Raw genomic sequence first — 144,179 nt, 5'->3', positions numbered from 1 at the left:
GGTTATCAAAGAGAATTAAGAGAGAAAATTAATTGCAGTGCATGATAAGCAGTTGTTTTTAAATTTTGGTCTAAAATATTTCACAAGCAGAGCACAACTAATGCGGCAATGGACATTGTGAACATATCACTATGGCCCATATAAATACCAATATAAAATAATTTGGCTCTCCCCCTAAGTTTTGTCATAGGCCTTAGATGAAACCTATAAGGCAAGGCATGACAATACACAATGGCTATAGATATGACTGTAAGTGTATAGCCAATGAATCTTATCATGAAGAATGATGTGCTTAGCTTTAAAAGCACATGATAAGAGACTACTTCATAGGCAATGAGATGAACCACTCAAGCCCTATCCTACGAAGGAGGATTCTAGAGAGATTTCAGGCTCTAGAACAAGATACTTATCATTGGAAGAGATGATACCATATAAATGCATCCAAGATAAGTATAAAGCCTATGAGGATTTGATACTGATGCTCAAGCTAAGGGTACTTGTCATAAAAGAGAAACTATCTCAAGGTGAAAACATAAGACAAGACCCAACTGCAACACAAATGGAGCAATGGGGCTCCAAATGAATCTACGTATCAATTGCAATGTAATATACATTTCAAATAACATATGACAAGATCGAAGGACAAATATTTACATGTATTGCTTCCCCTTTATTAGAGACTCACACATAGTATGAATCCAAAGGGATGTCCAAACACATAGGCACCAAGAGATTTAGAGGTGAATGATTGACAAACAACCCTTGGGCTACTAATGCATGATTGCTAGGGGTAATCAAGTGATACCAAATGAGATGACAACCTAGCAGACCATGCTCCCCCTAACTATGTGCATATATGGAATATATATAACATTTTAAAGCACATATGGCATATCATGGTTAAGATGCTGGCAAGAAGCCAAAATAATTAGATGCATTGATTAAAGGTGAGGGTACAATCTCCTTCTTAACAAGTAAGAAGGCTAAAAGTACTAATTGAGTAGCTTTTAACTTTAAGATTCAACATCTTTACCATATAGCTAACATCATACAACGGGTGATAACTATAGATTATATAAATATGCTAATTTAGCTCAAATCTATAAGACTCAGACAAAGGAGGAAGTAGACTATAGAGAACTATGTCTGAGAGAGACATTTATGGCTCATGCAAGTGAGAGCATACCACTATGGGTAATCATGAGCAAGATATGACATTTTAAAGAATTCATGGATAGTTTACCATGTTTGGACACAAGGAACATGACACATAAGGTTCATGGTCCAAACTTCTATGTCTACATCCACAAACCACCTATATAAAGATAAGGCATTAAGCACAAAGTGCATAACCTCATAGAAAACGAAAATGTGAGGGAGATAAGTGTTCCCTTCACAATGTATTGCATGTCAACCATCATATTGAGTAAATGCCCAACAATGATACTAGATTCCTGTGATATTTTTAATTTTACTCAAATGAGTTTCATACATTGAATCTAGACTCATTTTCAACTTCCCTATATAATGTATTCTTATATGAATTTAGGGAATGATCCAAGGACTTAGAGAATATTTGACAAGTGGTAACACCTTGGACATATCTATTCCAAAATGAACTACCAAGACTAGATAATTTCATCTAAATTTCAAGGTTCATCCTAGTCATGAGAGGATATCCATTTTAAGCTTTTGGAACACATCTACTTTAACCCATCTATAATTTCTTATTCATTTAATGATAACCATTAAGCACACAAGAGTGGGTATGAAGGACACCTAGGTGCATAATAATAGATATATTTACTCACCTAGGGCACAAGAGATGTCTAAGAAAGGATTTGAAAGGATTTTCTTAGACATGGCTTTTAACTCCTTAATTTTGCTAGAAATGATATCCTAAACAAATTAAATTATCTAAGATCTAGCAAATGCCAAATTTGTCCAAGATAGAGTTCAAATATGAAAGAAATGTACTTGTTAATTTAAGTTGAACTCATGTGCTAATGGGAGGTTGATTTTCATGTAAGCACCAATATGGTTTTCACATTGAATTTTCTACTGTGGATTTCTTTTTTTGGATGAGTACTAAGTGCAAGAAGACTTAAAACACAATGTGTGCACTTATACTAAATATTTTAGAATAATATTCAATTCAGTGCATTATATCAAAGTCTAATTGTAAACAAGTTTTAAGCATATAGACTTCGAAATTTTCAAAAAAGATAAGTATATTTGTATCTATAATATATTTTCAAAAATATGTGATTTTTAAGCACTTAACAACTAGACATATAATTTTCAATAAGTACAACATGTCTACAGTGGAATTCAAATGATTTATTATTTTAGCACAATCTAACTAGATACAAGATTTTATATCCAAAATAGAGTACAAGATATCTAGAGATCAAATTTTGAAAAAATCTACACATTGAAGCACAAGTATAAACTAGAAGCCAACACGGGACATCCAGAGAACCTTTTCAAAAGATATAACAATTAAGTGCAAATAAGATACAAGGTGATAAACTTCAGATACATGTATCTTTTCAAAAAAATTCAAAAGATTTGACAATATGAGCACATCCCCTAAATCTACTAAGCATATAAAATGCCTCAAGTAGGGGGTTTTGGAACCCAAACCATCTTGGGCCCACCCAAGTTTGTTTCATATAATGAATTTTTTTTAATCTATACAAACTTGGAACCTTTTACAAATCTAAATTTACATCTAGATTTGTAATGTCCAAATATACCATAATAATTACAAGATACAAATGAATAGGTGGATGAACATAATGAACCACAAGAATGTTCATATGAATGTGATTGTGATTATCTTGGGCTAGTTCTTCATTTTTAATTTTCTTCTCATTAATTTCTTCTTTTAGAACATTTAGCTCATGAGATGAGTTTAACTTTAGCTCTTCTTCTTTTAATTTCAATTCCTCTATTTCTTTTTCTAATTTCTTATTATTTTCAATTAACTCATTTTCTTCTTTTAATAAATCTTGATAATCTTTTTCTGATTCTAACAATTCATTAGAAATAGAGGTAAGAGAGTGTTGAAGTTTTTCATATTTTGAAAGTTCAATATTTAAAGCCTCCTTCAGCTTTTCACATTTATCAACAAGTTCATTAATATTTGGAGTTTCACAAGATATACTATTATTTGCATTCTCTAAAGCAATGAGACATGTTGGATCAAAATTATTTTCAAGTCTAGTCCATATTTCATTAGCATTTTTACAAGTAGAAATACTATCAAATAAATATGCCGGTAAAGCACAACATATAGCACTCATAGCTTTAGAGTTTAAGAAAAATAAATTTTTGTCATATTCATTTACTCTCTTAGATTTACATAGGGTGTGATGGGGTGTGAAAACACGAGCCTCTCACAGGCCGCCACCTGTCCCAGAGTAGGTGAGCTGCAGCCTCTCACAGGCCGCCACCTGTCCCAGAGTAGGTGAGCTGCAGCCTCTCACAGGCCGCCACCTGTCCCAGAGTAGGTGAGCTGTAGCCTCTCACAGGCCGCCACCTGTCCCAGAGCTGCAGCCTCTCACAGGCCGCCACCTGTCTCAGAGTAGGTGAGCTGCAGCCTCTCACAGGCCGCCACCTGTCCTGGACACCTGTCCAGGACACCTCACCAGATTTTCCCTATAAATAGGGGATCAAAGCTCAGACCAATGGGTAATGAAAAATCCCTTCTCTCCCTAAAAACTCTTAGACATCTCCCCTTCACTCCTGCTCATACTGACTTGAGTGTCGAAGGGCCTGTCCGGAGTAAAACCCGGTCTGGTCTTCTGACCTCGCTTGCCTTGTGCAGGACTCAGCCCTCATAGCAGGACTCGTTCTCAACCACCTCACTCCTCGTTCACTCTGGTCCCACGGGACTCAGCTCCCCTAGTCATCCAGCTCAGCTCTTACATCACTGCTGTACCTGTTACCGATTTTAGGTCTAACAGATTGGCGCCATCCGTGGGACCTCAGAACTAAAAGCTGTCCTTACACATCCCACTCATAAAAATGGCAGGACGCAAGAGTACGCGGATGCCTACTGCGCGGGCGCGGACTACCCAAACCGCGCTACCTCGCAGGACCCGGAGCGAGCGAATTGCATCACTAGTAGTAGCAGCTTCTGCTACAGCAGAGCAGAGCCCGGCTCACTCAGAACATCTGAATCCCTTGCCCACCCCGGAGCAAGTACAAGCTCTATTTCAGCAGATGACAGCCCTCGTTGGGCAGTACCAGCAACTACTTCAAGTGCCCCCTCAACCTCCACCAGAGGCCCCGCGACTTGGCCAGGAAAGGCCAGGTGTCCGCAGGGGAGAGTCATCACACCATGATGAGGGCCGAACTCATCATTCCACCAGACAAGTCCCTCACCCCACGACGAGGCATGCCCAAACAGAGCCTCATCACCGTGAAAGGTCGCGGTCCCACTCCGCACAGAGGCGCCGAGCTCATGAAGATCGTGCGCCACCAGCGAAACGTCGACCTCGTCGTATGAGTCGGGAGAGCCAATCCGGCTCCGCGGCGAGCCAGTCTGTGGAAAGGATCAGGTCCTTGGACCACAGGACGGATCCACTACTACAGAGAATGGAGGAGATGGATCATCGGATAGAGGAACTGGCGAAGGACCAGAGCCGGCCCGTCTCCAGGGCGTTCTCAAGCAGGACGCCGTTCACTGATGATGTTCTGGGTGCCCCAGCACCCAGAGGGTTTAAAATGCCCGCCGTCCCTCAGTATGACGGCACTACAGACCCCGTGGACCACTTGGAGACGTTCAGAACAATTATGCTCCTCCACGGAGCTTCCGATGGCTTTCTTTGCAGAGCGTTTCCAACGACGCTAACTGGCGCGGCAAGAGACTGGTATTCCAAGATCAAACCAAACTCCATCAGCAATTTTGATGATTTTGGAGAGGATCTTGTCCGCCACTTCATGAGCAGCCGCAGGCCAAGGAAAACAACAGCTTCCCTGATGGCCTTGCGACAGGACGACAACGAGCCTCTGAAGGTGTTCGTCCGCCGATTCAACAGGGAGGCACTTCAAGTGCCAAATCTAGATCCCTCAGTAGCAATGAATGCGCTCCTCGCAGGCGCCAGGTCTAATGATTTCCGTCGAGCGGTGGCTCGACAAAATCCGCACTCACTAGCGGATCTTATGGCCGGGGCAGAAGAGTACATAACGGTGGAAGAAACACTGGCAGCTCTTAATTCAAATCGGAGGATAACCTCTGAAGAGAAGAATCTCCCTAAGCAGCGCAGGGAGGATAAACCTCCCAGGAGAGAGAAGTCTCCGCCTCCTCAGAGAAGAGAAGAAAACTTCACGCCTCTCAACACCTCCAGAAAGCACATACTGGCGGCGATCAGCGAAGAGGAGTTCGTGAAGTGGCCTGCTAGAATGATCTCCAAGGGAAACAGGAGAGATCCTTCAAAGTACTGTCGGTTCCACAAGGACCACGGCCACAACACAGATGATTGTTGGCAACTCAAGGAGGAAATTGAGCAACTCATCAGCCGGGGCTATTTGAAAAAGTATATCCGAACTGACAGCCGCAACCAAGAGCGCAGAGGAAAGAGCCCCCAGGGCCGCAGCCCTCAAAGATCACAGCAGCCCCCTGCTCGGGACAAAACCCCTCAGCTGGCCAATGCGCAGCCTGAGGCACCCTGATCTCAGCCAAGGGGGGTCATCGGTACAATTATGGATGGGCCTGCGGCTGGGGGCACCTCCTCTACCGCTCGCAAAACATATGCACGGTGAGTTAACGCCGTGCACACAACCAGCAAGAAGACGAAAACGGAGAATGAGATCTCCTTCTCAGATGCAGATCTGGATAATCTTATCCTGCCCCACGACGATGCACTGGTTTTAACCATGCTCGTTGCCAACTGGGAGGTGAAGAAAATCCTCGTAGACAATGGGAGTTCAGCGGACATTCTATACTACCACGCCTTTGAGAAAATGATGATAGGCGACGACCGTCTGAAGCCGGCGAACTCAGATTTATTTGGCTTCTCTGGAGAGGTCGTGAAAGTGGTGGGGCAGATCGAGCTCCCTGTTCTTGTCGGAGACCCACCTTGTCAAGCTTTCGCCATGGTCAACTTTCTGGTAGTAAGGGCCACTTCGGTCTATAATGCTATCTTGGGACGGCCTGGCCAGAACCTCATCCGTGCAGTAGCCTCGGCCTACCACCAAAAACTGAAGTTCATAACCCCCAATGGTGTGGGGGAAGTTCGAGGAGATCAGCCTCAATCCAGAGAGTGCTACGCAATGGCACTCAAAGGCAAAAATGCAGTGGAATCACTGCCAATTGAACTGCTCGATGTAAGGGACGAGCTCAGAGGGACTCAACCTGCTGAAGACCTCCTCTCCATCCCACTGTGCCCGGAGGACAGTGAGAAAGTCGCTCTGATCGGTTCCTCCCTCAGCAGCAGCATTCAACACCAGCTCACCAATTTTCTCCAGGACAATGCAGATGTCTTTGCATGGGTTCCTGCCGATATGCCCGGCATTGATCCAGAGATCAGCACACACAGGCTAGGTGTTGATTCAACCTGTAGACCGGTGAAGCAGAAGAGACGACATTTCGCTTTCGAAAGGCGGCAGGCAATAAAAGAAGAAGTGGAGAGGCTTCTGAAGGCTGACTTCATTCGCTAGATTCGATACTCGGACTGGTTGGCAAACGTAGTCCTAGTCAAGAAGACTAATGGAAAATGGAGGACCTACGTCGACTTCACCGATCTGAACAAGGCTTGTCCTAAGGACAGCTATCCACTCCCGAAGATCGACCAACTCATTGACGCCACAGCGGGTCATGAACTGTTGAGCTTCATGGACGCCTTCTCCGGATATAATCAGATCAGGATGTAAGAGTCGGATATACCAAAGACCTCCTTCGTCACAGATCAGGGGACTTACTGCTACCGAGTTATGCCCTTCGGCCTCAAAAACGCCGGAGCTACTTACCAAAGGCTTGTGAACAGACTTTTTCAGAACCATATCGGCCGTAACATGGAAGTCTATGTGGACGATATGCTGGTCAAAAGTCGGAGTGCGCAGGACCATGTGTCTGATCTCAGAGAAACATTCCAGGTCCTGAAGAAGCACAACATGAAACTTAACCCCACCAAGTGCACCTTTGGTGTCAGCTCGGGGAAGTTCTTAGGATTCATGGTGAGCCAGCGAGGGATAGAAGCAAACCCAGAAAAGATCAGAGCCGTGATGGAGCTTACTGCTCCAAAAACCATCAGGGAAGTCCAGCGGCTCACGGGAATGATAGCGGCGTTGGGTCGCTTTATCTCCAAATCAGCGGAGAGGTGCCTGCCCTTTTTCAGCGCGGTCAAGGGACTCAAGACTGCGCCCTGGACGGAAGAATGCCAGATCGCATTCGAAGAGCTGAAAAGGTATTTGTCCTCTCCGCCATTATTAACAAAGCCGGAGCCGGGCGAGGAGCTATTTTTGTATCTCTCCATCAGCTCCACGGCTCTAGCAGCTGTCCTCGTCCGTGAAGAGCACCGCCAGCAAAAACCTATTTACTATGTCAGCAAGGTTCTTCACGATGCAGAAACAAGGTACCAGCGGGTCGAGAAATTGGCTTACGCGCTGGTAATGGCCGCCAGGAAGTTAAACCCGTACTTCCAAGCTCACACTGTAAAGGTCTTGACTGATGAGCCACTTCGACAAGTTCTCCATCGACCAGATATCTCCGGGCGACTTGTGAAATGGGCCGTAGAGCTAAGCGAGTTCGATATTCAGTACGCACCCAGGCCAGCTATCAAGGCCCAAGTACTGGCAGATTTTGTAGCCGAGTGCACTATCCCCCAGCAGGTCGCCGACCCTGAAGCAGTGCAGCTCCCAGTTGTAGAGAAAGCAGTCCCTGAAGAGCGTATGACAGAGGAAATTCGGACGGAAATCAGGCCACCGTCAGCCGAACAGGACTCCATAACCAGCACACCGACTTGGGAAGTATATGTCGACGGATCTTCAAATAAAAACGGCTGTGGAGCCGGACTCATCCTCACTGGGCCTGATGAGTTCACTGCGGATTACACCCTGAGATTCGGATTCCGTGCATCAAACAATGAGGCAGAATATGAAGCCCTCCTTGCCGGAATGAGCCTAGCAATTCAGACCGGCGCCCAAAAATTAAAAGCATACTGCGACTCACAGCTGGTAGCAAACCAGATCCAAGGGGTCTACGAAGCCCGAGACGAGCGTATGATTAAATACCTCGCCAAGGTTCGCCAGTTTTCCAGCCGGTTCGCAAGTTTCGAGGTCATCAGAGTACCAAGAACAGAAAATGCCAAAGCTGACGTGCTGTCAAAACTGGCTGCCTTTGGATATACTACTCTCGGAAGCATACACATGGAGTTTCTACAAAGGTCCAGCATCGACAGTAAAGCCATGGAAGTCATGCAGGTGGAAGATGAGCCGTGCTGGATGGATGAGATCATGGGTTATCTGCGCGATGCTAGACTCCCGGAGGATAAGAAGGAAGCTCGTAAGGTGATACGGAGAGCTGCCCGATTCTCCCTCAGTGGTGACAATCTATACAAAAGGTCATATACTCTCCCATATCTGAAGTGTCTGAGGCCGAGCGACGCCGCGTATGCACTACAGGAGACTCATGAAGGAATTTGCGGAGAACATCTGGGGGGCAAAGCTCTGGCGATAAAGGTGCTGCTCAGAGGACTGTATTGGCCTACTATCAGGCAGGATGCCCTGGATCTGGTTAAAAGGTGTGAGAGGTGTCAGAAGTTCTCTCCTACCATCCACCAGCCCGCCGTAGCAATGGCGCTCCCCTTCGCAGTATGGGGGATGGACATCCTGGGCCCTTTCCCACCGGCTTCTGGAAAGCGCATGTTCGTGGTAGTGGCGATCGACTATTTCACTAAGTGGGTGGAGGCAGAACCTCTAGCCCAGATCACTGAGCAGAATGTGCAGAACTTCTTCTGGAAGGCAGTAGTCTGTAGATTTGGGATTCCCCGTGCCTTAATCACAGACACGGCAAACAGTTCGACTGCCGGAACTTTCGAAAGTTCTGCTCGGACCTAAAGATTGAACAGAGATTCACTTCGGTTGCTCACCCCCAGACCAATGGGCAAACGAAAGTAACTAATAGAATCCTGCTTCAGGGGATAAAGAAGAGGCTGGATGAAAAAGCTGGCCGATGGGCAGATGAGCTCTATCACGTTCTGTGGGCTTACCGCACTACTCCTCGCACGACGACTGGTGAATCGCCGTTCAACCTCTCCTTTGGTATTGAGGCTGTGATACCAGTCGATATAGGCGCTCCGTCTCCCAGAATCACCAGCTTCAACGAGCAGCTTAACGGCGACGGGCTCCGTGCCAATCTCGACTTACTAGAAGAAATCCGGGAAGAATCTCGAATCCGGGTCGCCGCTTATAAGCAGAGGGTATCAAATTATCACAACTCCAAGATTCCCCCCAGAGAATTCAGGACAGGAGATTTGGTCCTGAGAAAGGCAGCCGTCTCCCAACCGACGAAAGTCGGGAAACTCTCCCCGACTTGGGAAGGGCCATATCGAGTGAAAGAAGTTATCCGGCCAGGAAGCTACAAGCTAGAGACACTGGAGGAGCACTTATTACCTCACGCATGGAACTCCAAAAATCTCAGGAATTATTATCAATAGCCAAAACTATCCGGCGTAAAAAGGTGACTTTGTAAATTTGTAAATTTGTTGTTATAAATAAATAATCTTTTTTGCAGACTTTGTTTCACTCTTACTCTCTGGAAACCCGGTTCACAAAACTTGGGTACTCACTGGAAACCCAGTTCACAAAACTTAGGTACTCACTGGAAACCCAGTTCTTAAACTTGGGTACTCACTGGAAACCCAGTTCACAAAACTTGGGTACTCTCTGGAAATCCAGTTCACAAAACTTGGGTACTCACTGGAAATCCAGTTCTTAAACTTGGGTACTCACTGGAAACCCAGTTCACAAAACTTGGGTACTCTCTGGAAACCCAGTTCACAAAACTTGGGTACTCTCTGGAAACCCAGTTCACAAAACTTGGGTACTCACTGGAAACCCAGTTCACAAAACTTGGGTACTCTCTGGAAACCCAGTTCTTAAACTTGGGTGTTTGTATCTGGAAACCCAGTTCCTAAACTTGGGTACTTGCTGGAAGTCCAGCTCGTCACAATTCGGCTATCAACAGCCTCAGTCCCAGGTTATCAAAATTAAAAAGACAAGTCGAGCAAATCACTCAGTAGAGAAATATCAGAGACAAAGAAGGACAAATGTGATTTCATTGATCAGAATATGTGGGGCCTCGAGGGCCATTACAAAATTCATTTTAAAGAGGCCGCTAAGAGCTGTAGGGTCTCAAGGACCATTACAAAATGAGGTCAAAATGAAAACAGAAAAATACTAAGCGTCCGGAAGAGAGGTGATGTCAGCAGGAGCATCAGCAGGAGCATCAGTAGGAGCATCTAGCTCCTCATCAGTAATCTTTGGCCTGGCAGGGAGAGTCATATTCTACATCACTAAGTTTGGATTGCAGGCCTGGAGCTCCTGGAGGCAGTCGTAGTATCCAAGACTATAAGCCTCACTCGATAGGCTGAAGAGCTCGGCCTCTTTTTCTTCTACAGCCGCCTTCACTGCGACGTTCTGCCTCTCCTTGGCTCTTTCTCTCTGGGCGCTCATAGCCTCGGCAGCCTTATCCAGCTTCTTCTTCTCTGAGGCCAGATCCTCCATCAACAACTTCTTCTCCTCCTGTACTCGCCCGATGCTCGTTTGAAGCTCCTGGACCTCACGGGCCAGCTTCCCGTTCTCCTCTTCGGATTCGGTAATTGCTTCAGAGAATTTCTTGCTCTTCTCCTTGAGATCATTATAGTAGAGCAAGATCTGCAGACAGAAACAGGCATCAGTATGGTCAAAGGAAGAAATGGGCAGAAAGTTAGCAGACTGATCACCTCTTCCTTACCTGGTAAGCTGAGGATAACACAGCCTCCTCTCCTGTAGCTGGCGGCTCGCGAAGGACCTGTTGCTTGTCCTTCCGCAGCAGACACTTGCTCATAATCTCTGCTGCTACCCGGCTCTCGCCTAGGGCAGTATCATCCTTCAGAATAGCCCAATTGGGCCGAAAAACGTTCTCATTTAGTCCCGTAGGAGGACGGGCCCTAGAGCCGGTTCCAGTAGAAGCACCGCCGGACTTAGAAGAGCCACCACTCTGGGCAAAGGGGCCTATTAGCTTCACCATAGTCTTGGCCCTCTGAGATGGGGGTGGAGGAGTGCCTTGTGATGGGGCCGGACTCGCCAATACAGTCGCCTTTCTCTTCTGGCGCTCCTGTTGTGCCTGTGCAGCACCCTCCTGTGCCCGTGGCTGGGCTCCCTGTCTTATCTTCTCAACGGTCGATTGTTTCTTCATTTCTGCAAGACAAGCGAGCAGTCAGAAGCAAGCATATAAAAATAAACAAATTCTAAAGACAGGTCTAGCTACATACGATCTGGAGTCGCGGCACTCACGCCCAGTCCAACTAGCATCTCCTCTCCTGAGAACTCTGCACAGCGGATAAGGCCTGATTGCTCAATCTCCTTCCGCATCAAGGCGAAAGTCTCTCTGTCCTCACTCTCGAGGAGCGGCTTTCGACTTAATTTGGAAGTGTTCGGAGTGTCCCACACTAGAGGGACAGGCCAGGGCTCACTGGCCTCCTTATCCTCGACGTAGAAGAACCTATTCTTCCATGAATGTATTGACGAGAGGATGCCGGTAATGAGTTTTAGCTCAGGGCGCTGGCTGATGTAGATCCAGCCCCCTTCCTTATGCCTCTTCAGATGTGCACAAGCACGGAATAGCGACAAGCTCACGCTCCTCTCTAACCGGCCTTGGACGAGATACAAGAACCCAGTCAGTAGTCTCCATGAGTTCGGAGCTACTTGAGCTGGGGCCAGTCCGTAGTATCGAAGCACCGCTGCGAAAAATGGGTGCAAAGGAAATCGGAGTCCCGCCCTCATCGACTCCTCATAGATACAGAGATCTCGGCTCTCGTTACAGGCTCTGTCTCCCTCTATAGCTGCCTTCAGTTCAAATCTTGGAGGCACGCAGTACTTATCCCTAATGTCCCCTAGCATGGACCTGGTGAGGTAGTTCTCCTCGACTAGAGCTCGCAGGTTGTATTTTGGGTTGGCATCCATCCGCGCTCTAGCGATCACCTCCACCGCCCAGCCAGGAAGGAATGTTGTAGACGCCTCAGCAACGTCACTTTCAACACTCCCTTCTGCTCGGGGGAGACTACCAGTGGGGAGTGGAGTGGCGTTCAAGTCAAAAAACACCTCGTCCCTGTCCCCTCCGTCGTCGCTATCTACAAGATCTATCCTAGCGGACGTCCTAGCCATTACAGGCTCCTGCGGCGGCCTAAATTCTGAACTACTGCTAGTGGAGGACTCCGTACCGGACTCGGAACTCGAATTACTATCAGACATGCAGTAAAGAGAAGGGCTGAGGGGAATACCGGTGAGTGGAGCTCGTCAAGTCCTTGCACAACTCCCACTGCGAACTGCGAACTGAGAACTGAGAAGTCGAAGCTCCCAGAGCAAGAAATAGAAGAAAAGATCAAAAGTAAAAAGTAAAAAAAATGAAAGGGGGTAAACCTCCTTTTATAGCTTTTCAGAGGCGGTGGGGCAATAAATGCGACGCACGCATCTCGAGGACACTCGAATGGCGCCACGTGTCCCATATTTATGACGGACACATTCTCCCACTCAAAAATACGATCAAACACGCGCGTGTTCCTACGCGCATGAAAATTCACATCTCCACTCCGCACTCCGTGCTCTGTACTCCGTACTGGATCTTTAAAGCCGAACTGGATATAATGCGTTTCAACAAAACGACAAAAATCAGTCCGGTCCGAACCGGACTGGCCGCAAGACGACAAAAATCAGTCCGGCAAAAGCCGAACTGGATATAACGCGTTTCAACAAAACGACAAAAATCAGTCCGGTCCGAACCGGACTGGCCGCAAGACGACAAAAATCAGTCCGGCAAAAGCCGAACTGGATATAACGCGTTTCAACAAAACGACAAAAATCAGTCCGGTCCGAACCGGACTGGCCGCAAGACGACAAAAATCAGTCCGGCAAAAGCCGAACTGGATATAACGCGTTTCAACAACACGACAAAAATCAGTCCGGCAAAAGCCGAACTGGATATAACGCGTTTCAACAAAACGACAAAAATCAGTCCGGTCCGAACCGGACTGGCCGCAAGACGACAAAAATCAGTCCGGCAAAAGCCGAACTGGATATAACGCGTTTCAACAACACGACAAAAATCAGTCCGGTCCGAACCTGACTGGCCGCAAGACAACAAAAATCAGTCCGGCAAAAGCCGAACTGGATATAACGCGTTTCAACAAGACGACAAAAGCCAGTCCGGTTGAAGCCGTACTCCGAACTCCGGACTGAATATGACGCGTCCTATACCGCGCCAAAAGCCAGTCCGGTTGAAGCCGTACTCCGAGCTCCGGACTCCGAACTCCAAACTCCGGACTGAATATGACGCGTCCTATACCGCGCCAAAAGCCAGTCCGGTTGAAGCCGTACTCCGGACTCCGAGCTCCGGACTCCGAACTCCGAACTCAGGACTGAATATGACGCGTCCTATACCGCGCCAAAAGCCAGTCCGGTTGAAGCCGTACTCCGGACTCCGAGCTCCGGACTCCGAACTCCGAACTCCAGACTGAATATGACGCGTCCTATACTGCGCCAAAAGCTAGTCCGGTTGAAGCCGTACTCCGGACTCCGAACTCCGAACTCCGGGCTCCGAACTCCGGACTCCGGACTGGATCTCCAGAATGAATTCCCCGATTCACTTTCAAACAACGTCTGCCCATCCCGAATAACGAGTGATCACACTTTCCCAAGTCTCTCAATGACTTGGAAAACTGGGGGGCAACTGATGGGGTGTGAAAACACCAGCCTCTCACAGGCCACCACCTGTCCCAGAGTAGGTGAGCTGCAGCCTCTCACAGGCCGCCACCTGTCCCAGAGTAGGTGAGCTGCAGCCTCTCATAGGCCGCAACCTGTCCCAGAGTAGGTGAGCTGCAGCCTCTCACAGGCCGCCACCTGTCCCAGAGCTGCAGCCTCTCACAGGCCGCCACCTGTCTCAGAGTAGGTGAGCTGCAGCCTCTCACAGGCCGCCACCTGTCCTGGACACCTGTCCAGGACACCTCACCAGATTTTCCCTATAAATAGGGGATCAAAGCTCAGACCAATGGGTAATGAAAAATCCCTTCTCTCCCTAAAAACTCTTAGACATCTCCCCTTCACTCCTGCTCATACTGACTTGAGTGTCGAAGGGCCTGTCCGGAGTAAAACCCGGTCTGGTCTTCTGACCTCGCTTGCCTTGTGCAGGACTCAGCCCTCATAGCAGGACTCGTTCTCGACCACCTCACTCCTCGTTCACTCCGGTCCCTCAGGACTCAGCTCCCCTAGTCATCCAGCTCAGCTCTTACATCACTGCTGTACCTGTTACCGATTTTAGGTCTAACAGGGTGAATCAATTTTCAATAATTTTTAATAAGTCATTATCTAAACCCTTTAGATAAGACCTTATTTGGATCAACCAAGATCCAAAGTCGGTTCCATAAAATATTGGAAGTCTAGATGTCATTATGTTGCCAATATAGATCTTTTCTCTTGAAAAAATTTGAAAGCTCAAAAATCTATATAAGAGCTTTAGCTCTGATACTAAATGAAATGCAAGTGTGGCAACCCAAGAGGGGAGGGTCAATTGGTTAATTAAAAATTCTTGGCTTAATTAGGTGGATTATTAAAAATTAATTTATTAATTAAGAACTAATTAATCTAACTCTTGCTCAAATAAGCAAGATAATGAAAGCTAGGTTTTAGATATTGCTATCATGCATTTACTAACCCTTGTTCAATTAAAACATAAATACTTAAAAGGGTTAGAGGTTACCAACACCAAGTGAGAAGGAGGAGAGAAGAGAAGGCACACCACAATGAGGAGACACAAGATTTTTATACTGGTTCGGTCTATCAACAAGACCTACTCCACTCTTCCAAGTTTAGCTCCTTGGGTACTCCACTAGTGTTGAGATTTTAAGCCTGATCTCCAAGCTTTACAACTCCTTCTTCACCTCCAAGGGAACAAACCCTTTTCGCTTCGGATTCTCCTTTGTTATCGGGCCAAATCCAAGACCCTCTTACAATCAAGCTTCTCCTTCAAAGGCCGAAGCGAAAACTCCTCTGCATGACTCCAAGATTCACCTTTCTTATCGGGCCGAATCGGAGACCCTCTTACAAATGAAGAACAAATAAAAAGAAAAACTCTCAAGCCTCTTAATAGGCGGATTACAAATATAATAGCTCACATAAACTCTCCAAAAGATAGCAAAGATAAAGCCTATGTAGATCCTTTTGATAAATGAAAATACATAAATCAAAGCATAAAGAGGATTAAAACTAAAGAACCATAGATTTGCAAGTTTAGGCTCAAATGATTTGAAAATGATTTGCCAAAAGTTTGATTAGTTGGTCTAGGATAGGGTTTAAATAGCCCATGAGAAAATATGACCGTTTGGGGGCAAAATCGTAAAAAATGGAGTTGGAAAAGTCAAATTGTGCAAGCCCCAACGGCTACTTTTCGATACCAGCGAGGTCGACCGAGGTGTCGCGGTCGCCCTCCCTATCGGGCCTCTCTTTTTATTTTTAAATTTCAAACCGGGGCGGTTGACCGAGTCATGGCGGTCGCCCGACGAGAGCTACCTGGACTTTTTATTTTTGTCCAAGTCCCTATCCGCGAACGCCCGGCCTATGGCAGTCGACCGACCTGACCATGATGGGGTATTTTTGGATTTCCAGGAACACCTCTGCGGTCGCCCGGGATGCGCTGGTCGACCGGCCCGCTATGTTTTGACAAGTGTTGGATTTTCAGCCACCTTGCCGCGGTCGCCCGGGGAACCCTGGTCGACCGGCCCTGTTTGAAAATCCTTTTTAACTTATTAAAATCCAGGGTCTTGGGCCATGGTCTTTGGGTTTTTGTCCAAGGTTTTCAAATACATTTTGGGGAGTGTTGATGGTTTCTAAATATATCAAATTTATTTTAGGAAACCATTTTTAAAACCTTTTTGAAAGTGAAAATAGAAATAACAAGAGGACTCCAAATACAATCTAAAAAGATAAAACCTTGAGTATTCTTAGATTGCTTGGCTCCTCAGCACTTTCTTGGACTTATTCGACTTGCGAGTGAACTCCTTGAACTTTCTTTGGTTCGTGTGATTCCTCTAATCTTGAAAACATGTTGAGAGGTACATCAGGTGTCACGAATGCCTGTTCAACTCTAAGCTTCTCTAGGCACTTTGCTAGGCAACTTGTGGGATCTTTGACTTGAGCTCTTTGACTTAAACATCTTCCAGGGATGATGTTTTCCATGTGTGTTCACGCTCCTTGGTCCATTTTGCATGTTGATCCTCAAGCCACGTGTTTTGATGAGTTGTGTAATGGCGATATGACATGTCAAGTTCCTGTCTAAGACACAACACTCAAAGATAACACATTAGTCCATAAAGACTAATGAATTTGGGTTTGCTAGCATCAAAACAAGAAGATAAAGGTGGATGATTAAACCCATGGGAACCCTTGGGCGTACAAATACAAAAACAAACAAAAATCTTAAAAATCACAAACAACTTAAAAAACACTAAGAATGTATTTCGGAAAGTTATTTTCAAACTATGTTGGCTTGATCCCTTTCCATAGGTACATAGGCAGCTTGGGTCCATCCAAGTCCAGTCAAACCTTTTAAACAAAACTTTTAAATAAAATATTTTCAAACCTTTTAAATAAAACCTTTCAAACCTTTAAAGCAAAATCTTTCAAACTCTTTCAAGTAGAATCTTTTCGAAACCTTGTTTTCAAAGCTAATAAAATGGTTTTAAAAAACTTAAGGAAAAAATAGTTTTTAACCAATAACAAGGAAGAAAAAGTTGTTGTCGACGGCACTATGAAGTCAACACTCTTATGAGAGTTGATTTCATTGAACACAGGCTGTAGGTAAGGACGATTGCCCTATCGAGCCTATAAGCCCCTTTTCTTCTGCAAACCCCTTTATTGATTATTTGATTTTTTGACTTGTGTGTTGACATGTTTACCATTGTTTTGCTTTAATCATACGTTTACTTATGCTTTGTTATACCATTGTCTGTTTCTTTATTACTTTGATCACATGCTTAATTGCAGCATTATCTGTATATTTTTCTTGTTTTGATCACTTGCTTAACCATAGCATTATCTGTTTCTTTATTATTTTGATCACATGCATAGTGCTTAGCTGTAGCATTATCCACTTACTTTATATCTTGATTATATGCTTATTCATATGTTTAGCCGTAGCATTATCTGTTTATTTTATCTCTTGACTACATACTTATTCACATGCTTATCTTGAGCATTATTTGCTTATTTTATCTCTTGATTACCTGCTTATTAGTTCTTTATCATTATCTCATGATATCTGCCCATATATCAACTTATCTGCTTAGCTATAGCATGCTTGTGGATGTTTATTATTTTCTTAGATGAGATGTGCTAAGCTGTAGTGGAGACAGGTATCAGGGTCATATGATATTAGTGTTTGCACTAGTTTCTCCCTCCTCCCCATGAGTGATGTGTGGTTATTTGATTCATATTTGTACATATGGTCTGTATATAAACGATGGACTCTAGTGTTTCTTCCAATGTTAGGTGATATTGATATCAACCCTCCTTAGGTTATGGATGGTTTTTCTTTCTTTTGTGGATATGATTGCTCATCCTTGAGCTATGTATGCTGTAACTAGGTCGTCTTCTCGGGGATGCCGGTTCCCATTACATGTTTTCGTCCAAAATTCTTCAAAACTAATAAAAATGGCATTAGAGACCGAGTTTTCTCGAACGAGTGGGATGCCTAACATCTTCCCAACTCGTAACCAGGCACGAACCTATTCATTCCGGGACTTGCCTTATCATGCACAGAAATCATTATGGGTTCCAGGCCTTAATCCTGGATGGTGACTCTTGTTAGTTAGTTTCCCAGCGGATCCTTAGATCTGCGTGGGGACATTCTTTCAGGTACGACTTGGTTTCGAGTTTTATTCCAAATCAAGTGGTATCATACGCCATAAACTCATACTCTGAGGGCACTAATTGAGATCCACACGGAGCTGTCCATCTCATGTGGAGATCGAGGTTGAGGGATTTATCCCTGTACTCCCTCGAGGGTCCCACACATATGAAAAATGTTGGTTCCTAGACTGAGCAAGACCATAGGAGATTATAAATTTTTGAAGTATTAATTCCTGCAGAGTTGCAGATACCATCACTGTCGTCTTGTGTGCCGCTTGCGGTGGTGTTTGGGTTTAGAATTATAACTGTATATTTCAATATTGAGAAATGTTTTTTGTAACCATTGTTTTAATGGCAATCCTCTCCTTGTCTTTTGTGTTTTTTGAATAAGTTATTAAGGTAAGTATAATAGTAGAAACAAAAATGATTTTTTTGCCCATTTTCCATTGTTTCTATTCTACCCCCTCTTCTTTGTATTATGTTAAAAATGGCTTTTTCTACCTACAAAATTGTTGGTCATTTTCTTCCTTTTCATGTAAGGGCAAACATAAGGGGTGGAAATGTTGAGAAAAAAGTGGTGGAAATATAGTTCCATCTTCAAGAGAAGCTATCAACATCCATCCAGAACATTGTTTAGGTGAGTAATAGTGTTGTTGCCGCATCATTTAAAAGAAAATAAGGAGAAAAAGTTGGGTGCCATTATCAAAATAAGGCATGACCTTATCATTCCTTGGTTCTTTGAAAGAAATATATATTTTCAAGGGATTTGCTAGCGTCCATCGTAGAAAGCATTTAGCAGATGGGCTGTTGCATTTGAGAGCAGCCACACCGACTCACTTTTCAGCAGATTTTGTCTTCATTCATGATGTGGCTGCTCTCACATGCAACAGCCCATCCGCGAAATGCCTTCTACGATGGACGCTAGCAAACCCCTATTTTCAATATTCGAATATTTGCCTCCCGCTAGGTTACTTTTTTCCCCGATCAGAGGTTTTTAATTAGTAAGCCGAGATTAGGCGAGATCCCGATCAGATATATTAATATGCGAAAAGAATTACAGATATGGAGGGCCGCACAGGCTACATAAACAAACGAGAAGCAGGGAACAAATAAATACCAAAAAATAAAACATTACAACTTGATATAATGCTCCCCCACTCTATTCTTGTGAAGGATTTCCACTAGGTCCGGAATGGCCCCATCGAACTGGATATCATCACCTTTTAGAAGCATAGTTGCTTCGATAATAAGTCTGATGCTGCATTAGCTTCTCCCCAGCTATGAGATATCTTCCAACTTTCCATCCCGGAAAGACCTTCCTTAATTTGGTTCAAAATACCAAAACTTCTCCAGGGAGGTTTACATTTGTTGGTTATAGCATCCACTGCCATCTTTGAGTACGATTCTACCCAGATACACTTGCAAGGGATATTACATTCGCAATGGCTTGCAGCTCCAAATGGAAGATAGGCTTTTGGGAAACCTCTTTTGAGAACATTGCGATCACTTTACCTTCATTATTGCAAATTAGGCCTCCGATTCCGGTGCCTTCTGTGTCAAGAGATGCATCAGTATTTACCTTGTATTCCTCGGGCTTTGGTTTAATCCATGTACAGTATCTATGAAGTGAACTCTTAACCTGAAATTTGTATCCAAATATGGCGGCAGCCTTTGCATTGGTATCACAATCAATATCCATTTGATTAAGCCCATTTACTTTGACACTAATATTCCACAGAACATTCTTAAGGACGATTGATTTGTGAGTTTTTTTTTTCTTTCAAAAATCCTACAATTTATTTCCTTCCATAGATGATATAGAGCTACTCAGAAGCCGATATGGACAGCAAGGGTTCTTTGTCCCTCCCCCTTGAAATTCTCTCTAATGTCCATCTCTTCCTCATGAAGACTGTTTTTAGGTCTTCTTCTCATACTAGCTCTCCAAAGCACTGATCGCCAAATCCACGATGGCTAACCACACTTGAAAAATATGTGATCCACCGATTCCGGAGCTGCAAAAACACAGCACACATCTTCTATCTGTATTAAATTGTGCAATGAACTGGTTATCCAATGTACTCAGCTTGTTTAAGAAGGCTTTCAAGGTTCTGATGTCGTGACGAGGAGTGTGGCCTTTGTTCCATACTGTGTGAACTGTGACCCCATTCAGTTATAGAATGATGATTTCTTAATTGATTCCACGCACTTTTAGATGTAAATTCTCCACTAGTTATGGGCATCCATATGGGGTAATTCTCCCCCTTATCATTAAATACGCCATTGAGAAGAATTCTTCTATCCTCATGTAACGTAGGCTTATTTACGACTGGGTTCCAGTTACTCCCAGAGTAAATTTGGTCGAGGATTTTAGCCAGAGAAGAATCAGAGCATGATCTAGATATCAGAGAGCAAAGAGTCCCATTTCGATTCCACGGTTGGTTCTGTTGTAGTCAAAATTTGGTTATGGCTGAGCTAGAGGTGAAGAGTGGATGGACGATCTTGATTTGTCTTCGCTTCTTCTTCCTACACACACGAGAGAATGTTTAAAAGATCAATGTGGAGGGGATACTCCGTGAAGGCCCTTCGATACTTAAGTCAGTGACCACAACGGATAAGGAAAACCCAAATGCAATAGTAAGTTTTTTGGGAATCGTTTCCCCTACCTTTTGGGTTTTACCCCTATTTATAGTGGTTGGGTGTGCTAGGGCTAATTCGTAATTTCCCTTATGGTATGATTACCATACTGCCCTTGAGCGGGTGGCATTGAGCCCTAAATACCGCTTCTTATAGGGGTCTTTTGTTGAGTGCGGAAAATTACCTTTTTGCCCTTTTTGGTATCCGAGGGCTCTTTTACACGTGGAGCTCTCTGATTGGGTGCTTATTTTTCCCCATCAGTTGCCCCCACTCCTTCAGGTCGTTTTTTGAGGTCTGGGGGAGTGTGTAGTTTTTTTTTTTTTTAAAGGTCTTAGCCGACCTCTAGGTCTTTTATGACCTCCTTTGGCCGGGCTCTTTTAAGATGCCACAGCTTGAGGAGCTCATCTGATTTTTTGACAAGCTTGAGATCTTAGACGAGCTTGAGATCTTAGATGAGCTTGAGATCATAGACGATCTCAAGGTATTGGATGATCTCATTTGGCCGAGATATTTTGAGATGCCACAACTTGAGGAGCTCATCCGATTTTTTAGACGAGCTTGAGATCGTAGACGATCTCAATGTATTGGACGATCTCATTTGGCCGAGCTCCTTTGGCCGGACTCGTCTGTATGAGCTCCTCTGGCCGAGCTACAACTTGGGATTTTAAAGAATCCCAAAAATGTTGCAAAATATGGAGTCCGGCTAATTTTTCGGACGGGGTTCTTATTTTGACGCCCTTCAACAGCAGCTCCTCGACGAGCTCTTTTGGCCGGACTCGTCTGTACGAGCTCTTTTGGCCGAGCTACAACTTAGGATTTTAAAGAATCCCATAAACGTTGCAAAATATGGAGTCCGGCTGATTTTTCGGACGGGCTTCTTATTTTGACGCCCTTCAACCGCAGCTCCTCGACGAGCTCTTTTGGCCGGACTCGTATATACGAGCTCCTCTGGCCGAGCTATAACTTGGGATTTTAAAGAATCCCAAAAACGTTGAAAAATATGGAGTCTGGCTTATTTTCAGACGAGCTTCTTATTTTGACGCCCTTCAACCGCAGCTGTTCGACGAGCTCTTTTGGTCGGACTCGTCTGTACGAGCTCCTCTGGCCGAGCTACAGCTTAGGATTTTAAAGAATCCCAGAAACGTTGCAAAATATGGAGTCTGACTGATTTTTCAGACGGGCTTCTTATTTTGACGGCCTTCAACCACAACTCCTTGACGAGCTCTTTTGGCCGGACTCGTCTGTACGAGCTCCTCTGGCCGAGCTAAAACTTGGGATTTTAAAGGATCCCAAAAACGTTGCAAAATATGGAGTCCGGCTGATTTTTCGGACGAGCTTCTTATTTTGACGCCCTTCAACCGCAGCTCTTCGACGAGCTCTTTTGGCCGGACTCTTCTGTACGAGCTCCTCTGGCCGAGCTACAACTTAGGATTTTAAAGAATCCAAAAAATGTCGCAAAATATGGAGTCCGGCTGATTTTTCGGACGAGCTTCATATTTTGACGCCCTTCAACCGCAGCTCCTCGACGAGCTCTTTTGGCAAGAGTCGTCTGGCCGAGCTACAACGTAGGATTTTGACGAATCCAAAAAACGTTGCAAAATATGGAGTCCGGCTGATTTTTGGGACGAGCTTCTTATTTTGACGCCCTTCAACCATACCTCCTCGACGAGCTCTTTTGGCCGGACTCGTCTGTACGAGCTCTTCTCGCGGAGCTACAAATTAGGATTTTAAAGAATCCCAAAAACGTCACAAAATATGGAGTCTGGCTGATTTTTCGGACGAGCTTCTTAATTTTGACGCCCTTCAACCGCAGCTCCTCGACGAGCTCTTTTGGCCAGACTCGTCTGTCACGTGGGTGGCTCCTGGTCGTAGCGAGTTTCTCGAGGGAATTCATTGTGATGGGAATTGAGGTATGGTGGTTCAAAGCCAAGGGATCATAGTGCGACACGTGCGTGGCTCCTGTTCGTGGAATCGAAAGGGTGTACTCAGGACCTCGTCCGACTAAGTATTCCTTACTTTTAGGTTGTCACCGTGCTTGTTTTGATTTGGTTTCTTTGCCTGTTTATGTCTACCGACCTTGGATCATCTGTACCCCTTGGGGGGCAGGCCGTTGATGAGGTAAGGGCGGATCCCCCAGGAGAGATCGCAGTTTTAGATGAGCGAGAGGGCCCTAATATGATAAGGGCCGAGGCCATGGTAGCCACCCCAAAGGCAAATAGGGTCGTTGCCGAGTACGAGCGCAGCATGGTGAAGCTTAGCAATTTAGAGTCCATTAGGGGAGAGTTTAACATCCCTTTAGAACTCAAGTTAAGCCTGCCCCGATCTGGAGAACGGGCAAGTTCGCACCTATGTCAGTGTGTACACCGAGACCTTGAAGGGTGGTTTTAGGTTTCCCATCCACCCCTTTATTGTGGAGGTCTTGAATTATTACGGCCTTGCCCCGACCTAAGTAGTGCCGAACTCCTGGCGCGTGCTTGTCGGTTTCATTTTCGTTATGAAACAGGGAGGTGTGAATCCTACGATCACCTTATTCCGCTACGATCACAAAGAGTACGGAGCGGGTCGGTGTGGGGCTTGTCTGTAACTTGCCCACTTCTATTCATGGGTGGAAGAACAAGTACTTTTTTGTCCATTCTAATATGAACTTGGCTTTTAGTACGAGGTGGAGGGACCAATACGTAGACGAGGTCAATAGGGTTCCTCAGCTGAGTCCGGAAGAGTTGTCAATCTTTAAGGATCTTTGTGACGATGATCCGGTAGACTGCGCGGAACTTACAGAGGAAAGGCTCTTGAAGTGGTGCGGGATTAGCTCGTTTACTGAAGCTCATGAGTGTCCATAGGCCGAGTTATGCCTTAGGAATTTTTCATTCTTTTGTTTTTGTTCTCACGCGTTCCCTTTCTGTTGGCAGAGATGGATGCTGCTGATCAGGCCGGAATGAAGAAGGCTTTACAGAAGAGGAAGAGGGGCGCAACTTCATCGTCTACTGCGCTTCCTGTAAAGACCAGATCCACGTAATGTCCGACCGCCCCCAGTCCATGTTTCTCGTATCGAGGTGCCTCCGCGACCCACTACCGTAGGAAAGTCTCCGGTGGCCATAAGGGCCTTACGCGAGTCTCAGATTGGATCCGGGCCTCGCACCTCCTCTATTGATGAAGGAACAGCTGAACTGGCCCAGCCTGCTTTCGGAGGCCAGTCGTCCCGTCTAGTGGCGGGAGACTTTAATGAGGTGTTCGAACCGGACTGGAATGTCAATAAGACAGACACTGGTGTCGGGGACACTTATGTTGCTTACGAGATTGTTTCTAAGGCTCGCCTTCCGCAGGATATTGCCATGGTGAAACATCAGCCCGCGGAGCTCCTTCGAAGGGATGGGCCTCTTCTATGTGCAATGAAAGTTGTAGCTCGGTCTGCTCATTTCCCTTCTGTTTGTTCGTCTTCTTAATGCAGCGCTTTCTATTCAGGCAATGGTTTATGGTGGCTCTCTGATGGACCAATCTCTTTTGGTTGGTGATACCATCACCTATCTAAACACCAATGTTGCTTCCTTGGAGGTGAAGAAAGAGAAGTTCGAGGCTGACGCCCGGGCTCAGGACGAAATAATTCAGAAGCTTAGAGCCGACCTTCAAGCGGCGACCGAGAAGGCAGTTCTAGAAAAAGACAAGGCGGCTGAGTCCTTGCGGAGAGCCGAAGAGGCCGAAGCGAAGCTGAAAGTGAAGGCGGACCAGGAGGCCCAAGTCGTAACCGATGCTCTAGATCGGTTCAAGCCATCCCAAGAATACAAGGATGCTATGTATGATTTCAGCACTCTTGCTAATGAGCAAGGCTTTAATGATTGTAAACGGAAGGTGGAGGAGAAGTACACTGATCTCGGGCTTGTAATTGACGACGTCTTCATTTCTGGGGATGAGGGGATGAAGAGGAAGTTGCGGTTGTTACCTCTCCGGCCCGTGTTGGTGACGATCAGGAGGTCAGGGAGCAGAATTTGGGTAAAGACGTTACCGACCCCGCTCCTCTTATGCACGACCTTGATGCCTGAACCGTACTACCGGGCTTTTGTTTTGCTTTCACTTCTTTTGTTTTTTGTAACTTGGCCAAGAAGCCCACTGTGTATCTTTTCAGATCATTAATGACAATGGTTTTCCTTTTGTTATGAATTCGGCTGATTTTTAGTTCGTCCTTTTTATGGCTCCGCGTGACAGACAATCTGTTCTAATACGAAATGTACTTGGAATTCTTTTTGGAATCCTTCAAATGTTGTCATATAGGGCTCGGTTAGATTTGCGGACAACCTTATGTTGGCCGTCCTCCAACCGTTGTTGCGAGGAGTTCGTCCATTGGGTAGACGAACTGGTCTATACGAGCTACAACTTAGGATTTTTTGGAATCCCTCAAACATTGCATCATATATGGCTTGGTTAGATTTGCGGACGACCTTATGTTGGCTGTCCTCCAACCGTTGTTGCGAGGAGTTTGTCCCTTGGGTGGACGAACTGGTCTATACGAGCTACAACTTGGGATTTTTTGGAATCCCTCAAACGTTGCGTCATATAGGGCTCGGTTAGATTTTCAGATGACCTTCTTTTGGCCGTCCTCCAACCGTTGTTGTTAGGAGTTCGTCCATTGGGTAGACGAACTGATCTATACGAGCTACAACTTAGGATTTTTTGGAATCCCTCAAACGTTGCGTCATATAGGGCTCAGTTAAATTTGCGGACGACCTTATATTGGCCGTCCTCCAACCGTTGTTGCGAGGAGTTCGTCCATTGGGTAGACGAACTGGTCTATACGAGCTACAACTTGGGATTTTTTGGAATCCCTCAAACGTTGTGTCATATAGGGCTCAGTTAGATTTTTAGATGACCTTCTTTTGGCCGTCCTCCAACCATTGTTGTTAGGAGTTCGTCCATTGGGTAGACGAACTGATCTATAGGAGCTACAACTTAGGATTTTTGGAATCCCTCAAACGTTGCGTCATATAAGGCTCGGTTAGATTTTTGAACGACCTTCTTTTGGCCGTCCTCCAACGGTTGTTGTTAGGAGTTCGTCCATTGGGTAGACGAACTGATCTATACGAGCTACAACTTTGGATTTTTTGGAATCCCTCAAACGTTGCATCATATAGGGCTCGGTTAGATTTTCAGACGACCTTCTTTTGGTCGTCCTCGAACCGTTGTTGTTAGGAGTTCGTCTATTGGGTAGACGAACTGATCTATACGAGCTACAACTTAGGATTTTTGGAATCCCTCAAACATTGCATCGTATAGGGTTCAATTAGATTTGCGGACAACCTTCTGTTGGCCGTCCTCCAACCGTTGTTGTTTTGAGAGAGTTATGAACAGGTAAGGTAAGTGAAGATCTAAGTGTTCATTTTCATTACTATGAAAAGTCTGATTACAATTGGGTCACTTACACCGACTTCCTCTTTCTTCTTCTTACTGATAGAACCTCCTGAGCTTCTTAGAGTTCCAGGCATGGGGGAGTGTTTGGCCTTCCAGTGTTCCAGCCAGTAAGTCCCTGGTCTGATGATCAGTGTTACTTTGTAGGGACCTTACCAATTTGGGGTGAGCTTCCCCACATTTGTTCGTTGTGAGATAGCAGTCCTTCTCAACACCAGGTCTCCTACTCGGTGCAGCTTCTCTGATAAAGAATGAGCTGCTCTTCGAGTTCCGGTTTACTAAGCAGAGGCGGTGAAGTGAGATACGCTTTCAGCTCGTCAAAGGCGGTTTGGCACTCTTGGGTCCACGGAGAATTTTTGACCCCCTTCAGAGCTTTGAAGAAGGGGAGACATTTCTCCGTGGATTTTGAAATAAACCTTCCTAGAGTGGTGATCCGTCCAGTGAGCCTTTGGATTTCCCTGATAGTGGTTGGCGAGCTCATCTTTAGCACAGCTCGTATCTTCTCCGGGTTCGCCTCAATGCCTCTCTGGCTGACCATGAACCCTAGGAATTTCCCTGCTTTCACTCCGAAAGCACACTTGGTTGGATTCAACTTCATGTTGTTTTGCCATAACACTTTGAATGATTCCTCTGGATCGATGACGTGCTAGTTGGCTTGAAGACTCTTGACGAGCATGTCGTCCACATATACCTCCATGTTTCGTCCGATCTGTTTTCTGAATAACTGGTTAACTACCCTTTGGTACGTCGCCCCAACATTTTTCAGACCGAAGGGCATGACTCTGTAGTAGTACAAGCCCTGGTTCGTGATAAATGCCGTTTTGGGGACGTCCTCTTCGTACATCCTGCTGCTGGTTTTCCCTTTAGGAGCGTTGCATAGCACTCCCAGGATTCGGTCTGGTTTCCTTTAACTTCTCCGATCCCTTCTGGGATGATGAACTTCATCTCCTGATGATAGGCTGACGTGATGGTTCTTAGCGAGTTCTGTCCGGGCCTTCCCAAGATGGCGTTGTAAGCGGACTGGGCCTTAACCACCAAGAACTCTATCATTGCAAAGCTGCGGTGAGGGGCGTTGCGAATCCAAACAGGGAGTTCTACTGAACCTTCGACAGGTACGATGTTTCTAGAAAAACCGTACAAGTGAGAGTCGAAAGGTTTCACGCGATCTTCCAGAACGCCCATTTGCCTGAACGCAAGATAGTATAAGATGTCAGCCGAGCTCCCGTTATCAACCAACACTTTCTTCACAAGGAGGTCAGATATGATCATATCTATGACCATCACATCATTGTGGGGCATTAGAACCCCTTTCGAGATCCGTGTCAGAGAAGGATATGGTCTGGTCTGTCTTCGGCCTCTTGCGAGGGATGTGGGCAGAGCTGATTTGTATTGCATACACCTTCTGTCCTGTTGCTGAGGTCCCGCCCGCCGTTAGGCCACCAACGATCATGTTGATGACCCCAGCAGGCTGAGGGGGACGGCTCTCTCTGGTGGGGCTCCTTTGCTCCTGAGCATTTGAATGTGCTGGACTTAAACGCTCCGAGCTCTTGTGAGATGATTCTCTTTCCATTGGCCGATCTTTTTTCTTCACGAAATCCCTGAGGTGCCCTCTCTTTATCAGGTTCTCAATCTCTTCTTTGAGATGCCGTCATTCGTCGATGTCGTGCCCGTGGTTCCTATGATAGCGACAGTATCTCAATTTATCTCTCTTACTTCCCTTGGTGAATAACTTGTCAGGCCATTTGAGGTATCGTTCGTCCCTGATGGCCATGAGTATCTGACTCCTTGGCGTGTTGAGGGGGGTGTACCTGACTTCCTTCTTCTTGGGGCTTTCGCCTCTTCTTTGACTTTTGTCCTCCTTGCGGCTCATTTGGTTCGGGGTTGACGTACCCCTCTCTTCCTCCCGAACCTTGCGCTTAATGTTATTATCAGCTTTAGGAATGAGGTTAAGCGCAGACAGCATCTCTTCGACCGTTATATACTTCTCAGCCCGAGTGAGTAGATCTGCAAGGGAGGTAGGAGCTTTTTTCGCAATGGACATTCTAAAATCTGCAGACTTCACTCCTGAGAGGAGGGCATTCATGGCCGCTGACGGATCCAGGTTCGGTATTTGCAAAGCTTCTCGATTGAATCTGGCGATGAAGTCTTTTAATGATTCTCCTGTATGTTGCTTGACTGTCATTAACGACGCAGCTGTCTTTCTAGTTCGTCGGCTGCTGAGGAAATGCTTGACCAGTTGGTCTCCGAATTCTTCGAAGGATCTGACTGAGCTTGGCCGGAGGCTTGAGTACCACTCTCGGGCCGCTCCGACCAATGTCGCTGGGTAAGCTCTGCACATGAAGTCGTCAGACACGCCATGTATCAACATCACTGTTTTGAAGGTTTCAAGGTGGCCCACTGGGTCTGTTGTGCCATCGTATTGTGGTAGTTGTGGCATTTTGAACCCCGGCGGTGCCACGACGTGTAGAACTTCCTCGGTGAACGGTGTTTTGTTACTGAAGGGCCTCCTGTATCTAGGACTGTCAATCGGGATGGGCAAGCTCGAAGCCCGCCCGTTCGGCCCGCTAAAAGCCCGCCCATAATTAAAATGAGAACAAGCCAAACCAAGCTTGGTCAAAAGTTGAAGCCCGAACTCTAATTTGGGCTGAGCTTGATCAAGGGTCATCCAGCCCGTTATAGGCCCGGGCCCGATAATATATTTACTATATAATTTTTCAAGATTTTTTATGCCCTTAAAAATCAGTAGATATTAATTAAATAGGTTACTTAAACATTAATATCCTATAGGCTATAGTTCGACATTAAATAGGTTTTCTTTCTTTCTTTATTTTGCCCCTCTTCAGCCCACTTAATATGATGATTCAAGCCGTTGAAGTATACAAATTGGGCCCCTCTTCAGCCCACTCTATATGAACGGTTTGGATCATCATATCCTATAGGCTATAGTTCGACCTCAGATTTATTAAATGAATAAGACAAAATCTAGCAAAAAATCAATCGGTGTGGCTTTTCTCACATGCCAAAGCCAACAAGTTTAATGGCTTTCTATGAAATCGGCTTTTCAATGCTTGCCTTAGTCTTTTCTCGTGCAGAAAGTAAGAGGTGATGGGCAAGCCCGAACTCGGCCCGAAGCCCGTTGTGGAGTTTGGGCTGAGTTTGGGCAAGCAAATTTTCTAATTTAGTTAGGCCCGAACTCGGCCCAAAGCCCGTTGTATAGACATGGGCTGAGCTTGAGCACCTCAGGCCCGCCCAAGCTCAGCCCGATGGACAGTCCTACCTGTATCCGGAGGAGTACTCTTTAACGAGGTCCTTTAGACGATGATCAAACTCTTCCAGCTTCCGATCCACACTGTTTGGTCGTGATCTTTCTCATTTTTTCTTAGAGGATTTACGCGGAGCTTGTTTGAGGTTGACCTTGATTGACTGTTTGGGCTTCTCCGAGGATGATGATTCTGATGATCTTGTCCTCGGGAATGTGCTTCTCCACGAGGGTGGTGTTCTGCGGACCTTGACCGCTGCCTTTCACTTCTTCTTGCATGCGCAGAGGTTATGGAGAACGTTGAATTTCCGTGTCGGCGCTCTGGTGTAGGGGAGCGGCAGTTTCTTCGCCTTGGTTCCTCTACCCGCGTGTTAGAAATCTTATGTGATTGCTGAAGTCTGTTTTCCGGCCTTGGTTGAGCGGCGAAGTTCTCGGCCAGGCTTCGGTATTGATCTGCTAAGGTCGTCATTTGTTGGACCAAAGTATTGAGTTGCTCTGCCGTTGGGGTAGTCGGTGGTGGAGACCATACTGGTAGCTGTTCAGATCGGTCCTCTTCTAGAGGTATGACGATCTGTGATGCTATACGTTGCCTGGTGTTCCTGCACCCCGGATTGGACCGTGCCCCCCGAGCAGAGCTGAAATGTGCAACTCTCCGAGCTCCTGCCATTTCTGGACCCTTAGAGACTTTTATGTTCGGGTCCCACGGATGGCGTCAATCTGTTGCGGTCAAAATTTGGTTATGGCTGAGCTGGAGGTGAAGAATGGATGGACGATCTTGATTTATCCTTGCTTCTTCTTCCTACACACACGAGAGAACGGTTAAAAGACCAACGTGGAGGGGATACTCCGTGAAGGCCCTTCGATACTTAAGTCAGTGACCACAACGGATAAGGAAAACCCAAATGCAATAGTAAGTATTTTGGGAATCGTGTCCTCTACCTTTTGGGTTTTACCCCTATTTATAGTGGTTGGGTGTGCTAGGGCTAATTCATAATTTTCCTTTATGGTATGATTACCATACTGCCCTTGAGCGGGTGGCATTGAGCCGTAAATACCGCTTCTTATAGGGGCCTTTTATTGAGTGCAGGAAATTACCTTTTTGCCCTTTTCGGTATCTGAGGGCTCTTTTACACGTGGAGCTCTCTGATTGGGTGGTTATTTTTATCCCCATCAGGTTCCATACATCCACCTCTTGCACTAAATCCACATTCTAGCATATAAATTTGCTTGCACAATCTCTCATCTTCATGGCACTTCTCACACCCCATGAAGGAATCGATGAAAATTTCACAGGTTTCTGTCATTTATGTACCTTTTATTGAACCATTGATTCCATAAGCAGGAGTCCTTGTTTGATAAGAGTTGCCATAATAATTTATTTTGGAAAGCTTTGTTTGTATCCTTAAGCTGCCTTAACTCCCAAACCCCCTTCCAACTTAGGCCTACACAGGTCCTTCCATGATATTGAGTGGAAACTCTTCTTATTTTCAACCTCGCCCCAAATGAAATTTCGGAATATCCTTTCCAGGTCTCCAAGAATTCCAGCTGGAATGTTGAAGGATTCGGACTGATGGGACATAAATACGGCGCTCCTCCCAAATCTCGCCACGTGTCGTCCATGCACCAATGAAGCCTAACCATCATGAAGAAAGGTGCTGATAAACGGCAAGACCATACGATTATGACACGTGTCACCTTCTCACCGTCCAAGCCTCATCATCAAAAATTATGGAAGAGATTATCCAGCGAAACCACTTGCGCCGTCAAAATAGGAGAACGGCCCAATCCTGCAAATGAAGGTTTTCTCTCCATAATGATGAAAAGGTCCGCACGCCACCCCTTAAAAGGGGGAGAAGGGAAGAAGAAGACAGATTTTTGAATCTCCATTAAGACAACCGGAAAAGAAAGAAAGAGGCAAGACAACAACGGAGGATGTTTGGAGCTTAATCCCACTCTCCCTGTTAGTCCCCTCCGACCCACCCACCCATACCCCAAGAAAAGAACCTGTGCCTTGGCCTTGGTAAACCTAACCAAACCCTCGCATCTTCTTGTTGTTCTTTATATTGATTGGTCAAGAATCTGACTTGGGCGTCGAAGTGGTCGTCCGGGACCCACCCCGGACCCCCCTGACCCCTCTGTTTGTGATTGCAGACCCTGCGGAAGCTCTCTACCCACCGCGCGATCGCAGACCCGGATTCCGACGCCATCATATTGGCGCCATCTGTGGTATTCGTCGAGTATTGAACGCCTTACAACGATGAGAAACCACACCCAACAGCAAGAAACAGGGGTAATGACCAGGAGCCAGGCCCAACACGCACAGACCCACGCCTCAAGTTCTCGGGAGCCAAACTCGCCGCTCTCGGGCCGACACTTGCCCGCCTCCAGCACACCGCAAATGGTCCCCACCATGGAAATGTTTAACGAACTCCGCCAAGATCTACTCCAACGTTTGCCTCCGCTGGAACCTCCAGCCCCGAGGAGGCCCCCGACAGCACATGACCAGACGGAAGCCTATGACGAAGGTGACGAGGAACAGCCGGGAGAGTGTCATCCCCGGCGAAGGCGAGTATCGGTCCGACGAACCCCCTCCCCTCGCTCTGAGTTGTTGTTGCTCTTCTGTTTTTGGCAGCAGGTATGTCTTCTTCTGGTGATGTTGGCAGGGGAAAGGGGGTTGCGGCGACGGCGGCGAAGGGTCCGGCTAGCCGTCAGAAGATTCCCTCCGGCTTTATGGCTGCGGCGAGGAAAGACCGGTCGCAAACTAGGCTTCCCACGTCCGCGCCGTCTAGCTCTTCCGGTCGATCGGTCGGAGTGAAGGATATGGCTAGGTCTCCTCCCTGGGAGTTGGAGTCTCCCGCCAAGAGGGTTGCCCCTTCTTGCGCTAAACAGGGGAAAGCCGGTCGTGGGGCCCGTTCTCCTGCCGCCTTTGCGAAGAACATGTCGAGCCGGCTGGAAGGGTCGGTTATGACCAAGCTGCTTCTGGATCAAATGGATTTTTCCCCACAGTGCTACCAGGCGCAAGGAGAACTGTTTAAGCCTGACTGGAAGATCGACGTTGAGGATGGCGTCCTTGGTAATCCCCGGGTCGGGGTGGAGCTTGGGTTGATGACCGCCCTTCCAGGCGATGAGGCTGAGTTAGAAAACTTCCCCCGCAGGGCCCTGGGGGCCCGGTACCTTCATTCTATGTCCTGCGTAAGTACCGAGTGGCTGGCTTTTCCACTTGCGTTTTCCCTTCTTTGTTGCCTTTGAGACTGCACGCGGCAATTCTCTAATGGTTCGCTTGTGGCAGGGGCTTTTGTAGGTTGAAAGTTACACCAGGAAGATGCTGCAGTACATGGTTGAGGACGAGTTCGAGATCGGTGCTTTCGAGGACCGAGTACGCAAGCTGAGCGAGGACCTGGGAGAAGGCCCAAGCCGAAAAGGCGGCGCTTGACGACACCGTTTCTCAACTCCGGGGGGAACTCCAGCTGTCCGAGGATGGGAGGAACCGTGCGGAAAATAACTTGGTAGTGACCCGACAAACGTACGCTAAGGAGCTGGTGAAAGTGCGGGAGGAATGGCGAGATTCTGAAGATTTTTTCAAGGCCGCACTCTCGTTCAGCGTGGATATTGAGATAGATGCTTTCGTCGAATGCCGGCGGCGCGTTCGTGAGGTTGATCCTTCCTTCCCTTTTGAGAAGTTGGTGCACGAGGCCGAGGAAGCCTTTCCAGAGGATCTTTTGCCGGAACCAGTGGATACCATGAGACCGGTCGAGGATCCGGCGGTTGCCCTAGATGCTTCTACTGTTATTGGGACCTCTGCGGGAGGTCGGTGAGGCTCGGACTCCTTGAGATTGCTTCTTTTTATGGTTCGATTGATGTGCTGGGTCTGTAATAGCTATTTGAATTTTTATTTTTTTTCGATATATACAATGCGCCGAGGGCCATTTGAGCTTTTTGGTATGTTTCTTTGCGGCGGGTTATTAAATTCTAATTTGGTCGGCGAGAATGCTTCTAGTGAGCCTCTGTAGGGCGTCTTGTTCGTGGAAGGGCGATCTTCCCCTCGAGTGATCAGCTCGGAGTTAATGGGTCCCGCCTGCCCTTTAAAAAGGGGAGGTCTTTTTTTTCATGGGGAGCATTTTAGGGTATTCTCGGGGGGATCAGCCTAGATGCTACCTCTGTCCCACTCCCTGTCTTCTTCCGGCCCTTTATTCATCATAGGCCGGAAAGTGGAGATGTGCATGGCTCAGCTAGGAACGCTATTCCATTAATTTGTAAAGGGGAAAACATGGCTTTGCTCTGAAAATAACAAAAAGAAAAGAAACAGAACATTCGTCATAACTAAAAAGAAAACACGGACCTTACCCTTCCTTTTTACTGGTAAAACTCTCGGAGGTTATCCATGCTCCAACTTTGAGGGAATGGGGCCCCGTCGAGGTGCTCAAGCGGGTAGGCCTCGGGGCGGAGCGCTCGAACGATCCTGTAGGGTCCTTCCCATTTTGGTGCGAGTTTTCCGGTGTTTCGGGGGTCGGATACCTCCGCCCCCTGTAGTACTAGGTCTCCGGGATTTACCGTGCGTTTTTTTACACGGGCGTTGTAGTATCATGCCACCCTTTGTTGGTAGGAGGTGGTTCGGAGGAGGGCTTGCTCTCTTTTTTCGAGCACGAGATCGAGAGCGTTCCGGAGGAGCTCAGAATTTCCTTGTTCGCCGTAGTTCTCCGTGCGGAAGCTGGAGAGGCTGATTTCCAACAGAATGACCGCTTCGGCCCCGAAAGTCAAACTAAAAGGGGACTCCCCGGTTGCGGTCCGGGGTGTTGTCCGGTAGGCCCAGAGAACGCTTGGGAGTGCTTCTACCCAACATTTTCCGGCTTCTCCCAACCGCTTCTTGAGGCTTTTGGAGCCAGATCCTGTTAATTACCTCCACTTGTCCGTTGGCCTGCGGGTGTGCTACGGAGGCGAAAAGATGTTCGATGCTCAGATTATCACAGAACCTGCCGAATTCAGCACTTGCGAACTGGGGTCCGTTGTCTGTTACGAGTATTCTCGGAATGCCGAAACGGTAGACGACGTCATGATAAAAAAACTTCTCTGTTGCTTTTGAATTTGGCCATGCCACGGCTTTAACTTCGACCCACTTGGTGAAGTAATCGATGGCGACATACAACATCGTGTGCCCCCCGGGGCCTTTGGGAACGGCCCGTGCAGGTCCATGCCCCACATGGCGAAAGGCAGGGGCCCTGTCACCGCGGTGTACGGGGTGGCCGGTTGATGGGGGGTGGTAGCGAACCTCTGGCACGGGCTGAATTTTTTGACAAATTCCTGGGCGTCTCTGAGGATTGTAGGCCAAAAGTAGCCGTGCCTTACGATCTTCTGGGCTAGGATCCTGCCGCTTCCGTGGTCTCCGCAAATTCCCTCGTGTACCTCTCGTAGTGCGTATTTCGATTCGGAGGGTACCAGGCATCGGAGGTGTGGCCATGTGTACGACCATTTGTACAGCGTGGGTCCGTGGATCACGTAGTGGGCAGCCTTTGCGGTTAGGCGTCGGGCTTCGTGCGGGTTTTCAACAGGGCTCCTGAGGTATTGATTTAGATTGTAATAACCGGTAAAATATATATATATATATATATATATATATATATATACAAATAAATAAAAATGGCCTCATAGGTGGGTAATCATCGGCCATTACTCATTTTCCCCGAGTTAATCAGGCATGAGGACATCTGGCATAATGGGGCGTACGCGATTCGAACCCAACGCTGAGCGAGGATTGAACGGCTTCCTACCACTAAACCACTGCCCCAGATGTCAACTAAAAATAAGTAGATACTAACACATATTACCAATAGTCACTATTCATAATTACTATTCACAATAGTCACTATGCAAGATTACTATGCAGAAATACTACGTAAGATTACTATGCAGAAATACTATGCAAGTTCACTATTGAGATAAACTATTCAAAATTACTATTCACAGTAGGACCCACCGAGTACTATTCGGTCCCACATCAGCGGGCCCCACATAAGCGGGTCCCACATCAGTGGGCCCCACACAAACGGGTCCCACATCAGCGGGCCCCACACAAGCGGGTCCTACCACCAGTGGGATCCACAACAAGCAGGACCCACAAATAGCGGGACCCAACGCCAGCGGAACCCATCACTAGTGGGAACCACTACCTGAAGGACACACCGCAACCACTTTCATTAACTCATTGGTTAAGCGGGTCACTCCACAACCACTATCATTAATGAGTAGTTGCGCTTCACCGACGAAAATAATAATTAAATAATATTAATCATCCTGTTACTGTGGGACATGATCCCGCGAGAGGGGCGTGGGGCGCGAGCCGCCGCGCGCTCTCTCTTGGTCTCTCGTACCCACGCGATTGGCGTGTGCATTTTAATTATTGATTTGAATTTGTCTTTCCTGTAAACTTGGGATCACTAAGGCAATCCGAATTCCACACGAAAGAGACTGACAGAGTCGCCACCTAGATGTGGGATCTAGGACCCGTAATTAACCAGAAATCTAGACTCGCTACCTGGTTACGAGAATGGAAGGTATGGGGAGTTATCCACCACATGCACCATTCCTGCCCGATAATCGGTCTTCGATTCCAAAAGCTAACTCTTTTAAATTTATTTTAAATGGCTCATTCAACTCTATGTTAATGTGCGAACTAAGTGACATGCATCCTAGAATCTAATTTCAATGTGAATCCTAGATGTGTATCTTGATTTATTAATTTGTCTGGATTCATTCTAAGTGAAAGTTCTCCTAGAATTCTAATTTCATGGAAAACCCTAACTGATTTGATTAAGTATTTACAAGAAAATTAATATACAAAACACCACAATTTGTTGTGGTGCCGACTCGCGGGTGGTATGCCGTCAGACATCCAAGCTGCCTACGTACCCAAGCCTCACTGGGATCAGAGTCGACGTAGTTCGGTGGACCTAAGCTAAGCTACATATGCCTAACTCAACTAGGACACCGACTTAGACGGATTTGACTGTTTCAACAGTTTTAAGAGGAATTATTTAATTCAAGTTGAGGATTTTATTATCTTAGGATTTCATCTAAGATGCTATATGATTCTTATCTGAATGCAAGTTGTCCCTTAGACTAATGCAGGTTTTGCCTACATCCTAGTTTACTAGGCTTGTCCTAGGGAAAGATCGGGTGACTAGTGTAACTAGACCTATGGTACGGTTGCTATTCATAGCAAGCGTCCGTGATGAGGCTGGACTCCTAACTCTAGGACTCCCTAAAACCTAGGACACGGCACGACACCAGTGTTCCTAAATTGGGCTCTAATGGTTCTTAGATTGGAAACCATAATCCAATGGTTCCGAAAGACACAAGATAAATCGATTTAAGTTCTCGAGGTTAATGAGTTTCAGATTTTGAAGATTTTCAGTTTCTAGACATTTAAGGATTACCAATGGTTCTAGGGTTCACCAATTTCGGCCTTGAATGGCATCCAAAGGAGGGAATCGTGCGCTCTTTCCTTGTGCAATTTAATACTTAGGTTATAGCATCTTATTGCCTGGCAGAATCTCAGGATTTCCGTGGACACTAACCTCGGAGCCAACAACATGCTATAACTTAAATATTCAAATTGTCAAAGATCAAGTTGCAATTGGGATACGATTATGGATGCACGGGCCATTTTTCCAGGAAAATCTAAAGATCCTAAAATTTCTGTTTCAATGGATTAAGGAGTGAACATGTGGCAGAATTTTAAAGTTCTTTAGGAATTTTTATATGATTTTCAATTAATTTCGAATTTTCCATGGATTTTATCAATTTTAAGCATATGAGCGGTTTTACAAGTGAAATTGTTGCAAATAAATTCGAAATGATTTGAAATTTCTACAGCAGCAAGATGAAAATGTATGTAGCTTACAGGATGAGTTTTGCATATTTTTACATTAAATTCACATTTAATCTTGATTAAACCATTAAATGTCCAGATTGCACAATTAACACATCAACTAGTAGAAATATAACTCTAAATTCTATGAAATTTCTACAGAAATACTATATGAATCAAAATAGCATGCAGTGAGATTTTCATGAATTTTAGAAATTATTTACTACCCATTTCGGATTTTACAATTTCCAGACCAGATTATAAATTAACACTACATCCCATATTAAAACAGATCCAAATAACACGAAACTTTTACAGTAACAAGTAATATGGAAGATAAGACTACTGTAAAAATTGTATGAATTTTAATGATGATCTGATGTTAGTAAAAATTCTCCTAAAAGCTGATAAGTTTCAAAGAAAATATTAAATAATATACCAAATAAACTCCAAAAATCTTTATAAATTCATGGTAAAATGAATCAGTAACATATTATTTGCCCACGAAATTTCATTAATTTTAGAATCTGTTTGGTATATAATTTAATTTTTCTTCGTCAAAAGATGTTTTTTGAAGAGTTTTCCATTTTTAAAACACAATTTGCGGAAAAAATCAGAAAAATTCGGAAAAATACAGAAATATTTTGAGAACAATGCACCTACCTGTGGTGAAGATCTCCGCCCAATCCAAAAAAATATAAAAAATCCTGCCGCCGCCGATCCGCTCCGCCGTCTTTCGCTTTCTCTGGAGTGTTTAGAGGGAGTGATTGAGGGAGTGAAGAGATAATGGAAGAAGAATATTAGGGAGAGGGATGGAAGAATATATTGAGGAAAGGGATTGGAGGGAGTGATTAGAAGAGATAATGGAAGAGAAAGAGATAATGGAAGATAAATTTCTCTTTTTTTTTCCTCCTTCTTATGGATGGGAAGGGAGATATATATAGGGAGAGAAAGAGAGAGAGAGAGATATGTTGGTGGAGAGCTCATCATGTTGTCCCTCTTAGTGGAGAATCCATCATTATTGTTCTTAGTGGAGGGCCCATCATGTTTCTTAGTGGAGAGTCCATCATTATTGCTCTTAGTGGAGGGCCCATCATGTTTCTTAGTGGAGAGTCCATCATTATTGCTCTTAGTGGAGGGCCCATCATGTTTCTTAGTGGAGAGTCCATCATTATTGCTCTTAGTGGAGAGCTACCATCATTGCTCTTCATAAGAGGCCTCACAAGAGGCCCCACTGAGGCCCCACAACGCGGGCCCCACAATGTGGGCCCTCGGTTGATTCGATTTTAAACAAATGTTCAATGCGGGCCCACCAAACGAGTCCAAATTTAATCAAAATGCATCATGCGGCCCCACCAAATGGGTCCAACTTTCTCGATCCAAATTTAATCGAAGCACCCAATGCGGGCCCACCAAACGGGTCCCAATTTTCTCTGGTTTAGATTTTTCTGAATAATCCTTCTCAACATTTAGCGGGAAAATACGAAATACGACGGAAACGACCAAAAATATTTAGAAATGTAACAAACGGATGCGGGAAAGAAAGACATTGGAAAACCGACGGAAAACAAACCCTAATTTCTTTATCGATTAAGGTAGAGCAAAATGGGGTGTCTACAGATGCCCCTCTTTGGTAGAGATGACGTAGTCATCGAATACCAAAGTCAAAATGACAGAGCCATTTTGCGTAGCTTTAATCGACAAAAGACTCTACACAAACGGAACTTAGACGCAAACATTTACTACCTAATGCAAGGCCCTAAATGAAATCCTAGAATTAGAACATAATAAGAAATCCTGATGCGGTGCCGTTCACAAACGGGCAACGAGAGAATGAGATACCACTTTCGAATGGATTCCGAACAGAAAGAACAAAGATCGTTCTCAAGCGGTTTTTTTTTTTTTTTTTTTTTTTTTTTAAAAAAAGAAAATGAGACATCTTTCACAAGCGGGCTCAAGGAGGATAAGAGACCATTCACAAATGGATTCAGAAAATGAGGTACCGTTCACAAACGGGCTCAAGGAGAAGACGAGACCATTCACAAATGGACTCGAAAATGAGGTACCGTTTACAAACGGGCTTAAAGAGAACACATGACCATTCACAAATGGACTCGAGAAACGAGGCACCGTTCACAAACGGGCTCAAGGAGAACATGAGACCATTCACAAATGGACTCAGAAAATGAGGTACCATTCACAAACGGGCTCAAGGAGAATAAAAGACCATTCACAAATGGGCTCAGAAAATGAGGTACCGTTCACCAACGGGCTCAAGGAGAAGACGAGACCATTCACAAATGGATTCGAGAAACGAGGCACCGTTCACAAACGGGCTCAAGGAAAACATGAGACCATTCACAAATAGACTCAGAAAATGAGGTACCGTTCACAAACGGGCTCAAGGAGAATAAAAAGACCATTCACAAATGGGCTCAGAAAATGAGGTACCGTTCACCAACGGGCTCAAGGAGAAGACGAGACCATTCACAAATGGATTCGAGAAACGAGGCACCGTTCACAAACGGGCTCAAGGAAAACATGAGACCATTCACAAATAGACTCAGAAAATGAGGTACCGTTCACAAACGGGCTTAAGGAGAAGACGAGACCATTCACAAATGGACTCGAGAAACGAGGCACCGTTCACAAACGGGCTCTAGGAGAACATGAGACCATTCATAAATGGACTCGAGAAATGAGGCACCGTTCACAAATGGGCTCAAAGAAACAAGATAGCTTCAACCACGAAGAATTTAGAGATTTTTCATAAACTTGAATTTGACGTAGGATTGGATTTGATGAATTTTTGATTTTTCAGAAATAAGGCAGCGTCCACAAACGGGCTCAAGGAGGACATGAGACCATTCACAAATAGACTCAGAAAATGAAGTACCGTTCACAAACGGGCTTAAGGAGAAGACGGGACCATTTACAAATGGACTCGAGAAATGAGGCACCGTTCACAAACGGGCTCAAAGAAACAAGATAGCTTTGATTGATGAACTCAACAACGAAGAATTTAGAGTTTTTTCATGAACTTGAATTTGACATAGGATTGGATTTGATGAATTTTTGATTTTTCAGAAATAAGGCACCGTCCACAAACGGGCTCAAGGAGGACATGAGACCGTAAATGGACTCAGAAAAATGAGACACCGTTCACAAACGGGTTCAAGGAGAAGACGAGACCATTTACAAATGGACTCGAGAAACGAGGCACCGTTCACAAACGGGCTCTAGGAGAACATGAGACCATTCATAAATGGACTCGAGAAATGAGGCACCGTTCACAAATGGGCTCAAAGAAACAAGATAGCTTCAACCACGAAGAATTTAGAGATTTTTCATAAACTTGAATTTGACGTAGGATTGGATTTGATGAATTTTTGATTTTTCAGAAATAAGGCAGCGTCCACAAACGGGCTCAAGGAGGACATGAGACCATTCACAAATAGACTCAGAAAATGAAGTACCGTTCACAAACGGGCTTAAGGAGAAGACGGGACCATTTACAAATGGACTCGAGAAATGAGGCACCGTTCACAAACGGGCTCAAAGAAACAAGATAGCTTTGATTGATGAACTCAACAACGAAGAATTTAGAGTTTTTTCATGAACTTGAATTTGACATAAGATTGGATTTGATGAATTTTTGATTTTTCAGAAATAAGGCACCGTCCACAAACGGGCTCAAGGAGGACATGAGACCGTAAATGGACTCAGAAAAATGAGACACCGTTCACAAACGGGTTCAAGGAGAAGACGAGACCATTTACAAATGGACTCGAGAAAAGAGGCACCGTTCACAAACAGGCTCAAAGAAACAAGATAGCTTTGATTGATGAATTCAATAACGAAGAATTTAGAGATTTTTCATGAACTTGAATTTGACATAGGATTGGATTTGATGAATTTTTGATTTTTTTGAACTTAATGAAATCGAGGATGTTATAGATCGTGCCTGACAAAGATATCGGAAACTAGGACTTTGACGAATGATGAAACGGCAAACCGAAGAACCATTACTAACAAGAATGGATTAGAAACACTTTTATGAAACTTCAACAAGATTTTTCTCAAAGAGACTGCTGGTCTTGTCTTTGGGGATTTGGATGACTGAAACCTTGAACAAGACACTTGAAATTGGTAATCTAGAACAACGGCTCTCTTGGATATAATCATGGAAAAGTGGGACTTGCCTCTTGATAGGTGTTTAGATAAACATTTCTTGACCAGGAAAGTATTTAACTAACTGGAAGGAAATTCTGAATTTTAACGGTTCATCTTTCTGAGAAATTGGCTCGACCATCATTGCATCTGAGGCTCTTCCAAGCTTAAGATGCCTTCCTGGGGTATGATCTTTTTACGGAAGCTGGGCTTTCTGATGTTTCTACTTCTGAATTCTTCTGAGTTGATCATCTTTGAAATATAGCTGTTTGACTAGATTCTCGAACTTTTTCAGGTACAATCGCAGGGAGCTGACGAGGCCGGGCCTCCTTCACCGAGACAGTTGCATCATTTGGACATATGGATGACGATTGACTCTTTTTAAATAGAAAACTTAGATAAAAGGCACTACTCAAAGGATTGAGGAGCTCTAAAGGAGTGAACATAGAATAACAACGATTGATTAACTACACTGACAGACACAGTAATGCTTCTGACTTAGTTAACGTTTTATTTGGTAAGTCTATCCTTTCAAGGAATATTTTTTTCAATTGGTAAACACTGGACTTTTTCCTTAAAACAGTAATGCCTCAATGATTTAATTACAACTCCTAGGATTGCTTAGCTCCAATGCCCCCAGTTTTGAGGATGTCACTTGAATTTGTTTGAACTTCAATTGATCTTCAGTCCTGATACCGGCTGTAACCTTCTTATAAATTTGCTTGAACTTCAGTTGATCTTCAGTCTTGATACTGGCTGTAGCCTTCTTATAATGATTCTCTTACCGTGGCCAAGTCACCTCTTCAGGGTTTTTAACTTGGCGGACCGTGGTAGCCTTAACTTTTGCCTGAACCGTCTTTCTAGGTTTTCGATTCAGCAGGCTATCCCCTTAGCTTTTGCCTAAGCCGCCCTTTCGGGTTTTCAACTTAACAGGGGAATGATCTTAAATTTTGCCTAAACCGCCCTTTCAGGTTTTCAGTCTAGCAGATCTTCAAACTCCATTTTTTTTTATTCATCATCATTTTTATTTTTTTTTCGGGACCTAGATCATTAGTTCTGAACACCGGAAGGACTTTATAGGTAGGATAGGGCTTTTCAAAGAATGGCTTAAGGTTCAACAAAGATTTCGACCGAACCTGTGAATAGGTTGCCTACATATCCCAAGGTAGGAATCAGGTCGTGTATAGTTCAGGGCGAATGCCCCTAGTTTGAAGATAAATTGTTCGAAAGTTTATTGATTTTTCTTTTTTTTTCTTCTTTCTGGAATAATTGACTTCTCTTCTTTAGGAACTTGTCCCCTTTTTTTTTCTGAAAGGATTGAATTTTTTTTTTTTTTGGATTGATTGAATTGCTTTTCTTTTTTGAATTGACCGAACTCAGTTTAACCGAGCTGCCTACGTACCCCAGTGTAAGGATCAGGTCTCGCGTAGTTCGGGGGAATGCCCCTAGTTTGATGGGTTTTCAAGAAAATTTTATTCAGGCTCGAAGGGTTTGCAAACCGGTATTCTTTTGACCTTGGGTTCTGATTTTGGGATTTATTCGGCCAAAGGAGGCCTTCCGATGTTCAGATTGAGAATCGATCTAGGTTACTAGAGTCCCTCTGGTACTGATTATTTATTTTTTTATTTTTTTTTTCACGGAGCTTGACGGCATTTCCAGGTAAGATATAATAAATCTTCTTCTTTCAAGATTCTAATACGTGCCTTCGACTTTCATAGAGCGAAACTTGTTCTTCGACATCCTCCATCTATGGATTTGTAACTCTTGATATCTGATGATCACTTTTCAATGCTTGCTCTTGAACTTCTTATCTCGAATTTGATGGCTTCATGTTATGAATTTGAGAACCAAGGTCATTGATTGGAAATATGAAAGTTGTTTCCACTCCATGCCCCTTGCATAGCATATGATATTCACTTCATTCTTTCTTGAACCTTCTATCTGGGTCTTTCTCTTGGCATTAATGGTAACACTTACCGGACCATCTTTTTATCCTCAAAATGGGTTTACCAATTCTTCACACTTTTCAGAGGGTAATGTATTTTCAATCGGCATTTACTGGATCAAGGTTTCAGTGCCAGTGTTTACCACTTTAATTTCATCTTTGAAAGGCTGAGATTGGCGCTCCTCCTCTTGTTCAAGTAATTGTTGTGACTCAAGTGGAGTTTCGCCAATTTTGTCCTCATTTGAGGAGGGAGTCTTACTTTAAGATCAGAAGCATACTTAAGAAACAGACACAAGTGAACTATTGAAACTTGAAATTTTATTTAAAGGAAAGGCTATTACATCTGACGACCTATCCTGAACATGCTCAGGATTCACAACTCTGAATAAAGAGAAAAGCAAACGATAACTTGCCTGGACTAGGCATTAACCTTGAACTGTAAAACCGGACTCAACAATTGTACTGACCATGGTGACTGACTCAACATAAAATAGTAAATGACTAAAACTTTAACTGCTGCAACTGTCTAGCTTTGGAGGCTCGGCGAAAGCTGGCTCATAAATGGTACTTTCAACTTCTGATTCTTTTCATTGCAACCGGACCTGTGCCCCTTTGAGCCTTCAGTTATTTAAGCATTGCGAACGGCTGGCGGCAGTACTGCATGATTCGGTAATGGGTTATTGGTAGCAACGGGACTTGGCTCAAACACAAGGCTTTTATTGTCGAGCAACCTCTGGATTCTGAATTTTAGGGCAATGCAATTATCAGTGAGATGGCCAGAATTTCTATGGTATTCGCAGTGTTGATCTGTTCGCCAATTTGCTGGTAAAGGATTAGGAAGAGCCCTAATGTCGGGTAGGATCATGCGACCTGAGGCTAAACACTCCTTGAGTATCTCAGATGGCGGAAGGGGGAGAGGGGTAAATTCTGTCTGGGCCTGTGGCCGAGGTGTGACAGCAGGTTGGGTATAACCCATCACCATGGGGTTCTGAGGTTTTGAAGGCTGAGGCTTGGAGCGGGAAAGGTTATTAATTTCAGCTGATGGAGGCTTCCTGAATTCTTTGGTATTCGGGTTACTTCGGTTGAACACACCTTGAGCCATAGCCTCCTCTATTTGGGTGCCTGCCACGATAAAGTGTTTGAAGTCCGGATAATACTGCAACGACATGTGATACTGGAGCTGGGGGGAAATATTTTTCATGATTATTTGGACCTGCTCTTCCTCAGAAGGGCGCTCCATCATCTGAGCTGCTATTCTCCTCCATCTTTTCACAAAGGTCAGAAAGGATTCCCTCAAGTCTTGCTTTGTCCTTTCCAAATCCTTTCTGGTGATTTCTGTCCCGTCATCATATTTGAATTGCCTGATGAACTGCTCGCCGATATCCTTCCATGTCCTGTAACGAGTCTTGTCCAAGACCATGAACCACCTCCTGGCAACCTTGGTTAGGGAAACCGGGAACAATTGAACCATTTGCTCAGAAGATAAGCCTTGAGGCTGACACATGATGGTGAACATTTGCAAATGTGTGATTGGACAACCCACACCATCATATTTATCAAAGTCCGGCATTTGAAAATTGGCTGGGAGACGGATTTCTGGGAACAGTGTGAGGTCACTTGGATTGAAACCACCCTGGTCCTGAAACTGAATGTCCTGAACCTTCCTGGTAAGACTTTCTAATTTCTCCATAACTACTTTATCAACCATGGACTGAGAAGGCCTGCTGCGATCTTCGCTGTACTGCTCTTTTTCAAAATCTTCTTCAGTTTTGTCAGGGATAGGAATGAACACTGGCTGGGCAGGTGCGGCTGAAGTAACTGTATGGTGCATGGACCCTTTATCTTTGGACAACGATGGCCCCAACTTTTCAGAAAGCTGGGCCTTGATAACTTGGTTCTCTTCTTTGAGTTCTTGAAGCTGCCGGAGAATCAAGGTGAGAGTATCGGTAATAGCAGCGGGTGGAAGACTACTGTTCTGGTTTTCTGCCATTGGGGAGGATGAGGATGGGAAAGAAGGAGATGCTGGGGTCCTCAGAGAAGGTGGCGGGGAGACAGATTTCCTCTGCAATCGAGAAGAGATCCGAACCCAAGGAATAGTAGGGTTAGCTATGGTGTTTAGTGCCCTGTCATGGAAATAATGAACACGAGGTATATGAGCTTGACATTCATGGAGTGTTTCTTCTCAATGACTGAAAAATATTACACATTTAAGCAAGTAATTGGGACAATAGAATGAATCCAAATGATGAGGGGAATGCCCTTAGTTCAAGGATTATGAGAGTAAACTCTGAAGGATTTAGCAGAAATATTCTTGAAAAAGGTAGCCCCTAGAGGAGGAAGAGATCAAGGGTACAGGCAAGATTGGATCATCAAGATTGCACGATCAAATGATTGAGACACAATTTCCGCCAATGAAGACACAATCGAATCCCACAAGAGACGAATGATAGACACATGATCAAAATGTGAGATTGCATAGGATTACTTTCAACGGGTAGATCAAGAATAACTAATCCTATGAGATCTTTGGAAATGATGGGATTTATATCCTAACCCCAAAGGAAAAGTTTTTAGTCTTCGCACATTTTAACAGTGTTACCTGAAGGCATCAACCCTAATCCTAATCTAGCGGAGTGGAGAGAGGATCTCGACTCATGACGTTGTTTGTGTACCTAGGACCGATCGTAGCCATTGGAAGATGGACTACGGCCTAATCTAGACACAAATGGGTAAGATATCCTAAACTAGGCTCACACATGTGGTGCACATGTGTTCGTATACTGCATGCATGTGTGGGTTAATCTAGGGGTAAGGCCAAGAGTCCCCTTAGCGCGAATCCATGTTCGATATACTGTACCAGTGTCCGGCGTATCAGTACGTGAACAAGAGATCCGTTTACGCACCATAAAGGTACTAGGCTAAGGGTGGAATGCTTCTCTAGCACAGAGGCACCAGGTGATGAAATCCCAGTCAACCATGCTAGATAACACTCCGAGTTCCTAAAATAGGACGTGTGTGCATGTGAAATGCAAGGGTTTAGATGCAAGTGATGTAAGTGTGTGCAATAAGTTCGCGCAATCTATGATGCCTTCAGGTTTTGTTAAATTAAGTTCGAGTAAAATATGATGAGAAAATAAAACGAGACAAACTAATCTAACAAGTATAGAGTTTTTATGAGCCAGTTAAATTAAATTCAAATGAATTATCTTTTGAAATTTTAATGAAGTTAGGTGGTCCCCAGCAGAGTCGCCAGACTGTGGGACATGATCCCGCGAGAGGGGCGTGGGGCGCGAGCCGCCGCGCGCTCTCTCTTGGTCTCTCGTACCCACGCGATTGGCGTGTGCATTTTAATTATTGATTTGAATTTGTCTTTCCTGTAAACTTGGGATCACTAAGGCAATCCGAATTCCACACGAAAGAGACTGACAGAGTCGCCACCTAGATGTGGGATCTAGGACCCGTAATTAACCAGAAATCTAGACTCGCTACCTGGTTACGAGAATGGAAGGTATGGGGAGTTATCCACCACATGCACCATTCCTGCCCGATAATCGGTCTTCGATTCCAAAAGCTAACTCTTTTAAATTTATTTTAAATGGCTCATTCAACTCTATGTTAATGTGCGAACTAAGTGACATGCATCCTAGAATCTAATTTCAATGTGAATCCTAGATGTGTATCTTGATTTATTAATTTGTCTGGATTCATTCTAAGTGAAAGTTCTCCTAGAATTCTAATTTCATGGAAAACCCTAACTGATTTGATTAAGTATTTACAAGAAAATTAATATACAAAACACCACAATTTGTTGTGGTGCCGACTCGCGGGTGGTATGCCGTCAGACATCCAAGCTGCCTACGTACCCAAGCCTCACTGGGATCAGAGTCGACGTAGTTCGGTGGACCTAAGCTAAGCTACATATGCCTAACTCAACTAGGACACCGACTTAGACGGATTTGACTGTTTCAACAGTTTTAAGAGGAATTATTTAATTCAAGTTGAGGATTTTATTATCTTAGGATTTCATCTAAGATGCTATATGATTCTTATCTGAATGCAAGTTGTCCCTTAGACTAATGCAGGTTTTGCCTACATCCTAGTTTACTAGGCTTGTCCTAGGGAAAGATCGGGTGACTAGTGTAACTAGACCTATGGTACGGTTGCTATTCATAGCAAGCGTCCGTGATGAGGCTGGACTCCTAACTCTAGGACTCCCTAAAACCTAGGACACGGCACGACACCAGTGTTCCTAAATTGGGCTCTAATGGTTCTTAGATTGGAAACCATAATCCAATGGTTCCGAAAGACACAAGATAAATCGATTTAAGTTCTCGAGGTTAATGAGTTTCAGATTTTGAAGATTTTCAGTTTCTAGACATTTAAGGATTACCAATGGTTCTAGGGTTCACCAATTTCGGCCTTGAATGGCATCCAAAGGAGGGAATCGTGCGCTCTTTCCTTGTGCAATTTAATACTTAGGTTATAGCATCTTATTGCCTGGCAGAATCTCAGGATTTCCGTGGACACTAACCTCGGAGCCAACAACATGCTATAACTTAAATATTCAAATTGTCAAAGATCAAGTTGCAATTGGGATACGATTATGGATGCACGGGCCATTTTTCCAGGAAAATCTAAAGATCCTAAAATTTCTGTTTCAATGGATTAAGGAGTGAACATGTGGCAGAATTTTAAAGTTCTTTAGGAATTTTTATATGATTTTCAATTAATTTCGAATTTTCCATGGATTTTATCAATTTTAAGCATATGAGCGGTTTTACAAGTGAAATTGTTGCAAATAAATTCGAAATGATTTGAAATTTCTACAGCAGCAAGATGAAAATGTATGTAGCTTACAGGATGAGTTTTGCATATTTTTACATTAAATTCACATTTAATCTTGATTAAACCATTAAATGTCCAGATTGCACAATTAACACATCAACTAGTAGAAATATAACTCTAAATTCTATGAAATTTCTACAGAAATACTATATGAATCAAAATAGCATGCAGTGAGATTTTCATGAATTTTAGAAATTATTTACTACCCATTTCGGATTTTACAATTTCCAGACCAGATTATAAATTAACACTACATCCCATATTAAAACAGATCCAAATAACACGAAACTTTTACAGTAACAAGTAATATGGAAGATAAGACTACTGTAAAAATTGTATGAATTTTAATGATGATCTGATGTTAGTAAAAATTCTCCTAAAAGCTGATAAGTTTCAAAGAAAATATTAAATAATATACCAAATAAACTCCAAAAATCTTTATAAATTCATGGTAAAATGAATCAGTAACATATTATTTGCCCACGAAATTTCATTAATTTTAGAATCTGTTTGGTATATAATTTAATTTTTCTTCGTCAAAAGATGTTTTTTGAAGAGTTTTCCATTTTTAAAACACAATTTGCGGAAAAAATCAGAAAAATTCGGAAAAATACAGAAATATTTTGAGAACAATGCACCTACCTGTGGTGAAGATCTCCGCCCAATCCAAAAAAATATAAAAAATCCTGCCGCCGCCGATCCGCTCCGCCGTCTTTCGCTTTCTCTGGAGTGTTTAGAGGGAGTGATTGAGGGAGTGAAGAGATAATGGAAGAAGAATATTAGGGAGAGGGATGGAAGAATATATTGAGGAAAGGGATTGGAGGGAGTGATTAGAAGAGATAATGGAAGAGAAAGAGATAATGGAAGATAAATTTCTCTTTTTTTTTCCTCCTTCTTATGGATGGGAAGGGAGATATATATAGGGAGAGAAAGAGAGAGAGAGAGATATGTTGGTGGAGAGCTCATCATGTTGTCCCTCTTAGTGGAGAATCCATCATTATTGTTCTTAGTGGAGGGCCCATCATGTTTCTTAGTGGAGAGTCCATCATTATTGCTCTTAGTGGAGGGCCCATCATGTTTCTTAGTGGAGAGTCCATCATTATTGCTCTTAGTGGAGGGCCCATCATGTTTCTTAGTGGAGAGTCCATCATTATTGCTCTTAGTGGAGAGCTACCATCATTGCTCTTCATAAGAGGCCTCACAAGAGGCCCCACTGAGGCCCCACAACGCGGGCCCCACAATGTGGGCCCTCGGTTGATTCGATTTTAAACAAATGTTCAATGCGGGCCCACCAAACGAGTCCAAATTTAATCAAAATGCATCATGCGGCCCCACCAAATGGGTCCAACTTTCTCGATCCAAATTTAATCGAAGCACCCAATGCGGGCCCACCAAACGGGTCCCAATTTTCTCTGGTTTAGATTTTTCTGAATAATCCTTCTCAACATTTAGCGGGAAAATACGAAATACGACGGAAACGACCAAAAATATTTAGAAATGTAACAAACGGATGCGGGAAAGAAAGACATTGGAAAACCGACGGAAAACAAACCCTAATTTCTTTATCGATTAAGGTAGAGCAAAATGGGGTGTCTACAGTTACTATTCAAGCAGCCTTTACTATTAATTTATTTATACCTTTACTATTCCTATATTTTTGTAAAAGCATTTAAGAGAAGCATTTAAGAGAGTAGTTGTGAATTTAAAAATGAAGTATCTATAAATAGAGGCTCTCATTTTGTTATTTCGACAAACCCTAGTAGAGCTAAAAAAATTTAGCGAAGAAAGAGTAAGAGAGAGAGGGAAAAAGAGAGAGAGGAGAAGGAAAAGAAAATTCACTTCATCAGTACCAAGGTAAGTCTTTCATATAGATAGTTAAAGTATTTATTATGGGTAATATGGTTGGTTCTACCACCTATGTAAATATTAGGATAAAGCATGCATAAGATGCGATAACTCGCTATAGATTATGCAAGTTTTACCATCTTATTTGAACGGTGAAATGCTAGTAAAGTAACCGTAAAGTAAACTTTAATCAAAGAAAGACGAACTGCTGAGCATAGTAGCCCATCTTATTTGAACGGTGAAATGCTAGCATAGTAACTGTAAAGTAAACTTTAATCAAAGAAAGGCGAATTGCTGAGCATAGTAACCAAGAAATAAACTAAATCAAAGAATGGTGAACTGCTGAGCATAGTAACATGTGGGGTCCACATGAATAGTAACATGTGGGGTCCATATGAATAGTGCATGCTGGGCCCCATGATTTTAAAATTTTAATAGAAAGAACACTGAACACAGGGAACATTATTTTGGACATAGATGGACATTACCTGGACAGAAAGGACACTGCCTTAAAACATGAATTTGATAAAATTAGAATATATTTACAGGTTATCCACTCCAAGGTGTAAGCTCAAACAAACCTGTGATCGGAAAGCTATATGTAAGGGTTTTCTTCCATTGATTCTCTTTTGCTATATGTAAGGATTTTCTTCCATTGATTCTCTTTTGCTATATGTAAGGGTTTTTCTCTTTTGCTATATGTAAGGGTTTTCTTCCATTGATTCTCTTTTGCTATATGTAAGGGTTTTCTTTCATTGATTCTCTTTTGCTATATGTAAGGGTTTTCTTCCATTGATTCTCTTTTGCTATATGTAAGGGTTTTCTTCCATTGATTCTCTTTTGCTATATGTAAGAGTTTCTCCATTGATTCTCTTTTAATATACTGGATGTGAATATTTCATATTCTTTGATTCTCTTTATACGCAATTGCTATAAGAGTTTCTATCCTTCTAAGATCCACAACTGATGAGAATCCAAGGGGGATCCTTTCTTTCAGATCCCATTCCTTTCAGATAAATAATTTTACTGATAAAGCTATAATTATATTTTGTATCCTCGAAACTTGCTTCCGTGAGATATGTTTATGTTTAGAGTTTATCTTATGATACCCTAATTCTGGATATGGACTGAGTTATGATATGATGACGGGTGGACGCGTTATAGTCCTCCATGTGCACGTGGGTAAAGACGACTCTAGAGAGTGTAAATCTAAAGGATTATGAGCCGATGTATGGCTATGAATGGGCCGAGATATGGCTATGAATGAAAGCATCTATGCTTAATGAAGTCTATATATATAATTCTATATATATATATAATTCTTGATATCAAGTTCTGTAAGTTTTCTCTATACGTTTGAAAAGTATGTTGTGCTTATTCTTTCTTTCCATATTTATAATGTGAGATGTCCTATCTGCAAAATATCATGTTCTTATGAGCTTGACAATTCTACATCACTTGTTGTTTATACCCTACTGGGCTATTTGAGCTCACCCCTTTTTCCTTGTTTTATTGTTCCAACCCCCAGGTGAAGTATAGATGAAAGATGAGGAATGCTAGAGTTGAATGCAGAACTGTTCTAAAGGACAAATATGTTTTAAATATGTATCAACTATGTCTTGAATTAAGATGTAATAAGTTAGACCTAATTTCTGTAAACCCTCTAAACGTAGTTGTTGTATTTGAGATAATGGGAATAATGAAAGTTTTTGAAAAAGATGATGTAATATTCTTCTACGAACCGAGTTGGTATTTCCAAAAATCCGGGGCGTTACATAGATGCCCCTCCTCGGCCAGTTTTTCTAACTGGAGCTTGAGGTGAAAACAATGGTCGGTTTCGTGGTCGTGGTCCCCGTGGAAATCGTAGAACGTTCTTGTGGACCGCTTCTTCGGGTCCGTAGTCATTCTCTTGGGGGGGCCAGGAGACCCTGATCTCTGATAGCGAGAAGGACATGGGAGAGGGGAACCTTCAGGGGGGCGCTTCCCAGCCTTTCGAAGACGGAGACGGGGTTCCGGCTTGCTTGTCTTTCCTCGGCCCGTGGCCTCATGACCCTTCGACCATCGTTGCTTTTTCTTTCCTCTGGGCCGGGCCGGCTCCGCTCTCGTGCACAGGCTTCTTCCGCTGGTACGAATTTGTCAGCCTTGGATTCAAGTTCCTGCAGGTCCCGTGGTGGCTTGAGGGTAAGGTGTAGTTTGAGATTCGGGTCGGTGGTGGCATGCTTCAGTGTTGCGACCGCTATTTGAATGTCGATGTTGGAAAGTTGGGCTAGCTCGGCGTTGAATTTCAACATGAAGTCTCTTAGGGTCTCGTTTCTTTCTTGTCGGAGGGCTAAGAGGGCATCCACCGGATCGTGGCGGAGGCGGTTGTTGGCGAATCTTGCGCTGAACTTCCTTCCGAATTCGTTGAAGGATGTGATGGAGTCGGGCTCCAATCTCATGTACCAGTCGTTAGCGGTCTTTCTTAGCAGGGAGGCAAAGGCTCTGCACATAAATCCGTCCAACGCGCCCCGGAGCGTCATTACCCTTTTGAAAGTTTGGAGGAACTCAAGAGGGTCTGTGCTCCCATCGTACAAACCGAAACGGGAGAGGTCTACTCCTGATTCCACTGGGGTTTTTAAGACCTCCGAGGTGAACGGGGATGCTGTTTCCCTCTCCCACTCGTCGAGGATGTCGTGGGCGTAAGGCGTTTTCATTTCCCGTTTTACTTCTCGGATTTACCTTTGCGTTGAGGTAGCTACCTCCTCCGTCCGAGCTGGGGGTGGTTCCTGGAAGCGAGCCAGCCGGACAGGGGGAGTGCGGCTTAGCGTAGCTTGTTTTCCGTCGTTTCGCTGGTGCCCCCTAGCTGTGGGAGGCAAAAGGCTATTTGCCGAAGGGGAGGGCGTCCGGCGGGCCAGTACTAGCCTTCGCCTGGGATGACACTCTTCCGGCTGTTCCTCGTCACATTCGTCATAGGCTTCCGTCTGGTCATGTGCTGTTGGGGGCCTCCCCGGGGCCGGAGGTTCCGGTGGAGGCAAACGTTGGAGTAGCTCTTGGCGGAGTTCGTTAAACATTTTCATGGTGGGGACCATTTGCGGTGTGCTGGAGGCGGGCAAGTGTCGGCCCGAGAGCGGCGAGTTTGGCTCCCGGGAACTTGAGGCGTGAGTTTGTGCGTGTTGGGCCTGGCTCATGGTCATTACCCCTGTTTCTTGCTGTTGGGTGTGGTTTCTCATCGTTGTAAGGCGTTCAATACTCGACGAGTACCACGGATGGCGCCAATATGATGGCGTCGGAATCCGGGTCTGCGATTGCGCGGTGGGTAGAGAGCCTCTGCGGGGTCTGCAATCACAAACAAAGGGGTCAGGGGGGTCCGGGGTGGGTCCCGTACGACCACTTCGACGCCCAAGTCAGATTCTTGACCAATCAATATAAAGAACAACGAGAAGAGGCGAGGGTTTGGTCAGGTTTACTAAGGCCAAGGCACAGGTTCTTTTCTTGGGGTATGGGTGGGTGGGTCGGAGGGGACTAACAGAGAAAGTGGGATTAAGCTCCCAACATCCTCTGTTGTTGTCTTGCCTCTTTCTTTATTTTCCGGTTGTCTTAAGGGAGATTCAAAATCCGTCTTCTTCTTCCCTTCTCCTCCTTTTAAGGGGTGGCGTGCGAACCTTTTCATCATTATGGAGAGAAAACCTTCATTTGCAGGATTGGACCGTTCTCCTGCTTTGACGGTGCGCATGGTTTCGCTGGATAATCCCTTCCATAATTTGTGATGATGAGGCTTGGACGACGAGAAGGTGACACATGTCGTAATCGTATGGTCTTGCCGTTTATCAGCACATTTCTTCATGATGGTTAGGCTCCATTGGTGTCACGGACCAAAAGTTCTGAAATTAATTTGACACGGTGTTCACCAGCTCAATTCTCCCGACTTGTGAGAGGCATCCGTTGTTCTATGATTGGATTTTCTTTTGCCCCACGTACCCCTCTTACAAGGGTATTGTAGACATTTCTTATATCTTACTCTTCACATCGCATCGAGAGGGTTAATTTGTCATTTCACTAGGCGATAAATTTACGTACTGCATTTCTATCTCCAATACGGCCTCGCCAGGTATAATTTCTCGCAAAAGTAAGAGGACAAATCAGTCCAAAGGTGAATCCTTAAAATGTGGGCAGAAATAGAAATGTAAGACACCAGAGTACCCAAAATAACCCCTTCTCTAGACGCTACGCGAAGATTTCGAAAGAAAATAACAGGGGCCGACTTCCTCAGATTCTTGGGAGAAAATTAGGGTTTTTTTTTCTAGTTCTCTCTCATTCCTTGCATTTCTCTCTGTTCGAAAGAAAACCCTAAGTCTGCATATCAGACGTGGTAATTCTCTCCTTGGATTTCTCATCTCTCTTTGAAAGAAAACCCTAACTCTGTATATCGGACCGAGTAATTCTGATTAGACTTCCATGGTGCGTGGCAATGGGCCTAGACTCGTCTTCTGGTTCGCTCGGAGGTCTCTCGCCTCCAAACGTTCCGAAAATTCTCCAAACTTCGTAAGCGTCGATCTTTTCTTTTTTGGGTTTTGCTAACTAGGGCACACTTTAAGGATCATTTAAATGAGACTTCATTTTACATAAAAAAAAAAGTCTCAAAACATGTGTAAATTGAATATTTTGAAGAGCATTTAAATGCTCCCTAACCAGTGCCCTAATAGCAAAACCATCTTTTTTTTTTCTTCTATGGATTGTTTCTGCTTTTTTATGGATAGAATCGTCTGTTGTTTCGTGATTTTCCGTATTTGTTATTGTTCACTGCAGTTGGAGGATTTTTTGCGCCGAGGGAGCTGTCGGGCATTCATTTCGGGAATCTGCAGTTTGTCTCGGATTTCGGGATGTGGAACTTCCGAAACAGGTGTGATTTTTTTTGTATTGTTAGCGCTTGAATTTGAGGTTTTAAACTAGTTTGTAAGCTTCCCTTTTTCTTTTTTTCCATTTTTGTTTCATGGATTTCTTTGTTTGATTTTGCGGCCTTCTCTATCGATGTAGGGAGGCATAGGACTGGGATAAAAACTGGGGCTTTATATGGAAATTGGTGTGTGACGAGATCTATTCATGCTACTGGTATTTTAATTATTATTTAGCACCGTTTCTGATGTTTTGATTGTTTAGTTTAGTTTTTTTTTCTCCAAATAGTCAAAGCGGGATCTTTTCTTTCTCTTCTGAAATTGGTCATGTTTGTTAGGATCGCATTCAATGGCCGCACGTGATTATTATGATGTGCTCGGAGTAAGCAAGAACGCCAATGCATCTGAAATAAAGAAGGCTTATTATGGGGTTGGTTATTTTTATTGTCTTTGAATTTCTTTGTTACTTCGCATTTGGAATTTACTGATGTATCAATTGAATTGAACTCCTGAACATTTCATTTTGTTTGTCTGAATTGGATGATGATTGGATTATATGCTTTTATTTGTGGGTTGGTATGCACATCCTGTAGATTGAACTTGTTCATTTGGTCATTCTTTTTTGGTTCTATTGATAAAAAGGTCAATTCTCCAACTCCTGATTGTCTGAATTCATTGTTATATTTTTTTTTCAACTTCATTGGCGAAACAACTTTATTAGCATGACATATTGCTAATCTTTGATTCCATATCATAGTTGTCAATACCATTTTGTGTAGCATTTCTTTTTGGTTGGTGAGACCAGATGTTTTGGTGTTTCATTTTGGAAAAAGGCGCTAAGACCAGGGGATTTTTTTTTTTTAATAATTAAAACTTAGAACAAATAAAAAACATTAGATTTTTATAAAACTAAGAAACCATTATATCGACCAAATTTAACAGAGAAAACTCATGTTATTACTTAAAACATCAAATTTTTTGTAATACATCCACAAAACTAAATATTATTCGTACAAAATGTTAAGTTCTAAATATTAAATATAATTATTACAGACAATAATGAATATTAAACTATTCAAAGTTCTCACATGTCACATCTCATCACTCAAACATAAGTCATAATAACTCACCTCCTAAGGGCTTCTGTAAGCCAGATAATCATATATAATGAATTGAAAGGTGCTCTCATAGTTACCAGATTGGGAAACAAATTCGGGAAGCTAAACGTGAAACGAAAGCGGGAAACATGAGGACAAAAATAGAGGGGAGACAAGAAATGGGATGCGATATAAAATCGTATGATAATGCATTGAGAAACATCTTAGAAACAACGTTATAAACGTTTTAGAAAAGATAGAGAAACATAATGCATATGAAAAAGAAGGAAAACACTAAATATGTGTGTTTGCATATTTAAAATTTGCTAGTTTCAAATTTCTACTAGCTTTACATGCACTTATATTTCCTTTTTGTTTACTCCCGAAAATTTAAAATTTGAAAGTGGTGGATTGCGGGTTGGGTTATCCGAACCCAAACCCAAAGATACGCCCACATAGATTGGTGGGCCCCAACAAGCTAAAATGGATAAATCCAATTAGTTATGATGAGATATGAGAATTCTATTTTTAGCTTATCTTGATAAGCAATTAGAGTTAGACTTGGGTGAGACTCCTAGACTCCTATCTCGAGAAGGAGACTTAAAATCCTAGGCTACATATAGGTAGTCTAATTCCCTAGAATAAACATAATATGAGACGTCCATTCTCTCAATTTTCTCTCCTTTAAGTTTCCCTCTCTTTCTAGACTCTCTCTAAAGCCATCATCCATAGGCTCTCGGATTTGTGATCGTGAAGAACAAATGAGTGACTCCAGTAGCCTCTCCTACGACATCCAACGAGATCATTACCGGATAGATTGCGATATCGGGCTCGTAACATTAAGCCAAGATCCTCACTTCTGCGTTTGGGTTGCATACATAAGGTATATAACTTATTTTTTATAATAATTGTATCAGAGCAATGATTATACTTGATGGTTCGCCATGTTATCGCATGCTTGCGAATTAAAATACATGTTATTTAGTTATTGTAAAAGAATGTGGCGGCAGGGGGACTGGTATTGCCCATCCTGCTGTTATTGCAATTTTAAATGGAGAAGCAAATGTCGATGGTGTCAGAAGCAAGGAAGAGGAAAAGAAGATAAGAAGGTAGAAAGAAACATAGCGACACCATGGAGGCGACAAGCGGACTGGTATTGCTCATCCTCCAATTACCTAAACTTTAAATGGCGGGGTAGGTGTCGATGGTACCACCTGGATAAAGAGCGATGCTCTTCTTCTCCTGGTAAGCCCTTGAATCTTGTGGATTCGGGAACCGTGGGCAAGGAAGGTGGTTGCTGGCCTGATTCCGGACTAATTACCCCTTTGGTAGAAAGGAGGAATACCGTCCTTATCCATTTCGGGCCCGGAGGTGATTACAAGATCTAATATCCTAAATGCATGTTTGATAGGAAAAATGAGAGATTCATCTGGTTCCATCCAGGATCTTTGGCTCTGGGCAAAAAGCTGTTGGGACATCCCTACCCTTTCTTGTCCTTGTCTTTTATCAGTGAATGAAGTTTTATTCATGTTTGAATCGGTGGAATGGCCTCTGGAGTTTTGGCTAAGAAAGATGAGGCCTACGGAAGTTTCCTACTCTCCCACTCCACCTGGAATCACGAGAATTAATTATTGGGGACAGACAGACCGGGAAAACAGCAGTAGCCACAGATACTATTCTCAATCAAAAAGGGCAAAATGTCCAGGGTTCAGAGGTGCTTTGGGTCAACATATATGGCATCCCACTGCAAGTTTGGGTTACCTCAACAGTTGAAGCCTTGGGAAACCTCTTCGGACCGGTCTTAGAAGTGAGAATGGAAGGCAACCACAAGCAATGTATGTGCTTCGTATCGGTCAAAATTTTTGTACCAAGATGGAAATTGAATCTTCCTTCTGTCAATCTATGGATTTCTGGTCGCTGTTATTCTGTGGGGCTCGAATTCAGGAGGCAAGGGATGATTACCTGGAAACCAACCCTATTCAGAATCCTCCCCTTCCCGTGGCATCCTTCCCTCTGCCAAGAGATTTGGAGATTCCGGCTAGTGTACCGATGGATCAAACTTCTACAGGCCCGGATCCTATCCAAAAACCCCAGTGCAAGAGATCCTTTGGCCTGTTGGAGTCTAGCACCCAGGCTTCAAAATTCAAATTCCCTGGAACTTGGGTGAGAAAAATGCGGGGCGTCATTCCCATAAATATGCCTCCCCCATCATGTCTTACTAGCTGATCGGGCCTGACAGGGGAGTATTCTCAGGCATTAAAAAGGTGTTTTTGGTCTTCCCTGGTATCGAGGTCTACCACCTAAGACCTTTTCCGCCTTTGGGTGATGATCTGAGTCTTCCTCTATCCTCTGACATGGTTGAGACAGGTGGTGTGTGGTTATGTTTTCTGTCAGAATCAAGGAAGAAAAAGTGGAAATTGCCTTAGCATGTAAAATCTTCTTGCTTTGGGTTTATTGCTCAAATCTTTTTCAGGTAGGCGAATAAGTCTTTTGTGAGACGGCTTGATTAATTTATTTGGCTACTCTCTCTAGTACTTGGGTCAGGTGGATTGGCGGCCACACTAGAATTTTTTTTTTTTTTTTGAAAGATGAAAAATTTCATTAATATCCATAGAGCATTGGGGACCAGTAGTCCCATCTTGCGATACAAAATATTAGTTTGTACTGGGCTGGGCATACCCAGACCCAGAGAAGTGGACAAAAAGATACATGAACCAATCATTCCTTTCCTCAATTCTACTATATATGATTCTGGAGCAACCCCTGACTCTATACTGGCTCTAACTCATTCCTCTAGTAAATCAGCATTGAGATCAGTCTCTCTTCATTCCAATTTCCTTTATCAGTAATCCACGCGATTGTCAACTTCTACCAATCGTCAATGCAATCCTTATTTTTTAACGCACCCACATAAATACAAGGAACCAGTAATCCCCAGCAAAATGCAATCATGAGGCCTATCACCAGACCCTAAACAAAATTCTCTATTCCTTCGAACCTTACCAAAAAGTTTGAACCACCACTCTGCACCAAAAACCCTAGGAAACAGACTAGGAAGAGGAATTCTTTAATCTTAGGATGAGGCTCACAACCTTAGACACATATACCTCCTCATCGAGACCCAAAGCCAAGATCTCCTCAACAGATGGGGTTTTATCATTTGAAGCTTTTTTCTTGGAGATCATTGCCTCCAATTTTTGAATCCCTACCTTTCCTCTTCCCACCGCAGGCGCCTTAAGGTCCGTTCTTCGCCTAAAAGTTTGATGAATAGAGGGTGCTTATACATAGGAGAATACGATTCTTTAATGTGCCAAAAACCAGTTAGCTTAAACAACATTTCAGGCGATCTGTTCACCTCCTCCTTAAAGAGCTTCCAATACCTTTTAAGGAATCCCTTGTGACTTCTCTTTGAGTGCGCGAGAATTTGGAGGCAAGTTCCTCTAGGTAGGTCATCGATTTCAGAGATTCTATGGCCACCTCCATCTCAAGAAGATCCACCGGCAATTTCCTCTTTTTGCCACTAAGGGACTTTGAAGAACCAGTACAAGAGGCCGAATCGCTTTGGGCTTCCATCTTAGGATCAAGAACCCGAATCCAGAACAAGTAAGAGCAAAAAGAGCGAGGGAGAATGAACCGCCTCGAAATGAGCTTACAAAAAACCGCCTCGGGCTGAATATTAAGGGAGGGCCAAATAACCACATTATGAAAAAAGTCCCGCTATGACGAGGTACCATTAAGAGCACCAAAGCGACGGATTCCAAGACTGCCTTAAGTCTTTCAAAAATGAGATTATGCCCACTACTTTTAGGCTCCCTCCAATCCTAGAATAGCAGATGACCTTCACGATACAATCATCATTACCTTTAAGGGATTACTTATTAGCAAAACCGCCAAAACCAAGCATACTAAAACCTTGTAATCTCCACACAAGAGGGACAATAATTTGTACATCAGTTAAATCAGGCAAATCTAATCAATCTTCTATCTAATCCGTAAAGCAACCAATCATACGTCATCTTTTGGGACGACCACAAGGAAAATCCCCAGAAATACTAGAACCTATCCGATGAAAACAACCCAGAAAACCTACCCCTAAGCCAAAAAAGCCGCATATTCAGAGGGGGAGGCTTTTAGGAACCCGAGCCATATTTCCAAATCATGATTAACCCCGACTTTAGAAAGGTCTACACTCAAGCCAAGCAAGATACATGTCAAAATCCACCGCTTCTAACACTCTTCCCAAGAACCTGATTTGGAGCCCTATATTACCTATGCGTTATATTTGTCCCAAGAAGACTACACCTAAAGGGGATAGAGGGCTTTTCTCCAAGCCTGACGACCCAAAAGATGCTGCATGAATTGACACGTCCGGAGCAAGCCAATCTTTGAAGAAGAAGAGTCCGGGTTAAGATTTTGACCCAAAAAGCTACTCAAAAGGTTCCCTAGCAATTTATATGCTTTTGGATTAGACCTTCGAAATCTTTTGGATGCTTGTCCTTGGCGCCCCCTTGATGGCCGGACGAGACTCCACTTCGATTAGACATCTGATTATGAGTTTTGACCTTCAAAACGAATCCTGGGCACCACCCAAGTCAGAGCCCCGCACAGAAACTTTTTCATATGAAGATTTGAAATTTGAAAATTCTACGGGGTTCAACGGCCTGCCAGGCAAGGAAGCCTCATTCACCAATCGAATGGGGCCCACCGGATCAGAAGGGGAAGACCTCTCAGCCACCGGAGCACTTTCCGTCGGCGAAGAAAGGTTATTCTTCGAAAGCTCAACCCCAATGGTGTATGTCTGATCTAAAACCATGAGCTTAACACCATAGGTAGAGAACATCCAACGGGGGACCAAGATTTTAGCCGATACGTAGCTCATACATTTCTGATGGGAACCTTTTTTTTTTTTTTTTTGAAATGGCAATTCTGATGGGAACCTTCTATCTTAGTTTCCACAACCTTACCAAAAAAGGCCCCCTAATGCCTCCACTGTTGATACAGCCCAGGCGTGCAATGGGATGCCAAAAAAGTGAACCCAAAGAGCTTCTTCTCCTTGAATAAAATCCTTTGTCCATGGTGAGAGGGAGAGCAAATGGTTACCCAAGGCCAGAGAACCCAAAACGAGGATCTGGGAAGGCTGAGATTCCGATTCAAACATGAAAAGAACATCATGATTCGCCAGCAGAGATGGACAATGTAAAGAAGAAATTCCCCAGAGCTCCTTTGCCCATTGCTAGCTCTCTTGTAGAGATTCATGGTGGTCTCTTTTTTTTTCCCTATTACGCAGGTTCTAAGGGAACCCAATCGGACCTCCACTTCTCTGCCTAAGATAGATAAAGATGGATTCCTTGAATTTTTGTGGCGATAGACATTACCCGAATCCGGCCAGAGGTCAATATCCCCACAGGAGGTATCAGCTTTAAATGATAAGCTGGTACGAGGGATCCATTTTGAGGGGACTCTGGTCTTATGACACCAGCAACAATCATCCCTTCATCTAAAGTTAAGATATTGACAGGGGATGCAAAACCATGCGCCTGATCTATTACCATTATTAGGCCTCCCTGAAGGTCTCTCCTTCCCACCCCGCAGCGAGGCCGGGGGGGGGGGGGGAAGGGGGGTGAGTCTAGCATGTGGGCATCTTCTACACTTACCCCGCCAGCCAAAGTTGTGATAGCGGCAAAGAAGGCACTGCGAGTCCCCCTTCCTTTTGCGCCCATCCAATCTCCCTTGCCCATCTCTTTTGCGCTCATCTCCCTTGTCCATCTGCTTGAGTTGCACCCAATTATTGCCTATTGGAACATGGGATTTTATTAAAATTGTACGACTAAGAGCATGTTGTGGGCACCATGATTTTTTTTTTTCTGCGGAATACTAGCTTACCCAATGGTGATAGAGGGTGGGAGAGGGATGGGGGAGGAGAGAGTAAGAAAAGCCTGAGAAACAAGAAACATTATACTCGAGTCGAAATATGATTGGTTTTTTCCTTGCGGCCACACTAGAATTTAATGATATCAGATACACCCATAATGAGCTTTTGGGATATGGATGGACACTTGGCTTCTGGCTCCTGGCCGGGGTCTTTGGGAAGCGGTTATGAGGTGAATAGATAAAAGGTATACGTCCGTTTGTCCGTTTGTCCTTTGGCATTCTTAGCAAAAAACAGAGAAAGAGAAAGAAAAAATAGAACAAGCAAAAAGAAAATAAAAAGGCTAGCACTCGAAGTGGAAAACCCAAATCAATCCTAGTCTTAATCTAGGAAGAGGGCTCATGATGTTGTAGAACTGGAAGAACTGCTAAGTAGACTCCAGGCCTTGGTATATAGTGAAGACGTGGCCTCTAAAGCAAAGCCAACACCAAGAGAGAAAATTCAATCCTTCCTTAAGAGTCAATGGAAACTATTTAAGGAGGCAGCTGCTGATCGACCAACGACTCTCTTTGCCGTCACAGGTACTCATAATGTAAAAGAAACCCATTCTCCGATGCATAAGCATCCTTTCTTTCTCCAATTTTTTGAGGATGAAAAAAGAGAAAGGCTTCTTCGGTGGAAAGAAAATAAGGCGTTAGGGATAAAGAGGGTGGAAGAGCTGATTAATTGGAAAATGAATCCTTGTGAAAAGACCTCTTCTGAGGAATCTGTTGTTGCTGAGATTGAGCAGCTCTTCTTAGAACTGGAAAAGTGTTCAAATTAAAAAACAAGGTCTGCCACTTTTTGGTGGGTTAGTGAGGACCTTTAATTCTTTAATGACTTACAAGTAATAGGGCTTTTTGGATGTATCTTCAAGGTAATCGGAGTGCTTTGCTGTGATCGAAGTTGGTTGGATATGGTTGGTCAAACTTTGTTGCGACTTTTTGTTGTTAGACCCGACCATGGTTTGGTGCGGGAAGTTAGGTGTTAGTTTTTTATATCTTTTTCTTTTTCTTACCTTCTAGTTCTGGGTTTGTCCTGTCCAGCTTTCTTTGATACTGTGTAATATCTAGTGGGACTCATGGTCCCCAATGTAATTATTTTAGTATCAATGAAAATTTGTCATCTTTAAAAAAAAATACATGTTATTTTTTTTTATTTTTTTTGAGTAAAACCTTTAAGATGAGTGTTTCCATGGTGCCGTAATCTCTTGTTACCATCTGGCCGTACAACCATTGTGGATCGGATTGTGTTATTCGATTAAGGATCGATGGATGACCATGCTATTGAAACGGTGTGTTGATCTAACGATTGAACGGTTGGGAAAAAGAAGTTGAAAAAATCAGTACATGATATATACACACACACACACACACACACACACACACACAAGGGAAAAGGTTTCTGAGGTATCGCTCAGCCTGAGCAGCCCTGTAAATACACAATCTCGTATAGTTGTTTGACTCATCCAACCCATTCATTCTATAGGTTATAGTTAGGATTATGGTTATGGTTAGGGTTATGATTTCTGGAGGTTTTGAAATGGATGGCTAAAAATTAGGCTCCTATAGATCGAATGGTTAGGATTATGGTATGGAGATGGTTTCTTAGGAACACACTATTTATGTGAGATCCTATAGAATGAATGGGTTTGATGAGTCAAACAACATGGAGATGGTGTTTTATAGTGGCTTGCTCAGGCTGAGCGATACCTCAGAAACCTCGCCCCCCCCCCCACACACACAGATATATATATATATATATATATATATATATATATATATATGAGGGCGTGGTTTCTGAGCTCTAGCTCAGGCTGAGTTAGAGCTTAGAATACACCATCTCCCATAGTAGTTTGACTCATCCAACCCATTCATTTTATACAACCTCACATAGATAGGGTGTTCCTAACAAACCAGCTCCATACCATGATCCTAACCATCCGATCTATAGGACCATAATTTGTAGCCAACTAGCCATCAATTCTAAACCTCCATAAATCATAACCCTAACCCTAACCATAACCTATAAACTAAATGGGTTGGATGACTCAACCAACTACGGGAGTAGTGGTTTTTGAGCTCTAGCTCAGGTTGAGCTATAAATATATATATATATATATATATATATATATATATATATATATATATATATATATATATATATGAGGATAGAGTTGTTGCGCTCGAGCACAGAAACAGGTTGGGGCCACATGTTGGGTGGGATCCAAAGCATTCATTTGATGGGCCCTTTCATGGGTAGGGTGTCCACCAAAAATCAGCTCCATTGGATCCATGGTTTTAAATTTTGGCCGAAACGTTTCGTTTTGGCCGAAATATTTCGTTTCAGCCGAAATATTTCGGTTTCGGTGGAAAACGAAACGAAATTCACAGTGAGTCGGAAAAGTACCAAATTTCGCCGAAACGTTTCGGAAATTTCGGCCGAAACGTTTCGTTTCGGAAATTTTGGAAATTTCGGTGAAATTTTGAAAATTTCGGTGAAACGTTTCGGAAATTTCGGTGAAACGTTTCTGTGAAGTACAAAATTTCACCCGAAATTTCGGAAATTTCTGAAATTTCACGGTGAAATTTTTACAAGATTTCGGCCGAAATTTCGTACCGAAACCGAAACGTTTCGGTTTCGGTGATGACCGAAACCGAAACCGAGAATTTAAAACCTTGATTGGATCACCTTAGGGTGTCCATTTGTGGGGCAAAAAATGGACAGATTTGTGGACAAACAATATCTGTCCATTTTTGGCCCCACAAATGGACACCCATTGGTGATCCAATGGAGCTGATTTTTGGTAGGCCCCCATCCATGATGAGGCCTTCCAAATGAATGGTTAGGATCACGCCCCAATGGCCCCACCCCCTGTTTCTGTGCTCGAGCGCAGCAACCCTTTTCTCCCTCTCTCTCTCTCTATATATATATATATATTTATATATATATATATATATAGAGGAAAGTGAAGCTACACCGCCCGTGTAGCTAACTTAGCTACACCGCCGGCTTAAAATACAATGGGCCCACATTGTTTTGGTGATCCAAACCATTCATTTGATAGGCCCTCACATAGATAGGGTGTCCACCAAAAATCAGCTCCATAGGATCATCCCAACCCTTCAAACTGTGGAGGCAAAAATGGACAAATTTGTGAAGGATTTTACACATTCATTTTTGCCTCCACAAATAGTAGGGTTGGGATGATCCTATGGAGCTGATTTTTGGTGGACACCCTATCTATGTGAGGGCCAATCAACTGAATGGTTTGGATCACCAAAACAATGTGGGCCCATTGTATTTTAAGCCGGCGGTGTAGCTAAGTTAGCTACACGGGCGGTGTAGCTTCACTTTTCTCATATATATATATATATATATATATATATATATAGAGAGAGAGAGAGAGAGAGAGAGAGAGAGAGAGAGAGAGAGAGAAGGTTTCTGAGGTATTGCGCAGCCTGTGCAGCTCTCTAAGTACACCATCTCCCATAGTTGGTTGACTCATCCAACCCATTCATTTTGTAGGTTATAGGTAGGAATAAGGTTTTGGTTATATATATGAGGGCAAGGTTTCTGAGCTCTAGCGCAGGCCGAGCTAGAGCTCTATAAAGACACCATCTACATGTTGTTTGACTCATCCAATACATCCATTCTATAGGACCTCACATAGATAAGATGTTCCTAAGAAACCATCTCCATACCATAATCCTAACCATTCAATCTATGGAAGCCTACTTTGTAGCCATCCATTCTAAACCCCCACAAATCATAACAATAACCATAACCTATAACCCTAACCATAAGTCCATAACCATAACCATAACCCTAATCATAACCTATAAACTGAATGGATAGGATGAGTCAAACAACTACGGGAGTAGCGGTTTCTGAGCTCGAGCTCAGAAACCTTTTCCTATATATATATATATATATATATATATATATATATTTAAAAATAATAACATGGAAAACTATGTGCATTTAATGGGAGGGTTTGGATAAACCTTTGTGCTTCTATTTTTTATTGAATTAAAACTTTTAACAAAAGATGACCACTACCCCAACAATGTCAGAGAGGTGTTTTTTTTTTTTTTAAATTGCTTACAGAGAGAGAGAGAGAGAGAGAGAGAGAGAGAGAGAGAGAGAGAGAGAGAGGGGATAAAGGTGCTCTCGGCCAACACCGTTTTTTATGCGGGCACTGGAGGGTTGACGGAAAGGGGGACGGCTTGCGTCGCCGTTCTTGTTTTGGCCGGACCAGCGCCCATCTTCCTCCATCGGCCGTGGTTAATTGGTCCGTTTTGATGGCCGGCAACGATGTTTTTTTTTCTGTTGGTGTTGCTATGGGTGTCATAAGGTTGATGGGATTGGAGTCTCAAATCCATATTTTTTCGGATTATGAAAGCCATCATTCCCCTTTCCGTCATGAGAAAGAAGGAGCGAGATGAGTTTTTTTTTGGGGAAAATTACATTTACACCCCCTCTAGTTTCTGACACATCCACTTCTACCCCTATAGTTTTAAACGTGACAACTACACCCCTTGTAGTTTCAATTTGTATAAGGTAGGCCCTCTCAGTTGACGGTTCGTCCACAGATTGAAGGGTTAGGATGATCCGATGGAGCTGATTTTTTGGGCACACCCTATCTATGTCAGGGCCCATCAAATGAACGCTTTGGATCATCCAAACAATGTTGGCCCATACCCGAATCCAAACACTACCAAAAACATAGTGGACCCACATTGTTTGGATGATCCAAAGCGTTCATTTGATGGGCCCTGACATAGATAGGGTGTGCCCAAAAAATCAGCTCCATCAGATCATCCTAACCCTTCAATCTGTGGACGAACCGTCAACTGAGGGGGCCTACCTTATACAAATTGAAACTACAGGGGGTGTAGTTGTCACGTTTTAAACTATAGGGGTAGAAGTGGATGTGTCAGAAACTAGAGGGGGTGTAAATGTAATTTTCCCTTTTTTTTGGGTTTGGAAATCTCGATCCTTGTCTTTGATATTTCCACCCTCCCAAGCAATGTTTGAGATAAGGATTAAAGATAAGATAAATGACAAAAAATCCCACACTTGTTTTTGGTATAGCCACCAATGTTATGTATGTTTCCTTGTTGGAAAGGGCTTTACACGACTCTTTATGGAAGAGTATTAAGCAATTGACTGTTTTTTTGTTAACAACACCCCTATAAGTAAAAAGTACTCTTTTTTTTATATACTAAGGTGTTCCTAGATAACTGCACCCTGATGGTTGGTCTTTAATGGGGCCCACTCAAAAGCCATGTAAGTTGATTTTCCAGGCTTATTTGGAAAATCGTTTTCACACTGCTATTAAAAATCGACTTCAAGTTTTTTGTAAAATTTGGTTTGTTTTGATAGTGGCACCCCACTTGAAGCAAAATTAGAAACTTCACAGTTTGCAGACATGTGGGTAGCATTAAAAACAAATGGGTTATGTTCAATGGAATTGGCTGTTCTTAGTAACATCACTCAAACAAATAAATGGCCACCCAAATGTGATTGGTTGTGAGACCATAAAAACTAGTGGCCCTCATTTTTCCAAAGGGAAAACCATGTTGTACACGGCTGCTATACAACTGTTGAAAGCACTCATCTTATACTGTGGCCTCTTTTGATAATTGCACTCATATAATGGCATTCATCTTAGATTGCAATATTTTTGGGAGACCATTTTTTAAAAGAAATTTTCTTTTAGAAACTTCAATTCATGGATAAGATAAATGGATTGGTAAAGTTTTTTTAATTGACACTCATAAAAGAACTCATGTTATTTGGTGCACGTTATAAGATGGTTCCACTAGGCGTAATGTGAAGCGCGGTATTCCCTTGTTGATTTTTTTATTCGATCATTTGTAGTAGGTTTGTTCCAAAATTGTATTTTTTTATTCACGGATTGTAATTATTATTTAGAAGCCTTGTAAGGGGATGTGTTTCGTGCCAAACATTATGTATGTAGGATCATCTTAGCATGAGTTCTAAGATTGCCAATTGGGCTCTACGGACTGAGCCTATGCGCACTTCTTGTATGTTGTTTTGGATATATGGTTGAATCATGTTATTAATATTCAAGGATTGTTGATAATATTGGGGGATATTTGTCCCTCCCAATATATACCTTTTGTTCAAAATCAATTGGAAAACATATTCTTAAACTACACACATGAGAGATGATCACGGGTTTATTACAAATTTTCGATCTCGTGTTGTAGGGAAGGATAATGTTTTGCAATTGGATTTTTAGAACAAATGAAAAGACGTGTAATTAATGTCATTCCTTGCGTATTATGAATGTAGTGAATCAATGGCCACCAAGAATGTGGTTGTAGACCTTACTAAGGGTGACAAACTAGTAGGGTCACTTAATGAGCAAGACCTTATGGAACACTTGACCATTACCATGACCCCACCTCCTGAAGGAACTACGGCCCAACACCGTCGTGATCTTGAAGCCTACCAGGCTTGGTTCAAGAAAAATTGTAGCGCTCTCTTTACGATGTTAAGCAGCATGCATGATGATCTTATTGGGGAGTATGAGAACCACGAACCACCCCACTGCCAAGGCCATGTGGGACCAGCTGAAATTTGACTTTGGTGGTACCTCAACAACTACTAGGCTTAGAAGCCTTACCCTGAAATTTGAGGTGTACTATAAAAATCCCAACCACACTATGTCTGAGCACATTAGGGTGATGTCGGTTTTGATACGTGATCTTAAGGGTGCTGGGAATGTTCTTACTGTTGAGCATTAGGTCCATGTTGTGGTTTGGTCCCTGCCCGACTCGTGGGCCCAAATGAAGCAAATTATGACTCATAATGATAATATTACAAATTTTGCTGATATCTCATGACATGTGGAATTGGAAGCGGAGCACCAAGAGGCGACCCGAACCACTGCTTTTGTCGCCCAAGGTGGCAAGCACTAGGCATCTGGGCCTAAGCGCAAAGGATAAGGCAATAAGGGCTGGCAGAACAAGGCAAGGAATTTTGCACCTAAGGCAGAAAAATAGCCAAGCACCGTAGAGGCAAGCGAGGTGGAAAGAAAGACTAGTCCAAGATGAAGTGCTACAATTGTGGCAAGCTGGGTCACTTCGCTCGTTACTGCATTGAGTCGAAGAAGGTACCCTCTTCCCCTAACACTCTTTACATTTGTGTATGTTCTCATGTTTTAGTTGCTCACACTCTCCCTGAATGGATTGTAGAAACATGAGCCACCAAACGAGTAGCTCGAGATCGAGGTGGTTTTGTAGATTATCGGCTAATTCCAGTAGGCACCCAGAGAGTCTACATGGGTAACAACACTAGTGAAGAAGTGCTTGGAGTTGGTTCCTATTAGCTACCATTGCGATTTGGACGCACACTACTACTACACGACGTGCTCTACGCTCCTGGAGTTCAGCATAATCTACTTTCAGTTATAGCTCTTCTAGCTTTAGGATTTTCTTTCAATTTCGTTGTTGATAGGTTGGACATCTTTTTAGATGATGTAGTTTATGGACATGGTTTGCTTGTGGATAATTTCTTTAAATTAGATTTACTTGATTCGGTTTCCTATAGATCTTGTGTGGTTGATGCTAATACACAAAATAATTCTATTATTTGTCATGCTAGATTAGGACATATAGGACCAAATAGAATGACCCGATTGGCTAGAGAAGGCCTATTAGGCCCACTCACCAAGGTCACTCTACCTATATGTGACCCATGATTAGCTGGTAAAGCATGTAGAAAGGCTTTTGGAAAGGCAAAAAGAGCTACTTAACCTCTAGAACTAGTTCATTTAGATATTTCCGGAACTATGAATGTAAAGGCACGCCATGGCGCCTCTTACTTCCATACTTTGATAGATGATTACATGCGATACAGTTATGTCTATCTGATAGCTCACCGGTATGAAGCTTTGTATTGTTTCAAACGCTTTATAGCAGAGGCTGAGAACCAGAAAGATAAGAGTTTAAAGGCTCTCCGTACTGATTGTGGACGCGAGTACTTATCTGATTAGTTCAGGGAACTATGTGAGGAGAAGGGGATACACAGGCAACTTACTATTCCTCGCACTCCGCAACAAAATGGTGTAGCGGAAAGGATAAATTGAACTTTATTGGACATGGTTAGGTTCATGATGGCGCAGGCTAACCTCCCAATATCCTTTTAGGGGGATGCTATCCTGATTGCTGCCTACGCACCTTAATAGGGTGCCTTCTCAGTCAGTTCCCTCCACCCCATATGAACTTTGGATTGGCGAAAAGCCCAATCTTGAGCATTTGTGCCTATGGGGATCGGCAGGCTATGTTCATATCCCTTCCCATAAGTATGGGAAATTTGGACCTAGAGCTTGAAAGCATTTCTTTATAAGATATTTTGAGAGCTCCGAAGGCTATGTGATGTATGGTGAATATCCCAATGAAGGAATATGATTGAAGTAGAGTCGCTCGATATCAATTTCATTAGAATGATTTTCCTAGCATAGGCGACACTAACAAGGATCTTGACCTCTATAAGTTGGAGGAAGACATCTTACCCTCTTCAGGCGAGGGTGGGGAATTAGTTTCTCATCCTATAATCACTGAAGAGAGTGAGAGTGATCTTCAACCTAGTGGGAGTGTACCAGATAGTGGGAGTGTACCACTAGATCCTCATGTCGGGTGTGGGAAGATATCTCAATGGATTTCATTGAGGGTCTTCCAGTATCTAAAGGTAAATCTACCAATTTAGTTGTGGTTGACAGGCTATCGAAATATGCACATTTTATTTCATTATCACATCCATATACAACAGTTGGGATTGCAAGCATCTTCTTTGATCAAATATTTAAGTTGCATGGCATGCCACGAACGATTGTGTGCGACCGTGATCCGACGTTCACAAGTGTATTTTGGTCGGAGCTATTCCGTTTAAATGGCACTAATTTCAATTATAGCTCGGCCTACCATCCTCAAACTGACGGACAAAGCGAGGTGGTAAACCGGACGGTGGAGATGTATTTGCGTTGCTTTACTAGCTCACAGCCAAATGAGTGGACGGTGGAGATGTATTGGGGGAGATGTATCGGGGGAGGAGATGTTACGTGCAAGATATGGGGGATTGTTTCCCTTATTTTTCTCTTTTAAATGCTGTTAATAAAATGTTGTACAACGTGTGAGTGTAACGTTAGAGTTTGTTTTGAGTTTTGTTTTTATGTGGAGTCTTATTAGTCCAAGTGTCCAGGTTAGTTAGAAAGTCTTATCTGTCTCCTAATTCCAAGCATTGTAACGTTGGGCTCTTGGTATAAGAGCATACATGAATGAGAATAAACGATATATGATTTTATTCCACAATTCTGTTGTGCATGGAGGTATAGGTTCCCTCGAAGAAACCTACTGATAAACTCAATTCCGCCATTCCTTTACGCTATCACAATAGGTAACAACAAGAAGAAGGAAAACAACAACCATTACAAACCAGTATCCTCTACTTTTGAGATGAAGGATATGGGTCAAGCAGATTACGTGCTTGGAGTTAAGGTCATAAGAGATCGCTCAAAGAAGCATCTTGGCTTGTCTCAAGAGACTTGCATTAAGAAGATCATTGAACGCTTCCGTATGCATAACTCTAAACCCATTGACACTCCAATGTAGAAGGATGCATATTAAGCCTAGACCAATGCCCAAAGACTAGTGAGGAAAAGAATCAAATGTCCAAAGTACCTTATGCGGCTGCGGTAAGGAGTCTGATGTATGCTATGTTGGGTACACGTCCAAACATTTGCTACGCAGTTAGCATGGTTAGTCGTTCCCAAAGCAATCCAGGATTTGCTCATTGGAAGGCAATGAAAACGATCCTTCGATACCTTCATGGGAACATTGACCTCGTCTTATGTTATCATGGTGGAAACTTGAGACTGAGAGGTTACAACGATGCTGATTGGGCCAATGATAGAGATGGGTGTAAATCCACATCGGGTTACACATTTCTACCAGCAGGAGCTATCTCTTGGTGCCGTAAGAAGCAGACTTGTGTTGCCCTGTCCACGATGGAGTTGGAGTACGCAGCATGTTCAACAACAGTTCAAGAAGCTGTCTGGCTGAGGAGGTTCTTACAGCGGCTGGATGTTACAACATATACTAATGAGACTGTATTGATTTACTATGATAGCACAGCTGCTCTAGCATATGCTAAGGATCCCAAATACCATGGGAAGACTAAGCATATTGATGTTCGGTATCACTTCATTCGAGATAAAGTTGCGCAAGGAGAAGTGGTCCTAGAGCACATCTCCACTGGTAGTATGGTTGCTGATCCCTTGACTAAGCCCATAGCCAGAGATTTGTTCCTTTCTCATGTGAGGAGTATGGGACTTAATAGGATTTGATATGTTTATTTTTTATGGACACTTTTTTTTTGTGATTGACATTATTATCATTCGTTTCATATAGTTTCGCATTTTCTTTATGGATTGCTATCTTCTTTGTGATTGCGTACATGTCTTTAGTAAAATGTCACCGGGCTTGAATCGGCCCACTCACATGGGTGATTCTCCTTGGCGCCTAGATGGTGACCAAGATGTGACATACATATCTTTTGCGCCTGAATGGCGAGCAAGATAAAATTAAAAATCTTATATGCTATAAGTCGCCTTAGTTGGAGCTAAGATGAGACCATTAATTGGTCGATCATAGAGCATCTCTACGACTCTATGTAGCCTGTATGTAGCCGAATGTGAGCTTCTTGGCAGGCGCTTTTGTTTAGCGACTAGACTAAGATTCGTATGGCGTTCTTTTATTTTTTTAAAAAGTGACATCCATTTTCACGGGAATCACGCCATAACATCTGTTTGTGCTTAGCGACGGCCAATAGTGAGAGTGGCGAATGAATCCCTGCTTCGTCACTGTGTGAGCCACATGGATCATGACTAATATTTTGATCGTATTTATGCCCTTTATTTGATCTAAGACTGTGTCACGAAGAAACTCAATGACGCTACTTTAGCATGTTCCTTAGGATCATGATTGATGCGATCTCGCGGGGCATGTCTAGGAAAGCTGTTGAGCCTCTTTGAAGTGGCACGAGTGCTTAGGGAAGATCGTTTGTTACTACACCATGTCGTGTGACTCATAGCCATGGCGACTATGTCAGAATTGTATTTTCGACGTGAGTCATGGGCACATTACATATCTTGGGGGTATAACACTGCTTATTTTTGAGGGATTAAGAGTGCTGAATCCGGTGTAATCAAACCGTCTGGGGCATAGATGAGATGTTTCCAAGTGATGTGTTGTGTTAGTTAGATGTTGACTTAATATAAGACTCCTATGGTTGTATTTTCCTTCTCGTTAGGTCGCACGTTCCATTTCCGGTATGAGGAGATGAGTAGAAGAGATTTTTGATGAGAGAGAACCCTTGCCCTATGTGTGCGAGTGGGAGATGTTGGATTGCGGGTTGAGTTATCCGAACCCAAACCCAAACCCAAAGATATGCCCACATAGATTGGTGGGCCCCAACAAGCTTAAATGGATAAATCCAATTAGTTATGATGAGATATCAGAATTCTCTTTGGCTTATCTTGATAAGCAATTAGAGTTAGAGTTGGCTGGGATTCCTAGACTCCTATCTTGAGAAGGAGACTTAAAATCCTAGGCTACATATAGGTAGTTGAATTCCCTAGAATAAACATAACATGAGACGTCCATTCTCTCGATTTTCTCTCCCTCAAGTTTCACTCTCTCTCTCTAGAGCCATCATCCATAGGCTCTCGGATTTGTGATCGTGAAGAACAAATGAGCGACTCTAGTAGCCTCTCTTACGACATACAATGAGATCTTTACCGGATAGATTGCGGTATCAAAGGGCTCGTAACATCAAGCCAAGATCCTCACTTCTGCTTTTGGGTTACATACACAAGGTATGTAGCTTATTTTTTTTTTATATAAGTAAGCAAAGTTAATGATACATGTAACATTAAGGCTTGTTGTTATGATTAAGGCGTCGATTCAGGAGTTTGATGGTTGGTTATAGGCAATTATGAAGAGCATTTTGAATGAAAAATGTTTATTGAAGCACATGCCTTCTCTTATTAACAATTCGATTTGATGTTCGAACAGGGCTAACTTCCGAAGATTCAAATTTAAAGATATTGAAGACACGTTCACTAGTCGAGCACCATGTGTATAGAACTTGTGCATAAAATCAAAATTTGAAACAAGAGCACATGTTGATTGTAAAAGGAGGAGCAATTATTGTTTTGAATTTGAAAGATCACCTGTTGACTGCAAAAGGAGGAGCAGTTACTGTTTTGAATTTGAAAAAAAGATCACATGTTTATTGCAAAAAAGAATGAGCAACTATGAAACAATTAATTAACAATTACCACGACCAAAGTCACATAATTAGAAGAAGAAGAACCATTCAAAAAAAAAGAAGAAGAAGTAGAAGAATAGAGAGGTCTCTCATAAAATCAACATACAACTTGTATCGTTTTCTTTTTATCTAGGAGTAGCTTGTAATGTAGGTCTCCTCTTCCCTCTACAGTCTCTTCCTGTAATTCGATTGCATATGGTGAAGACATCAATAGGCATTGCCTCGAAGAAGGTATTCTCTTGTCTTATTCCTTCGTGAATTTCTTGTCTCTTTACTAAATAATTATTAAGTCCTTGTTCACTAGGCATTTGAACCAACTATTGTTTGATCGGGGTTTGCACGCTACTCGAATTCGAGGCACATTTTTATTAATTGGAAAGGCATTCAAAAACCTTCGATCGAAGGAGATTCTCTCTCATAAAATTAGAGTGTACGATTTTTCCACCAACAACCTCTTTCTGGCACGCCCGATGGCGCGTTTAGTTATAAGAGAAAGAAATATCCCGCCAATGTTCGGAAGTAGACCAGAGGAAAACGAGACTAGCAGACAAGCAATTGAAACCTCCTTGAGGTTTCAACTTCATTACTCTCTAGAGATTCATAAAATGGTTTGGTTGACGCATTGCTAAGTATTTTACCCAACATTTAAAGATCGACTAACACAGTCAAGTCAATAGACTATGATAAAAATGTCGAGGCGCCGAATGACATCTCTAGACAAATTCATAATGATTTAAAATCGTTGATAGATCAAAATCAAGCGGCTTTGGCTTCAACAGTACGACAAAACAATGAGGTTAATCTCCAGATGTTGCAGATGAAACAAGAGGCCAACGATAAGCTCATGGGAAGCTAACTCAAGGAGTCATCTAATGATATAAGGCCTCGTGATTGTGTCTGATCGATCAGTAAATATAAGACATTGGCCAATCTCACCTATTAGGCCGTCGATCCTGTTTGGTGGGTCGATTCCTTGCGAAGGCCAGACTAATGGCTAAATTCTAGTGGCCAAATGCAAGGACCTATCACTCAAAACCCAAACCCCAAACCCCGTTGGCAATTTGGCCCAGGGAAGAGATTTGCCGATGAATGAAAATTTGTCTGGTGAGAATCCTTGGCGAGGGCAATACGTCGATCATGTCTTCGAAAGAGGATTCGGGGCCCCGCGGAGTGGTTGTGTGTGGTGTGTGTGTGTGTGTGTGTGTGTTGGATGGGGGGGGGGGGGGGGGGGCGCTGCTGGGGCAGACGATCACCGGTTTCAAGGTCCCAGGTAAGTATGGCCTCCTACTTAATGGATCTGTTGTGCGGTTCTTAAATTCATATTTGTACTTGAGATTGAACGTGTACTCTTGTAGAAAGGTGACTCATTTAGCATGACGCTTATTCAAGGTACGCTGGGAATTAATGCAGCAGAATGCTCCATGGTCTGAATTAAGCACGTACTCACGCTGGATCAAGTAGTGCCTCCAATGTTTGAGAGTATAATGATGTAGATATTCAATGTCATTTTGGGGACTTTATTAGGATGTGATTGGGCCCACCCACATGACACCAACATGATCTACATTATGCATTTGATGGGCCCATTGAGGATCAATGGTCCTGATTTTGCTGCAATTGAATAATCCTAACCATTTTATCACAAGCATGCAAATGGCTGGTTAAAAAGAAAGAAATCAATGGTCAAATTCGACGAATAAAACTCTTACCTGATAGGATGGTTAAGATCATTCAATTGGTGAATCTCCTTTGTGGTTCTTGTTTTTCATGGCTACTTCATCTAGATCTAGTTCGATGGAGCTTCCTATGGTTCAATGGACGTCCATCAAATTGGACGGGTCAATTATCCGTTGTGGCTGAGGGCGGTTGAGACGTTCCAGTTGGCTCGGGGCAAGGTTGAGTATCTTGAAAAGGACGCTCATCCTATTGAAGATAAATCCTATAGTAAGTGGTGCTAAGAGGACGTGCTTATTCATACACTCTTGTGGAATAGCATGGATCCGAAAGTTGCTGGCCCGTTGATGTATCTTCACTCCAAAGATGACTGGGAACGCGCCGAAACTCTTTATTCCGGAGTGAACAACCCCATGTGGATTTGTGATGTTTACTCAAAACTTCTCCATTCGACGCATGGTGATAAGTTGGTTTCTGAATATTACTGTCAATTTGTTACATTATGTGAGCAGGTCAATATGTACCTGCCCTTCACCATGGATGCTACGGTGTTAGCCAAGAGCCATGAAGATTTGAGGGTGGTGCAGTTCCTGGACTCCTTAGGGCCAGAGTTTCTCCTATTCGTCAGCAAATTGTGGGACTTGGCTCTCTTCCTCACTTGATGAGGTTTTCTCTAGGTTCCAGCACTCTATGCGGGTTGAGGGACCGCATGACGTCACTCTTGAGTGTTCGGCTCTCGTTGCTTAGTCTGGGGTTGATTGTAGTACTCGTGGTGGATGTTTTGGTCGTGTTAGTAGTCGTCGCGGCCATAGAAGTGGCCGTGATTCTTTTTTTTTTTTTTTTGCTGGGGGGGGGGTCATGGTTCTGGAGGCCGTGGATCCTGCTTTTGTTCTGAAGGGTCACTCTGTTGACTTTTGTTATAATTTGCATCCAGAGTTGTGGCCTTGTCGTTATGCCAATCATGTCTCTATTACTGCAGCTAAGAGTTCTACTCCTTTTTTGACGCAGACCGAGCCTACAGATTCTATGGTTGTCTCATGATCCGAATATGAAATCTTCTTGCATTCCCAAGACAAAGGCAAGCAGCCCACTACCACTCAGCACCCTGTCTTGTTTCCTGTCTAGTTCTGGTTCTTAGCTCATTGACTCTGGAGCATCTAACCAGACTTGCTCAATTGTTCAGAAGTGATTGATTCCATACCGGCTCAATTGACTGTTACTATCTGTCAGAATAGTTAAATATCTTAAATCTGGATTGAGTCTAAACTCTAAACTCAAATCTCAAATCTCTGTCTACGTCCAGTCCATTCCTTAGGTCCAGTTCTGCTAGATACATAAAACTTCATGCAATTTCTGCAAGTTCCTACTATTTTCTTGATCTTGTTATCCTTTCCCATAGCCTTTCCTACATCACCCAAAGGTAAACCCAAATTCATAATAGGGAACTAAATCTTACACCTGAGGATTCCAGAAAATTCCTCAATGACACCAGCTTCGACTGCCACTCAACTATTTGGCTTTTCTTTAGACGTGAGTTAACTTCAAACCATTGTATGACCCTTTCAAAGTTAATGGCTTATTGAGGAGAATGATGCAAAAATCAATATGTCATTGGAGAAACTAGAAATGGAAATAGAAGGGATGGTATTGCTAACCATGAATTAATATTATTGTTGCAGTTAAAAACCCACATAGTACTCAATTCTGGAGTATTCCAGATAAAAGGAACATGGTCTTATTTTTTGCGAAAATTCACTTTGATCCAATTTTTTGCTTGAAAGCTTCTGTGATCTAGAGTTTCCTCCAGATTTCTCTCTGCTAAAGGTGCAGTCCCCTGCTAGTTCACATGGACAGTTTATTGCTCAGCAATATACAAAGATGATTAACTTTTCATTCCACAAGCTGATTAAACACTAAGTACCTTATTTATCTGTTGCAATCAACAATCGGCAAGTGCACAACACTCTTCCTACGTGTTGCCTTAACACTTTGATATGAATTTGTAAACCATTACTTTTATGATCTGATAAATTTTCATCTCAACTTCAACGTTCAAAAAAAGAATATAAAAAGATCATGCCAACTTCATCGTTCTCAGAGCTGCAGTGCTCTTTTCCAATCTTCTCACTATTCAATGCACTGCAAATGATTATAAACATGATAATTGTGTTCTCTCTGTAAAATCCACCATAAAATATCTTTTACCTTTCATTTTACAATTTGGCTTTTTAATTTTTACAGGATAGAACTAGCAAGGTTCCTTCAGCACTTTTCTTTTTAACTATTACATTTTGTAGCAGAACATAAGTAGAAGTTTTGGGTCAGTAATCTAATTGTGCGAAATTGGCAATTGATCTGTATCAATTGCTGTGGAACTCAAGGGCATGTTTGGCTACCATGAATTTTTTTTCATGACAAACTAGTGTCTCCAACTGGTGAGAGGGGTACTGATTTTTTTTCATGACAAACTAGTGTCTCCAGTTTTTTTCATGACAAACTGGTGAAGTGGCTAAAAATCAAGAAACTAGTGTCTCTGAGTGGTGAGAAGTGGCTAAAAATCAGGAAACAAAAAACTCAGCTCAAAATAGGATCGACTTTTTCCTGATTTTTTGCCAATTCTCACCCTCCTATCTGAGAGGTGTCACAATCAACCTCAAGGATTGTCAACGTCTGGAGGACTAGAGCTACTGCCAATGAGAAGAGGAGAAGAATAAGATGACGGAAGGAGGTAAAGAAGGGAGAAGAAAGGAAGGTTGTATAAAATATCATTAGCTGATGCACAACAGTGAAAAGAATGAGGATGGCAACAAGAAATAGTAGAAAGCAGGGCTAAAATAGGAAGTGAAGGATAGGGGAAAAGAAGCTGCCTTGAATCAGTGGGAGGTATGTGGAAGGAAGAGGTGTAAAGGAAAGAGGAAGGAGGGATGGGAGTTGCGAAACAGAGTCTTTCGATTGCAGGCTGCCCAACAGAGTGGGGAGAGGTGAAAAACGAAGGAGAAAAGAGAGTAAGGGAGAGGAAGAGGAGGGGGAGAGCAGGAGAGAAGGAGAAAAAGAGGAGAAAGTTTGAGAACAGAGGGCGAACAACTTTGCAGTTGCTATATTTGGGGTGTTCTTTTTGGGAGGGGGTGAGGGTGGGGTGTTCCACGAAATCGAATAGTGGCCTCCTCGTAAGGGTCTCTTATTTATATAAGGGATGGATAACTTATGTTGTGGCCCCCGTTGTAGCCACCAATGGAATAGAAAACTTGAGCCATTTAACTTAATTGACTTAAGTTGTAGGCCATATTGTGAAATAGGTGTAGAACACGGTTTGATGTGGGCCCTAGCTGATGGGGACGGCACCCACATCTAGTATACCAAAAATGGAAACGATGCCAAAATTGATAGTTTGTCCAAATTAGAAAGTGTGCTCAAAATAGAAAGTGACCCAAAATTGAAACTACTCTAAATTCAAACATTGTTGAAGTAGGAGATGGGCCTTTAATGAAGAAGAAGAGTTTGACTTCACCCAATATGTTTCCCGAGATCGAAAAATATATGAAGATTTTCTAGATGGAATGATGATCGAGAATGCGTATTTCAAAGGGAAGGTGGATGATTCAAAGGTGTGGGTACTACAATTTCAATGAATATTATGATGAACGTGAGGATTTACAGGAAAATTTTAATGAGCTTCTTATTTACTATGAAGAAACTGATGAATTTGTGGAGGGTTAAGATTACACTGTTGATGGAGGGGCTTCTTATTAATTTTGTGGTTACAACCAATTTTGCTTGTTGAGACCATGGTTTTAAATTTCGACCGAAATCCGAAATTTCGGACTTCGGTGGAGACCGACACCGAAATCATGAAGACCTGAAACGGTATTTTATTTCAGCCGAAATTTCAGAATTTCGGTTGAAATTTCGATTTTTCCGAAATTTCACCCAAAAAATCTGCTTTTTTAAATTAATTTAATATTTTACCAAAATTTTGACCGAAATTTAATATTGAATAAAATATTATTTTCTTTGTTTCGCCGGATTTCGGCCGAAATTTCGAAATTTCAGGGGTCCGAAACTGGTACCGAAACCGAAATTTTAAACTATGGTTGAGACACATTGCTCCAACTTGGTTTCTTATGTTAAGTCATACTTTTATATGGTTGTTACTATCTCTATATTGCTGTTTGGAGGACTATTATGCAACAATTTGCTATAGTTCTTTCCCATTTGGTATGTTCTTCCCTATACTCTGTGCTGCATCACATCTCCTGAAATGACCATCTTGTTTTAGGATGTCATGCTCAAACGAGGACAATCCATGATACCCAGATACTTTTGGAAGCCCAATGCATCATGTTCAACCCGAAACGATACCGATACTCGTATGGGAAACTTTGTGGATACTTTTCTGTTGGTCATGCGAAGTCTCATGTTCAAACATATGCCACTCTTTGAATTAACTATCATGGACTTTGTTTGCTATTTTCACAGATTGCTCAATATTTTTTTAGATGCGAGCCATGTAGCTCCATCCTAATTGAAATTTATTATTAATTTCAACTGCTAATTTAAATCTAGTGAAGTTCTATGGTATTTTCTTTATGCATGTGTTGTTTCACATCTCATGGTATGGGATACCCATATTGTATCCGTGTACATTTTGAAAAATCTCGAGTGTATCTCCATTCTCATGTCCATTTCTCCGTGTCTGTATCCGAGTATTAGACTACGACATGCATTATTGGGATTGATACTTCTGCCAGGTGCTTCAGATGTGGGTGTCCTAGCAAGTTCTACCCTTGCTTACCCACCAAGTATATAATAATTTTGTCTCTTAAACTAAATTTATTGATGTATTATTGATCTCTTACAAACTACACATGATCCATTTGCTTTACTCTTTACTGTTTTTGCTATAGACGAGTTTCTAATTGTAAGAGGTGGGATAGGAGAGACTGTTTTGTCTAATTTTTGCTATGGGGGAGGCCATAGCTGCTTGGAATGGTGTTAAGATAATGCATAGCTTAACTTCCACCTCGTTTGAGAGATGAAGACTTTACTTTTCATCTTTGAGTGCTCATTTTCTCATATCCACCGCAAAGGAAACTATCACGCTGATGCATGGCTCAAAATGGAGTCGTGCCCTCACTGGTGGTTCTGGCGCCTCATTCGAGAGATCAAGGATTTACTTGCCGTCTTTGAGTGCTCATTTTATCGTATCTACCGTGAAGGAAACAATTATGATGCCTTGGCTAATTTTGGATCCTGTACAGTGTTGTTAATTTGGCATGAGATGCCTACTTGTAATCTTTGCCTCATATAGGCTATTGTGGCCTGCTTGGCCTCCTTTTATTCAGTGTTTTATTAATATATGCCATATGTTCCAAAAAAAAATGCGTTGTTTTGTCATCAATGCATAGTATGGAGGGAATGTGTACTACTTTTTTGGGAAGACCACTTTTGTGAAGACCACTTATTGATGAAACCTTTATGTCAACTTTGTTTTGAACTTTCAAGTAGTCAAAATATCTGTTGGTATCAATTTTCGGATGCAATTTTATTTGGGATATAGGCTTATATTAATTGATTATTAGTTTCACTTATTATTTGTCAAATCCTTTGCCCTCTAGCATATATTTATTTAAAAATTGTGCCTATGTTCTCTTGTATGCTTCTTAAGCTTGCAAAGAAGCTGCATCCTGATACAAATAAAGAGGATCCTGATGCTGAAGCAAAGTTTCAAGAAGTTCAACGTGCTTATGAGGTATTTTTAACCTTTAAAGGCTATCTTTTGTGATTTTATTCAAATAAATGAATTGAGTCCCACAATACACTATTGGCTGGATATAATAATGAGTGTCCTACTATGTTGTGTTGTAGGTTTTAAAAGATGAGGAAAAGCGATCACTTTATGACCAGGTGCCTTAGTTAATTTCTGTTTAGTCCACATTCATTATTTTGACATGCAAGTACGCATCAATGATTACAAACATCTGGTTCAAAATCATTTGTTAGTTGAAAATTAGTCACATTGATTGTGTGATAAAGTACTTTTCTGGAATCTATTTCTTTTTTGAAACTGAGTCTGCAATCTATTTCTCTTTTCCTTGAAGTTCTTTTGTGCAATCTCACGACCTTCGTGTAATGTATAATACCTTTTTTCATAGTGGGTAATTTATGTGCTTATTGATTTTTATCCTGGTGTACCATGCATCTTTATTTTTCAATTCAATATCTCGTGTTATCCTCAACAATGGTTCCTCTAAGTAATTCCCACTTTTAAAACAATATTATTTAAATGTTGAATAATGCAAACCAGAGAAAGTTCTGACCCTCATTTAATGTATACTGCTTTTTTTTTTTCCATAGTGGCTAGTTCATGTGCTTATTGATTTTTATCATGTTTTACCATGCATGCTATTTCTCTATTTTTCCATTCAATATCTTGTGTTATCCTCAACAATGGGTCATCTAAGTAATTCCCACATTTAAAACAATTTGTTAAAGTATAAAAGATAAATAACTCCTTTCTCCTTTTTAGTGTATGTATATGCCTATGAACATATCCGTCTTTTGTACATTTCTCATTATATATAAATACACAAGTGAGGGGGAGACTCCCTAACTCACAATTTCTTTCTCTCATTCTCTTCCTCAACATGGTATCAGAGCCCTAGGGTTTTGATTCCCTAGGGACCCCATAGCAGCTCCTCACCCTCCCTCTTCTTCTTCTCTCCCTTCTCCTCTAACCCTAACCCTAACCCCGATATCCATTTCTAGAGTTTGAGGCACTAGGGACCATCTTGCAAGCCCCCTACCTCCTCCCATCTCATCTTCTCTACTCCTCGCTACAATAACCCGCCACAGTACCCGCTACAGTAACCGCTACAGTACCCCTACAGTACCCGCTACAGTACCTGTAAATACCCAAAAATACCCCCCATTAAAATTTCGTCCCCCCTTTAATAAGAGGGGCGTTTTTGTCAGTTGGAATTTGGCTTGGATTAGGGCTTCTTAAGAAAGCCTATAAATATATCGTTTTGAGGCTAAAACAAACCCTAAACGTTTTGTTCAGCCCTAGAGAAAGAAATCAGAGTAAGAGAAGGAGAAGTGCTAGGAGATCGCGATTTAGGAGTCGAAGCCGCGAATCAAGGTAAGATCTATTTTCTATGTAAGATTCTGTATAATAGGAACCCTAACTTAAAGAGTTGTAGGCTTTATAAGAATCGATTTAGATGTTGATTTTGTTTGGTTAAGAATATGAGGACTGGTCTTGAATTCCTTGGGATTAATATTGTTCTTAATTCCAACGAACTCAAGATCAGGAAATTTAAGTTTTTGGAGATTCGAATTAGGATCTTTAGGGTTTTTTCTTAAAATTGTATAATTTTATTCAGAGCGTGAAATCGGGTTTGGTGGATTTCCCTAGTCGATACGAATCCATCGGATCCGACCTCGCGCAATTTGGAGTTCGATTGAATCAGATATGAGTTTGTTAAGTTTTGAGAAAATCGGAATTTAATCTGGAATTTTCGTCAGAGAAACCCAGCCCGCACTTCGGACGCCCGACTTATGGGTGTTTGGGCGCTCGAAGGGGCCATTCAGGCGTCCGAATGTGAAGGGATTTGGAACCCGAGAGTGGATTTTTCTCAGAGGCGTCCGAAGATTTGAGCGGGCGTCCGAACCCTGGAAATTTTGAAAGTCTATTTGAACATTGAATTTTAGATTTTTGGCTTTTGGGTTACCTTCAGGGGCCCTTATTTGTTATATATACTCTGTTCATATCAGAATATTGAAACCTAATCGGATTTAAGGAAGGAAACGCACGACTTTGAGGTACGTAATAACGTACTACTTTGGGTATTTATAAACCCTTTCCACTTTGAATCACTATTGACTTTGGAACCTCCATTGATACTTTTGAACCTCCGAATTAGCTTTGAGTCTAGCACGCCATTTTATTTCACCTACTGTACTTTAGAATCTTTGAAATAACTTATATAAATATTTGTTTTGAACTTTGAACCATTGAAACTATCAGTTTGAACTTTGAATACTTAGAACTATTTGAATATGAACCTTGGATACTTTCTGAACACTTCTGTGGAGGCTTGGGTATTTCTGAAACCCTGCCATATGTGGGTAGTACAATTGGCAAATTCTGAAACCTACCGTGGGGGTAGTACATTGGAACTTCTGGCCTGCCACTGGGATAAAACGCTGGCCCTGTCGACTTGTATCTGAACTTTGAGGAGCTAGTTCAGTTGAGAACCTTGTTTGACTGCACCTTTAATTCAGAACCTTGTTTGACATGCACTATATTTACTTTGTGCCTACTGTTCAGTTGAGACCTCAGTATTCAGCTTTATATCTGTTATCTGACCTATATTGAGCCTTGGCATGCTTAGACTGTACTTAGAGTAGTGCTTTATTATGTTATAATATTTTTCAGGTCTTGACCCTCGTGAGGATAACGAGGAACATGACGCTTAGCATTTGAACCGGACTTTGGTTTGGAGATTAAATTAGTTATTTCTGATTCATTAGGAAGTTAGTACTTTGAATAAGATGTAAAGACCTTATTTTATTATTTTGTTTTGGCTCAGGGGAGAGTAGAGCTTTGATTTGACTTTGTTGGGTCCGCTTTAATTGGGACTTTAATATTTTAGTTATGAAGTGCTAGGTCATTTCTGTTATTGATTATAGCCTTGTACATTTGTGGGACTTGTCTTACAGGTGTACGGCGCTGTCATGTCCTACGCCCTGGGTAGGGGTTGGGGCGTGACAGAAAAGTGGCATCAGAGCCTAGGCTTTAGGTCCTAGGTAGAATCATTTAAACAAAGGACTTTGATTGTGAGATTTGGGGATTTAGATAAGGAGCAATTAGGAAGCGCTTGATGGGTTTAAATGCACCTGGGGACGCTTGGGAAGCATGCGAGTTTGCAATTGGGTAAGAATCATGAGAAATATATGTGATAGATACTAGGTCCAAATGGGAATTGTTTGTATTATAATATGTATGTAACTATGCTTTAGATAGTATTCTGATTACGCGTTTTATTGGATTTGGGAATATGGCTAACAAAATTAGTAAGATGTGCCCTATTAGAATTAGAAATAGAGAAATGTTAGCAGATCTTATCCTGCTTCAGTTGTCTGACTTTGATGTGATTTAGGGAATGGACTGGTTGTCAACCCATTATGATTTGGTAGACTGTAATAAGAAGGTAGTAAATTTTGAAATCCCGGGAGAGGAGAAGTTTTGTTTTGAAGGGAGTGGAGCTCACTCTACTCTTATGGTCTTGTCTGCAATGCAAGCTTGTTGACTTCTTAGACAAGGTTGCGAAGCTTTCTTGGCATCAGTAGTTGAGGTCAATGAGGATGATATGAAGATTGAGAGTATCCCTGTAGTTAGGGAGTTTGTAGTTGTATTTCCTGAAGACCTTCTAGGTCTACCTCCAAACAGAGAAGTTGAGTTTACTGTTGATTTAACTCCTGGAACGACACCTATCTCTAAGGCCTCGTATCGTATGGCACCTTTAGAAATGAAAGAATTGGAAAATCAGTTGGAAGAATTGTTAGAGAAGGGTTTTGTTCGACCTAGTGTTTCACCTTGGGGAGCATCAGTTCTGTTCGTTAAGAAGAAAGATGGAAGTATGAGGTTGTGCATAGATTACAGAGAATTAAACAAAGTAACGATAAAGAACAAATATCCGCTTCCGTGGATAGATGACTTGTTTGATTAATTGCAAGGGGCATGTGTGTTTTCAAAGATCGACCTTTGATCGGGTTATCATCAGTTGAGAATCAAATCAGAAGATGTTCCGAAGACGGTCTTCCAAACTCGGTATGGCCATTACGAGTTTCTTGTTATGCTATTTGGATTAACCAATGCCCCGTCAACTTTTATGGACCTGATGAACAAGATATTTAGACCATTGTTAGACCAGTTCTTGGTTGTATTTATTGACGACATTCTGGTATATTCTAAAAGTCGGTCTGACCACGAGCATCAACTGAGAGTTGCCTTAGAGACCTTAAGAAAAGAGAAGCTATATGGGAAATTGAAGAACTGTGAATTCTGGCTCGACTCAATCTCCTTTTTGGGCCATGTGGTCTCTAAAGACGGAGTATCTATAGACCCAAAGAAGATTGAGGCGGTAATGCTGTGGAATAGACTGAAGAATGTTCCTGAAATTCGTAGTTTTCTGGGTTTGGGGGGATACTACCGCCGTTTTGTTGAGGGCTTTTCGTGTATAGCTACCCCTTTGACCCGTTTGACACGGAAAGAGACAAAATTTGTTTGGTCTGAAGATTGTGAGAAGAGCTTTCAGGAATTGAAGCAAAGGCTAGTTTCTGCTCCCATCCTAACTTTCCCTGTTAGCGGAATGGGATTTACAATTTATAGTCATGCTTCGAAGAAAGGCTTAGGGTGTGTGTTAATGCAGAATGACAAAGTGATTGCGTATGCATCACGCCAGTTGAGACCTTATGAAGAGAACTACGCAACTCATGATCTGGAATTGACAGCCGTTGTGTTTGCTCTAAAAATTTGCAGGCATTATCTGTATGGAGAACCTTGTGAAATCTTTACTGATCATCATAAGAGTCTGAAATTCATTTTTACTCAGAAAGAACTCAACAAGAGACACATCGTTGGTTAGAACTATTGAAGGACTACGACCTAACCATAAGTTATCACCCTGGAAAGGCTAACGTGGTAGCTGATGCTCTAAGTCGGAAGTCGTCTGGGAATTTGGCAACTTTGATTACTTCTCAAAAGCATACTTTGGAAGACCTCCGAAGAGCAGAAGTAGAAATCCGTGGTCCAAATTTTAGGGTACTGATGGTAGCACTCCAAGTTCGGTCCACATTGCAAGAAAGAATCATGATGGCTCAGGAATCCGACCCAGAGCTTTGTAAAATCAGGAATAAGTTAGAAGAAGGATCTGAACCTGAATTTCAAATTCACAATGATGGTACCTTAATGTTTGGTAACCGCATTTGTGTTCCGAATCACTCCATTTTGAAAAATGAAATTTTGAAAAAAGAGCACAGTTCGCGTTATTCTGTACACCTTGGAGGTACGAAAATGTATAAGGATTTGAAAGGAAACTTCTGGTGGAATAATGTGAAAAGAGAAATAGCTCAGTATGTATCTCAGTGCCTAACTTGTCAGGTGATTAAGGCAGAATATCAGAGACCACCTGGGACACTGCAACCACTTCCCATCCCAGAATGGAAGTGGGAGGAGATTACGATGGACTTTGTGTCAGCTTTACCTCGTACTCCCTCAGGCAATGATTCCGTGTGGGTAATTGTGGATAGATTGACAAAGACAACTCATTTTATACCCATTAGAACCGGCCTGACACCCGAGAGGTTGGCCAGACTGTATGTTGATCAGATTGTTAAGTATCATGGTGTGCCTAAAGTCATTGTATCTGATAGAGACACTCGGTTCATGTCTCAGTTCTGGAATAGCTTACATTCAGTATTGGGATCTTCCCTTAAGTTCAGTACAACTTTTCATCCTCATACAGATAGATAATCTGAGAGGACCATTCAAATTTTAGAAGATATGCTCAGGGCTTGTGTTATGGATTTGAAAGAATTTTGGGATGATTACCTTCCCTTGATTGAATTCTCTTATAATAACAGTTATTAGACTAGTATTCAGATGGCACCTTTTCAGGCCCTCTATGGGAGGAGATGTAGATCACCTATATGTAGGGATGAGGTAGGTGAAAGAAGACTCTTAGGCTCGGATTTGGTTCAGCAAGCCCTGGATAATAGTCAGTTGATTAGAGAGCATCTTCGCGCGCACAAAGCCGACAGAAGAGCTATGCAGATGTCAGACGATGAGAATTGGAATTTCAGATCGGAGATAAGGTGCTTTTGTAGGTATCACCCACCAAGGGAGTGATGCGGTTTAGGGTTAGAGAAAAACTCAGCCCAAGATTTGATGGATCTTATGAAATATTAGAAAAGATTGGAAAAGTGGCTTATCGACTGGCTTTACCTCCGTCGTTGTTAGGAGTGCACAATGTGTTTCATGTGTCTATGTTGTAAGGAGGGTAGAATGTAAATACCCAAAAATACCCCCCATTAAAATTTCGTCCTCCCTTTAATAAGAGGGGCGTTTTTGTCAATTAGAATTTGGCTTGGATTAGGGCTTCTTAAGAAAGCCTAAAAACAAACCCTAAACGTTTGGTTCAGCCCTAGAGAAAGAAATGAGAGAAAGAGAAGGAGAAGAGCAAGGAGATTGTGATTTCAGAGTCGAAGCCTCGAATTAAGGTAAGATCTATGATCTATGTAAGATTCTGTATATTAGGAACCCTAACTTAAAGAGTTTTAGGGTTTATAAGAATTGATTTAGATGTTGATTTTGATTGGTTAAGAATATGAGGACTGAGCTTGAATTCCTTGGGGTTAATATTGTTCTTAATTCCGACGAACTCAAGATCATGAAATTTGAGTTTTTGGAGATTCAAATTAGGATCTTTAACGATTTTTCTTAAAATCGTATGATTGAATTCGGAGCGTGAAATCGGGTTTGGTGGATTCCCCTAGTCGATACGAATCCATCGGATCGGATCCGACCTCGCGCAATTTGGAGTCCGATTGAATCAGATATGAGTTTGTGAAGTTTTGAGAAAATCGGAATTTAATTTGGAATTTTCGTCAGAATAATCCAGCCCGCACTTCGGATGCCCGACTTAGGGGTGTTCAGGCGCCCGAAGGGGCTATTCGGGCATTCGAATGTGAGGGATTTGGAACCCGAGAGTGGATTTTTTTCAGAGGCGTCCGAAGATTTGAGTGGGCGTCCGAACCCTGGAAATTTTGAAAGTCTATTTGAACATTGAATTTTAGATTTTTGGCTTTTGGGTTACCTTCAGGGCCCTTGTTATATATACTCTGTTCATATCAGAATATTGAAACCTAATCGGATTTAAGGAAGGAAACGAACGACTTTTAGGTACGTAATAACATACTACTTTGGGTATTTATAAACCCTTTTCACTTTGAATCACTTTTGACTTTGGAAACCTGTATTGGTACCTTTGAACCTCCGAATTAGCTTTGAGTCTAGCATGCCATTTTATTTCACCTATTGTACTTTAGAATCTTTGAAATAACTTATATAAATATTTGTTCTGAACTTTGAACCATTGAAACTATCAGTTTGAACTTTGAATACTTAGAACTATTTGAATGTGAACCTTGGATACTTTCTGAACACTTCTGTGGAGGCTTGGGTATTTCTGAAATCCTGCCATATGGGGGTAGTACAATTGGTAAATTCTGAAACCCATCGTGGGGGTAGTACACTAGAACTTCTGGCCCGTCAGTGGGATAAAACGCTGGCCCTGTCGACTTGTATCTGAACTTTGAGGAACTAGTTCCAACACCGTGGACTGTTGGTGTATCAGCAATAACGTGTCTTCTGGACCATGCCAATTACTCTGAAGTGTAAATGAATTCTGAAAAACCTTTTGGCTTTGACCATAACTCAGACATTGAATTGCTTTACTGGACCTTTAATTCAGAACCTTATTTGACATGCACTATATTTACTTTGTGCCTACTGTTCAGTTGAGACCTTAGTATTCAGCTTTATATCTGTTATCTGATCTATATTGAGCCTTGGCATGCTTAGACTGTACTTAGAGTAGTGCTTTATTATGTACTGAGCTTTTCAGCTGACTGTGGTTATATAATATTTTTCAGGTCTTGACCCTCGTGAGGATAACGAGGAACAAGACCCTTAGCATTTGAACTGGACTATGGTTTGGAGATTAGATTAGTTATTTATGATTCATTAGGAAGTGAGTATTTTGAATAAGATGTAAAGACCTTATTATATTTGGAAGAGGGGGGGCATGCCCAACCCCTTATCTTTTTCGTTGTCTAACTTTACTGTAATTTCCGACTATCGATCATGTTTGGAATTATTGCTGTGGGTTTCTCTTTGCCTAGACACGCTCAACTCGACTCGACGAGAGGGAAGGAATACCTCTAGCGCATCCTCAAGGGTTGTCGCATTAGGGTACCCAGTTTGTAGGTAGCTCATCTTCCTCTCGGGTGATCAGCTTGGAGTTGATAGACCCGCCTGTCCTTTAAAAAGGACAGGTCTTTTTTCATGGGAAGCATTCTAGGGTGTTATCTAGGAGATTATCCTTGATGTTACCTCTTTTTCATTTCCTGTGCCCTTCCGGTTCAGCACACAGCATGGGCCGGAGGGTGGAGATACGCATAATATGGAGAAAACGTCAGTTCATTAATTCTGAAGGCGGTTACATTGACTCCGTTTCTGAAAAAACAAAAAGACATGCATATGATAATCTTTTCAAAAACCAAACTTACTCTTCCCTTCTATTGATAAAACCTTCGTAAGTTATCCATGCTCCAACTTCGGGGGATCGGGGTTCCGTCGAGGTGCTCTAGTTGGTAGGCTCCGCGTCGTAGCGCACGGGTGACTCAGTAGGGACCTTCCCACTTTGGGGTGAGCTTTCTGGAGTTTTGGGGGTCCGAGACCTCTGCTCGTCATAACACCAGGTCTCCTGGCCGTACCGAGCATTTCTTTATCCTGGAGTTGTAGTACCGAGCGACTTGTTGTTGGTAGGATGCGACTCGAAGCCTGGCTTGCTCCCTTTTCTCCAAGATTAAGTCAAGGTTGTTTATGAGGAGTTCGCAGTTCTCCCGTTTGTCGAAATTTTCTACGCGGAAGGATGGGATTCCGATTTCCACAGGGATTACCGCTTCCGCTCCAAATGTTAAACTGAACGGGGATTCCTAGTTGTAACTCGCGGTGTTGTTCGGTAGGCCCAGAGGACGTTCGGCAGTGCGTCCACCCAGGATTTCCCGGCCTCCTCTAGCCGCTTTTTGAGACTCTGGAGTAATATCCTGTTGGTGACTTCGACCTGCCCATTAGCCTGGGGGTGTGCTACCGACGCAAATCTATGTTCGATACTCAGCTTGTCGCAGAATTTACCGAACTCCGTGCTCTCGAATTGGGGCCCATTGTCTGTTATGAGTATTTTTGGGATGCCAAAACGGCAGATCACATCATGGTAAAAAAACTTCTCCGTTGCCTTGGAGTTCGGTTTCACCACAGCTTTGACCTCAGCCCACTTGGTAAAGTAGTCGATGGCCACGTACAACATGGTGTGTCCTCCGGGGGCCTTTGGGAACAGACCGACCAGATCCATTCCCCACATGGCGAAAGGCACGGGGCTGAATATGGAGGTGTACGAGGTTGCTGGTTGTCGAGGCACGGTAGCAAATTTCTGGCACGGGCCGCATCTTTTGACAAATTCTTGGGCATCTCATAGGATGGTTGGCCAAAAGTACCCCCATGTCGTACGATTTTTTGTGCCAACATTCTTCCGCCCCCATGGTCGCCGCAAATTCCCTCATGCACTTCCCGTAGAGTGTACTCTGACTCAAAGGGTACTAGGCATCGGAGGTATGACCATGTGTAGGAGCGTTTGTATAACTTAGCTCCATGGGGTACGTAATGAGCTGCCTTTGGTGTTAACCTTCGTGCTGCCAGCTTGTCTTCAGGCAGTATTCCGTCTCGTAGGTACTGCACAATGGGGTCCATCCAACTTGGTCTGGCTGGTATTTCCATGACTTGTTTTTCCTCGATACTGGGTTGGAGCAGGATTTCGGTCTGGACAAAGCCGAAGTCACAAGTTTCTTCCGAGGCCATTTTAGAAAGGATGTCGGCCCAGGCGTTCATTCCCCTCGGCACCTGTAGAATTTCGACCTCTTCCAGTTCCACAAACTTCTCTCTTACTTTCTCAAGGTATCTTATCATCCTTGGTCCCTTGGCGATGTACGTTCCATTTACTTGCCCGACCACCAACTGAGTCACTGTAGACCTTTAACTTCTTTGCTCACAACTTCGCGGCCAAGCTTAGTCCTGCTAGCAGGTCCTCTTATTCAGCCTCGTTGTTGGAAGCTCTGAAATCCAGTCGCAAGGCATATTCTGCCAGAAACTCGGTTGGTCCCATCAGTACTACGCCTGCTCCGCATCCTGTTCTACTGGCCGAGCCGTCTACATGTAGTACCCAAGAGTGGACATCTGTCTCGGTTCGTTTTCCGGACCTTGGGGGTGGGTGGGCCTCAGTGAGTTCATCATTAGCGGCCACAGACCCGACCGGGGCCACGGTTTCTTCCGCTGCGGGAGCGGTGCAGGGGCGGTAAGCTCAACGATGAAGTTCGCGAGGACTTGCGATTTGATGACCAGCCTCGGTCGGATTTGGATGTCGTATTCTCCCAACTCAACTGCCCAGCTTACTAGTCGTCTTGAGGACTCCGGTTTTTGTAGGATCTTCCGTAGGGGCTGATCTGTCAAGAGCACAACGGTTTGAGCTTGGAAGTACGGATGGAGTTTTCGGGCGGCGGTGACAGCAGTGAAGGCGAATTTTTCGATATTCTGGTATCGGACCTCCGCACCGTGGAGTATCCGACTCACGTATTACACCGGCCGCTCCTGTTTTCCTTTTTGTTGAACCAAAACAGCACTTACCGCGGTTGAGCTCACTGCCAGATAAAGAAACAATTCCTCTCCTGACTCGGGTTTGGTTAGCACTGGTGGTGCTTGGAGGTATTGGTTCAGGGAGTCAAACGCTTCTTGGCAGGCATGGCTCCATTCAAATTCTTGTATGTTTTTCAAAAGTTTGAAGGAGGGCTGGTATTTCTCTGCCGATTTAGACATGAAACGGCCGAGGGCAGCAATCCGCCCGGTCAGCCGCTGAACTTCCACGACATTCGTTGGTGGTTCCATGTTCAACATAGCCAGAATTTTTTCTGGGTTGGCCTCGATGCCTCTCTGGCTGACCATGAAGCCTAAAAACTTTCCTAATGCCACGCCAAAAGCACACTTGACCGGGTTGAGCTTCATTCGCGATTTTTGTAAGATGGTGAATGTTTCTTCGAGATCGGCGATGTGTCGTCGGGCTTCCAGACTTTTTACCAACATTTCATCCACGTAGATTTCCACATTTCTTCCTATTCGCTTCTCGAACAATCTGTTGACGAGCCTCTGGTGGGTGGCGCCGGCGTTTTTCAGGCCGAACGACATCACTGTATCGAAGTATAGGCCTTGATCGGTGATGAACGCGGTTTTAAGGGCATCAGGCTCGTACATCCTTATCTGGTTGTATCCGGAGAATGCGTCTAGGAAACTGAGAAGTTAATGTCTGGAAGTGGCGTCGATCAGCTGATCTATACGGGGCAAGGGATATGGATCCTTGGGGCAGGCACGGTTTAGATCAGTGAAGTCTGTGCAAGCTCGCCAACTCCCATTGGCTTTTTTTACTATTACGACGTTGGATAGCCATTCGGGATACCAGATTTCCCTGATGAATCCGGCTTATAGCAATTTTTCAACTTCAGCCTTTATGTGTGTTTGTCGCTCTGTGGCGAAATTTCTTTTTTTTTTTTTTTTTTTCTGTCGAACGGGTTTGTTGGTTGGGCTCGCATTTAACTCTTGAACTGTAATTTCCGGAGAGATGCCCGGCATGTCGGAGGGGGACAATGCAAAAACGTTCTCGTTAGCCCTTAGGAAACTGATTAGCTGAGTTCGCAACGTACCTGTTAGCAAGGAACCGATTCAGACTGTCTTTTCCGGGTGATCTTCAGATAGAGGGATTGAATCCAACTCTTCGATGGGTTCGCCCCTGACTGTTTGGGCTCGCTCCCTTGGGTCCTCACTTCCGATTGCAAAATTTTCCATTGGGGCGTTACTTCCTTTTAAGTTGTTGTAATAACACTGCCGTGCCACTGTCTGATGTCCGCGCACCTCTCCCATACCCTTCAAGGTTGGGAATTTCATCTTGAGGTGTGGGGTTTATACTACTGCCCCAGGTCTCTCAGGGCCGGTTGCCTAATGATGGCGCTGTAAGTGAAGGGCACGTCAACAACCAAGAAGGTTGTCATGATTGTCCTTTAGAGGGGGTATGTTCCGAAAGTGACGGGGAGGTCGATTTTGCCGTTGATCTGGACGGGCGCCCCAGAGAATCCATATATGGAATATTCGGCTGCCCCCAATCTTTCTTTGCCCAATTTCATTTCTTCAAACGTTCTGAGGTGTAGCACATTCACTGAGCTACCAGTGTCGACCGGGATTTTTCCAACATCGAAGTTGGAAATGATCAACCGGATGACCAACGCGTCGTCTTGGGGAACCTGCAATCCATCATAGTCTAGGTTGGAGAAGGAGATGACCTCGTCTTTTTGAGGGAGGTCCGTCCGAGCCTTTTTTGACTGCATTTCGAGAGAGAGCACCCTCTCCGCATACGCACGCCGCCCAGCGGTGGTGGGCCCTCCGGCCGCGGGTCCTCCGGTGATGATATTAATCTTTCCGGCTATGGTGGAGAGCTGCTCGAGCTCGGGCCCCTGATGCTGAGGTTCCTCTATCGATGATGTTTGGAGCTGTGATGGCGGTCCTGGGAGCGGTATCTGCAGGGTGACCGATGCCTGCTGCGGGATCTGTGCCTGCTTCTTGAGCGACGCGGTGGAGAAGGGCGATGCACCTCTGTTCGGGGATGCGGTAGCTGTGCTTCTGAGGTATCGGTTCAGGTGGCCTTCCTCGGCTAGTTTTTCTACTTGGAGTCTGAGAGGGTAGCAATGGTCAGTTTCATGACCGTGGTTCATGTTGAAATCACAGAATTTTCCGGTGAGACGCTTCTTGGGGGCCTGTGCTCATTTTCTTAGGTGGGGGGGGGGGGGGGGGGTGGGGGGTGGTGAGGAGACCCTTATCTCTAATGGCGAAGAGGACGTGGGAAAGAGGGACCTTCAAGGGAGCGTTTCCCAACCTTTCGAAGACTGAAATCGGGTTTCTGTTCTTCGGTCTCTCATCAGTCTGCACCTTTCCTGCCCTCCTTAAGTCTTCCCTTTTCTTCTCCGCGGGACCTGTCTGGCTTCGTTTCCGGCCACAAGCTTCCTCCGCTTAGATGAGCTTGTTGGTTTGGGATTCTAGCTCTTGCAGGTCCGTGGTGGTTTGAGCATGAGATGTACCTTAAGGTTCTGATTTGTGGTGGTGTGCTTTAAGGCCGCCACTGCTATTTGGATATCAATGTTGGCCAGTTGTGACAGTTCGGCGTTGAATCTAAGCATGAAATCCCTTATGGTTTCGTTTTTTCCTTGTCGGAGACCCAAGAGAGCGTCAGCCGGGTCATGGCGAAGGCGGTTGTTGGCAAACCGTGTCGTGAACTTCCTCCCAAATTCATGAAAGGATCCAATGGAGTCGGGCTCTAGCCGTAGATACCAATCACTGGCGGTTTTTCTGAACAGGGAGGCGAAGGCCTTGCACATGAATCCATCCGAGGCGCCGCGAAGCGCCGTTACTCTTTTAAAAGTTTGTAGAAATTCCTGCGGGTCGGTGGTTCCGTCGTAGAAACCAAACCACGAGAGGTCTATTCCCGTTTCCACTGGGGCTTTCATTATGTCCGAGGTAAAAGGGGAGGAGGCCTCCCTCTCCCATTCTTCCAAGATGTCGTTGGCGTAGGGCTTTTTCATTTCCCGCTTAACCTCCCGAATTTGTCTCTGCAAGTCGGCAAATTGATCCAGCCCTACCGGCTGAGCTGAGGTTGCAACCTCTTCAGCAGGCGCGGGGGGCAACCTTTGGGGTTGGGCGGCTCGGGTGATATCAGCGTGACTTTGGGTGGTCTTCTTGAAGTTGGTCTGCCGGCAACCCCTGGTTTGGTGAGCCTCGTCATCAGGAAGCATGGGGCTGTTAGTAGAAGGGGAGGCAGCTCGAACCCTCTCCCGCTGTCGTCGATGATGGCAGTCTCCTGGTGACTCCCCACTGTCTGCTTCGTAGACTTCTGTTCTTCCACAGGGAGCAGGGGGATTTCGGGAACTAGCGATGTAGGGCGGGGCGGGGGGGGGGGGGGGGGTAAGCGTAGGAGGATTTCTCGGAGAGTTCATTGAACATCTCCATCGTAGGAACCATTTGGGGTGCACTTGAGGCTTGCAGCTGTTGATCCGAAGCGCGGAAATTCTGTTCCCGAGAAAGGGAAGCATCGACTGTCGTATGTTGAGCCTGACTTCTAGTCACCATTCTAACTTCCTGCTGTTGGTTTGGGTTTCTCATCGTCGCAAGATATTCGAGCTCAAACGAAATATAATTAGTAATTTATAGATGTGTGTCAGCTTGTTTCCCTTTTGGGGTAGCGATTCAGATTTTGGGGTTTTGAAAAAAAGAAAAAAAAAATCATGTCTAAAAATTTGCCCCAATTCCGGGTCGTTACACACCTTGTCCAATAAGGGACTGTGAAACTGGATTTTCATGTCTAGTAGGAGCTGTGAAACTAGATACGACCTTTAGTAGTAAGGGTTGTGAAACTGCCTATGACTACGTTGGACTGATCGCCAACCTGTTGCCAGGAGTAAACTTCCCTACCTCTCATGTAACAATCTATTGTCCCTACCTCGCATGTAACAATCTATTGTCTAGCCATGGTTTTAAATTTTGGTTTGGGTCCCAATTCCGACCTTGGCCGAAACCAAAACCCAGTTGTTAGGCCTAAAATCGATAATAGATACGGCAGTGACGAAGGAGCTGATCTGGCGGGTCCAAGTTGACTTAAGAATATTATGTCCAGCACAAGAGCGCACAAGGTCAGAAGACCAACCCGGAGTCGTTGCTCCGGACGGGCCCTTCGACACTCAAGTCAGTATGAGCATAAGAGTAAAGCTAGAGTTTGGAGTTATAGCCTCAGAATTTTTTCTACCCGCATCTCAGCATGAGTGAAGGCTATTTATGGTGAGAGCCCTGTGGTGGTTGGATTATCTACCCTGGGACAGGTGTCGGCCCATTTGTGGGCTTGTTTTCACCTGCTCTTGGCAGATTACTAGACTGCCCTTGAGTCTGGTGTCAATTTCATAGTGGGCCCTTCGGGGGTCACGTGTCGGCAGCTGGTTGGATGTGGCTTTTCGTACCCCATCATTTGCCCCCCAGTTCTCCAAGTCATTGTAGTGACTTGGGGAAGTATGAGAGGTTGAGCCCCTGAGCGGTCGGATGGGCTGAGGTTCGGGTCTTTCCTAGACAAGGATGACCAGAAATACGAGGTAGGGCTCACCAAGCCCTCTGCACGGCCCTCAACGACTAGAAACATCAGGTGAAATATTCTGGCCGGCCAAGCCCTCTGCACGGCCTGGGACGACCAGAAACATGAGGTGAAATATTCTGGCCGGCCAAGCCCTCTGCACGGCCTGGGACGACCAGAAATATGAAGTGAAATTCTCTGGCCGGCCAAGCCCTCTGCACGGCTTGGGATGACCAGAAATATGAAGTGAAATTCTCTACCCGCCCAAGCTTTCTGAACGGACTGGGACGACCAGATTTTTGTCGTTTTCTGCAACGTGCTATATCCTGGCTGGCTTGGAACAACCAGATTTTTGTCGTTTAATACACGCGCCATATCCTGGCCGGCTTGGGATGACCATATTTTTGTCGTTTTCTGCAACGCGCTATATCCTGGCCGGCTTGGGACGACAAGATTTTTGTCGTTTTTTGCAACGCACCATATCCTGGCCGACTTGGAACGACCAAATTTTTGTCGTTTTCTGCAACACGCCATATCCTGGCCGGCTTGGGACGACCAGATTTTTGTCTTCTTCTGCAACGCGCTATATCCTGACCGGCTTGGGACGACCAGATTTTTGTCGTTTTATACCCGCGCTATATCCTGGCCGGCTTGGGACGACTAGATTTTTGTCGTCTTTTGCAACGCGCTATATCCTGGCTGGCTTGGGACGACCAGATTTATGTCGTTTAATACACGCGCTATATCGTGGCCGGCTTGGGACGACCAGATTTTTGTCGTATCAAAGACTCGGACGTTTTTCGTACTCATGTTGTACGCATAAATACACAAAATGCATTCATATACTGTATACGTATGTATTATTCGTATAATTGTACATGTACATACGCGTTGCCTCGCGTTATGTGCTCCTTTTCATTAATGAGGGAGACGCGGCGGCCCTTGGTTCGTGAATACGAACCGCCTCAAGCCTTCAAGGCTATAAGTAGCGGTGACTCACTCATTCTCTTTCACTTTTCACTTTTACTTTCCATTTTTTCTTGCTCTGCCTGCCCGGCTTTGTGATAGCTTTGCGGTTGTGGTCGTTGCTGAGTTAGGAGCCTTTTTCTTCGAACCAGTAATCTTCTTTTTAGTGCGCTCTTCCTTTTTTTCTTTGTGCTCTTGATGTCCAGTAGTAGTTCTAGTTCTGAGTCGGGCTCCAGATCGTCCTCGGGGGAATCCACTTCCAATAGCAGTTCAGGGTCTAGTTCGTCGGAGAGGACCAAATCTAATCCGACCAAGGTTCTCGGTCCGTACATGGCAGGTCATAGGGTGGATGTAGTTGCCCTTGACGAGCTCGTAGATAGCGGGGACGAGGTGATTTTAGATTTAAACACCACGCCTGTTCGAGCAGATAGCCCCTACCGGGCAGAGGCAAGTGAGGGGAGTTATATGGCCGAGGCGTCCACCTCTTCTATTCCAGGGCGGGCTGCAGAGGTCGTAGCTGAGGCTCGGATGGACACCAATCCTCAGTACAATATTCTGGCCCTTTACGAGGAGAACATCCTTGACGAGTCCAAACTAGGGGAGATTAGGGATAGGTATTGCATTCCTGAGCGGTTCAGGTTGAGAGCGGCCGTAGAGGGGGATAGGGCTAGTAACGACAGTACTGGCGTCTATGTTTACGACGAGGCCCTAAGAGTCGGACTTAGGGTCCCCTTGCACCCCTTTTTTGCTGAGGTTCTCCGGTATTACGGTCTGGCAACGGCTCAGGTTGCGCTGAACTCGTGGAGAACGCTGGTCGGCTTCATGTACTTGGTCCGAGCTCGTCTCCAAAGAAACTTGTCCATACCATTGTTCCGTATGTGCGCGCATCTGAAGAGGCATAAGGACGGAGGTTGGATCTATATCAGCCAGCGTGCTGAGGTGAAGATCATCACTGGCATTCCAACCTCCATACTTAACTGGAAAAACAGGTTCCTCTATGTCGAGGACAGCGAGCCTTCTGAGCCCTGTCCGGTTCCTTTAAAATGGTCCACCCCGACACGCTTGTGTTGAGTCGCAAGCTGCTCCTGGAGGGCAAGGATAAGCTCACGTTTGCCCAAATCTGTGAGGAGCTACAACGAGAGGGCCTGATCCATTGCTCGGAGTTTTCTAGGAAAGAGATCCTGGTCGTGCTCGGCATTAGTACTGCGACCTGGGCACATATGTGGCTTTATGCTAGCCTTATTCCTGAGCTTCCTTTTTCTTTCGTTGTTACCGACGCTGGTTTCTTGGTGAATTGTAGAGATGCAGAAGCAATCCGCACTGGAGAAGGTGAGACAGGATGCCTTTGGCAGGGGCCAGAAAGGAAGGCTCCTGAAACTTCCAGTCCTGCACCAGTCCAGGACGCGCCGCCCAGAGGGAGTAGGCCGACTGTGAAGATCGTCGATGCCTATGGCCGGGGAGCCGGATCTGGGCAGAGCGCGGTCCTCGGAGTTCCGACTACTCCGGCGCGGCCCGCAGACAACGTTTTCTGCCCCAACTGGGCTGTTCAGAAAAGCGACACTGGCCTGGGGGACAGACGGGTTGCAAGAGAAATACTTACCAAGGGCTTGCTGAAGGAGGACAAGCTCAAGGTTCTGAAAGAGCCTCCAGGCACGGCCGATGAGGCTATGTTTTCTTCAATCTATCAGGTATTCTGATCTAGTTTGGCTCCTGTTCGTTTGCAACCTGTCCTGTTATTTATATTCTCCTTTTGTTTGCAGGTCGCATGTTATTATAATGACATCTGCGAGAAAAGTCGGGGCTTCTCCGTAGCGATCACCCGATCCAAGGCTGAAAACGGCAAGCTGAAGCAGGAGATTGAGGAGCTGAAGAGGTCCATCGACGAGAGGGATAAGGAGATCAGGAGGGTAAACGGTGAACTGGCCGCCCAAGGGGAGAAGGCCCTCGACGCCCTCAATAAGCAGAGGGAGAGGCCAAAAGAGGCTGGACGCGGCCGTTCAGAAGAAGGAATACGAGCTTATCAATTTATCCACCGAGTCCTACAAGCTGGGGTTCACAGACTGCCTTGAGCAAGTCAAGGCGGCTAATTCAAATGTCGTCCTGGACGGCATTATCTTGCCTGAACCGGAGGCTGTTGGAGGTGCTGAGCAAAGCGTCCTTCCAGCCGTGGATGCCCCGGAGGCGAATGACCCTCACCGGGACGGCAGTCGTGAGGATTCTTTATCTCCTTGTTCTCCTCTTTTTGCCTTGACTCATGTTACGAATTCTTTTTGTTACGGCCCTTGGAGGCTCATTTTTTGTACACCTGCTCGTCTGGGCTTTTATGAATAGAGAGTATTCCGAATGTCTTATTAGTGCTGGACTTCTTTGCTTTTGCTTGTGCTGATACATGCTCAGAATTGACCATATTTGGTTCACTCCGGGAGTGAACCTAGCAGTTAACCCGAGCTTAAGAACTTAAAATCTTTCTCGAATGTTGGTTCTGCCCCGGTTTGTTCCCGACCAAGAGTTGACTCCCGGTCTTACTGGGATGAACTGGAGTGGACCAATCAGTTAACCCGAGCTTAAAAACTTGGATTTTTGCTTGGAATGCTGGTTTTCAGCCCTTGTTTGGTCCCGACTAGGAGTTGACTCTCGGTCTCACTGGGATGAACCGGAGTGGACCAATCAGTTAACCCGAGCTTAAAAACTTGGATTTTTGCTTGGAATGCTGGTTTTCTGCCTGGTTTGTTCCCGACCAGGAGTTGACTCCCGGTCTCATCTGGGATGAACCGGGGCGAACCAAGCAGTCAACCCGAGCTTAAAAACTTGGATTTTTATTTGAAATGTTGGTTTTCTGTCCTGGTTTGTTCCCGACCAGGAGTTGACTCCCGGTCTTACTGGGATGAACCGGAGTGAACCAACCAGTCAACCCGAGCTTAAAAACTTGGATTTTTATTTGAAATGTTGGTTTTCTGTCCTGGTTTGTTCCCGACCAGGAGTTGACTCCCGGTCTTACTGGGATGAACCGGAGTGAACCAAGCAGTTAACCCGAGGTTAAAAACTTGGATTTTTATTTGAAATGTTGGTTTTCTGCCTTGGTTTGTTCCCGACCAGGAGTTGACTCCCGGTCTTACTGGGATGAACCGGAGTGAACCAAGCAGTTAACCCGAGCTTAAAAACTTGGTTTTTTATTTGAAATGTTGGTTTTCTGCCCTGGTTTGTTCCTGACCAGGAGTCGACTGCTGGTCTTACTGGGATGAACCGGAGTGAACCAAGCAATTGACCCGTATTGAAACGTATTGAGAGCTTGCAGAAGATGTATCCTTTTTCATTTACTACGAGTTTTGGCGAAATTACAATGGGATTTGGTGTTCGCCTAGTGTCTCCAATCTATTGGTAGTATCTCCTCAGGTTTTTTGAATTCCAGGCATGGGGGAGCTGGTGCTCGTCTAGTGTCTCCAGTCTGTAACTTCCTGGCCGTACGACTTCTTTTACTCGGTAGGGCCCCTCCCAGGTTGGGGAGAGTTTGCCCACCCTCCTGGGTTGGGATACAGATGCCTTTCTCAAGACTAGATCACCCACGCAATAGTACATTGGAAATCAATTTTTTTTTAACAGTCATAGGAACTCAATTTATTGTGGAGTTTTTTCAAAATCAAACTAGATCTTGACAGTTTTATGAGAAAATCTTGAGATGTTGAAAAATGCATACCTATGTCACTATGGGTATGTTCCTCATGCCATATCACTCTGGGTAAATCTGACTAATATGAAACCCTGGATTCATATCACAGTCATGCAGCATAGAAGTCAACTGGTCCACATAAATGCTTCCGAGGTCACCTTAATCATGAACCATATGTTTTTTTTTTGTTTTTTTTTTAAATGGTTGATGAACCATATGCAAGGGTTTAAATTTCGGTTTCGGTGTCGGTTTCAGCCACCACCATATTTCGGTTTCGGCTGAAATTTCGCGCCGAATCATGTAAAAAATATGATAATTATTTTGTTTTTTTTTAAATTTTGACCGAAATGTCAAAAATTTTGGTATTTTGGTGGAAATTTTGGCTATTTCGGTGGAAATTATAGCATTTCGATGGATATTTTTAAAATTTCGGTGGACATATTTAAAATTTCCATGGGAATTTTGTAAAAAAGGTTAAAAACAAAATTTCAACCGAAATTTCAGTGGCATTTCGGCGAAATTTTGGAATTTCGATGAAATTTTGCTGAAATATTGTAAAGAAACGACTTCATGTAAATTTTGTTTCGGCCATGGCCAAAACTGAAATATTTCGGCCATTTCGTTTCGTGTCGGCCAAAATTTAAAACCATGACAATATGTATCGCATAATTTTTTTTATTGTATACTCCATGAGTGAAATCTCATCCACATTTTCCCCACTATTGGTTTTCAGGTTCGTAAATATTAAGTTTCAAGTGTCCGCAAGTGCCTTGCCTTGTAAAGCATTTGTCATTGCTGTAGTAATCCCTGTACTGAGTGGTCTGGATTCTGGAATCTGCGAAGTCAAGGTCTTCATTGGAGTCAAGCAGTTGCTGTATTGTTTCTTTAAGTGGCTAAGAATTTTTTTATTGCATTGATGACAGTGCATCTCATAAGGGTTTATTTTTTAGTAAGAATTACATTTCTGAGGGCATTTTAAATTAATGCCGTAGTCTTAAATAATTGTAGATGTCTATGTCTCTCTGTTAGTGGAGTGGCAGTATACTTATTGCCTTAGATTGCTAAAATCTGCATGTGGCCATTCTGAAACAGCAGACGGAAAAAGCTTTAGTAATTGTCTGGAGAACTCCACTGAAAATATCTGAGAATTTCATAGGCAAAGTCACTTAGTTTTCTCATTTAAGTTTCAGCCAATGTCTAGTTTCTCCCTTTCTGGTTTTGCATTACAGTTTTCCCCTAAACTGTTATAACTCGGAATGGGCTCTTTTTATGGATTAATCATATTAGATAGTGTTTCAATTTGCATCCGGATTCTAGTGTTGAACTCACTTTAATTTGGGGGTGGTGTTCTTCTTTACTTTTACTGAATGTATTCTTTTAAGCTCAGAGAGTTGTTCAACATTTTGACGTAGAAGAATATTGTTTCAAACATTATTTTGGGTTGTTCATTGTTAAATTTAGAGAATAGAAAATTTCTATTATTCTTGGATTTAATTACAAAGACAATTGATGGTGCTTATAAAGAGCACTTACATGATAAACATAGAAATAAATCAAGACAACTATGGAAAGAGATAAATATAAAATTCCTACCTACTAAGATTGGCCTAATTGCTAATTTAATTAAGCTACCTAATCTAGCTAGCTTTCCCATTCAAACCACTTGCCTAATCCACACCAAGATAATCCAACGGTCTAGATTTGACAAATCTTAACATTCATTACTGTCATGTCATCTGTAGCTGTAACTATAGCTAACTCTGGTATTTGTCTTATTTTGCCTTCATCAATATTCTTGTTGGTAGGTATGGCCTTAAATTTGTAAGCAGTGCCTGTGGCATTGCAAATTTCCATTTCCATTTCATTATTGTTTAGATTGCTATTGATGTAAACATAATTGTTCATGTCATGAGCGAGCTAGTTCCGTGGCTTCATTCATCCTACTTTGTAGACTGTTCAGGTTTATACCATTCAAAAAAAAAAAAAAATGTTCAGGTTTACAAGTTTGATTTTTCCCAGTTTTTAGTTGTTTTTATAGTTTATCTGGGATTGAACCTCCGACCTCACGCTCAGAGTTTTTAGTTCTGCAAGGAATTTTTCCTTATCTTCTTTATTTTGTCAATTATTTTGTCAGCATACCATTTCTTGTTCGTATTTTGTTCATATCATGTATCAGTGATCATTGCCAATTTATTTTTCTCTGCGTTGCTGACCCTATTAATGATGTTCCTAATGTGGCAAATTTACAGGTTGGTCCTGAGGCGTTTGAGCAAGCTGCTTCAGGAGGTGGACCTCGCGGCCCTGGTGGTCCATTTGGAGGTGGTGGATTTGGTAACCCATTTGAGGACATATTTGGTGGCGGTGGTGGTGGAATGAATGATGTATCTACTCCTTCCTGTTTACTCATTATTATTTTTGTTCATATTTCAGTACTTATTTCTTTTGTTGAAGAATGTTTTAAGCAGTTCCTTCACCTTTTGCCAGTTGCTCAAATTTTAACACATGATTGATTTCAGAAGAAAAACTCTTTGAAACCAAGTATCTAGAGAATTGAGAACCTCTGAGATTACACCCATGTTGAACTCCACTTGACGCTGGAACCTTTGGGCCTTTATGTCCTCTCTCTCTCTCTCTCTCGTGGTGGCAATCTTTTCGTCTTTGACTTATAGTGTGGTGTTTGGTCATTTGGTTTCTTGCTCCATTTTATTGTTATCAATCTCTTTGTATTATTTTTAGGAGACATTTAATATATCATTTTGTAGGGAGAACTATATTTATTTGCGTTCATGATATTGTTTATGAAGCCTGCTGTTGTTTAAGGTTTTAGGAGAGCTTCAAAGCCTCTGAAAAAAATGAGGCATTTGTGGCTCTGTCTACGCATGAATAGCAATTGCAAGTGTTTTGTTTTTGTGTGTGTGTGTTTTTTATTGTATTGGTATATGAAATATGAATTGCGTGTACGGGTTGATCAATAGTTGTAGCTTTAAAAATCAATTAAATGTAGTGAAATTGATCTTAGCCAGCTTAGAATTGGTACTTGTTGGCACAAGTATTTTAGAATCAAATTTTAAGGTTCATAACCATTCCAAGATCATGAAAGCAATGAAATAGTAGCACCTATCAAATGATCAAGTTAACTGTTGAAATTCTAAACCCATACATAGCCGCTGAATGGAAAAAGTTGAAAATAATTATCTCTGGACCATTCAAACATATCATTAAAAAAGGACCATTCAAACTCTAAAATCATGTATAAGTAAAACACATTCTGGAGCAACTAAGCATACATCCATTTATTTGAGTAAGCCATCAAACTTTTCTTGCAATACTCTTAAAAGTTTTTTTTTTTTTTAATGACAACTCTTAAAAAGTTGTTATACAAGATCATGATCAAAAGATTAAAAACAATTTTGCATTCCAGTCAAATTTTCTCTTCCTCATCATCAAATTTTCCACTTTGGGCTGGCTTTTATTCGTGCTGATATCATTAATATTCCATATACTACTACTACTTACATTTTGTTGACATTAATCTCACTAACGGAAGCTCAAATCCCCCTCTTAAGGCCCAACCAATGGCTAGCTGACACTTGTCGAAGAAATAATTTTTCTTTTCTCTTCTTTTTTTTGGGTGGGTGGGTGGGGGGATAGAGAGACGGGAGGGGGGATATGTAGCAGATTGTTAGGGTTTTGATCTTGTTATGGTTTCTTTTTGTGTTCAATTCACATGAGGATGGATCCACAACAAGAGTAGGTTTGGACATATTTCTTCTTTGCCCCCATTGATGTGCAGCTTTTTCGGGTGTATTCAAATTGATTTGCCCCGTCTTATGTTCCTTGACCCTAAGCTGCGTTCATGTGGCCATTCGTCTTTTCACTTTGAGAAAGCCTGGTTTGAATGTCCCAACTTGAAAGCCCTTCTCAAGGAGTGGTGGTTCGAAGCAAAGGATTATTGTCCTCTTGACACGAGATTAGATATGAAGCATAGATACATGAAATCAAAACTTAGTCTAGGCTAAGTAATTCTTAGGTGAAGTGGAGCAGAAGATAGATGACATCTTTGAGAACTTTGCTGTTTTTGAAGGCCTTAGTGATGAAGGTTGGCTTTCTTCTGTTGAGTTCTTTGAAAGAACTTGTCTTCAGGAGGAGAATCATTGAATAGTTGTTCAGGAGTTAAAATGGAATCAACGGTCCTATTGAAATGACTAAAAGAGGGAAATAAAAATTCTGCTTACTCTCAAAACATAGCAAGTACTTGGAGATGAGTTAATAGGATCCATAGTTTGGTCATAAATGATCAAAGAGTCGAAAACCCGAGTGTTATCAAAGCAGTGCTTTTGAGTCTTCCCATGTATTACATGTCGGTCCTTTGTTGTCCTATTGCGGTGATCAAGAATCTTGAGCATCTTCAAAGAAACTTTCTGTGGAAGGATAAGAAACTTTCTGTGGAAGGATAAGGAGACCGCTAGGGAAAATTCCTGGTTAGATAGGAAGAAGCATGCAAGCCTTGATAGCAGGGGGGCTTGGTTTCAAGAGGTTGAAATTGATGAAAAAGGCCCTGCTTGGGAAATGCTACTGGAGATTCTGTGAGGAGAAAATCTTTCGAGGTCGGTGATTGATCTATGTTTGGGGGTTAGGGATTCGTCGGACGATTTTAGATTTAAAGGTTCTTCAGTTTGGAGCGATATTAGGTAGTGTTGAAGAAGAAGAAGAAGAGAGAGAGAGAGAGAGAGAGAGAGAGAGAGAGAGGGTGTGCTCCCCCTCACTTATGTATTTATATGAAAGAGAAAAGTACAAGCACTAAAGTGTCCTTATTCACCATCTAGCAGTCCCCATCAAGCTGGAATGTATATATCAAGCATTCCTAGCTTGTTACAAATGTCACTCAACTTAGCTTTGCTTAATGGCTTGGTCAACATATCAACTAGTTGATCTGCTGATCTTGTTAACACTGTGTATATCTCTTCCGTCTGGATTCTTTGACGGGTGAAGTGGCAATCTACCTCAATGTGCTTAGTCCTCCCATGAACGACTGGATTTGTGGCAATATGGATCGCAATCTTATTGTCACAATACAACTGAGAAGAAGAGGAAGGGGGGAAGCCGATCTCTGTCAAAAGTGAGCGCAACCAAATGAGTTCATTTGTGTGGGCCATGGCTCTATATTTGGCTTCTGCACTTATTTAGCTATAACATCTTGTTTCTTACTTCGCCATGACACATGTTACCTCCTAAGAAGGTACAATATCCTATGGTAGACCTGTCAGTTGGAGATCCTGCCCAATCGGCATCTGTGACCCCGCCTATTTCTGATGACCATGCTTCTTAAACAACAAGCCTCTTCCTGGAGCACCTATCAAATACTTAACAATTTGAAGCACTGCTGCCCAGTGTGAAGTGCGGGTGGAGCTCATATACTGGCTGACGACTCCAACAGCAAATGATATGTCTGGATGAGTGACTGTGAGATATATGAGCTTGCCAACTAACCCTCCTGTACCTACCAGGGTCATCTAATAAGTCTCCTTCTTCGGGACAAAATTTCACATTCAGGTCCATTCCTCGCACTAAAAAGACTGAAGGGGGGGGGGGGGGAGATACAATAGATGTCCGCTGTAGGCACTCTAGGCAGGGATGACAAAGACGACAATGCCACTGATAGGCGTCGATGGAGCTGTGCAAAACGGCACTGGAAGGGCCACAGTCTAGACGATAAATCCCAACCATCTCACGTCCCGAACCAATCGTTCTCCTAATCGAGCGATCTTGAAACAAACAATAAGAAGGATAAATGAGGCAGAGCAGTTAAGATGTTTCGTAATTTGGCTAACTGAAAGTAAACTGAATGGGGACTTAGGAACACACATGACATAGGATAAGGTAGATATGGGAGTAGTACTCCCATCAGCAAGAGATAGAATGAGAGGAAGAGGAAAGGGGTCGAAATGAACTAAGATATGAAGAAGTACCTGTGATACAGTTTGAGGCTCCGGAATCAATAATCCAAGAGCTAGGGCTAGTGAGAAGAGAGGTAGATGAGCTACCTGGCCGGGCAAAATCAGCCCTAGGAGTGCGACTACTCAAGCGTAGGTGTTGAAACTACTCATAGTCAACTCAAGAGAGATAGAAACCATCAGCAGGAGTTGCGGGGCTGGCGATGGAGGAAGACGTCGATGCATCGGAAGGGCCAGGAGCAGAAAGATGGGCCGAGCGGCCTGAACGAGGCTCAAGAGCTCTATGTAGCTCGGGATGTAGAGCGTATCAAGTGTCATCATGATGCCCTTCCCTTCGACGATGAGTGCAATAGGGTCGGGTACGCCCACTAGTACCATGGCCCTCGCCAAAATCGCGGCCACCACCGCGAGTGTTACGCCCCGACCACGGCCAAAGGTACCGTCACCACGATAGAACGATCATTGGGCTCATAAGTAGCAAGGGCAGAGCCTTCAATAGGGACGGGCTGAGTAAAATCATCGGCGAGGCACTGCTGGGCTCGTGAGTACACCTCCATGAGAGAGGGTAGAGCTGAAGCCGAAAATCTGCTGCAGAGATGTACAAAGTCAGGGCCCAATCCCTCGAGGAAGTGAACAACTCGACGCTGGTCTCGCTGTCGAGCGGCAGCAGCCAAATCAGACGTAAGGGGCATAAAAACATCGAGTTGCTGACAGAGGGAGACGAACTCGCTGTAATATGCAGAGAGAGAAGTGTTACTACGCCGGAGGTGCATCCACTGTGAATAGGTGGTACAAATGTGGGCGAGGTTGTCAACCCCAGAATAGAGGATAGGTGTATGGTCCCAGACTTGCTTGGATGTAGGAAGGCACATCATGGTCCCACAAATATGAAAGGCCATGCTCTGTCATAGAAGGGTTTGAATGAGAGCATCATCCTGCTCCCATCTCTCATAAGTGGGATCAGTGGAGGAGGGGGGATCTCGACGAATGTATTTTACCTTACCCCAAGCAAGGAGGTAGGTCTCGACAGCCATCTTCCAATTGAGATAATTGGACCCGTCTAGCTCAACTGTAGTCATTGGGGTAAATGAAGTCTCCATAGACGAAGCATAGGAAGACGAAGAGGAGACCGAAGGTGGAGGAGTAGCATGGTCCTCATGAGATGGACCCAGAGAGGTATCCTCAATAACGGGAGGATCCAAGAAGACAAATGGAGAAGGCTACACTCAACCACACCAACGACACTGTATGGAATAAAAAGGGAGAACACTATACGAGTCCAACGAGAAGACCACGACCCCGTTGGAGATGAAGAGAGCAAGTAGACATGATAGGGCTTGCCATGTGAAGAAACCAACTAGATTGTAAAACAATCGGAGCCGCGGAAAGATTTTAAAGGAAGGAAAGAGAACTTAGATCATAAAGGGGATGGTACGAAAGAGGAAAGGTGGCATTAAAGGTTTATGCGATTGGAGAAAGAAGGGGTTCAAGCAAGGGAACAAGAGAAAGGAGTGTGAAAAGGAGGAGGGTGAGGTGTTGGAGAGGGGCGTGAGGGGCTGGGCAGGTGAGGCGAGTGTTGTGGGAGGGTGTGGAGAGGGGCATGAGGTGATGGGGAGATCACAAGGACTAAAGTTCCCGTAGGCACATATACACCTTCTAACAGGCTTCTTGAACTTGAAACTCTGACTGTTCGTGCCATTGGGGAGCCGGCCCTGCCGGCATTGGCTGTCTTCTGAGGAGTTCTGAGTTCTGACAGGTTTTATTAGTTGGGATATTGTTGGGCCCTATCGGGAAGGAAGATTGCGATGAGGTGGAAGTGTAGCTTCTTCGCTTTGGGATTCAGCTTGTGGATAAAATCGTGATATATCACTTGATTATTGAGGGTGATTTCCTCAATATTGTTAGATGGGTGATAGTCTGAGACTTAGAAGCACAAAGCGTGTGCGGGGGCGGAGGCGGAGCGGGAGCGGGGAAGCGTGGGGTCTAGAAGAGTCTAAGTTTGGGAGTGCCATGGGAGCGTGTATGTAATATTTTCTTTATATATCTTTCAAAATTCAAGTACATCAAAAAAATAATAGTTTCTAACCATTTTCATATGTATCTTTCAAAATTTAGGTACATCTAAAAGCTAATTTCTAACCATCTTTACCATCTTCATTTGTGTGCACTCGTTCCTCGTGCCTTCTGAAAATGCACAAGCCTTTTTGCTTGCTCCAATGAAGTACTTTGAGGAGTTGGAGGAGTTTGATGTAAGGAAGTCGGTGATGGTGAGACTTATAGAGTAATAGAAGCAGGCTGGGTGCATCATTAGAGCGGTTCCCGTTTCTCTAGGGTCGCGCTCCCAGGAAGCTCCTTCTTAAGGAGCGCCGAATCGAGGTTCCGAGGTGGGAGTGGCACCCTGAGAGAAGGTTCCTGGTATCTTATCCTTGAAGGTTGGATGGCACCATAGAGGAGATCCACAATTTGAGTGAGGGTCGCAACATCGAAATTCGGCATGTGTGGTGATCAACTAACTGTGAAATTGACTGGCTTGCCCGTTCAGGAGTTGACAATGATGAGGTTTTGTCATTTGACTTCCTCCGTTAGGATCCTATTTCTTCTTTGTATTTTCTGTTGTTTTGTTTGATTTCTAATTTTTGCCTCCTTGTTTTGAGAACCCCTCAGTCTCTTTTGTCTTGGTTTATTTATTGCTTTTTTAATTTGAAAAAAGCCTTCTATTCATTTTTTTTTCTCTCCTTTCTGCCTCTAGGGTGGTAGGGTGGGCCTATTAATGGATTTATTTACGCTCATTATCCATCCTCAACTGTTTTGAAGACCCCTCGGTGTCTAGGGTGGGATGGTGGGCCTATTAGGGGATTTGTTTACCCTCATTACCCATCCTCATCCATATTGGGTGATAAAATGACATAATGCCCTTGAGGTTTCTTTACCAGCACCTCTCATCATTTATTGTCTGTGATGCAAGCCAACCTTGGTGTTCACCTGTATATTTCTTAATTCCACTTTATTGCTTCTCTTATGGCCCTTGGACATCTAACGTGGATTACTATTCATCTTTTTTTGTTGGATGGAACAGTTGTATACTTACCATTAAAAAAAACACCCCCATTGCATACTTATTCAATGCTTCATAATTCATAACTGTCCATTAATCTTTTCTTCATTTAGCTGTTATGGTCCCACTGCGTTTGTTAAGTGCTTATTATAAATTTATAATTGAGCATTTAAAAAAATATATTATAATTGAGTTTTGGATTACAAGCTTCGACATATTGTCACCGTATGAAAATTTGGTTTTTGAGTTCTACTTCACGTTGTTGTAGCTATCATTGCATCACCGATGGGTATTGTATGTAGTTATGTCCATTATACCTTCTCCATTGATGATTGCATGCAGTTGAAACACACGTAGAAAATTCTATCATCTTTAGCTTATCATTTATGAATCACAAGGGAAGTTTCTTTCATTAACATTAAGTAGTGGCTTTTTTGTTCTATTTCCTGTGTTTTCTCAACGGTGAGGAATATATTTTAAATGGAGTTGGATGAGTCCTTTGTGATAAATGCATTTTATTATGGATATCTATTTTATGCTTTCTTATCTTGTTCTGATCTTTTTATATGTTTTATGTGGCTTGATTTGCACTGGACACTAGTTCTTCAAAAACATATTTAATCAAAGAGGATATGGGGGCCAAGATGTCAAGGTACTATCCTTAGCCAAAGATGAAGTGGTACTAGCTTGGATATGCTACTTTAGCTTTTATTTGATAATCACAACTGGCATTCTTTGTTTATCTTGTAATAGGTTACTCTTGAATTATCATTCATGGAAGCTGTTCAGGGGTGCACAAAAACTGTGACATTTCAAACTGCTTTACCTTGTGAAGCTTGTGGTACAATATCCTTTCGGATTTAGTTTTTGTTTGGCCTGTATGATTGAGTGCCTGCAAGGATCCTATTGCATCTTTGATAATGCTTGTGAACTACTCTTTTTTGCAGGTGGAACTGGTGTTCCTCCTGGAAGCAGACCTGAAACATGCAAGTCCTGTAGAGGCTCTGGAGTGGTCAGATCTTAAGTGCCTCTGCACCTTTGATTGTACTATAATTTGTGAAAGATTTACTCATTTAACAGACAAAATATTATGTTGGGTCTACAGATATCCACACAAAAGGGCTTCTTTAGGTTTCAAACCACCTGTTCACAGTGCGGTGGAACTGGGAAAACTGTAACGGTATGATATGACTGATTTCAATATGTCATGACTTTCTTATTACCGATTCTTGAGCATGTTCTTTAGCACGGAGTTGAAATTCACTGTCTCAAATTTGTTATTTGGTGGTTAACTATGGTTTAGAGTTAGGCTTGGTTGAATTTTGCATACAATCGGCAAAAGTTATGTTTGTCCTTTGATGTCTGAAATTGTATGAATGTTTTTCTGGTGATTAAAGGTGCGTTCTTTTACCATTCTCGAGATTTTCTCTCTAAAAATTAGAATTAATCTTTAGGGATAATTACATTTACACCCCCTCTAGTTTCTGACACATCCACTTCAACCCCTATAGTTTAAAAAGTGACAAAGACATCCCCTCTAGTTTCGTTTTGTTTAAGGTTTGCCCCCTCAGCTGAAGGTTCGTCCATAGATTGAAGGGTTAGGATGATCCGATGGAGCTGATTTTTTGGGCACACCCTATCTATGTCAGGACCCATCAAATGAACGCTTTGGATCATCCAAATAATGTGGGCCCATACCCGAATCCAAAGTGTTTGGTAGTGTTTGGATTCGGGTATGGACCCACATTATTTGGATGATCCAAAGCGTTCATTTGATGGGTCCTGACATAGATAGGGTGTGCCCAAAAAATCAGCTCCATCGGATCATCCTAACCCTTCAATCTATGGACGAACCTTCAGCTGAGGGGGCAAACCTTAAACAAAACGAAACTAGAGGGGATGTCTTTGTCACTTTTTAAACTATAGGGGTTGAAGTGGATGTGTCAGAAACTAGAGGGGATGTAAATGTAATTATCCCTAATCTTTATCCTTTAGAGTCCTTTGGAATCAGAATTGTGTTTTTTAACTTATCTTTAAAAAATCTCGATTTTGTGCGTGACGTGGAAAACATGGTTTCACCCTAAAAATGATGGAGAGTGGACACGTTTCACGCTAAAAGTTTAGAGTGGAAAGAGGGGAAGATCGTGAGATAGCGCCCAATTCTCTAAAGCAAGAAACTTTCGCTCCATAAAGTAATGCCTAAAAATTAGGATGAATTTTGAAATCCCAAAAGAACACAATTCTCATTTTTAGGCTACAAAAACGGAAAATCATTCCAAACGAATGTTAAAGAAGGCACCCTAAGCACTTTAAAAAAAAAGAAAAAAGCACCCTAATCTGTTTAAGTTCTAGAAGTTCATAAGATTATGTTTCAAATTTCATATACTATGGGTGACAAAGATTTGATGTTGAAGTCAAGATGGTTAACAAATCGTGTGAAGCCTTAGTTTTTCTCCTCACAAAGACTGACTTCAGGCCTTGGAAAGTCTGAAGCATGCTTCATCATGCAACCTTGCAAAGTCAGCAGAAATATCATTTCATTATTAAAGCAGGAATATCTTTTCAAATATTAGAAGATAATTTTGTAGCAAGTTTGCAGAGATGTTATGATATACGTAGAAGTTAGTAAGTGATAGGAAAATGCAAATAAATATGTGGTTGAATTTTTTTTCTTTTGAACATGATGATAATTGAGGCCTTCAACCCCTAAAATTAAGGTATTATTTTTGCTACTCCTACATTATTGTAAACATTTCCACTGTGAGAGTCCCCAATATATAAGCTCAAGGTTTTAAATTTCGGTTTCGGAATCGGTTATCAGCCAAACGGAAACAATTTGGTTTCGGTACGAAATTTCGGCTGAAACTTGCAAAATCACAGAAATATTTCAGTTTTGTTACTAAATCACCACAAGTTTTTCTTTTTAATTTTGTCCTTTTTAGAAATATCTTAAATGAATCTCATTGTTCTTCGCTTTTCTCTGAGTGGAGTTGATTTTTTAAATGAAAAGTTGCATTTTCACATATTTCGACTGATGAGCAATAATGGGTCTTTCCTTCCCATTCTATACTGCGATAGAACAAAAAATGACAAACTCTTTCATTCATTCTTTTTCCCTTCAATAAAAATTGAACAATTCTAATTATAATTTATGCTTAGTGTGTGACTCGTTGGTTTTTTCTTTAGAGTTGGATTAAAAAAAAAAAAAAAAACAATGGACCAGCCCATAACTATTATCTAGAGAACTAATAACCAGCTCATTGCTTTGTATTATCGAGATCCAAGAAAGCAGTCACTATTAATGAAATTCCAAAATTTTTGGCGAGATCTAATATTTATATGAATTCAAGTGGATTTCTTTTTGGATGCATCCGAAATTGAAATATTTCGGTTGAAAAGATGTTTCAGCCGAATGTTGTATAAACTGTACGGTTTTCAGGTTTACTCCTAGAGATGGGGCAAGAACGAAGACGTGGCGTGCTGTGTAGATGTCTTGTGTTTTGCCACTTATTCATCACCTTGGAGAACAAATTTTTGATTTTGTTTATAAGGGTAATTTAGTAATTTCTAGATGTAGTGGCATTAATATAGAAGCCACATTTTAAGGCTATAGAATATGAGGCCTTTTGCATGTTTCTTGGCCAAGAGAAAAGAAAAGAGTGTGTAACCTAATTGAAATAGTGAGAGTATCTTCTCCCTATAGACGTAGGCACATTGACAAATTATGTAAATCTTGTGTTCTTGCTTTGTGTTGTGTTTCCTGCATCTCATCTTGTCGTTTGATGCGCATCGTGTTTGATCCTATTTTGCGACATATTTGATAATCTCAACAAAGTAGTATTAGAGTGATCAGGTTTTGGGTGATTAAAACAAGGTTGCCAGGGCGGGAATCGAAAACGGGATTCGATTCGGGATTCGAAAGCGGGATTCGAAGGCTCCAGGGATGGTTGGGAGTGGGATTCGAAATTTCGCCAGGGAATCGTCGGGGAGTCGCTGGAGATTCACCGGGGATTCGTCGGAGAGTCGCTGGGGACACCCATTGCCAGTGTACTTTGCAATCAAAGCCACTGAATTTTTCTCACCCATTGCCACTTATAATGGGTGTGGGGTGATCAAAATGGGCGTAAATATCACTCCCCTAAACCATTCTCAAGCCCAGAAACCTCTCAAGCAGTTAACCATTCACACAAAAACCGTTCAAGAGGGGGGGGGGGGGGGGGGGTGTTATATCCGGGGAAACGGATTTCACGGAATGGGATTCGCGGTTTTGGGTAATGTGAATCCATTCAAAAAGCGAGCGAGTGATAGAGAGATCTTGGTTCAACAAGGTCCAGTGAAGGATTTATTATCTGCCCTAAGAAACTGAAAAAATGTGTGAAGACGATTGGGAATAGCTATGAAGGCATTGTGATTCCCTTGTGTTTGGCGGATGTGGTTGTATACAGTTTTTCATCGAAAAGACTGCAACAGAGATTTAACGCAAACTCAAGAGCATGGTTTTAAATTTATGTTGAAACCAACATGAAAAGAGCATAATGTTTTCATTTCCACCCACGCCAAAATAAAATATCAATAGATTCATTACACTTCATTATTTTGATCGTAATGTCAAAATTTCGATCAAAATTTGACCGAAATGGTCGAAACGACAAAAAATGAAAGATGTTCTTATTTCCACAGTATAGAGTTGTTTTTCTGAAAACCAAAAAAGAAAAAAAAATCCTTCCCTTATCTATAGTAAATTGAAAAAATAAAATAACATACCTGAAAATTCCAGGCTGAAACTCACTGTTGTCTTGTCGCCATTAATGCTTTGATGCTGCTACGTGCTCTGTCATTGTTGGTGGTGTTGCCCCGTTGCTTCCATTATTATCATAGTTTTCGTCGACTGTTGATGCCACTGCCATGAGGTGGCGGCTGCCATGAGGTGAATGGAAAATTCCAGGCTGAAACTCACTGTATCTATACATGATTCTATTGTATACGTAACCTTTCCTTTATACGTTGTTCATTCCTTTCCTCAACCCTTTCACCTGTACCTCCTCAGACTGCACAAAATTCTAGTTTCCTAAGAAAGTACTTCTTGAGCTTTTATGAAGTCGGAATTCATGAAAACCAGCAGTGCTAGAAGATTCTCAACCAGTAGTCGAACCATCTGAAATTCTAAGGCACAAGATTTATCATAGAGTTTCAAGGGAGACAACTGATTTGGCGCATTCAAACTGGATAACCTAAGTGAAAGAACGAATCTCTCAAGCTTTGGTTATTGGAGGTCCAAAAATCTTGGTTGACAACTAACAATCACAGTAATTTTAAACAAATCAAACCCCGAGAGGTATTGAGGGATTACTCCCTATCATCCAACATCCCAGATCCTGTAGTTTCAACCAGAGCCACCAAACTAAAGCAATTCTGCACTTACTCCTCAAATACTTTACCAAAGGGAGACGCCCACACCCGACTCTCAATCTGACTGAATTAGACATCTACTCCAGGCTTGATTTAATCATCTACTCCAGGCTTGCTTTAAATTTTTTTAATTCTTGCCTTTTGATCTTATCTCTTTCCTTCATTGCAAGGAACATTTTTTTGGTAGCCCCCAAATCTTCCTTATACGTAATCCCAAAAACATCCCCTACCGACAATAGGTCATTAAACTCTTCCGAGAATGATCCCCTATTCCTAGAGTCGTCAGAAGTATTATTATTATTATTATTTTTTGAAAGATGACAAATTTCATTAATATTTGAAGCGCAATTGGGACTAGAGGTCCCAGCCTGCTTTTACAAATATTAGATATAGGACACCAGACATATCCGGTGGTTTACAAAAGAGACAAAGCATACTTCCAGAAGAAATGATAGAACTATCCTTTTCGTAATGGAATACATACATTACAGATATGAAAATATTTCAAATTCCTCCCGTTCTGCTCCCGCTTTAGCCAAAGTGTTAGCCATCTCATTTGCCGATCGCCTCTGATGTTCAAGCCACGGATTAAGTACTTGCATTAGATCCAGTATTTCCGCTACTTGCTCCTGCAATCTCCAGGGACCCTTTGATGACTCAGAAGCCCAAGCCACTACATTTGAGGAGTCCCCTTCCACTATTAAGGGATGCTGGTCGTGTTCAGATGCCCATCGTAGACCAAAGAGTAATGCTTTAACCTCAGGCTCATTAGAGTCACATATTCCACATGGTCCCGAATATGACATAACAACTGATCCAGAAGAGTTTCTAATGACTCCTCCAATCCCCGCTTCCAGGATTACCCAAAGAGCTGCCATCGAAATTCAGTTTCAACCATCCCGTTGGCGGGCATGACCATTTTGGTTTAGGCTTCTGTCCCATATTATTGACCACCAGTTCCTTATGAGGTCACCCATTACATAAGGAGTTTGTTTTTTGACCTTTGTCCATGAAATCATTTCAATTTTGATATCCGAGGCAACACGAGCCACAGTTCTACTTTTCTCCTGGAAGATGCGTCTATTGCGTTCTTTCCAGATATTCTATACTATGGCATATGGAGTTGTTGCCCACATATATCTACCCATTTCTCCAAAGGGTCCTGTGTACCATCCAGAAAGGAGGGAGCTGATAGACTGAGGGCACACCCAAGAGACCCCAAAGGCTCCGATTGCTTTTGTTCAGATGTGATAAGCGAAATCCCAGTGCAGCATTAGGTGATCCAGGGTTTCTTCATTTTGATGACAAAGGACACACATACTAGCCATACTGAAATGTCTTTTCTTTAGGCGATCACATGTATTGATCCTCCTGTGTACTAGTGTCCGTCGAAAAGCTACTACCCTTGTGGAGCCAACGATTTCCAAATACGCCTTGCCGGAGAAAGGTGACCTTCATTTAACAAAGAGCAGAAAGACTTGGCGGAGAAGTCCCCTCTCGAAGAGGGGATCCAAATTCTTTCATCCTCCTTATGTTGCGAGCAATATGCCGATTCTAGGGAAAGAAGTAATCTTTGGAACTCTTGAATTTCATCGTCCTTGAGGTCTCGGCGCAAGCGAATGTCCCAGAACCCTCTTCCACCTTGACCCTCTCTCACCAATTACTCAATTAGTCAGCAACAGTCGCTGCTGGATTCGAAGCAATTCTAAAAAGCCCCGGAAATTCCAAGCAACGTTTAGATTGATCGCACCAGAGGTCCAGCCAAAATCTTACCTTAGTACCCTTCCCACTTTGTATCGGATTGACCGGTCAAATTCCTCTTTAACAGAACAGATGGATTTCCAAGCACCTGAGCCCTTTCCTCTCGTTGGCTTTTTGAAACTCCAATCCGCCCCATTCGGAACCATATTTTAGCCCTGTAACCCGATGCCATAAGGCAGATTTCTCTTTACCATATCTCCACAACCACTTGCAAATCAATGATTTATTGCGTAGTCTAATCATACCAATACCCAGGCCCCTGTTTGCCTTTGACTGCACTACTTTTTCTCAACTAATTAGGTGCCTTACCTTCTTCAGAGTTCCATCTCCGTCCCATAAGAAGTTTCTTTGCAACCTCTCAATTCTCAAGGCCATATTAACTGGGATTTTGTATAAGGACATGAAATATACAGGTAAGTTAGAGAGAGCTGCTTTGATTAGTGTGATCCTTCCCTCAAAAGAGATATACTTTTTCTTCCAGGTAGCCAACTTTCTTTCAATTCTTTCAACTACCGGATCCCATTGGGATGCCGATGGGATACCGAATCCTAAGGGCAGGCCCAGGCAGGAAATCGAGAAGGAATCTGCCTGCTTAGCCTTACCGTCGTCAGAACTATTATCAACCTGCTTTGCCTTATCTCTAGAGTCCTTGGGGACCTGGGGCTCCCCAACTCACAGATCTTCAATCTGCCCTGAGTTGCCCGATGCAACAGCTACCCCCGGAGTCGAGCTGGATCGATTAATTTTCAGGTTTTTGATAACAGACTTTCTTTCCTCCTCCCAAAGACGTCGCCGAGTACGTCTTTCCTTTTCTAGAACTTTACTGAATATGGGGAGGTCAAGGAGAGGTACATGCAGTTCCTTATCACTATTCGAATCTGAAGTAGGATCCAGATTATTGATGGAGGAAAGTTTTTCTTTAGCTGAGCCCAATGCTTTTTTAGCGGGCGAAGATAAATCTCACAGGGGGTCGGAGATTCCTTCCTAGCAAGCTTTTCATTGTAGCGAAGGCCTTTTAGCAATTCGATATCGTCGTTCTCAAACGAGAAGCACTGTGTGGGCGGAGAACCTCCATCCTGGACCGATTCTTTTGCGGACATAGCTGGCGAACCGATGGCATCGAAGTGTTGGAGAGGCTTATGAGACTGAAAGGACCCTTCGAGTGGCTAATACCTATATTTCCGAGTTAGTATTTCTCCGATGTACTTTAGCTTTCCCTGTACGCAGGCGCTTTACTTCAGAGTTCTTGTCATTATGGAATCTAGTTTTAATCTTTAGTGCCTTTTTGTCCTTTACCGAGGTCAAAATACAGCTATCTGCAACATCTTTTCAAGAGGCCTTTCCTTTCTCACCACGTGACCCTGCATTTAATGATTTCCGTGTCGAACCACTTTTAGCCTGACCCCACTTTCCAGTGACGACAGCTTTTCTACTCTCTGACATTCCAGATGGGACAATTGCGGTAAGCTTGGGAGATTCAAAATTCAAACCGGTTCCCACCAACGGCTCCTTGTCAAGATCGCAGGTATCGGGATTAGTGCTCGTTGCCCTTTCTTGTGAGTCAACCATCGCCGGTAACTGGGCACCGGAGACTTGATCAGGACCCTCACAAACGTCCAAATTATCTTTACTACTTGATTCCCCTATGACCGATACCGCCATACTATTAATGCTATCCTCAAATATCATCTTAACTCCAATGGAATAAATGTTGGATTCCACTCTTAAATCGATGGATGACGATATAGATTTTCACAAGGGGGTTAATACTAATGCTGAAGCAAAAGACATGCAGTGATCGTGGTTACCAAAGAGTTGGGTTTGAATCACTTGACCCTGATGCTGCCCAAGGTATTCCACAGTTGACGATGACCAGGCGTGAAGAGGGATATCATAGAATCTTATCCTAACAGTTCTAGCTCCCGTGTTATAAACCGGGAACCAAGGTTGAAGAGGAGAGAGAAATCCTCCAAAAAAATCATCTCCACGCCTGAGGATTGCATTCGCTTGAAATTTTAACTCAAAGCAGAAGAGAATGTCGACAGAATTAATAGAGAAGGGCTTCTACAGTTCCGGCAAACCCCAGCAACGTTTAGCCCACTCCCAAACGTCTTCCAACAACCAGGATGCAGATTTCAAAGTCCCAATGAGACAACCCTTTAAATACTGCTTTCGCTCCTCCACCACAGTAACTGGGACCTCCAGGGGTAAGGGGTCGGCATGAGTGTCAGCCTGGGGGGAACAATTTTAGGTCTCCAAACCATGGCTGGGACCAATTTGGATTTAAGATCTAAACATTTTCTACAGACACTACGTGTTCCAAAATTTCTATATTGGCATTTCGGACACATCCAGTCACTACCATTGGAAGGCAATCGGCGATTAAATTCAGAGGCTCCTCGGCCTGGAACTCTTTTGGCCCCAAACTCGAGAGTCTTGTTCGAGTCTCTCTGTCCTCAATACTTCCCAGTGACCCTGAATGGGATCTGGGAGGAACCCAGTGAGATCTATTAAGGTCGCCACCTTGCCCGAACAAGCTAAGAGTTCTCCGACAACAAATATTAAGGATCCCCAAGGATTCAAAAACTTCTAGAGCAGGATATCCTGCTTCCAGAAAATTTTGGAAATGAACCACAGTGAGTTCCAGGTTGAAACCGCAAGGGCACATTAATGCTCCGTTTGGTTGCCGGAATTTTTTTGGTTCTTGGGATTTTTGTGGAACAAAAAACTTCCTGGGAGATTGGTGGGAAAAAAAACTCCTTGGAAGTATCCCGGTAAAATAAAAATCCCATGTTTGGTTGACCGGACTATGGTGGGAAAAAAAATGCTTTGTTTGGTTGCTTGAACTGTTGGGAAGAAAAACAATTCTTCTGCAAGCTTATTTTTGGTTCCTGGGAGTATTTTTTTCCTTCCTGGGGTTTCGTGCAAGGTTATTTTGGTTCCTGGGATTATTTTGGGCCCACCAACCAAATGTGGGTTTCCTGCGGAAATACCACAAAAGTTCCAAGAATATAAAAAAATCCGGCAACCAAACGTAGCATAAAGGTTCAATCGGAAACCTAGATACCACGCCCGCCATAGGAGGAGATCGACAGCATCTGAAAATGTCTCGGATAGTCATTTTAAGAAATAGGAATTAATTCAAACCCTCTTTTTTCTTCCTCCGATCTCGCATATCACTATTATGGATTGCTTTCTTGCTTATGTAATAGTTTCTAAGTTTGTATTTGTGCTTATTCTAATATTTCCCGTAGTTTCATGTTAAAATTTCATCATTTGCATATATTTCCATACATTACGTAATTTTACAAGATTTCCACCGAAATACCCAATCGAAACCGAAATGTTTCCATTTCTATGCCGATCGAAACCAAAATCCAAATTTAAAACCTTGCTTGAGAGTCTTTGCAGGGAGAAGTATTTAACCCGCAAACTATTTCTCAAGAAGTAACTATATGCTCTTTAGATGGAAGAAAACAAAAGCTTGCAGGGACATTTCAACCTTTTCAACTTGATGATCTCAGTATTGTTGAATGTTGGGGGCAAGTTGTAAGAGGAGGACAAGACACTACTTCTCTTGGCGTCTCTCCCAAGCTCCTACGATTACTTTATTACTACCCTTCTCTTTGGGATTTTTTTTTTTGAAAGATGACAATTTTATTGATATTGTGGAAGTTACATTGGGGACCAGAGGTCTCAACTTGCAATACATAGAATCAATTAAGGATGGCCAAGAGTATACTCCTACACGAGCTAAAACCAACGAAGAAAATCTACTAATTCATCCGCTACAGTGAGGACCACCCAACCATGCGCTGCCATCCTGCCGAGTAACTAGTTTACTTCCCTACTATCTACAGTCATAGTCTAGAGAGTTTTCACCACTCCCCCAAAATTTCATAGCACTACCCCAAGGCCCTCAAAAGAACGAATCCAACGAAAAGTGCCATATTTGGGGCCTCTCATGCAAGCCTTCCCTCAAAAGTGCCATATTAGGACTTCCAGAGGGTCGCTAATCGCCTGTCCTTCCTCCACCATACGGCAACCCATCACCTTAATGTGGAGCCGATTTTGTCTCCATCCAACCCATAATCCAATCCCCAAATTCCTGGCAAAATCCCAGAACAAAAGAGCGAGGGAAAGCTGACTACTAAGGGAAGCTGGTCTTCCTGGATTCTCAAGGGAGGCCATTCCTACTTTGATAAGCATCCTTTCTTCATAAGTAGATGGAGAGGGCCTTTTAATAGCACAACCAAGGACTATAGAGCCTTGGAACCTCCACTCCTAGAGAAGAGTGTGATGAGTCTGACACTACGCCTCCTTAGCTACCAACAAAAATACAAAAAATCAATACATCCACCTAATTTTAATTGTCATAGCTTTTTCCACCCCGGGAACCCCAGCTATAGATTTAGCTATAGATAAGGTCAGACGTAGGTGGCCTGGAATAGAACTTTAGGAGCCTAAGCAATCTGCTAAATTTCTTCTTTATACCTGGTTCGGAGCCCAAAATAGTGCTCATTTTATTCATAATGAAATGATCTTGGGAACTTAACCCCCTGACTGGGAAGATTGGATCTAATGTATGCTATGGTTTGTACGAGACCAGATATGACTTATGCTCTGTGTAGAAAGTAGATTCATGACAGAAAGTAGATTCATGACAAATCTGGGAAAGGGCATTGGAATGTAATGATGTGGATTCTCAGATACTTACAAGGTACTACAAGTTTTGGCTTGGTGTATCACATGGGCAAAATTGAACATGGGTTGACTAGCTATGTAGATTCAGACTATGCACGAGACTACGACGAGAGGAGATCTACTACAGGCCGTGTTCACATTAGATGTGGGGCCTTTTTCTTTTAAGCCTTCAATTCAATCTATGATTGCGTATTCTACGATCGAGGAGGTAGGAGTACACAGCTGCAAGTAAGGCTACCAAAGAGGATATTTGGCTGGATTGATTGGTTAGTAATATGGGGTTGAAGCAGGGAGGCGTCTTGCTGCATTGTGAAAATCAAAATGCCATTTAGCGAAGAATTAAGTGTACATGCGAGGACTAAACACATGCACGTGAGACAGCAAGATAAGAGAGTGAGTGGCAGATTGTTGTGCAGATGTCTTGTATTTTGGCGGTAATTCATCACCCTAACGGTTCAATTTTCAGTTTGCGCTATAAGGGTATTTCAGTAGTTTTTTAATGCAGTGGCATTAATACGTAAGCCACATACATATAAGGGTTACGAACTGTGACCTCCTTTGCATGTTTTTTGGTCTAGAGGAAAGAAAATAGAGTTTGTAACCCTAATCGAAATAGGCATTCCATTAAATAATTTAAATCTTGTGTTCTTGTTCTTGCATCTCATCTTGTTGTTTGCTGCTCATCGTGTTTGATACTATTTTGAGAGATTAGAGATCTCTCCATCTTCAACATGGTGGTTGAATGTTATAGTTTTCCATGGTATTCTGCTGACCAGCGAAGGCTCGATTTAAATTTTGAATATCAACACCTGGTTTTGTTTGAGGTTGCTCCAATCCCTCGAATGGCATTGGACATGCGATGATCAGCCAGCAAGAGATTGATGCCGCGGCTTCATCGCACCAGATATATCGGATCCAACCACTTGTTACTGCCATCTAGGGGGATGGTGTTTTAGTGGAGAGGTTTCTGGTTTGGAGCTCGTCTAACTGTCGTGCAGATCTCGGCATAACGAGAAGCCTTGCTCTGTCGTGTTGGGTGGTCTGGCAACTGCAGAGAACACAACACTGGTGATCCTATGTTTAGAGGCCACTTCAAAGGGATTTCGAGGGAGGCCGTATCTGACCTAATTTCCTTCTCTCCCCCCTCAATCGCCTCTGCCGATCAGGTTAACATGTGTCGTGGGTTGCAGAAAAGGAGTGCCTCTTTGAGGTCCTTGATCTGATTAATCAAGGACATGGGAGGACATCGGAGAGAATGGGAGTCTTTTGACTTTGATATCGTCCGATCACAGTTGCAGTTCACTGAGTTAGAAGTTGAAGGAAGAGTGCATAGTTTCCTAGTCCTAGAGGCGCTGCTGGGAAGGCTCAATGTTTTAAATGCCGGTTTCGGCCGAAATCATGTAAAATTTGGTAAAAAATTTGGTATTTTTTAGAATTTCGGTGGAAATATACGAAGTTTCGCCCAAAATTTCGGTAATTTTGGTGGAAATCTTGTAAATTTTGCCGAAATTTCTCCACAATCCGATAAAAACCTGATTCAATGTACTTTCGGTTTTGGTCCAAACCAAAACCAAAATATTTCGGCTGAAATATTTAACACTATGGAAAGGCTTCACAATAGAGGTACATGCTCTAGGGTCTATCTTTCTAATTCAGTCGTCTCCCTTGTTTCTTTGGCAGTGCAAGATTGTGTGAATGGAGCAGTTGGCCCGATAGGCGGTTTGAACCCTGGCTGGAGATGTATCAGATCCAAAGCCTGAAAGGTTGAAATTTTCCAAGTTGGATAGTTAGGAGGAGGTTGTAAGGTTGGATCAGAATGAAGGGAGTTTTGGTAGGAAGTATGATTTGGAATATCACGAAAGTGCACTTTGGAGTGTTGTGGCTCTAGAGGTGGAGGAGGTTGTAAGGTTGGATCAGAATGAAGGGAGTTTTGGTAAGAAGTATAATTTGGAAAATCACGAAAGTGCACTTTGGAGTGTTGTGGCTGTAGGAGGAGGTTGTAAGGTTGGATCAGAATGACGGGAGTTTTGGTAGGAAGTATGATTTGGAAAATCACGATAAGTGCACTTTGGAGTGTTGTGGCTCTAGAGGTGGAGGATGGGGACCGTTCGAGAGAGGTTACAATCATTTCCGCAGTGGAGGAAGAGCACTGTCGTATTGACTGGAGAGTGCTGTGCTGTAGGATGCTGAAAATTGCTTTTTCACATCGGAGGAGCTGGTTCTGAAGGAAGTAGTTCAAAAGCATATTATGAGTACTAGCAAGGTGTTGGGGTTGCCTTTCTCTGCCATGGAACAAGACTTGAGAAGAATTTCTCTGAAGGCAGAATTGAGGGATTAACAAATATGAGACCCATCGAAGGAAGGCATTTAAGAAAGCACAAGGAAGCTGATTCGGGAGATGGTGCGATTACAAACATCGATAAATTGTGGTGGGGCTTCGGCCAGCATGCTTAGGGGAGGGGCCGAGGCAGAACTGGAGGAAATAAACCTCCCAGGGGGAATCTACAACTAGTAGTTTTTCCATGAGATACGAAGTTGGGATATTCGAGGGTCAGGCTCCCAAGGGAAAAGGGCTCATATTAAACAGATTGTGGAGAAGAGTAACCCAGATATTGGGACTCTGCTAAGGGAGATGGGATGCAATGCTGGCTGTGAGTCTGTTTCTCTTGATGCAAAGTAAGCTGTAGGTGGAATAGTGGTTGTGTGGGATAGCTCGGCTCTTGTTCTTGTAGAAGAGATGAAAGGGAGGTTTTCAGTCACGACCGTTGTGAGAATGCTAGCTGATAACCCGAAATGGACTTTTGCTGGTGTCTATAGCTGAATCAAGTGGCGGGTCGCAACTGGTTTGGGTAGGAACTTCATAAGATAAGGGGCGAATGGTCATATCCGTGGTGCATATGTGGAGATTATTTGTGTGAACTGGCTTGGCTTAGGTGTTCACTTAGTCAGGTTGGCCAATCAAAAAAAAAAAAAGGCACATAAGGAATCGTAAACGGCGAATAACAAATCGATCAATTCAATTATAATGTGGCTATATTAGGTGTTCACTTAGTCAAGTTGCCCAGTCCAAAAATGAAAGCACACAAGAAATTGTAAGCAGTGAATAACAAATCAATCAATTGAATCATAACCTAACTATATTTCAAATTATACAATATGTTCAAGTAAATAGTTGATGGTGTGATATGTTGATGTTGTGATATGGTATCATAATTAGTTGAAATTTGAGTAGGCAATCCTTGGCTTTGAAGAAACTAGGAAATTCTTCCAGTAATCCATGGTTGAAGTATGCATTTAGGGTATGTTTGGCTGCCACATGCCTGGCATCCTCAAGGATAATCCAAGCAAAAAATGCACTTTTTGGTAACTTTATGGTGTTTGTTTGCCAATTTAGCATCACAATCCCTGGAGACTACCAAACAAGAATCATGGGTAATTATTTCTTGTCTGTTGATGTGGTACCCATGTTCTCTCCTTATACCTTCCATGCCTCATTTGTCCAAAATGGTGGAATTCTTCAAGTAGAATTTTTCTTTTTCCGTTTTCTCTCTTTCTCTCTTTCTCTCTCATCCCTCTCTCTCTTCTCTTTCTATATTGGTAATGACACCCCCTCCCATTGCTCTCACAAGATTGGCAACCAAACACTACTTATCACTATTCTACCAGGTAAATCCTAGGTAGATCAAACATAACAAATGTTTGTCTCCTCCCTATTGACTGCTTATACCACTAATCTACACGGTAACTCTCTGCATCCAAACCAGACCCTTAAGTAGTAGTAACCTACTAACTTGTGCTGGCATCAAACATTCTTCATGCTTTCATTCATTTCTTCATATGAGCGTTATTATTGTAAGGCTGGTGTTTGTATTTAATGAGTTTTCCATCAAGTGCAAGAAAACATTGTTTTGTTTCTTCTTTTTTGCTATTTTCTCTCTGTTTCCATTTTATTTGGCACATTTGATGTTTGGGTGGCATCTTTTGATGTTGGCACTTTTAATTTTTAACTCGTTATTCATATGTAGAGCTTCTGCAAATCATGCAAGGGTGACCGGGTTGTGAGAGGAACGAAATCAATAAAGTTAGATCTAGTGCCAGGTGAGTACGAAGTTTCTTCTAAGATTTTGGTGCTTACATGTCATGAAATGGTTTTTGACTGTTGAATTATTTGAGATTTTTTTTTCAGATGCTATATCCTTGCATGGTTGAACTAATTTTACTTCTGAATTTGGCTATTTCACATTATTCATTAGGGACAGCTTAATGTTGTCCTCTGTTAATCAATAACTTGGATAAAACCAACAATGTATGAACATCTCTGCTTGGGAGGATGATATCACATTCCAACTTCTATGATTTGTGTTTGATAGGTTGTTTGGAATTGTTATAGACAATGAGGAAACTGTAAATTATTGTGCTTCCAATATCAAAAGATGGGAAGTCATAAAAAAAAAAAAAACATATATATCAAAAGATGGGAGTCAAAATATTGTTTCCCTTTCAGTTTCTGCGTTGGAATCTCAATATACCTAATATCCGATTAGATTTGTTTTTCTTCTTGATATAAGCGTTGTCTCAAAGTTGTTCACCATAAAGTTCCATTTTTTTCTTAATATATAAAGTACCATCTATTTTTTAATGATAACGAATCTAATCTTAAAAAAGGGAAGAAGGGCGGATCCCGAGACCGAGGTGGTCAATTTATATGAACGCAAAATAGAATAATAAAAGAGTATGCAGAGAATTACCGTTAAAAAAAGAAGAAGAATATGCAGAGAACAACTAAGTTAAGATGGAAGATAATAAAAGATCTTTAATCCAGTTCTAGCCAACCAATCCACGTCACAGTTATCGGATTGCCCAACATGTTGGGACGTAACTGAATCAACATCTACTTTGATTGCAGATCTCCTCAATCACGCCAGCGTACATCCAAGGAAAAATAGCTCCCGGCTTCATCCAACAAATGACATTAAGAGAATCTATTTCCACAATCCATGAGTCCAAGTTATTCTCCTTCACGAGGTGGATCACAGTCCATGAAGCCTTAGACTTCCGCTTCCTCCAAGTCCCGTATGCCCATCGGGCCAGAAAATGCAAGCATGGTGGTACTGTCTGCATTTCATACGATGCCCCCTATACATGCTGGGCTTGAGTTCCCTAGACTGGATCCGTCAAAATTCAGTTTCACTTTGTCAAGAAATGGGGTAGTCCATCTAGAAAAGGGCTTACTAGTAGAAACCTTGCTGTCTCTAATCTCTACCTACAATCTGTGGATAGAGGACTCCGATATACCCTGAAAAGTGGATAGACCTATTACCCATCTCACGATTAAGTAGAATATATGTTGCTTGATGGTATGAGCACTTCTAGATGATCCTTAAAAAATGCTCTTGTTATTGCTCTTAATGCCAATTGCTATAGAATTTTGCCTCAGTCTAGGTGGCATATGCCCATTCCTCGATTGCATCTGCTATGTGCTGAGGAAAGACCCATATCACCTTGAAAGGCTAAACACGTAAGTCCAGATTGCATTCGCTAAACTTCAATGTATGAATAGATGCTCCATTGATTCTCCTGTAGCTAAGCAAAGGGCCCAATGGTATATAATTGACATCTTCCAATTCCGAAGGTGATCTACAATCAAGATGTTATTTTGACGTACCCAAGGTTTTAAATTTCGGGTTTGGTTTCGGGTTCGGTCGGCACAGAAACAGTAGCATTTCGGTTTCAGTGGAAATCTTGTAAAATCACGGAAACGTATGGAAACATGCAAATGATAGAATTTTTTAATCTTAAAAAAAAGCATGATAAAATTTTAAGATGAAACTTTGGGAAATGCTAGAATAAGCACAAATCTATACTTAGAAACCATCCATAATGACTTAATCACATCGAACACCTAGCGACATGTGTTGTCGCACATGGCTAGAACAGTAAAGTCAATAAAGATGTACGATGTAATGAAGTATAAGAAAGTACAACGACTAGTCTCCCCTCTAAGGGTCCAACTTTGTTTCAATACCATATAGAGTTACGAGGTATTGTTGGTCTTGTGCCGATCTGACATCCCATGCATAAGATACATTTACTTTGATGTGCAGTTCAATGATGTTGCCTAATAAATATCGTTCTCTACACTGATTAAATGAAATGAACTGCAAATAATAACATCATTCCATTTTTTTTGTTGTTCCGATCATTTTGATCGAATTTTCAGGAATTTCGGTCAAATTTTGTGAATTTCAGACAAATTTTAGAAATTTCGGTCAAAATTTCGGGGAAATTATGACGTGAAAGGAAATCATGTAGATTTCGTTTCGGTGGGGATGGAAATGGAAACATTTGGGTCATTTCGGGGAAATTTAAAACCATGGACATACCATCAGACAAATGCGCAAAGTCTAGGAGGGGCGGGGATCATCCACGACTTGCTAGTTGGGGAAGAAGGCATTTCATGTGTCATCCGAATGGACTCTATCTTCTCCTTTGCCTTATATGAACAACGAGTCTAGGATCTCCATTACTTGAGCCTCCCACTCTAACTCTTGATCGGAAAAACTAAGATTGCCAGAACGGGAAGTGAAATCAGGAAGCGAAGCGGGAAGTGGGAAGTGGGAAGAGAAGGCTCCCGGGATTGTGGGAAGCGGGAACCGTGAAGGTTCGGGGGAAGCACGAAGGGCAGCATGACGGGGAAGCGTGTTTCCCACTTTTGTGATTCCCATAAAATTAAAACGATAGGAAGCAGCGGGGAAGCATGTTCCCATTTTGGGGAAGCGCAATTCCCATTCTAGGAAAGCGTCATTCCCACTTTTTGGGGAAGCGTCGAGATTCCCAATTCTGGGATTCCCCGATGCAGGGGAAGATTCTTGCTTCCTTGGGAAAAACTCCCACGGAAAGGAATCCTCCAACTAACTTTGCCATCTTCTTTGATTACTGCTTCTCTGATCCTCCACTCCCCCGAAGCCACTGAGTCTAAATTTGGGAACTGCTCTTTGAAAGCCCTTTTGCTGCACCAAGGATCTTTCCAAAACTTAATAGTGTCCCCTTTGTATACTCTTGAAGAAAATTCCTTTAAAAAAGTTCGAAAGACCCTCTATGATATCCCTCCAAAAAGTTACACCCGTGCTTCGGTCAAGGTTTTAAATTTCAGTTTCGGTTTTGGTTTTGGTCACTACAAAAATTGAAATGGAGACGTGCGAAGAGAACAAGTGTTAGTCAGAAGAGACACTACAAAAATTTGGGAACTGACTAACACTAGTTCTCTTCTCACGTCTCCATCTTCGAAGTTTATCTTTCACAAATCTAACCTTTTGTCCTAATCTTATATCCGTTAGGCCAAAAGCCTTCTCTTCTCTCCACTACCTTGAGAGTCTCTCGCTCATCTAAGGCTTCCCAACCAATCTTGTTCGAACTAGAAAAGAGGCCGACCCCAAGATTCCATTGTTTAGTTCAGAGCAATGGGACAGTGATTCGAAACCGGTTTAGGTAGTGGGACTGGGAAAAGGCGAGGGAAACTTCCAATCCACACTGGGCAAATGAGAGATCGCTCTAGTCTGTTTCTACTTTGGTTCTTGGATCATGGGAAATCAGACCCCGACAATGGTAAGTCAACTAACGGAATTCGAAATTCCTTTCATACTAGGCAAGATAGTTTTACATCCAGCATGGTCGTGATGAATCGGATTGGGCTAACATCTGCACACACCACCCCCTTCTGTCCGCCTCAAGCTATGACTTCTAAGCACTTTCCTTGAACAATTCGACAATTTAGTTTCCATTAGGAAGAGGATTTGGGGTTTGACACTCCTCAAAATCTCTTTAAAATGGTGGGCCTCTTTTTCAGGGGATCCCAGCCCTCTCATGATCTTCATGGGAATCTAGCCAAACCTTAGCTTCCCCTTCTCCCCAATTGTCCTGCAAGCCAATCTTAGTTTACAGTATCTTTTATGGGGTAAGCAATATTCTCTTTGAAATTTGCCCACCACTATCATGCCTAGTATGCATAAGCTGTGTTCATAAACTTGTTGATGTTGTGCAGGAGTGGATGATAACGAGACTATAAAGGTTCATAGAAGTGGTGGAGCAGATCCTGAAGGCAATGCACCTGGTGATCTTTATGTCACTATCAAGGTAGCTTGTATACTTCTTTTATAACATATTATGGTATTAATGGTAAGTAGGAAGAGTTGGGTATATATTACTTTTGCTTGGAAGTTGATCCCTTTTTTTTTGCAGGTTCGGGAAGACCCCGTTTTCCGAAGGGAAGGCCCTGATATTCATGTGGATGCTGTTTTAAGCATCACTCAGGTATTCACAGTTTTAGAGAAATCTGGTTTCAGTGCACTACTAGGGCAATCATAATTAGACAGTAGTCCCAAGTTTGCACTCATTGATAATGAAACCTAATTTTGCAAACTTCTACTTGACATGGATCATAGGATATATGCTCCATCACCCCTTTAAGAGGCTTATAGATAGGAACAATGGACTGGTTTTCTTGTTTGGAAAATTGACTAATTTATGCTTTTGCTGTGATGATAATTCTGTCTTCTACTGATAAATGCTATTTGAGTACTTTCTAGGCAATTCTAGGAGGAACCATTCAGGTCCCAACTCTTACAGGAGATGTCGTTCTTAAGGTTGGTTTCATTCTCTGCCTGATTTCTCCTCTTTTTCAGTGTATATACATTTGGAAAATGATATATCCAGCCCCTAAATTAACCATTCACCTGTCTTCATTCACTTTTTAGCCTAGTACCCATTGTGCCCGTCACATTGGTCTTGACTATTTTTAGTTGAAAAAAATCTCAAATCTCTCTCTATCATCTTTCTTGGTTGGCTTTCTTTCTTTCTTTCTTGCTTGGCTTGGGCAACTGTTGGGATTAGCAGCTAGGTGGGAATAGATGGGTGGAAAAGGTGGTCGGACAGGCGAAAAAGAGTTTGAGGATATTTAGACAATCCCAGCACAAAATTCTTGTGGAAGATGAGATAATGCTTAAGTGCAGTTTCTATGATCAATGATTACACGATGAAGATCATAAGAAACAGAGAAGAAGAATTAGCAAATACAACCGAGAAGCAAGAGCTATTATCGATGGAGAAAGTTCTAGAGAGATATATGTGCTTTATCCTTCTTGGTAAGGATTTGACCTCAATAGCTCTTATACGTTTTCTTTGGGTACTTTAGGCAAACCCCTAATGTCCTGACGGGTCTATGCTGAGATATTAGAAGCACCAATAGCTAGGAGAGGAGAAAAGCATCTGAAAGGTTGTTGGGTTTTAAATTTGGTTTCTTTTATCTATTTGTGTTAGTAGAAGGAAAGAAACACGAATATTCTAAATAAAATAAAATATTGTAAAACTCTCTCACACTTTAGGGAAAGGGCGATGAATCGAGCGGAAGCTTGGCGATGCTTGCAATGCCACTACCATAATTTTAGATGGAGGATTAGATGCAGAAGGTGTCAGCAAGCTAGATCGAATTTGATCCCCTCACCAAGTACATCTCGGGGAGGATGGGTGAGACCCGCAGTGAATCTCTAGCATGTCCCAGGGAATAGACAACAAATCTGGTTTTGCTCTCCCTGTCAATATCTTAATTACAGATGGCGGGAGAAATGTCGCTTGTGTCATCGGGCCAGCATCCCCCTAAAGTGGGTTCCTTGTACTAGCTCATCTTCTAGGGAAGTTCTCGATGGTGGTGAGGATGACCTTTGGCCTGACTCGGGTCAAATCCTCCGTCATAACGATTCAGGGTTTCCATCTTTATCCATCTCGGGCAGGGAAGCGGAGAAACGTATGGGCTCCCTTAGAGCTTGCTTGATAGGGAGAATGAAGAATCCTAATGAGACCTTGCAGGAGCTCTGGAGTTGGGCACAAGCGTTCTGGGAAATCCCATCTCTAAATTGCCCCTCTATTTTGGCGACGAATGAAGTTCTCTTTATATTTGAGTCTGAGTCTCAAGCATTACAGATTCTTGCTAAGGGATCTGAGGCCTTGGACAATCATTTGCTCCCTCTCACCATGGAAAAAGGAATTCTCTCAGAGAGAGGAGGCCTTTTGGGTTCGCTTTTTTGGCATCCCACTGCACACCCTCAACGGTGGCGGCGCTAGGGGGCCTCTTTGGTAAGGTTGTAGAAACTAAGATGCAAGGTTATCATCAGAACTACATGAGTTGTGTCTCGGCCAAAATAGTAGCTCCCCGCTGGCATTTTCTTACTTCCTGTGTTAAGCTCAAAATTTTAGACCAGATCTATATCATTGGGGTTGAGCTTTCGAAGGAATCCCCTGCTCTAGATATTCCTGGATCGGGTTCTTGTTCGGCAGAGGAACTACCTCCGATGAGTAAGGGGTGTTTGCATGGCGAGCCATTGAACTCCGTGGGGAATTCGAATTTCAAATCTGCCCAACCAAATCTTCAAGTTGGTGCGCCCAAGAAAGCCCATTTGGCTGGACCCGAAAATCCGTCGGCAATTCCTGAGATACCTAAACTAAGAACCCTACCCTTAGGCGGAAAATTGATTGCTTGGACACGAATACCAAGTCAGCTGGCTTGCTCCCAAGAATCAGAAAAAGTTTTGACTATCGAGCCTCTGGCGGTGTCTATTATGGTTCAAAGCCTGCAGCCAAGGGGTCAAGATATTAAGGAATTATCTTTATGAAAATTCTGGAGAATACTTCGAAATCAGGATCGAGGAAGATAAACAACAGATTGTTCAAGGTACTAAAATCTTTTTCTAAGTTTGGTAGGTTAGGTCCCATCTGCAGCTAATTTCGTAGGTTTGGGCCCTGAATGCACTCCCCTAGTCTCCGGTCTATACCCTGGAGCCGGATAGGAGGGTGAGTCTAGGGTTGGATTTCTGCTAAATTTTCTTCTTAGTTAGTTTTGGGTCAAAGGTGGGGTGGGTAGGGGAATTTGTAAGCAACCGTCAAATCTCTGATCCATGTAACTGTTATTTACTCTCACCTTGGGAAGGTGATGGCTCGCTTAAAAGTAATAATTAGTATCTGCAAAAGACTTCGAGACACCTGGATTCAGGACAGGGATCTTGTGGCGGTGACATAATTTATAACATCATCTGAGTAGATTGTGTAAGGTATTATGGTCCTTCATATCTAAGTAAGTAAAGATGGAAGAACAATATCCCTTGCACCAGGAATCATCTTCATTTCCGGCGGCTTCAGGCGGAAGTTGCTCATGGAGATTATGGTGCTGGAAAAAATCCTTCTCAAGTTGAGAAAAATGACTTATGATGAAAGGATAGCCTCCTCTAGCGTTCCCCCATTTCATGAGATCTCTGGAGATTTACCAGAAGATAGAAGCCACCGGAGGAGATTATGGGACCTTTCGAGGGAGGTGGCTATTCCTTTTCTGGAGGAAGAAATTGAGACTTGTTCAAGCCCTGACTTTTTGGAAAGAAACCCGGAAGCAGTTGTTATGGGCTTGCCTACTCCCCACCTACAAAGCCTTCTGGACGATCTTGGGAAATGCTCGAACTCGGCGGGGTTGGGATGGCCTTGAGTCTTGGATGAATTCCCGAAATTTTGATGGTTGTTGGTGGAAGAAGATGCTGGATGAAGGGTGAAAAGACTGAAAGATAGGGTGCTTGCCTCCGTATGGTCGGGGTAAGCTTCTTTTGGTAAGGACTATGACCAATGGCATTTGATATGTTTTATTTAGCCTTTCTGGCTCAAGGTATGCCCTAGCCAGTTTTATTTGATGCTATGTATTGCCAGGTGGGACTCCTAGTCCCCATTGTAATTTCTATAGTATCAATGAATATATGTCATCTTTAAAAAAAAACACGAATATTCTAGCAGAAAGGGTATCTATCTAAGGATAAGATTTACTATTCAAAAACTAATATCTAAGGTTAAGATCTGGTAGAAGTTAGGGTACTTATTTTGCCTGAAATGACGAGCTGAAAGAATTTCTAGTACTCTAATCATGCACAGAGGTCAGGTGCAGAAGGGTCGGTGCCCCTGCTAAAAAAGAGGAAATGGGTCCCTATGACAAATGAAATGTGATGAGATATTGTTTGCAGAGTACTTGTACAGAAATGCTTCACCCCGATGGAGAAATAACACCTGGCCGCATGGGAATGCGATCTGACTATTTGAATCCAAACAGAGACAACAGTGATGAATGATGATGCTTCTGAATTTCTCACATGTAACAGGAGAGGTTTGAGACCAGACGTCTAGTGCAAATTTTCAGTGGCAATTTCCGTTGAGATGATGTCTTAATCAAGCACATAGGTGTTTGACAGCAGTCGTGGGGAGATTTTCAGAGGAGATCCAACATTGGAGCCGGCGAGGATCTAAGATTTGGCTTGGAACATTTTGAAGCCTCGAAGGCATATGATCCTGCAGCTTTCCAGATGCATGGGACAAAAGCAATCCTCAACTTCCCATTAGAGGCCAGAAATCTATGCTTGGAAGAGAGGAACGGTTTACAGTTTTGATGCATTTAAACATAAAAAATAAAGTACCGGCACAGCCAATCTTCCTTAAATATTGCAAATAAACCGCCGTGGAAAGGTGAAATTGGTGGGGTGGAAATATCATTTTGTCGTATATACATTTGTACATGTTAGATTTTAATATGATTGTACATCTGATGCAATATTAGTATACATTATCTGTTAAAAAAAAGTATATTTGGTACCCCCTCAAATTTGTCCTTGTATACATTTTTTTTTTAATTTTAAAAAAAAAAAATCTGGTTTGCAGGTTCGTCAAGGTACTCAACCCGGTCAGAAGGTTGTCTTGAAAGGAAAAGGTGTGGACCATATTTACTCAACCAAGTCCTTTTCATAACTTTTATTTAGATAGTCTTACTATGGAAAAGGTTCTTGACTTCTCATGAATCAGTATTTGGTTGGTAGGATTCTCTTATGCCCCCAGGTTTCATTTCTATTTAGTAAAACGCCAACTTTTTATGTATGGGTGTTAAAACAACTTAATGATATGTTCATCTTCCACAGAAAAGACTAGGAATTTATGGTTGCTGCATGATGATTTTGGGATTTAGTATTTTTTCTTTCTTTTCAACTTGCATTTGAAAAAAGTTGATGCATCTGCCAAATAGGCCTTATTTGGGTCTGATAAAGTTAACAATTTTGCATTGATGTCCTCAAGGTATAAAGACTAGGAACAATCCCTGTTATGGGAACCAGTATGTACATTTTAACGTCAGCATTCCAACGTAAGTTCTCTCCTTGGACATGTTTATGTAGTACTCTTGCAGAGCTAGGGGTTGGATGATTTTCTCATATGCAATTAGAAAAAGCCTGTTTTCAGATTTTTGCATTCCCCCCTTGTATTTGGGATTGAATCTGATGGAAAGGTTCTGTTTTGCAGGAATTTGACACAGAGACAGCGTGTTTTAATTGAAGAATTCGCAAAAGAGGAACAGGGAGAATATGATAAGGGTGCTACTGCGGCAGGAGCCTCAGGGTGATTTATATACCAAAGGTTAATGATTTAACATGACCTCTGGGCTTGGAATTTTGTTGGAGAAAATATAGGTTGCGTTCTTTTTTATTTTCCCTTTTTCGTTTTTTTATTTAGTTTTGTACTATAGGTATCGTCCAAATCTCATTTATATAACTTAAAATAAAAAGAAAAAAGATACATGAACAGCATTTGGTATAATAAGTATTATGTTGTACATATTTAATATTTTATCATAATATATGAGGTCAGAGTGCCTCCAATACATGAATCTTGAAAAATGTCTCTCTGTTACATTTCAAAATTTTGTCTAGCTGGGGATTCCCTTCATCAGAATGCTCTATATTGTTGTTCTCCATGCTATCCCGTTTATTCAAGTATTTATCAATTTGTCTTGGAAAAAAAAAATCTAGACTCAAAAGGTTGTGATTGATTGATTTGGGTCGATCACCTTTGTGTGCACATTGTTCATTTAGGGCTTGTTTGGTGTGCAAACTACTTAGACCCTGTTAGTTTAAGATAACCAATTCTTGACTCCAATATTAATGCTGATTTGAGACACGATGGGTTGTCAGAATCTAAAGAGTTTTTGGTGAAATTTGTTTGTGAAACAATGGAAACCACCCCATCAAAACATTTGGTGTAAAAAGGTGGCCCCACCCTATGCATGGGCTCTGTGGAAATCATGGAACCCACTCTATCAAAACATGAGGTAAAATGGTGGGCCGCCCCGATGCATGGTTTTCAGTATAGTTGGTGGGGCCCATCCTATCAAAACATGGTGTAAATTAATGGGCCCGGTCGCTAGTGTAAAATGGTGGGCCCCGCCCTTGCAATGCTTGAGATGTAAATAAATCTACCATAAAAAATCCAATTGAAATTTTCCGTGGGAAGAAAACAAATGACAAAGCTAAGGAACATGCTGTGAGTTGCGAAATGGCTTTTTGTGAAATTGTATTAAAGAAAGAGAAAAGCGTTCCTGCGCTGCAGCACAGGGAGCTTAACTGTACTTTTGTTGTTTATAAAGCCTCCCATTGGCTCCTTTCTTGAGAACCTGCTATATGTTTCAAAGGAGGACCCGCTATACGAATCAATGGGAGGCTTTATAAACAAATAAAGCGCAGTTAAGCTCCTTGCGCAGGAATGCTTTTCTCTTAAAGAAATCTCTATATTATAATATGGAGGCCATATACCTCAGATAGCTTGTCCTACTTACTACAAGTAGGGCATCAACCCATCTTCTTTGAGTCATCCAACCTATTCATTCCATAGGACCTAACGTAGATACGGTGTTCCTAAAAAATAATCTCCATAGGATAATCCTAACCGTTTGCTTTGTAGAGGCACAAAATGGACCCATTTTATAGCGGTCCGTTTTAAACCTCCACAAATCAAGGGTTAGCATGATTCTATGGACATGAATTTTGAGGAATACCCTATCTATGTTAGATCTTATGGAATCAATACCTAACATCACCCAAACAACATAGGCACCTACCCTATTTTTGAGTGCTCAGATAAGCTATATGAGGGATACCTCAGATACATGTATCTATTATTATATATATCTTATTATAATACAACTCAACTCAACTAAGCCATTGTCCCAAACTAGTTGGGGTCGGCTAATGAATCCTTAAGAAAATTTACATGAAGAAGGTGAAAGGATCTACCCAGCTCAAATTGACAAAGTCTAATGATGACACTAGTTGGGTGCATCTACATGGATTATTTTCTTCCATTCTCTCCTATCCAAGGTCATGTTCTTTGTAATTGAAATTCCAAGGGTAGGCTCAAGTACTATTCTAATGACAACATATGAGAAGGGAAAATTAGGTTACTAACAAGTTTTAAGCTTTTGAAAACTCTAACCCAATTTTGAAGATTTAAGAGACCAAAAAGGCAATTAAGCATACAAGTTAAATCCTAAGTGCAATGCAAATGTAAAGCAAGAGATAAGAGAGAGTGCACCCGAGATTTAAAGTGGTTCAGTTCTCAAAACGCGAGGCCTACTCCACTCCACCAACCAATCCCGTTGATGGCTTCACTATGTTGATCTTCTTAACTTCGGCGAAGATCGGTGCCAATTCCAATTGCCTTTAACCTTGGTGGCAATCCTCACCAAGGAGCGAGGGCTTCACTTCTCTGAACACTCACCCGAATACAATCGTTTGAACAAGAAAGAAAGAACAAAAAAATTCCTCACAAGGGTTTACAATGTTTGAAGAAGATGTACAAATTGAAGCCTATGATCCAAATCCTAATTCTAGAGGATGAGAGGCATAAATAAGCTTAATATACTCTTAGGATATTCTAATAGGTTTTTAGAGTGTTAGGATTGATAGTTGTGGAGTTTAGAACTCCCATATATATAGAAAACCCAAATATGACCGTTTGAGGGGCATAGAGGTAATTCTGGGAAAACTCCAACGGCTATTTTTTGCTTCCGACATAGTGGTCTCGGAGTTCCGAGAATTTCTCTCGGAGTTCCGGGAATACAAACAGAAGTTGAAAATTGATCACTGGACCATTTCTCGGAGCTCTGAGGTTTCTCTCGGAGTTCCAAGAAGCCTATATGCAACTGGTTTTTCATTTTTGTTTCTTATTCATTTGGGCTTCCAACTCTACACCAAGTTGGGATTGTTTATGAGGGTTCCAAAGTGTTGGAACACCACAATGACAATCTCTTAAACATTTAGGGGTGTGTGATTTACTTTATTTATGCCTCTAAACACCTAAACTAGGATTGGATCTTTACATTCTAAAATGACTTCGATCTTCAATTGTGATGCTTCAAGTCTTCATGCGTCTTGGATCTCCGATGCCTTTGGCCTTCCGAATGCGGTCCAATGAGAGCTTCTTGGCCTCAATCCAAGCAATCTTGTCTTAACACAATCATGATCTACAACTTAGACATTCAAACACATTAGTGATATAAAATCACTTGTGTATTGGAATCATCAAAAGAAGATGGAATGCCAAGGTGGGAACCATTGGGCTTACATTCTCTCCCTTTTTGATGATGACAAGCACAAGAGATTTTCCAATAAAAGCATACGTATATTTCCTTACACTAGATTTTTCTCCCCCTTTGGCATCAATAAAAAAGATGGGGTAAAAGAAAATCAAAGGGATAAAATTTTCAATTTTAAGCTCCCCCTTTTTCGAGGAAAAAGACAAACCTAGAACTCCCCCTATTTGGAACACAAATTCAATATAAGAGGGGATTTTAAAATTCAAAGAGAAAGATATACAAATATTACGTGCAAGCCCCTAATCTAAGCACATATGAAGAGAATCATATGAGGGCTTTGGGAACCCAAGCTTTCTTGGTTCCACCACAATCACTAATCTTAGATGTAGATTGGAATTGGTAGTGACCATGTATTCCACAATAATGGCTTCTAACATGAGGGTTAGATAGACTAGTCCTATCATAAAATACATGATTAGGTCTATGACTAGCATTCTTCAAGATTATGTCAATAATTTTATTACCATTTAAGAATCCATGGAGACATAATCTTAACATTTCATTTTCATTATGAAGATGTGTTATTTGATTTAAAAAATCATTAGAGTCATCTTCATAAGATTTGGAAGAGCTTGCCATATTTTGGACTTTAACAATTTGGCAAGATTTCTCATCCAAACTACCCTTAAGGGTTTCAATCTCAAGTTTAAAATTTTTAATTTTTACTTTAGCTTGAGATATGGAAGAAAAAGATTCATTTTTCAAAACATCAAGTTCATTTTCTAATTTTGAAATAGATTTTTTAAGAACTTTATTTTTTAAAATTTGAGAATGCAAGGTAATGCACAGTTCATCATAAGATATGTTTCCACTATCACTACTTGATGAATTAAAAGAGGGGTTAGAATTTACCTCATCTTCATGGGTGAGTGCCATGAAGCAAAGATCATCTTTATTATCTTCCCCTTCACTTGAGCTTTTTCCCGAAGTGATAGAAGCATCCCAAGCGGCTACAAGGCCCTTGTTCTTCTTCCAATCGTTCTTCTTTCCCTTGTACTTCGAGGAAGATGACTTGAGAAGTGGACACTCCGGTCTTTTATGTCCCGTTTTCTTACAATTATAACACCTTATTCCTCCTTCAACTTCACTTTCTTCTTTCTTTTTCTTTTTGTCCTTTTGTGCTTCTTTCTCCACAAGCTTTTAAATTTTCTTAACGCTTCTTCCTCATCACTATCGGCTTCACTTGAGGATGATGAGTTCGTCTTGGACGCCTTTAGAGCTAGAGATCGACTTTCTTTTTCTTTCTCTTTCGGCTTCTTCTCTTCTTGACAGCTAGTGAGGAGCATCTCATGAGTGATAAGAGATCCTACAAGCTCCTCCATAGTTAGCGTCTTGAGATCCTTTGATTCTTGTATGGCGGTGACCTTTGGATCCCAATGTTGAGGAAGTGACCTAAGCAACTTACCCACAAGCTCATCAGTAGAATAAGATTTACCAAGATTAGCTAATTCATTTGTTATTTTAGAAAATCGGGTATACATTTCGGAAATACTTTCATTTTGACCAATTCTAAACATTTCATATTTGCTCTTTAACAAGTTTATTTTGGAATCCTTGACTTGTGATGTTCCCTCGTGGGTAACGGCAATAGTATCCCAAATAACCTTGGCGGAATAAAAAAGAGCTACTCTATTAAACTCGTCCGTAGATAAGGCGCAAAACAAAGAATTTATAGCTTTGTAATTTAAATTTGCTTGCCTTTTCTCTACTACATTCCATTCTTCAAGTGGTTTGGAAGGCAAAGTGTAACCATTGTTTACAATGTGCCAAAGTTCCACATCTATCAAAAGAAGATAGATGCGCATCCTTGTCTTCCAATGTCCATAGTTGGACCCATCAAAGAAAGGAGGTCTAGTTGTGAAATGGCCTTTCGGAAGTCCGGTTCCATTTATGTTTGCCATTTCACAATTAGAAAGTTGCCAATGATCTTATGATCTCTCCCTTGTTAAATAAATTTTTTTTTTTTTTACCAAAGATTTTAAGAAAAGAAAATCTTTTAAGAGTCAAGGCTCTGATACCAAGTGAAATTCCATGGGTAGGCCCAAGTACCATTCTAATGGCAACATATGAGGAGGGAAAATTAGGTTACTAACAAGTTTTAAGCTTTTGAAAACTCTAACCCAATTTTAAAGATTTAAGAGATCAAAAAGGCAATTAAGCATACAAATTAAATCCTAAGTGCAATGCAAATGTAAAGCAAGAGATAAGAGAGAGTGCACCCGAGATTTAAAGTGGTTCGGTCCTCAAAACGCGAGGCCTACTCCACTTCACCAACCAAACCCGTTGATGGCTTCACTATGTTGATCTTCTTAACTTCGGCAAAGATCGGTCCCAATTACAATTTCAATTGCCTTTAACCTTGGTGGCAATCCTCACCACGGAGAGAGGGCTTCGCTTCTCCGAACACTCGCCCGAATACAATCGTTTGAACAAGAAAGAAAGAGCAAAAAAATCCCTCACAAGAGTTTACAATGTTTGAAGAAGATGTACAAATTGAAGCCTATGATCCAAATCCTAATGCTAGAGAATGAGAGGCATAAACAAGCTTAATACACTCTTAGGATATTCCAATAGGTTTTTAGAGTGTAAGGATTGATAGTTGTGGAGTTTAGAACCGAATTATGTATGTTGTAGCAAGATTTCGAAAAAAAATTAAAATTTCTTTAAACATGGGCCCCATCTATGTTAACCGAATACCCTTGAAATTCATTTGGCGTCCTAAATAATAGTGGGTCCCACTTCAAATGAATTCTTCTTGCATTGCATTACTTGCCTTCAAATCGCCTCCATTGGATGATCTTGACCGCTTAATTGGGTGGACTGTATTATACATAAGATGTGAACCCAAATCATTTCCGTAATCAGTTCTATGGGGTAATCTGGTCTTATCCCTAAGTCATCTTCATGGGATGATCCAAGCAGTTCATTGGATCGGCCATGGCATAAATAGATTGTACCTCTAAAAATTAACACCTTATGAAGATCCAATCCCTCCAACTGATGGTCCATCAAGTGAGTATCTTAGATCATCATAATGCGGGCCCCATGTTTGATCCAAACCTAAACAAATGCTCAATGCGGGTCCACCAAACGGGTCCAAATTCTCTCTTGCTCGGATTCTCGCGAATAACCTTTCTCAACACTTAGCGGGGGAATACGAAACACGGCAGAAATGATTAAAAAGATCAAGAAAACATAAGAGGCAGACACGGGAATGAAAAACACTAGAACCTGATAACAACACACTAACTTCTTTGTTGATTAAAGTGGAGCAAAATGGGGTGTCTACAATATCATCGGCATCAGTCGCAAAGTTCATCAGGGCCAACATCATCTGTAGATATGGAGTCCCTCATGAGTTGATATCAGACAATGGTTTGCATTTCAAGAAAGAAGTAGCATCGTTGTGTGAAGAATTCAGAATCAGGCATCATAAGTCGTCTCCATACCGACCTCAGATTAATGGCGTTGTCGAAGCAGCTAATAAGAATATCGAAACTATTTTTCAGAAAATGACTCGATCCTACAAAGATTGGTCAAACAAACTCTCGTTCGTACTTTGGGCGTACAGAATGTCTGTCCGTACATCCACCAGAGCCACTCCATATTCACTCACATATGGCATGGAAGTTGTCTTACCCATCGAGTTAAAAATCCCATCACTCAGAATTCTGATGGAAAGTGATCTACCAGAATCTGAATGGGCCCGTATTCGTCATCAAGAGTTGTGTATGATGGATGAAAAAAGGTTGAAAGCAGCATACCATGTACAAGGCTATCAACGCAGATTAGAAAGAGCTTTCAACAAGAAGGTTCGAATCCGTGAACTCAGAGAAGGGGATATGGTGCTTAGGGAATGTCAAGCTTCTATCTTCGATCCATGGGAAAAGTATAGACCTAACTGGTCCGGCCCCTACATCGTTGATGAAATCTTGCTCGAAAAAGCCGTCAGACTTCTTGACCAAAATGGGAAGAGAATTTCTGAACCCACTAACCTCGATCAGTTAAAAATGTATTACTCTTAAAAACAATCGAAGGCTTTCTTTTAGCCAACCCAGAGTCTAAATGACTCATCACCCACACTTCTCAACAAAATCTCGACCTACGTGGACTTGATCCCATCCTCTTTGGGGTACGTAGGCAACTTGACAAACCCAGGTTCGGTCACCCTTTTGGCACAGCCCAAACAGAACCCTTTACATTGTCCCTTTCAATCCTTTTCCCCACAGAAAAGCATCGAACTACGCGGACCTGATCCCAACCATTTCTTGGGGTACGTAGGCAGCCTGATCATCTCGGGTTCGGTCATCATTGTTCAAACGAATAAATCTTTTCAATATCCCCCATAAATCTTCCAAATGTCCAGAACAAGAAGATCTAAAGATCCGCTAAGTCGAAAACCTGAAAAGGCAGCTTAGGCAAAAATTAGGATCATCATACCTGTAGAAATGCAACCTGAAACATGTTTCTAGCAAAAGTTAAGGTATAAAACGGTTCGTCAAGTTGAAAATCCACAAAGGACGACTTGATTGTTGGCATGGTATATCTTCGGAATAACCAGTTAAAGAATTCTTTGGTCCAAAACAAAATGAGTTAATACTTCAAACAATCTAAAGGGTCTTTGGACCATGATTAAAAACTAGGGGCAGGGAACACTGCCTATGCGTAAGAACATTTAAACTCATCTATCTAGGGTTTTGACTTACCTAAATAAATTAAAAGCATTTGTTTCAATAGAGTCGAGTTTCCCTTCTTTCCTCCCTACATGAGAATTCAAACAAATTGAAGAGATTCCATCTTCTCCCCTCAGCAAAATCCTTGCCCAGCTCAGGTAATCATATGTTGAAGAAAGGCACAACGAATTCCTTTATCTCAGAAGGTCATGATCCAACTCAATACTTCAGGTCTCAGAAGATCAACTCAGTACCCTGTGTACAACTCTCAGAAGATCAGCTCAGCATTCCGTGTTCAGATCTCAGAAGGTCAACTCAGTACTCCGTATATAGTTCTCAGAAGATCAAGATCCAATCTGGTACTCTGTGTACAGAAAAGAAACATTCAAAAAAATGTAACCTTACATTTTGTGGCTATCAAAATGTGTCTCCCTATCATCGCAATAAAGTTACTCTCTTATTTCTTACCTT

General features: G+C 42.6%; 5 protein-coding genes across 6 annotated transcripts; 2 read left to right on the top strand and 3 right to left on the bottom strand.

The window, feature by feature from the left end:
- Window positions 1–26,362: 26,362 nt before the first annotated feature.
- LOC143888398 (putative mitochondrial protein AtMg00860) lies at window positions 26,363–26,737 on the bottom strand. The gene has a single exon (XM_077392800.1). It carries the CDS (start codon window positions 26,735–26,737, stop codon window positions 26,363–26,365), a length of 375 nt encoding a protein of 124 aa, XP_077248915.1.
- Window positions 26,738–26,901: 164 nt separating this feature from the next.
- Window positions 26,902–27,420, bottom strand: LOC143888393 (uncharacterized). The gene has a single exon (XM_077392790.1). It carries the CDS (start codon window positions 27,418–27,420, stop codon window positions 26,902–26,904), a length of 519 nt encoding a protein of 172 aa, XP_077248905.1.
- Window positions 27,421–27,787: 367 nt separating this feature from the next.
- LOC143888386 (uncharacterized) lies at window positions 27,788–28,804 on the bottom strand. Its single transcript, XM_077392783.1, has one exon. The coding sequence runs from the start codon at window positions 28,802–28,804 to the stop codon at window positions 27,788–27,790; it is 1,017 nt and encodes a 338-aa protein (XP_077248898.1).
- A 25,383-nt stretch (window positions 28,805–54,187) lies between these two features.
- On the top strand, window positions 54,188–136,282 carry LOC143877497 (chaperone protein dnaJ GFA2, mitochondrial-like). Of its 2 annotated transcripts, XM_077379614.1 has the most exons (18): window positions 54,188–54,588; window positions 54,853–54,946; window positions 55,081–55,155; window positions 55,277–55,368; window positions 81,646–81,729; window positions 81,846–81,884; window positions 103,910–104,041; window positions 111,271–111,321; window positions 111,423–111,510; window positions 111,617–111,681; window positions 111,775–111,849; window positions 126,569–126,641; window positions 130,585–130,676; window positions 130,782–130,853; window positions 131,129–131,185; window positions 135,279–135,327; window positions 135,687–135,753; window positions 135,909–136,282. In XM_077379614.1, the coding sequence occupies exons 1-18, from the start codon at window positions 54,502–54,504 to the stop codon at window positions 136,006–136,008; spliced, it is 1,392 nt and encodes a 463-aa protein (XP_077235729.1). In that variant the 5' UTR covers window positions 54,188–54,501; the 3' UTR covers window positions 136,009–136,282. The 2 variants fall into 2 exon arrangements, with proteins under 2 accessions (XP_077235729.1, XP_077235816.1); XM_077379701.1 differs by lacking the exon at window positions 54,188–54,588 and having other exon boundaries at window positions 54,864–54,946; window positions 55,081–55,126.
- A 6,325-nt stretch (window positions 136,283–142,607) lies between these two features.
- On the top strand, window positions 142,608–143,060 carry LOC143888377 (uncharacterized). The gene has a single exon (XM_077392770.1). It carries the CDS (start codon window positions 142,608–142,610, stop codon window positions 143,058–143,060), a length of 453 nt encoding a protein of 150 aa, XP_077248885.1.
- Window positions 143,061–144,179: the final 1,119 nt, after the last annotated feature.

Source organism: Tasmannia lanceolata, unplaced genomic scaffold (assembly GCF_043159265.1).
Source record: "Tasmannia lanceolata isolate RefF3 unplaced genomic scaffold, GAP_Taslan_0.1 ptg000002l, whole genome shotgun sequence".
Lineage (NCBI taxonomy): Eukaryota > Viridiplantae > Streptophyta > Magnoliopsida > Canellales > Winteraceae > Tasmannia > Tasmannia lanceolata.
The sequence above is the reverse complement of the archived record's forward strand: the minus strand, read 5'-3'. Positions and strand labels throughout refer to the sequence as shown.

What these genes read in the sequence shown, in the direction of transcription:
- LOC143888398 (XM_077392800.1), bottom strand. Translation starts at nt 26,737, where the DNA reads ATGAAGTTGAATCCAACCAAGTGTGCTTTCGGAGTGAAAGCAGGGAAA.
- LOC143888393 (XM_077392790.1), bottom strand. Translation starts at nt 27,420, where the DNA reads ATGGTCATAGATATGATCATATCTGACCTCCTTGTGAAGAAAGTGTTG.
- LOC143888377 (XM_077392770.1), top strand. Translation starts at nt 142,608, where the DNA reads ATGTCTGTCCGTACATCCACCAGAGCCACTCCATATTCACTCACATAT.
- LOC143888386 (XM_077392783.1), bottom strand. Translation starts at nt 28,804, where the DNA reads ATGACCCTTGATCAAGCTCAGCCCAAATTAGAGTTCGGGCTTCAACTT.
- LOC143877497 (XM_077379614.1), top strand. Translation starts at nt 54,502, where the DNA reads ATGGTGCGTGGCAATGGGCCTAGACTCGTCTTCTGGTTCGCTCGGAGG. An exon ending in CTGTTTTAAGCATCACTCAG is followed by an intron (nt 130,854 to 131,128) that starts GTATTCACAGTT and finishes AGTACTTTCTAG; the next exon opens with GCAATTCTAGGAGGAACCAT. An exon ending in TTTAACGTCAGCATTCCAAC is followed by an intron (nt 135,754 to 135,908) that starts GTAAGTTCTCTC and finishes TCTGTTTTGCAG; the next exon opens with GAATTTGACACAGAGACAGC.